Genomic DNA, 140,962 nt, shown 5'->3' with positions numbered 1-140,962 from the left:
CTGCGCTCCAGCGAGCGGTTAGCGCAATATCATGCGTTTGGCCGGTCTGTGTGTGGGATGCTGTACAAGTACTCCCCTGCGTAAAAGTGGACAGGTGTAGGCGCGCCGTGTTGAGTGAGGAATTAAAAGACAAACGTCCAAACACTGTGATAATATCTGATTTGTGAACGGGCACTAGCTACTGCTGCGCTCTGTATCTGCAGCCGTGGAGGGTTCCCCCCCTCCCGCTGTAATATTTATGACAAAACGGAGGCAAATTATTCTGGTCACGTTTTTGGCTGACAGCCGGCTGTCCTGGAGAGCGCTGGAGTGAATCGAGGTCCAGTGTTGGTGATAGCGCAGCGCACCGACACCTGCAGTAGGATGTAAAGGGAATTCCCACTCACCAAACTGGTAAGTTTAACACTCGACTACAGCACTTCTTCTGGTAAGACTCGTATTTAAAAATCCAAGTAAAAATCTTCAGCATGATTTTAATCGCGTCTTTACAAACACAATATATGAGCGTGTATTTACATCAAGACCGATGGACTTGGAAGGGACCTTGGTTGTCAGTGGGATAGTCTTCTGCGAAATGTACCAAATGGTGTGCTGTAGTGGAGGGACAGTCCAAACCTGTTTGGATTCCGGACTGGAGGCAACAAGAACAAATCACCTTATTGTCAGAGCTGCACTTGAGAGGGGCCCGAAAACAGCCTCCGGACTTGTGGTTTTAATCGCGTGTTTGCATTTGCGCATATGAAGTGTGTGTGCGATTAAAAATATATATATATAAAAAAAACCTTGAGCAGCTCCAGAGCATTTCGGCTTTTACGTTCTGTGCAGTAACAAGCAGACAACACTTAGACCAGCGAGGAAAGAACATCCAAACGTGTTGGTTTGAAACAGACCTGTGCTGATTTGTTTTGATAGTAATTTGGGTCCATTGTGCAGGAGCCACACTGGTTGTTGGTATGCTTCAGTCACATGGATGCGCCACGCTTGACATGAAGGTGGCCCGTTTGATCATTTTAAGGAGCCATGGCTCCGCTCACCCACTCATGTTCAGACATTTAATGTTTTAACCAGATCAGATTATTCCACACTGCACATCAGTAGTTGCTGTTGAACTGTCATAATCTCATGAGACCATGATTTCAAAGGCTTGTTAATTAGGACGCCTCTGCATTTATTTGCCCTCATCAGAAAAACGTGAAAAACAGTCGAAATGTTTATTTTATTAGAACTTAATAGGAAAATTTGCATTGTCTCTACCTGACTTCTGCTTTTTATGTAAGCCTTAAATGTTGAATATGATGTAGCAAAGTGTTCATAAAGCTCTATTTTTTGTTTTGTTGTTTCCTCAAATATATACTTGTTCTAAATCTACAAATACTCGGCTGCCGTGCTATCTGTAATCCAGTCCTGTCTTGCCAAGTGCGACAGACTGTTTTGATCATGGCTCTCTTGTTGGGAGATGTGAAATGGGCACATGTGTGGCTGGAAGGCGTTGGAGTCTGTGATGGGTTTCTCGCAGCTGAACACTAAAGCAACATCTTCACCAGTTTGGGTTCCAGTTGGAGCTTTTTGTACGGTACAGGTGAGATTCTCGAGGGGTGAGGTTTTCGCCACATGACCTCCACTGTTTAAGGTGTAAAAGTAGCTGTTTTTCATGAAAGACTTGTTTAAATTTTCTTTAATATTAACTTCTCTATTTGCTCACATTACTTTAGTGCTCCCTCATTGTACTCACTGTGCTCCTCTGGATGTCACATCCTTTCAAATGCCTCTGAATTCATTATATTCTCTTCTAACACCCAATCCTGTCACATGTGTCAGCTCATTGACATTTCCCTTCTACTTGGCCTAAAACATTGATGCAGTGTTATTGATTAGTAAGTGTTGTTATGTTTGTGAACAATTGGTTAAAGAAAACTGAAAGAACTATTAGAATCTGGAGGTTGTAGTCTAAGAAAAATCAAGCTTTCCAGCAGCTTTTGGTAATTAATCTTACCATACAATCGTTAGCTGACACTACAGTGAATAAACTACTATGAAAATATATTATAAATCTGTAAAAGTACAGATTACCTCACCAGGACTGTTCACCTCTGATTGAACCTCTGATGAGACTGAGTACAAACATGCAGAAGATTAAAAACAGTTAAATCTCACATTTTCAGATTTTTTTCTAGCTGTGTGTGTTTGTGCATGTGTGTGTGTATGTTTCCTTCTCTTCGTGTACAGTAGGTTCCCCGCTGTGAATCCCAAAGGGGCAATTGTTTTCACACATTTCCCGTTTCTACTCTCTCTCATGGTGGGAGCGTGTGTGTTTGCTTTGCATGTGGGTCATTGTGTGTTTGCGTCTGTGCATGTATTTATAGAGAAGCTTTGATGCTGCTGGTGGGGAAATATTCCACCACACGTGTCACTCTCCTGCTAGCTGCCGCAGCGAAGGAAGCTGTCGTATTTTTTTTCAGCGCAGTGAGCAAAGGAGTACTGTAGACCCCTGATGTGATAAGTTGATGAGAAGTCTTATTTAGCTTTCATATAAAGCAGAGTGTTGTTTAGGGTATTACAGGACAACAGCAGTGTGGCAAAAGAGCTCAAGGTTTATGGAAGAGCTGCTCTGTTGTCATAAAAAGTTCCAATGAAGCTGTCTGTCTGTGTTGTTATGCATGTAAATTAATGGTTTAAAGAGCTTTTACTTGTGAAAATCAGTTTGGTTCACAGTATATATGGTTGGCAGAGCAACAGACCATTGCTAATTTGACTGAGAATGTGTTTTTAACAGTTTTGTTGGAACACAAATAGCTCCAAATGTTTATTTGTCACTGGCAATTCCAGATTCTTCTACTGGTTATGTTAATTCATTTTTAGTATCTTTAAACTGCCTTGTAACAAATGGCCAGACTGTTTGTAAGTATGGCAGATGCGGAATGAATGTGTGCAAAATGTTACATTTACACATCACATTTACTGCTGTAAAACCCTCCAGTAGCAGACTTTAATAGCAGCTGTATTTCAGGAAATTTAAATTGTGACTTTATTTTTATTCCTAGTTCCTAGAAACTAGTTCCTGGTTGACCCGAGGAACAAGATGTCAAACCTTGTGTGCTCTTTTTTTAGCTTTCAACATAAAACTGCACACATCCTTTCATGAAATCCTTAATGGTTCAAACGAACAGGCAGTCTCTGATCCAGTATAACAACCGATAAAAGTCAAAGCATAACAAACACCAGTGACTGCCGTGCCCATGGATGTATTGATTACAGATGGCTGGGATTGCTCATCCCTCTTGTCAGTGCACTCATGTTCACCGTGCAAAATTAAAAGCACACTGTATTTAATTCCCTTAGCTAATACAATAAATAGCGGCATTGCTTGAAGTGTGTGAGAGCAGGGAAACATAGGAGGTGAAGCAGATCTCAGTACTAGATAGGACAAAGGCAGGACTGCGATGGTGACACGGGAGGCACACAAAGAGCAAATAGGGGAGACGGAATGATAAATCACTAGGAGAGCAGAGTGGAGTGACCAGGGTGAAATAGACTATCAAGAGGAGGGAGACAGAGCAATACGGAAGAGAAGACCCACAAACAAAGACTTTATAGACTCCATGTGGCCACCCGTAGATATTAATGAGAAAAAGCTTTCTTGCATATTTATTGTACATTTAGGTATGTTTTCATACGCTTGCATGAATATTTTCATGTTGCTGACACATTTGCCACATTAGTTGAAGCTGACAGATAGTGTCTCATTAAATTTGCCGCTCCTGGCTTTCGTGGGAAACCTCTTTACGTGGGAATAGAGAATGATTGCCAGATTTTTAGGGTTGTGAGTGAATTTATGCGTGTGTTCCCTCCCTCGGGTTAGTCCTCTGTCTGTCATTATGGTGTGATAGTAAAGCCTGCACTGATGCTCTCCCCTCTTGGCCAATGATGCCCTAGTCTGCGGGAGATAAATGGCATTAATTGAGCTCTAGTTGCCTTCTGGAGTGAAATAACTCAATCATTTTAACCTGCAGCAGACAACTTCAGTCTTTCTTTTCCTAGCACCCCATTAGTTCCTCTTACTCCTTTGCTCTTATTCCATTGCATTCAAAAGCATTTTTCTAGTTTAACTGACCTCTTCAACTGCACTCCACTTCTCTTAAGCCTGATCCTCCATGGATACTGAGCATTATTCTGTTTCATATCACTGTAGAACGTGATATTTTGATACATAGAGATTCTTCTCTCTGCAGGCACTCATCAGCTGCAGCAAGGTTTGATAATATTTAAACTGAAGGTGAACACTACAAGAGCTCAAATTCCATCTTACGTGTTTACTGCATTGCGTTGTCAATGGTATCCTTTAGAGTTTTCACAAGGAAAATTCACAGGGCACCTTTAAGAATGACAATGTTTTCATCTTTTCATATGGTAAACAAAAAGAAATCAAAGCCACTGCACACTCGTCTCCGCTGCATACACCCAATTTATCGTCTACACATTTGGTCAAACAGACTGTCAAAGCCTCTTAAACAGAGAGCTCTGACAATAAATTGGGTGAATGCAATAGAGTGTGGGGATACTTTGACTTCTTTTCCTTTAGAGTATTTTTTACATTCTGCAGCTTCTAATATGTGGTTACTAATTGATCTTTCCATATTGGTAAGTCAAGATGCCAAGTCAGTCGAGGCATACACCTTAAAAGAGAGTAGTAGAATTTGTTGGATGCCTTTAAAGGATTCAACATCATGCTTTTGTTGAGTTGAAGGATGCACAAAATACAGATTTTTAAAAGAAGGCCAAGATTTTTAGCCCCTAGTGATAGACAAGCTCCAAAAACACTGGATCCTACAGTTCCCATAATGCAACTTTTGTGTGACTGTCCTTGTCTCAATTCAATCATCATCTGGAGCTTCCTCCAGAGCCACAGAAGACACTATTAAAGTGTTTTCACAGTCTTAGTAACACTCCTTACAACAAACAAACTCATCTTAATGGGTCAAATCAGCAGAGTGCATCTATAGTTATAAAAGAAGATGTAAAGAAAGAAATAAAGTGAAGAATGCGACTATTCTGAGTCAACATCTCCTGTTAGTGTGAGATTTTCAGTGTTTGTCCGTGGATATATTCAGCTCAGCAATGCAGGTCTGAGCATGTGAGCGCAGGTCAAAGCTTTTTCTTGCTCAGTCAGTCAGCCTGTTATCACACAGCTGTTGGTTTGCTGCCTTGTCACCAGAGCGGCATTAAAGCGACCACAGGCCTCAAGCTGTGACCTGACTATTTATGCACAACCCTCCAACACAACAGGAATAAACACAGGTGGGTGCAACGTACAGGCTACGCCAGTTTCGTTGACTGTATTCGGACAGCCCATTAATGACAGCTGCTGTTGAGATGGAGAGATTGTGGGAGACGCTGCTAATCACAGCCAATCACTTTAGAACACATAAGGAATGCTGGGGTAATTACTGGTAGAATAAAATATAATGAACAATGTTATACATCTCCATTTTATCCTGCTTTATTGTCTTTTCATCATCTTTAATAATCATTGCTATTCTGTTCAATGGGCCAGTGAACTGGCTTCCAAAGTACTGATTTACATAACAGACTCCACTTGCTATGACTCAGTTTTACTTCATTTCACTTGATTTTGATTTCTTCTCGTTTTAAAGAACCGTGATTGCACAGCAGCCTTGATTGGTGCTCATTGATGGTTGGCGTGTGTAATAGCAAAATTACAGGCTTGGGACGTCAGAGCTGGATATAGGATACCAAAGAGTGTCTTTAATGAATGGTGGAGTGAATTGAAATCCATCGAACATGCTGTCAGGTCATAATGATCCCTCACATGCTGTGGACCAGAGCTGTCTAGAGACCAAGGTCCTCTCTCGGTACAGAGCTGTTCCTATAGATTACAGGCTGTGATAATTAACCTGCCTCTTATAGCTTCCTTATTGATGTTCTGGTAGCAGCCTGTCAGAATTGTAGGATATAAAGTGACTGGACATATGAGTCTTCATGTCACCTACAAGGTCTCTGATGCAGTGACAGCAATCTGTGACGGACTGCATGCACTGTTGCATCATGAAACGTCACTTTGATGCTCAAAAATCAGAGCGTGGCCTATCCAGGCGATCAGGTGGGGATTACACGAAGATATTGCACAGTGTAAGAGCAGAGAGCCATGTGCTGGTTGTAAGATGGATGGTGAAGAGGCGAGGCGAGGCGGTGCAACTGGGGACTATTGAAAAGGGAGATGGATAGAGGTAGTGAGCAGGGAACAAACATTCCCCTCCAGCAAGCACACGATTCAGCATCCATCTGCACACCCCTAAGCCTCCCTCCCATCCATCACTACCTCACCGCACCTACCTCCCGCTTTCATCTTACCTCCTGTTACCTCCCGTCCCTGTCTCAGGCAGAAGTGCGGATGGGATTCAGCAGTTTCTTAAGCACACAAGATGTCATTCACCCCAGTTGGCAATCCATCTTTGGCTGTATCTGCGGAGAGCATACGGGCAGGGGAGCGTGTGCAGAGACGTGGGCTGCCAGTGGGAGGCTGTTTGGGTGGACGGCAGTGAGCCATACATTGTGCAATACATGGTGTTCCTGTGTATCTTTGATGAGCTTTCAGAAGTTGTGATAACTCATTTTTAAATTCAGCAAGTGTTGTTTTGCCTCACATTAGTAACAGTGTTGGTTGTATACCTGTAATATATGTACAGGATTAAGTTTGTTGCATGTTCTCATATTAAAAGTTCCTTTCTGCTAAAGTTCCTGATGCTTTCCTGATCAGAAACACATTAGATAGGGTGGGATGTTGTCACTCCTACTGAGCGGGTTGTGTTGTTGGCCAGTCCAGGCTGGTTTGTTGGGAGCCTGCCAGGGATGCTGCTGCCCAGCTGGTGGCTGCTTGCTGTTAGCGCTGCTGGATGAATTGAGTGGGAAAATTAAGCCTTTGATCGATTGTCTCACTGCGGACGTTAGGAATACCTAAGACAGCCATGAGTCAGCGCGCTGCATGCGCCATCATCCTGTTTGCTTTCTCTCTTTTTTCCCTCTTACTCCTTCACTCCCCTTCTTTCCTGTCTCTCTCATCTCTTTCCCTTTCTTCCCTAAATGTCAACTTTTGGTGTCAGTTCTGTCGAATCAAAGTGCAGAGTCTTCTTTCTCTCACCATTTTACACTGACATTTTGCAGATTTGCAAGGAAAAATCCATCAAGGAAGAAACAGATAAGAATTTTTCCATAGATAGTAGCCTAAATAAACCAGAGCAGCTATACTCCTGTCTGTAGGCAGATACAATGCCTTCTTGTAAAAGTCTGTTTTGGCTAGCTGAACAACCAGGCACTGCCACAGCCTTTTCTTTTTCCAATCTAATTTTTAGGAAAAAAAATAAAATGAGTAAATAAAAGGTGATACACATCTAATTTGGATATAGTTGTCCTTGTGTGAACAGCACTGACAATCCCCGTCCCTCAGGTGGACCTGAGCACAGAGACTCACGGAAGGGCTGGATCATTTCCAACTGCTGAAAATAAACCAAGCAGCAGGTAGACTGATTAGAAATTAGCACTCCTGCCAACAGGCAGACTAACTTAAGACAATCCTGCTCAAGCCTGAGGGCGAGTGTCCTCTACTAAAAAAGACTTTTTAGGTAAACATTTAGGTGGCCAAGACATATTAAGTCTGAGGTGCTCCTGCTTCCTATTCAAGCTATTATATTGTCTGCCTTACAACAAAATTAAGACAGTTAGAGAATGAAAGGAAACTGCATTATACTTAGTCTAACACTTACACAAATGATGTATAAGACAGAGACTCTGCAGTCCTCGTGTTCTGTGGAAAGTTGTTGCATGCAAATGTGCAAACTGAGCACATAAAGTTTCATAGAGGGCACAGGCGGTGCTTACATTTAAATAATTAGCAAATTGAAGTCTCCCTTGTACCCGCCACACAGTCACATCTAGATTGCTGAGGACTGAGGTGAAATGGAAGAGTGCCCTCAGGCCCGGTGCAGGATCAGCACTTTCAGCACGTGGCAGCGCGATCAGATGGCAGTCATGACACAAAGGGCCAGATTTACTAAACTGCTTCTAACTCATTTCAGGCTTGCTGGGAAATGTGTCCGTGTGTGTTCCTTATCAGACAGGTGCACTGGCCTGGAAGTGCTGTTGTCATCTGAGGTGCTTTGTAAGGAAAGAGCGCCGCTATCCATTGAAGTGTGGCTGCAGAAATGATGTTATAATGTATTTAAGAGCTTGTGTGGTTTTTGAGAGTCCATTTTTGTGTGGAAAATTCTGTGACTCTGAAAGGAAGGTGCAATCTTGCGCAGACATATTAATAAAAGAAAACTATGGAGTCGAAACTGAATTACTAAAAAAAACAACAACAACACAAAAAACAGCTTCTTTGAACGAAAAACAAAGCAGTAATAGTACCTAACAAACACACAATGTCTGACCAAACATACGGGACATTAATTTAAATTGATCTTGGCATTCACCGAGCTGCTGCGGCACTATGTTGATTGCACTCTTTGATATAGCTCTTGCAGTGTTTTGCTGCAAGATCAGGGAGACATGAGCCGAATCAGTACCGTCTACATCCCATTCCATCTTTTTATGTCAGTGTACCTTTTCTTCATTTCCTTAGCAGACAACTGTCACTGTTAGTTTGAGCCTTACTCATGACCTGCAGCACGTACACTGTTACGTTACCCAACCTCTTCGTCTCACATATCCTCTCAATGTAGTAAAATTGTGTGCTACAGCTGTATTTCACGAAGATAGACTGTGTGTGTGTGTGTGTGTGTGTGTGTGTGTGTGTGTGTGTGTGTGTGGTTGTGCAAAGTGCATGTAAGATTGTTAGAAAGTTAAGACTGACAGCAGGATCTACTTGAGCATTTACCCTCTGATATTGTGAAAAGGGGGGTTGACAACCTGTCATCCTCTGCACAACACCTACAATAACCCTGACAGCAGGGTCCAGGAACTTGTGCAGTTTAGGATAATGTCAATTTGTTGTTGCTGTTGTTGTTGTTGCACAGAGTCTACCATTATTTAGACACTATTAGTAATCTATAACTGACAATTACTCATTTGATTCCATACTGAACCAATCAGTCACATTAATAAGTTTACATGACTGTAAATGACACTGGGCACATGGGTTTACTGAAACCTAATTAAGACTGACTGAACTGAAATTACCCCTTATGATGAAAATGTAACTGAACACCAACACTGAGCTTTGGGATATTTTGTCTTCAGGATTAACTACCAAAGTCTTTTTTAGATTTTATTGCCTGTTTGTTTTGGTCATTTCTTAATATAACATGTTGTGCAGTGCACGCCTTAAGCTTCCTCTGCCCCTTTCTCTTCTGTCTGACTTGTCAATCACAGGCTGCAATTTGTGGTATAGAAGTTTCAACTTGTTTCCAGCCATTTCCAGTTGCCACAAGTTACTCAAACATGCACCAACTTGCAGACAAACACACATGAACAAATGCGCTGGTTGGTTGCAACAAGCATACCACAGTAACACAATGCTATTAGAACGACCGCTGCTTCAGCCCTTACAGTTATTAGAGCCAAAACACATTATGGCAGATAACAGTGCACTGACATGGACCTCTCTGCAGCTTGTTTTTCACCCACCAGGACCACACACTGTGTAAGACTGATCTGCAAACTCCAATAAACCTGACTATTTACAGTTCCCACCAAAAGACACCAACACCAATGATCATTGGAAAAACAACCCATTTAAGTTCAACACCCTGTCTCCACATTTTAATTTTCTTCCCTCTCTCCCTGTAAATACTAGAATATTATGACTTCTCCTGACTGCAGGTCAGAGTCACAGCTGCTCATATAAAGCACTTATGACATTTTGTCTTGCCCCCAAACCACATGCTAACACAGACTTTTCATCCTCTTTTGTCTGCGGCTCTTTGTATCTCTTACCAGTTCATCACACAGCACTAAGTGTCCATTATCACAGGACTGATTGTGGTGCATTGTTTCTCTTAGTCATACAACAGCAAAAATGACTCTTGTTGAAAGCTATTCAGCCTGCTCATTTCACCAGTACACAATCATCCGCCTTGTAATTATTGGCAGGACTTTTAAGGGAAACAGATGATGGTCTAGTGTTTGATGAGATGGAGCAAATCAATGACTGCAGAATACCATGGATAATTTTACTCCTGTCAAGAAGAACAAATGAAGATGTCTGTTGTTTGTTTTCACATGATCTATGAACATTAAAATTTAGATTGCTGTGTCATATCATTTCATATTTCAGCAATCATGGCACACTTAGATTTACATTAATTATGTAGTTTTATTTATATGATAGCACACAATTCAGCTCTTTTCCAGGCACTAATTGTCAATCGTGCTTCAGACAACCCTTACATGCGATGGCAGACAGTTTTGTCAGTGCAGTATTGACATGTATGTTACCTTTGTGATTGGTTTAAGTGATTGACTGTTAAATATAAAGTGTTCCTTTGTTTGCTCCATTCTCTGTAGCACCATGTTGTCAACCATGTTGAACAAAGACTGTAAACAAAATTGATTTTGATGACATTATAAGGTCACAGCCCACTGGATATTCTTGTGCTACTCAGTGTGAATAGCCTCAAACACATCATGTGTTTTTACTCCCTGGATCAGATCTGTGAAGATCAGATGATTATGCTTTAATTTTCATAACAGAAAGGCCAAATTTTCACATTCAGTTCAGTACTTGTTTGACTGTTTTTTGGATAGATAGATTACATTCAACATTTTAAACACGCAACCTTTGTTCCCTCATGTCACATACTTCACGATACTGTGAGCTGTGCTGGAGTAAATGAATATAGCTGCAGTTGGTGACTAAAGGAAGGAATAAAACAAATTCACTCACAAGTATTTTATGCAGCGCTCAAAATGAAACCCACAGGTACCCAAGAGAAGATGAGACAGGGAGTGAGTTTCCGTGCTCCCTAGCCTCAGGCTTGTTAAATTGGCAGATCGATGATGCTTTAAATCAATGTTCCAGCAACACGGCAAACCCCATGGAACCCATTAGTGGATTAAGATAGACCACTGTTCCACACTGAGTCCTGTTCTGCCTGCAGGTCCTTTCCACATGACAAATGGGAGGAAAAACTGTGAAATAAAAAGAAAGAGAAAAGGGCAAACAAGAGGGTGAGAACAAAAGCTGTGGCAGAGGAAAAGTTGACAGCAAAGGTTGGGTTCAACGCTGCCAGTAAGAACACACCTGTAGCTCTTCATTCAGAGGCTCAGGGAGCTGATTTTTCTTACTGTATATCAGCAAGGGGTCTTAAATCTAATCAACCAGCACTTTATATGATTCCTTCCCAAGCAGAGGAGAACATCCAGCCAGCCGTGAATAACATGCTCCACATGCAAAGCAGTCTGTCTCAGCTAGTACACTGAAAAGGGAACAGAGTGGGAAGGGATGTGAGGGATGTAGGGGAGCAGATGAGAAAGCGGGGCTGCAGGGACAGGATGCCAGGGGAGCTGGTCTTTCTCTGATAGCATTGTTTATGTGCCACTGTCTGTGGATCATTGATCCATTCGTCTTCATTACGTCTCCCTGTGAGAACTATTAACTGCTGCCACCCTCAGTTGGGTGCCTGCTATGTTGACATTCACCGCACGGTCTCTACCAGCCCACCAATGTCCCTGCCACCTCTCCTCTTGGAGGCAGAAGCTGACAGGTTTATACTGTTTCTGGCATGAACAAGACCTGCTTAACAGTGCAGGTGTGGTTGGTTTCTGTATGTTCCCACATTCTTTATACTGCAAGCTTCGTTTCTGACCCATATAATACATGTTGTGTAATAATGAATCAAACATCCACCCACTCATGCTCATGAGGAGCATGGTTACATCTTTGTAACAGAATTCAGCGCAGTATATGAACTGTAAGCACCGTCAGGAAATAAATCCCCACTGGTTTGTTAAAATGTGTAGACTGTTCGGGGATCCTCTGCTGAGCCCCTGCTTAATGCACTCATACCTGCAAATGTCCCCAAGAGACATCCTGCTCCAGTTCCTGCCTGAACTACTGCCATTGTCTATGTGAGGCATGTTGTTTTAACTGCCTGAGCCCAGTGAGACATCATGGGCCATCAGCAGCAGCTTGAACTGCACCCCATGACTCCAACTGACTGCCAAGATCACTTTCACCTCACTGTGTCAACTCATAGCTTCCCTTCACTTGTGAAATCTGACAAGTTTGACGTGTACTTGTTGTATAGTGTTATTTTTGAGTAAATATGAGCCAAGCTGACTGATAACTGCTTGATCATTCTCTGTCTTCTCTCTGTCTTTCTTTTCCTCTTGTCCATTCTATGCCTCTTTTCTAATTTTTTTTTGCAGAATCAACCACAGATCTGGCCATCATCCTCATCACTGCCTCGTTTGAGCCGGAGGAAACGGAAAGACAGAGCATGGTCTGGTGTGGTGGCCGCTGTTGCTATGTGTGAGGGAGTGCTGTGGCGTCAATGGAGACCGAAGGCTATCGTGACCTCCTGGAGACCAGTGATGGCCAGGGGGTAGGCCTGCTGGATGGAGGGGGTGAGGTGGGGGTGGAGGAGGGCTGGAGCACACCCTACCCTCTGGGCTTCCAGGTGTCTTTGACCACTGTGCTGATACTGGAGCTGGTGCTGGGCTTCAGCAGCAACCTGACCGTGCTCGTGCTCTACTGTGCTCAGTCCAACCTGGTGGATTCAGTCAGCAACCTGGTCACAGTCAACCTCCATGTGCTCGACATACTGGTCTGTTTGCTGTGTTTGCCGCTGACTGTGGCTGTGATCCTGCTACCAGCTAATGGAAGTGGAGTCAGCAGCCTGGCTACGCTGTGCTGCTTTCATGAAGCCTGTGTCACATTCACCAGTGTGGCCACAGCAGTCAACGTGCTGGTGATCAGTCTAGACCGATACGACATCTCAGTACGCCCGGCCAGTCGTCTGCTGACCCCCAGGCGTGCAGCATTGCTCCTGGCAGCAGTGTGGGCTGTGTCTCTGGCTGTCTTTTTCCTGCCTTTCCTGGAGGGAGATTTCTTCTCTTCGCGGGCCGAGGACAGTGAGGATGAGGAGCTGGAGGGACAGAACCTTGACTCTGAGCTCACCACTGCACTGACCACCATTTTTTCCTCCCTCTCTCCTTCTTCTTTACCCACAACGCATCCTTCCTCCCCTTCACACCACTTGCCTCCAGTGTGGCAGAACAGGACACTGCTGTGCGTAGGAGGGCAGGGGTATTACACAGGCCTGGCTATGTATTACCACTTGTTACTCCAAGTGCCATGCTTCTTCATTGCCGTGGCCGTCATGTTGTTCACCTACTCCAGGATCCTGCAGGCCCTAAACATTCGCATTGGCTCCCACATGATGAGGAATACACGAGCAAAGGACTCCACCTGCAGGATACGTTGCAGGAGGCAGAAGAGGAAGGACCTGAGCCTGCCCACAGAGGTAGTGTCCTCCAACCAGAACCAGAACCTCACTCATCCTCCTCTTATCCCCTCCCCCACCCCTACACCAACATCACCCCCACCACTGTCCTCCATGCCCCAGGGGATGTCTGACAGCGGAGCAACAGTCACTACTGTCAGTACCGCTGCCACCACCCCCATCGCCACCACACCGGCCACCCCTGCTTCTCCGACCCCCGCTTCAGCCTCAACCCAGACCCATGCCACCTCTCCACTGCCTGCCTCCTCCATGGGTGTACAGGCATCAGTGTCTGCCATCATCGCCTTGAGGCGGGCAGTGCGCAGGCACAGGGACCGTCGAGAACGTCAACGTCGGGTCCTAAAAATGTCCCTAATTATCATATCCACCTTCCTGGGCTGCTGGGCTCCTCTGTCCGCAGTCAATGTTCTGATCCTGTGTCTGGGTCCCAGCGACAGTCTGGTGCGGCTGCGCCTCTGCTTCTTGGCCATGGCTTATGGAACCACTATTTTTCATCCTCTGCTCTACGCTTTCACCAGGCAGAAGCTGCGTCGTGCCCTCAAAACACGTGTGAAGAAAAGGGTTGTGTCCCTTCTGCAGGTGGACCCGGCTCCCAGCGGGGGGACAGTTATTCATAACTCCTGGGTGGAGGGGGGAGGCCAGAGGAAGACTCGCAAGCCCCGGGTGGAGGCCAGTGATGGCACTGATCGATGCCTCACAGAGGCTGTGAGGGAATGAGGCTGGTTTTCAGAGTATGTTTGCATGTGCGAGTGTGTGCGTGTGTGTGTGTGTGTGTGTGTGTGTGTGTGTGTGTGTGTGTGTGTGAATTTGAAGTATTGTATGTATCTTACTAATTTGCTAGAGATGGATTGTGCGTATATTTGTGCATGGGTATGAGAAAAATGAGAACCAGTTAGTTTACAAAGGTCAGGACAAATCCCATGACCTCTGGTTCCATGCAGATGTGGCGACAGGTGAGCACTGAGCTCTAATTAGAACCTGCTTTCTGCCGTCCCTACACAGGCCCTCATTAGTCCACTTCCTGTCTGACAAGGTGGACACTGTGTCTCCATGGCAATGCTGGTCAAGCATTATGACAACACCATAGCCATGGCTACTGAAAATACTAGTGTGCACCCCACGTGTAGGGTAAGGGTTAGATAACAGCAAATATATACATTATTGCTCCTGTGTGCACTTTCAACTTGCATGTGCATGTACATATGCACATATAGACAGACATATACACACACACCTACACACATGCACACACACACACACACACACACACACACATACTTAATGCACACTGATCTATATTTAGTCATTATCTGTGAAAGCACACCAATATCTACCTGCACAGATATTCTCAGTGAGAAAAATATTAACAGAAGTCTATGTTTCTCTTTCTTTCCCTTATTGTTTTCATGCCTTAATTTAGTTATTAATATATTCTTACGGTGCTGAATGTCCTGCTGTATGTTTACAACATTGTATCAGAGCGACAGTGTTTGCAGATACTGTATACAGTATAGCAAAGTAATGGCGTGTTAATGCAAGCATTCAGATTCAAAGTTTACAGGCTCGTATGAAACTACCAGGAAACTGCAAAAAACAACCTGATTCAGTTTTCGTCTCCACTAAGCACCATATTTTAGAAGAATGTGTGCAAGTTAAAGCTGAAAGGCATGATTTTATTTTTGTTTATTTATTTTTTTAATAAGCTGTAAGAGTAACAGTCATGATGACGTAGGTGAGGATGTGTTGGTGTGTTTGCACGTGTGCATGTATGTGTGACTGAAAAAATGAGCGTGTGTGTCCATGATTATGTGCAATAAATCATGAGCAAAGCAATGACCCCTAGGATGTGAACAAAGAGAATGTGAACACCGAATTGTTGGTTTTCTATTCATGGTTTATATTACAGGGGGAGAGAGAAGAAAGGGGATTTACTATTAAGATTAACAGCATTAGGCCACTGGGCATAATATACAAACAAATTAGGTGAAGCAATCCTACCTACACAGGCCACTGTAATACCACTGAAATTATATCACTTCATTTTTAAAGTGGTAATCAAAGGGCAACATTTTGTGAGGACTGTCTCTGTAGTCACTGCAGGTAAACTGGCATCTTAAAGCAGAGAAATCCCAACCTCTGACGTGGGACATCTCCTCGTGTTAGCTGTTTGTTGCTCTGGAGGGCAGAGTCACTGCTTTTGGACAGCACTTTGAATGAATGCAGTGGCAGACAGGCTTCTGTCAGCTTCTGGACTGAGTCCTGAACATGCTACACTCTATCTGTGTCTCTCTTTCTCCTCAGGGCTTCATGTCTCATTTACAAATGTGCTGGACATAGAACAACTAACCAGCCCTCAATCAGCTGTTGTATTATGGGTGTTACAGTAGGTAAAGATTTATGTCAATAAGTAGATAGAGTAAACTTTAAACTTTATATGGGCTCAAGTCTTGGGCGTTGGGCTATCTCCTTCATCCTCACCTCTTTTACACTATTTGTGAGCCAGACAGAAAACAATAATTCTTGTGTATTCATTTACATTTTTCAGGGATGTAAATATTGAAGTGTCCGTTTTGGGTTTTAGTCAAAAAAAAAAAAAAAAACTATTTATTTTGTATTTTTTTTGGTCACAATCATCTGCCGGACAGAAAATCAGTCATTGTGATAAACTCTGAGTGAATTGGAAAGTTACTGTGAAGAGAAATATGTGTATTTGTGTTAATACTGTATGTGTGTACACTGTACTGTACATTTCTGACCATGTGTATAGAGAAATATTAGTATTGTATAAGATTTATATTATGTGTTATTATATAGAACAAAAGAGAATCTGTATTAAAAAGGTGACCTATCTAAGAATTGATCTCAGTTCATTTATAAACATTTTGTTGTGTCTATTTTCAAATACTGATTTTTACGTATTGGGATATTATACAGGAAAATCAATTAAATATGTGTCTGTGTAGATGCATGTTATCTGTTATATATAAACATAATGTTTGTTTTTGTTTTTTTTTTTCAGTTAAACAACCTGGAAGATTTTCACAACATTACTCACAACATAATTACAGACTTAATAATACAAATCATTCACAGAATCAGTCATCAAAGTTCAGACTGGAAGGTCAGACAACTTTCTGTATACAGTGATGCCTATGATCATCCCACTACTTAAAAATTCATGATATGACAAGTTTGTATTTATGAGCAAAAGCCCTTTAAAATCAAAGGTTTTGTCACTGGGCTTCCATCACAATACGTATTTCTACAGTCTTAACAGGGAACTGCAGGGATTCATCCTGCTCAGTGCAACTTGGGAATTCATGCATCTTTCTTCCTTTGGACCTTACTGTCTGAATCCGTCTCTCTTTCTTCCAGCTGTCCCTCCCTTTCTTCATCTCCTGTTTCTGCTCCCTGTTTCTCTGATCCCTAAATTTAGAAACTCCGTCCCAGATACTTGCAGTATTTAGTGCTGACTGTAGTGAACCCTCACTGTGATGTGACAACTGTGCTAATCACCAGTACTAATGAAGATGAAACTCGTTAGTCAGGTAAGCATCTGTCGAGACAGCTCAATCTCTTGATGTTACCAGAACAAATGTGTCTGCGCATGTGGTGTGTGTGAGACTGTTTGGTGCCTTACTGATGTGTGCAGTGAATCAACATTGTAGATTCCTCCATCCTGCTTGATAATCTCATCAGTCCCCTCCTCTTTCACACCCCCATTCCCTCCCTCAGTTCTCCTTCTCTTTATTCTGCCGGCCTGCATCTCTCATCTCTTATCCACACTAAGGCCAACCAGAACAAAAGCGAGGAGCAGCTGCAGTGTCTGTGAAGGAAGGAAAGTCACCTTGGGGGATGACTGGGGAACAAAAATGTGAGAGAGACTGGGAGAGGGGGAGGACAGAATGAGAGGCAATATGGAGGGGAGATTGGGGGGAGAGAGAGAAGAGAAGAGTAGAAGCTGGCATCGGGACATCATATGACTAATAAAGGGACAGCACTGCATCACTGCAGAGCCCTGCTGGAAAAAGGAGAAAAACACTAAGTGCAGAATGATAAAATTAGCCAGCTTTATTGTTTTTTGCCACTGCTGGCCCAGTAGAGTCTTACAAATTTGCTCCTGGCCACCACACTGTGAAAATGCCCTCACATTTAGACGTTCAAAAAACACACAAGTCGTAAGTCAGAGCAGCCAACAAATATTTATAGACCCCCTCCCCTCTTTTGTGATTTATGGCAACATATTCAGCCAGTAGTGACTGTGACAAATGTTTTGGCCACTGTCTGAGCTCAGTAATGGATGCGAATAAACAACAATAGACTGGCAGTGCTTTGACTTACTGTGCCTGCAGGTCCCACTTCTGGCAGAAGCCATCTGATGTGAGACATATTTAATAGATTTCAATGTTTAACCTAATATTGACAACATTTCTTGAAATGTAAAGTATGTAAGTAACTACAACAGGTTGAGATAGAGGCTGAGATTGATTGTACATCACAACTATGGTAAGGTGGAGACACGAAATGAAACCGTAAGGAAATGACTAATGAAAGCTTCCCATGAATTTCTGTTCTAAACAACTCTTACAGGGTTTTGTCATTAGTGACCAATTGTTATTTTCAGAGGACAGAGGTCCACAGAGAAAAACTACCAACGAGCGTTTTATGGTCACCAATGGCGCCATCTTGTGTTCAAACGTTAGCTAAAGCAACTATAGCTGCTAAACACGGATACAAGGAGGACTTTTTATTTCTCCATTCCTCTCCGCTGGCGATGCTCGCTGCTTAGTTAACTTACCGATATCTTCAATTTTTTTTCTTCGGAAGTCGGGGTCCTGTCGGCGAAGAAACTCTTTGCGGTTTCTCCCCACTCTGTCGAAGATAGTCAATGATGTTAGCTAGGTAGGTACGACTAGCTAGCTCACGTTAGCTGTGGGAGAAAACATACATTGGTAGTAACAAGGGATATATGTACAACTCTGAAGGTAAGCATCTGGGTCTGGTGAGAGTTATTACATCTCAAAGTCACATATCGGAGTATGCGCCGAAATAGCTCAGTTGGGAGAGCGTTAGACTGAAGATCTAAAGGTCCCTGGTTCGATCCCGGGTTTCGGCAGTATGTGGGATACCTTTTACCCTTTCTCTAAACGTGGTGAGTATGCACTCTTTTAGTTCCTGACTGTATATTAGACAGCCACAATAAATGCGCAGCGGTTTTTTCAAAGGAAATGTCAGTGAGCAACAACAATGACTTTTGCTGCAGGAAATCTTCATTGAACAACTGAAGCATACAACAATGTAAAAGCGCTCCATAACACGTAAAAATCCCGCTTTCAAAGTTGTACTGTATTTGAGGGCAACATATAAGAGGTATACTTCAGTTTCAGAAAACACTGTAAAGTGTTTAGAAAATATTCTTTGTGTGTGAAGTCACAAAGTCGACAAAATTACCGCAGAAATAGAGGAATAAAAAGTACATCTCCCTCTAAAACAGATGAGTATAAGTATAAAAGTACCTCAAGTATGTAGTTGAATGATATTTTCTTGTTACCTCTGTCAGATATTTAGATTTATAGTTCACTTCTTCGCGTGGTCAGTGTGTTACAGTGAAAGCATTTATGTACACCAAGCATGGACACACAAGTGTGTGCTGAAAACTAAAAGCAAACAGTTCACATGAACGTCCACCAGAGGGCGACGTTGACTAAAGCAAATCATTGGACTGGAGCGCTTCGGTCAAGATGAAAAACAACTCTGTGCAGTCCATCTCAGAGCAGGGAGATTAAATAGATGTAGACCATGAAAGACAAATGCCTAAAGCCATATTATATGGGAACAAGACATCTCTGTTCTTGAACTAGGGCAGTTTGGTGGCAACACAAGCACAAATATGTTAAAGAAGAAAACGTTTGAGTTAATTCCTGCGTTTAGTTCCTGCATCTATTTTAAATGTTCATCGAATTTAAAACAGATATTGATCATCATATGTTGCAAATCCAATAGAGGACTGTGAAGTGCTTTGTGCTGTTGGCACTTTTCTACACCCACAGAGGAGTTTCTCATTCAGTTCATGGAGACCGATGCATTGGGGGAATGGCTTGGTGTTGTCACAGAGATCTTTGGCACAGAAAAATGTTGAACAGTGTAACAACACAGCTGATTTTGCTGCTTGTACATTGCAACCTCGTGTGGGAAGGTGTAGTGGAGCCATATATAAACTTTATGAAGCCGCTCACATTGGTCTTGTTGCATGTATATCATGCCATCAATCAATTTACCATTTACCTTGTTAACAATTATTTCTCCTGTGATAACTTTCCAGAGCTGTCCAATCTCAGCTCATAAGACTATGAACCTGCTGCTCTAAGTTTTTTCATAATCCTTCAAACTGAATGCCCTGGTTCATCCTCTGCTCTGTAGCGACTTGCCCACGCCAACGCAGCCATCATCCTGTTGGTTTTAAGGCAACCCCAGTTTATGGTCACAAGGCAACCATGTGACTTCTGTGACTTCTGAGTGATGTCATGGTGTGAATAACTCACACAGGTTAAATGTTGGGGATTCACCATCACTCACTACCACTGAAGAAACCTTTTGGATAAGTAGCAACATGTCTATGAATCTTAGAAAATATGTGTATTGGACTATGATTTATTGTTTGGAAAGAGTGTGTGTGATTGTATTTGGAGCTCAATGAAGGCCCCAAACCAAGATCAAGCTGTATGATCTGACCTGCCGTCATATCCCTCAGTTCACACATATTTCATATTACACATTCCTCATCAGCAGCAACATGACACTCCACCTCCACCCAGCAGCCCCTCTCTCTATTTACCCCTGTACTCTCTGTACAGTACTCCTCTCTTCATTACTACCATACACATGTGAGGGTTAACACCATGGCTCTGATGTGCCTTTAGAAGTTGTCTTACTTATTGAAGAAACACGGTAGTTTGTCCACCATTTGCAACAAATCTTTGATCACAAACCAAACACTGGTTTCAGAGGAAATGCTCTCCTAGGCCTGCTGTCCATCAACCACGTGTGTCTGTGGATTTTGACCTCCGTCCAAAGTAAATTTCATCCATTCATCTTTTCTCGATTGATCTTCTCCTTGTGACAGTCCACCAGTAAAGATGCCACTCCTTAGTTTATTTATACACACCTTTCCCAGGGAAGACTGAACCCGCTGCCCTCTGAACATGACACGTGACACACTTTTTTGCTTTGTGTGTGTGTCGGTGTGTTTGTGAAGGGGACAGAAGGGGAGGGTGTGTTTTATTTACAGGGTTTCTCGTCTAAAGATAAAAAGGCAAAGGAACCTTCATAGACGGGATTTGGTTTGTATGTGGAAACATGCTGAAGCAGCACGCCGCATAAAAGAAATACCAATGCCAAAGAAATATCTTTGGTTTGCATATCACGCTTTTCTGCATAGAACATTTTTGCTTGTAGTCAGAGAATAACTCTAACATGTAACCTCTGGTGTTATTATGCAACAGACTCTGAACTCACAGTTAACCCAAAGCATGATGTTCTGTCACAGCCCAGCAACATGTGACAAACAGAAATGCACCTTTTGCGGCATTGTAACCATGACTGACAGTCAAGGATAAAGGCGTCTGATCTGGTCACTGCATCACTTGGACTTACATGTAAAGTTACAAATCCTTTGAGCATAATGACACAGAGGCGGGACTCATGATTCAGAAACAGCTCACCTCTTTCAAAGCATTCTGACACTTTGTGGTCAGGCTGAGGTTCTGAAGACACTGTGTGCAAGTTTGTGTGTTTAAGTGAGGTTTTGTCTCTGTCAGCGTATCAATAGCTCTGGTCCTTATAAGAAAAATGAGCTGTCCTGCTTGCTGGTGAGCCCTCCACACATAATTTTATGGTTATCCAGCCGACACGTTAGCATCCAGGTTAGGTTGTGTCCCATTCTACTTAATGGTGGAAGAGGTCGTGAAGAGCTCACGCGACAGTTGCCTCCCGTGTATATTGGCAGTGATGCTTTTGCAAATACTTAACATTGTAGTGCTAACCTTTGACTTCTATGAAGGCAGACAGTTTTGAACCACAGCTCCTCTACAAAAAAGGTACAGATGTCACCGATTAGTTGTATTATTTTTTTTGCATTTTGTAACTTTTTTCTAAGGCAAACCTAAATTCGACATGTACAGAATATGTAATCCATCGTGACCTGAACTGAATGCAATTATTCACGTCTTTATTTTTTAACAGTCCTGGCTACTCTGAAAAAGGGAATGTGCAGTACAGCCATGTTTGATGACGCTGCTAATGTAAATGGTGCAAAAACACAGATTTTGTCCAAGAACTGAAAGGGTTAACGTGTGTGTGACTGTGTGAAATCATGAAAAAATGAATTGGGATCAAGTATAATTTGTAATCTATTTTCCAATAAAGCTGAAATTTTAGGCCAGTTTCAAGCCACAGCTTTTACACCGATGTACATTAAAATTTTTGAGAATGTGTGTTGGAATGTGAATCTGACCAAAATCTCTACCTAAAAAAAAAAAGAAGAAAAAAAAAGTCTGTCCCACAATGCTTCACATGTTATAGATGTCAAATATTAGTAGAGGAGGAGTGAATGTGTGAGAGCACACATTTTGACTTGCTCTAGCAGGTAAAACACAGGTGCAGCTAATTATATTAACAGTGGCTCGGTTCCATGTTAAATACCATGGCTCTGGAACAAGGACACCTGCAGGCGATTGTTAATTGATGATAGATATTTCACCTGTTCTTTTCCCTCTGTAACAATATGTGAAAATCTTTGCTGAGCTGAAGGTCTGTTTTGGGCTCTTGTTTCCACCGTCGAGTCTTCTGTTTATCCAGTGTTGCGATTAAGACACGAAACCACTCAAATGTCGTAGACTCAGCAGTTACGTTGAGTTTGCACGTCAGCATTGCAGACAGAGAACAGGATGAGCGCTTTGTGTTGCTGTACAGATACTCAAAAGAGGCCTACTTCCTGTATTTATTCAGCCAACTCCCCGGTGCACTTCCTCTTTTCAGACCTCAGCTTGCACTTCTGTAGCCGTCAGTGTACTGGCCTAAAGAAGTCACATGGCCATTGAGCTTAGCTAGAAACCAGGATGACTGGCGCCCTCAAAGTATCTCTTGAACTGAAGTCAGGGAAAGTGAAGGACCGGCACACAAAAAGAACCAAGGACAGATACTGTTGCTTTCAAGTGTGCTGTCATCAAAGTGCAGACTGTGGTGTCTCTGTTAGTTACAGGCCTGGTGCCAAATACACAAAGACCAGTCTGACTCTTTGATGTCAGGAGACAATAAGGCCTGTCTACCTGTTCCAGTTCCACCTGTCCCAGACAGCATACAGTCAGCCACTGTATCGTGATACCACACATGCAAAATCAAAAAGAAAAGTGTCTCTGAAGGGTCAGCTAATGGAGTTATCTATCCAGGCCAGGAGCCTGTGTTTATGTATGATCTCCAAACTTGATGAGACTGATAGCGGTGGCGACTGACAACATTAAGCTTTTTTTTGTCTCCCTCCTACATAAAACAGCTATTCTTACCAAATTGTTACGATCTCTTAGCCCTGTGTAAGGTGCATGTGATATTAGAGACAAAAATGATTTGAAGAGTTGAAACACTTTGCAATCCAGAGAAGAAGTCACTCAATGTATCGTACCCCGCTATACACCAAAATTAGCACATATATACAAGTTTGTTTGTTTTTTTTTTAAGTGAGGAAACCTGCAAAAAATAGTTGATTGACACAAACATGCCAAAAAACGGAACACCTGAAGGCAGCATGGAGGCCAATATTATCTTTTATGAGATGATGATGATGATGATGATGATGTGGGTCTCATCTTTTGCTCTGCTATTATGGCTTTGCAATTCCTGCATTATGTTACCAGCTCACTAGCTTGCTACATTGTTAGCCTTTGTCAGGCTTTCAGATGCTGACATATTGCCGTTGCCTTGCAGCAGTGTTCCCACGACTTCACCACTTGACCACCAGACATATCATGTACACGACTTCACTCCACAAGCTCACAAGTTCCATTTGAAAGCAGCATCTGTCTGATATCAGGCGACACATCATCGTCAACATGCGTCATCATCGCGTAGGAAAAGGGGCAAAATTTGTGTATCCACTTGGGTATCACGTTTTCATCACTGCTGATTGGAGCTGGAGCCGATAAATGCCCGTGACCACTGCAGTCATTTGACCGGGGAGTAAATACTGATTGTACTCTTTCCCACTGAAGACAAAAGCCAGATGTTAGTGGGTTTTTTGTCCAGTGGGAAAGAGCAATTTAGACTGATCAGACAAGTTGCATGAAAACGGCTTGTTTTACTTATGCGGGTTGATCTGAAGAACAAAAAGATAGCTCATTTAATGGATTAATACACTATTGCTAGTGAGAACTTACTCTTTCCAGAATGCCTGTTAAACATTCCAGGCTTCAGCAGACAGACACATCTGTAAAGCTGCGGCTGTTGTGTCATTGCATGGTATGATGGCAGTAACAGGTAAAATTTAAATCCTGACTTCAGGAATTTGGCCACAGTTTCTTTGGCTATACTTTTTGCTGTTCTGACTCTGACTTCCGCCTGTGCCAGATTATACTTTGTTCATTGTTACTTAATAACCATTTGATCGAGGACCAAGTCTTGTCTGGCAGGACTGTGAAACAGTCGATTTGGTGTATTTCACAAACCAAAAATAATATTATCAGGTTCTTCAGGGCTGTGAAATTTAACAGTGGTGGTGGTACAGTTGGTTCATTGTTAAAAAAACAGTTTCTCCCTCATATATGTGGTCGAGGAGAAGCCGGGGGTGGCATTAGAGGTCTTGGTGTGCTTCCAACCGTTCTTGTCTTCTTATATTCCACTAATTCCAGCCAGACCCAAAAATGAAAGAAAAAAATCTGTTGTCTGTGTAAAGAACTGTTTCCCATCAGGTACATCAGGGCAAAACAGTCTCAGCTAGGTTTCCCTTTCCATTCTGTTTTCCCTTTCATTTCCCTTGATCAACTAGTTTCAGTCTAATTCTCGGTAGAGTGCAGTTCTTTCCATCACCTCACCGTTTGACCCGTGTTTTGCGAAACATGCACAAAATTTCCTAGAATGTAATTTACGTGGGAAACAGCAGGAAGTTCAGTGCATTCAGGATTGCAATTACAGATAAGCTCAAATGTTTCCTCTCAGCAACAAACAATGCAGTGAAAGGTGTAGTTAAGTTCTGTTTGCAGTGCAGCTCCCACTTTCCTGTTGTCATCTCAACATAAAACAGAACGTGGAAAAGATTCAGTTTTCCCAAAGAAAAAAGTACATGTGCTCTAAGGGTGTTCCCTGGTTATATACATAATATTAGCTGAACTTTCCCAATCAACAGACTGACATAAGACTGCTGAAGGAATGTAGAGGTTTCATCCTATGTACTATCTGTAGATATTTTTGTGGTCTAGACAAGGAGTGGTGTTAAGAATGTGAAATGTTCTTTTAGGAATATAATGTACAAACCACACCCTGCAGAATGCATAGCTGAAGAACGTCTCGAAAGCTGGGAAGATGCCAGAACATTTGATTTGAATTTTCTCTTGCATGTTAGCAAATCAAGCAACTGCTCTGCTGTCAGCCTCTGTCACGCACTTGGAAATATGACTGTACAAGTGCAGAGATGTCTTTTAGTAGAAAGCATTAATTGGGGTGTCTCTCCTCTCCTCTTTTTCCAGTTGTTGATGGACAGCAGCGTAATGCGATCCAGTGAGACACATGCCACAGTGGTACAGACTCAACTGACAAGGACTTGCATTACTAGACCTTCTACATGAGGCTAAGATTTCCCATTGACCAGTGCACTGGAGAGTCTTTATTTATAGCCTGGAAATGAACCTTAAGAGAGTGCTGCCATGAGGGGGCTGCCGTGATGTGTCGGGGGGTTACCGTCACTGTGACCCCTGGATCAAGATGTTCCTCTCGTAGCTGTGTCCTGTTGCTGAGATCAGAAGGGCACACAACAAGGGTGTTGGCTGGGTCTTACTCAGCACTGACTCAAGCAAAAAGAAAAGGCCTTTCAAAGCCCTCGTTGGGCTGCATATCGCTTGACAGAACTTAGATAAACGGCTGATGATTCCTCTAAGTCCTCTGATGATAGGGAACCTGGTCCAGCCAAAGCCCAATGATACTCCACCTCTGATGTTTCAGGGATTCGCAGAGACAGGGGTGTCATCTGTTAAACACCTGTGGCCAGCAGGGAGTCACTGGCGGCGTTTGGCTGGGTGACATTAAGTGTGGCAGGACTGTCAGCGCAGCACATATGAGGTTTTATAAACACTGGGTGAGGCAGCCTACCAATCATCCGCCGCCCCCTGTGTGTTTATGTAGACCTAATGTCATATATTCACCGGCCCTGCCCGCTGTTTACACAGATCAGACAGTTTCTTGAGCCAGGGAAAGAAGGCGAGAGTTGGCCGAGAGCTCAGTTATCTTTGGCTAAGTCTGCCAAATGGACTTGACTACACCGCTGCACATCGTCTAATGGAACACCGCAACAGGAAGTAGACCCTGCAAGTTAGAGTTACAACAATTAGAGTTTTCTGCTTCAACTATTTTATATAATCTCAGTCCCGTTGAAAACACTGTCAGATTTTGTGCTTCTGTTTTCAACATCAACTCCAGTCAGTAAGATTCCTGCTCCAACTGCTTCTATAAACATCTCAACTGTGGACTAGATTTCGATCTATCTTCTTTCAAATTACTACCCTTGGCTAAGAAAATTCAAGCAGTAGTGTCCCAGTTATCAGGATAATTGTCACACCCTCCAGGTCCTCTCATCTGTCGCACGTGTTGGAGCATAACAGAGGTCAGCGTGAGATGAGATCATTTCACTCTATTCTTACTGTTTCTCTTGGGAGGCTCAAAAACAGTCTATTGGGTCGGTATTATTATCTCTCTGAACTCATTCCATCTTTCTCTGGCTGACAGACATGGTAGTACGCGGGCACATTGATCGTGCGAGGTGCTCTGCGGTGTTAAGTGACCTGCTGGATCCACTGAGCCATCACACATCAGAGGTTTCCTGGTGTTACATTACCGCATGCCTGTGTCTCAGAACACAAGGTGAACGGGTGAGGATGAATAAGTGAAGTGCTCAGGCCCTTAGGAGCCCCTGCACTCACTATCATGTGACATCTGCAGCACTACAGCTACTGTGGCAGTCCAGAAAGCCCTTGTGCTGTATTTACCCAGCTGTGATTTAAAGTTTGATGTAAGCACATCTGGAGCTACTCACGTCCTGTGGACAGGTAGAAGCAACACACTGCACGTTCAAAATGATTCTTTTGGGTAAATTAGCTCCAATTAATTGATTTGTAAAATCGGAAAAAATATATGTACACTGTATTTACATGAATGAGCTCAGAATGCAAAATTAGCATTCTCAGATGTCTAGATCTACAGCGACCAGAGCGGTGTATACATTTAATTTTATTTCACTTTTCTGATTTAAAATGTGTGTAAAAAAAAGTGTAATTTCGGCCAATTCCTGAATGAGCTGTTTTAGTCTTCTGATCATGGTATAGCATGCTGGAGTGTATAAGGTGTCTTAAATGCGTTGCATGCTTCAAGCTAATTTTTCTAAATGAAACAAAACTTTTATCTTGCTTTCCCTTTCATTCCATGTGTTTCATTTCTAGATTATTTCACTCAGAAGTACATTCAAACTTTGATGTCTCTTGAAGAATATGCCAGCACAGAAGACATTAGTTTTATATAATGGGATTAGGTCCCTGAACGCACCTTTCTTTTTAAGAGCTCACAGTGAGGAGGAGGAAGGAGATGACATGAGACAAGGGGCCCAGGCTGAATTCAAACACAGTGTATTGCAGATTTATGATGTGATGCACTCTTTAAAAGCTTATTCTTGTGCATGCCACTTAAGTACAATAGGTTTACTATTATAGCTTTAAGTTTAGCCTAGTTCATAATCATTATCTTTAAGCATTTCAGCATTAGACAGCCTTACATATCTTACATACAATTATCCCATTCAAAGAATCTGTCACCCTCCACTGTAGAAAGAATATTACTCATCCATCACAAGAACTCCTTCTTCTCCCTTGAACCTTTATAGAATCAGTGGTCTCCCTCAGCTTGTTTGCCTGTAGTCGTGCAGCTCTACCGTGCAGACACAGACCAGATTCCCTAAATCTTATGTAAGCAAAAGTTCTATATTTGCACCTCATATCAACAGTGTCACTGACCTTTTGCTTGTGCGTGTGTTTGCTTCTTGCAGGTGATGCTTGCAGGGGTTCCAGCTAAGCTGTGCTGACACACCGGCTTACCACACACGATAAATGGCTGATAAAGAGCTGCTCATGCACGCATACAAAAAAAAAAGAAAGAAAAAGCACAGTGCAAAGGCATCAACACTTCATAGACATGCACCTGTATTCATGCTCATACATTCCTATTTTGTTTCATTTATCAAGATGGTGTTAATAAGTGCAACACAAAGAGTATTCAGTGTTTTCTAAAGCAAGGAGAAGTTGCGTGTTGACTTTGGCTGATGACAGGATATCTGACATCTCACTTTTCACCTCCGTCTTATGCAAGAGAGCCTCAAGGGAGTTCCCTGGGGGCCTCTGTGGGCCTAAGTGTCCTCTCTGGGGGGGAGGTATGGCATGGAGGGAACAGAGAGGGAAGGTGGAAAGATTGGAAAGAGGAGATGGAGTCATGCATGTACAAATACCCAAACTTTTGCTGACCTCTGTTTTCAGGCTGGGGTACACTTGAAAAACTAGTTCAACCATGTGTGAAGGCAAAAGGGCTGACAGCTGCTTCAAACGGCCACACTGAAATAGAAATGACAAGGTGCGATCGTCATTTTAATATGGGGATAACAGTGCCCATTTTCACATTCATTCATAGCGTTGTGCTTATTTGTTTAGAGAAATTGTTGTGTAAAGAATGAAAAAAGAGAGAGAAGCTTAAACTTTTCTTGCTTTCTCATTTCCACATACCTGGTTGAAGAGGCCATTCATGTCTGATGTTGCAGAAATTGCCTGTTGCAGCTCTTCCATTTCAGACTTCAGAAGGATGTTGGGGGGGGGGTTCCAACCTAGACACAAGTTAAAACTGACATTGTACACCAAGCCCTTAGTCAGTGTCCTCTGTAAAACAACCAAGGGTTCGGAGCGTCATTCTGAAAGGTGGGATAACTTGGACGGTGAGGAGGAGCAAATTATACCCTGTTTTGTGTCTACGATGCAAACTAACATCAACATAGCATTACTTTATATTATAGGCTAGCAAAGCTGGTAATTTGACTCAATTTGACATTAGACACTACTGTTATAGTGTTTTCCATCAAATATATAGAGTTAGATAACTTTCTAATTGGCAACTACTTTATTACAGTTTGCCAGTGCAGGCTATCATTTTGAGTTTGTTCGAACTTATGGAGCACCGCTCTATCACCCTGTGTTGTATTTGATGGTTTCACCACTCGATCCCTCAATGTGGACTTGGCATCGTAACTTAAGAGAGAACTGACGTATAGCTGGTGCACCAGCCATGGGAGCATAGTGTCCCTGTGGACATTATATAATATCCTTGGGGAGTATCATTTCTTGCATTCACAGTGCTTCCAGAGTGTATGCAGATCTATGTGGAAGTTCTTTGACATGGGATATTTGGTATCTTACTTGGGAGCAAGGGTAGGAAATGTTCTAGGAGATGTATGGAGCGAAGTGATGGCAAACGCTGAAGGGTTCTGTCTCCGCTCCCCCTTCGTCTCTGGCTATATATAAGCTGTTCTCGTTAAGAGCAAATATGTCCTCTTATCCTCTGGCACAGGATGTAATTTACCTCTCTTTCTCTCCTACTAAAGGCCTGGGCTGTTTTTAGCTTTGTCTCTGAAGGTTACTTCTCCAGCTTTCCCTCCATGTTACAAGAATGTTTCTGTGCCTCTAAATTTCATTTTTTCCTCTCCAAACATTCTCGTATGCTTAACCTTCACCTAGGGAGGCCTGCCCCAGTTCCCAGCTCTTTTTTTGGCTGAACTTCTTTTGTGTGCCCCATCAGAGAGAATAGGTGAGAAATACGGATTAGGTTAGAAAATCTCCTGACTTCTGGTCTGCCTCGTTTCATTATCTCATACCAGTGCCATTCCTGCTGGCATGATTAACTCTTTACCTCACTTGTTTTCTCAAGCCCTGCCACTTTCGTGTGACCGACAGCACAAGGCTAATGGACAACGGCGTTCACTGGGAGTTTGTGTTGGCATTTGTTTTCACAGCATAAGTCACTCTCTTTTCTGGCAGTGCCCTCTGTCTGCTGCCACCGCACTCTCACCCAGTCTGTGTTCTCATAGGAGAGGGCCAAATGCCCTTTGATGCCTGCCAGTCAAACGGCTTTACGTCCACGGCCTCATCCTGCCTCTTCATTGTTCTTTCTGTCCTCCTTTTGTCTGATCCGCTTCTTGATCTCTGGGATTTACCGCTGGTAGTCATGATGGTGGGCTCTGGGGTCAGGGTTATGCAACCCTTGGGATTATTCCATGGGACAAATTGAGTCAGACAGGCTGAAGCTTCTGCAGGCTGAAGATACATTCCTATAGAGCTGGTTAGAGGCAGGCATACACTTGCACACATACATATTTTTGGTGTTAGAAGTTGATTGGCTGAGGATTTGTACAAGAGAGCGTCTGATGGAAAGATGCTTTATTTGTTCCTTGTAAATGATTTACCTAATAACTGTGTTTTAAGCCAGTTACGTAAGTCCTCCTCCTCTTCTCTTTTATTTTTTTGACAGTGTCCCTCAGCTTGTGCATACAAGGACAGATGAGTGGCATCTGTGGCAGTGGCCTGCCCTGGCCCAGATCCCAGGACCCTCGGGATTCCCATAAACCCCCGTCTGTCACTAAGACTCACTGGGTCTAGTTTCCTTTGGCACCAGAAAGTGACAGAAAGGGAGCTACGAATGATATGGGGATTCAGGGAGGAGTGGCTGAGCCTCCTCACACGCACATCCATGCTGGTTGGTGCTTGTCACCCTGGATGGATCTCATATATGTCAGACTTGGTTAATTAATGTTATGTCAACTTACTGCCAATGTTCCACTCAGCTGTAGTGTTGGCCAACACCTCTTATCCCACTCCCTGATATAACACAAGCTGGGCAGGGTGCCAAGTCATTACTCTAACATTTCCAATCCAATTTTGAGTGGGTTTTATGTTACTCTGCATCGACCCACTTGCTCAACTTTATGTTGTCAGAAGTCACAGAGTACCTTCACAGCAAAAAACGTCTTTGTTTATGTCTCTGTGCCAAAGTCAGACAAAAAGACTACAGAGTACACAAATGTGGTACCAGATATTGCAGGGATTCTCACATCTCAGCATAAAAAGAACCAAATAAAGATCTTGTCTGTCACATACTCATCTCTCAGCCCTGACACACATTCACCTGTCAGAGACGACCACAGAGACATTTAACCCAAAGCCAGCTACTGACCTCTGGATGGAGATGTCTAATCTGAGACTCAACTAGGGACTGGGAGGTGCATCTTCATCATCTACCATGCAGGAAACTTGTAAGGAGGACAGTGAGGGAGATGCAGAAGAGGACAGTGAGGGAGATTCTGTTTAAGACCACACTGTGTATAAGGTGGCTACCAAACACCATCTCCTGCTTACCTGAGTACTAAAAAAGTTTTGCGCACCCCTGGTTGTAGTTCAGATGTATATAATTATGCTGAGTGAGTACACTGAGTGTACTTTATGTCTCACTGTGTACAAGTACAGGATGTACTGTATATTTATAAATGTCTCACCTCCGCTGAGGTCACTGGAGAGGAGGGATTTTGAACAGTTCCAGTTGTAGGTAAATAATGTCATGTCCCACACATCACCGGTGACGCAGGGCAGTGATCAGTGGTGTAGTAACGCACACACGCACCTTCACTATCCCTCTCCCTCACCCACCATTCACAGCGTCATTCCCAGCAAAAAAGCTGCCTCAGTCATTTGCCCACTAAATGACCTCAACTGCAGCCATTACCACATCACCACAGAGGCCCATTGCCGCACAGCCGTCACAGAATGTCATTAACACATTTCCAATCACCTCCTCCACTTTCACACCAAAATGCTACAGTATCTGATGGTGGTATGACTGTTTGTCAGATCAACTGGGAACCATTTGTCCTTCACAGCCAGTCTATCTACTGCTGAGAATTAACACACATCTTCCAGTTGCACCCTGTAGTGATGCAGCATTTTATGTAATCACAATAATCCGTCAATGGTCACATTCACTGTACTTACTGAAGAAAAGCATGAGGTGTTTAAGGCAGAGAAACAGGTCTTTTTTTATATGGGCCCTCAGACACTTTTTACTTTTTCAAATGCTTTAAAAGAGACTAAAAACTACAATCATTTCACTTGGAAATTATTACTCCGTCAATGCATTTGTCAAAATGTCAGCCCAGTTGGGCTTTAGGAAATAATGTGCAGTGAGTAAGCCAATAAGCCAAAAAATGAATAATCAATAAGCACACCAACTGGTCAGACTGACAAAGAGGAAGCAATAAGGTCCCTACTGCGAAATGTGGAGGTGAGAATTTAGCAAGAAGACTCTTCATTCATTCATATATTTAATCACTTGATTGTATGGCTTGTATATTGTTTTATCACAGTAGATTCAATGAGCAAAAAGCTATTTCTGGCAGGTGATGCTTCCACTGTATATATGTATATTTAAGAAGGGTTTAAGCAACACAAGTATACTAATGCTAACAAATGTATGTAATGCTAATAGCAATGCTAATACAGCCATTTGGTCCTGATTCATAATATTTATAAATGAATTAGTGAATAAACAACAGATTTTGTACCATCCAGTGTTATGCAGTTTAAAATCACACATCCACCTCCTCAGTGTGTTTTGGGAGCGCTCCATCTCAGCTGCCTCTGTATCGCTATATCTGTCTGGTATTTTTCCACTGAATTTGTGGAGGGAGATGAGGTGGTGGGTCCTTCATCACAATGGCTTTTTTTTCTTTTCTTTTCTTTTTTTTTTTTTTTTTGGTGTACGTTAAGAAGCATTTACCCTTCATCCTGCCTCCTTCCTTTTCATCTTCCTTCACACCACTGCAGCACTCGACGGGCTTGGAAAATTCCACACTGCAGCAAAGAGAGGGGTGGCAGACAGAGAGAGAGAGAGTGAGCGAGAGAGAGAGAGAGAGAGAGCAGGTGGGATGCTGGAGGGAACGGATGAGAAAATGCTCGAGAGGAATAATCGATGATGTGAGATTTTCAGTATGTCGTGGGAGAAACAAGTTTACACTCTGAATGATGCAAACTGTCAGTGAGATATGTGAGATCAGGGAGACGGAGGAAGGATGTGTTTGCATCAGTAATTATGAGTAAGTGCACATGCAGATAAGGAGGGGAAAACATTACACAGCAAAAATGAGAAAACACATTTTTTGATGACTGTACCTCCACATCATACTATCAAAATACAGACACATAATGCGGACAGTTAGGAAGTTAGATAATGCGGAGTTACAAATTAGAGGACATATAAATAATGATGTGTTATTTCATATGAGAAGCTCTTATTGAAGAGGAAGGAAGGAGAGCTGTATTAATCTTGAGGGAATGAGTGATGGAGGGATGGAGAGGTGCAGCTCTTCGGTAATAGTAATCTCTGCAGAAACGTGCATCCACCGTCACGTGCACGGAGAATAAGCAGAAAAGCACTGCAGTACCCAAATACTGCTGCTTAGACCTGGCACCCACTAACACTTAACTCAGAGCTGCAGCTTTAATGCAGACCCACGCTCCCATACTGTACTTAAATTCAAATTATGACAACACTATTTACATTAATCACACAGATGTATGGAAAGATATGACTTTTACTTTTTCACATCTATTCATAAACAAAATTGCTGTTGATTTCTGCAAGTTCGCAGTGTTAATGTATTACCAACTAGAGGAAATGAAAAAGAATCCATTTATTGCACAAAGGTTATTATATTATGACCCGCATCCACCTCCACAGGCTGTTTTTCAATGCACTGAACTGGGAGCAGCAGAGACAAGTTGTGAGCATTGACATATCATCACATAAATTGATCTGGCAAACATGTTGGCAAATTTACACATTCAGCAGTGAAGGAGCAACATTATCATTCATCTGGAGTAGTGTTTCTGTCCACCTGGACAAATATAATGCCAGTGTTCACTTTCATCTTTTAACTCCAGATTTGGTCCCTACCAACTCCCGCAGGAAATATCCAGATTTTGTAGCTGCTAAATGCTCCACTGTTTCCACCAGCTAGTTGCTTACTGCCTCTGCTGCTTGGTGATGAACAGGTAGCATACGGTGATGAAAACAGCTGCCTCCTGTGGCTGAAAACAAGGTTACGAGAGCGGGGAGAGTGAACCAAAACAGTGAACTTCCAGCCGAACATTAAACAATGAGCTGAAACTCCAATTCTGAGGAGGAGAGCTGATAATTCTCTGTAGGTTCATCAGTACAAGCGATGCCTTTCGCATCATCCCATTGTTTTCACATTGTCATTTGATTTTGCCGACAAACTCAAACAGACTAGACACCAATGTCACATTGAAACACACTCAGGGCCAAGTGCCACAAGACAGACGTCACAATGTGACGAATCAATTAACCACCCTCAGGGATCTGTTCCATGCAGATTGATTCAAAACAACAAGTCTAATGCGTTATTGATCAGCATCATGCAGTTTGCAGTTGGACTGACAAGTGGCTGGAAAATGTGGGAAGATTGTGACACGTGAATAGGAGACGGGTGTGCGTCTAGCACTCATTATATTCAGTCCACATTTGTAGACATTTCTATTTATAATGAGGCTCAGTCCTGAGTGCCACTCATTACAGTTTATAGCAGTGCTGTTTTAGGAATGATTTAATTTACAAAGAGTGACTCGAGCTGCAGGGAAGTTCTGCTTTTTGAAGTCAGCACTTTCAGGTTTTTTTAGAGAAATGAACAAACTTTTTGTGATGCTGCTGCAGGAACAGAGGAGCATATGACTCAGATACACACTGAAAACTCGACTTTATATTTTCAGCTTTATTATCACTTGTCATTTGTTGAAGGGTAAACCACCTTCAAATAGACTTTCAGCTGCTATAACACTAAACACGTAATATTTAAGAACTGAAACTCAAAGACTGACATTCAAGCAGCTAAAGCTCAAGTGTATACATTTCTGTTATTTATCTAAAAGCTTACTTAAGGTTTGGTACATTGCTCTGTAATGGCATAAACAGAGAGAAGCGATAAAAGGTTTTATAGGACATTCTTTAGACTTTAAGTTAAAGCAGAACTAGCTGTTGGAATCCAACAGTATGCATCATGAAAATGCTGCTCAGCCTCAAGTTTACAGCTGTGAATTATTCAGTTCAGCTGTGCCTTGAAACTTAAACAGCCAAGGTCTTGTTGCAGTTAACCTTGACAAACAAATCTTAGTTTCTGAGTCTGTCTGGCCACCTTTTTCAGAGATGCTCAGTCTTTTGAGAAAGGGAAACAGTTGCATAGATACTGGTGTCACTGTGTGTTTCTGCACAGCCTCTGATTGATGACAAGTCTAGACTGGGCAACACTTCAGGTCTCTCACATTCCCTCCTGTTCGTAGTGTGGGGACTGTGCAGTGCAGGCTAATGTGGGCACTAGTGTATTTTAACTTTTTATTTCCATTTCCCGTTCCCCCATAAACTCTGAGACTAATAAACATGTAGCTCTGGATCACATTCACATGCTGAATCTAATTTTAAGTAATGCAATACCAGGAGGTCTACTTACATTTCTGGATCATTAATGGTAGTTTGGGGAATGCATGACAGTTCTCAAAGCACTCCTCCATAACTTTTGTGTACCAGGGAGCACATGAGGCCGGGACCTCTCTCTTCCTTCTAACTCGCTCCAGAAAACTGTCATTTTCAAATAGATTGCTGATGTGAATGATACTGGCAGTGACTCAGTGCACGTCAACAAAACCATCTGGACAGTGTATTAAGGAACTCATTACTGACTCAACTGAGGAACAGTGGCTGCACATGGTGGCCGGTTGAGAACAAAACTCTTGACCCTTAGCTGTTGTATTGACTTGTCTCTGCTGTTGACCAACATCCATTTCATCAGGCCAGACAGTGAATGCAGCAGCAGAGTCAATTGCAGCCTCATCTAGAGTGTTTCTGACGGTGTGAGATATTGATGGTTTCTCACTATGATAGTGCTAATTAGTGGTATTGAAGCACAGGCTGGCCAGTGCTAATTAAAACCAAATAAAACTGATGTGGTGGTCAGTTTGGGCCTGTCGAAGCAGGTACCGTAGTGACAGCTGTGGTCCACATTGAGGGATCCACATGGCATAGCAGCCTGAGGGAAGTTCAACATTTGTGAGTTGTATGGAAAGCTGGATGTACTCCAGACCTCGCCTGTCTGCACATATCAATGCTGCAGTATCTGCATGGGAGTGGCGATGAGGAAGCTAACACGATGTCCCATTTAGGAATACAGAGAGGTCTTTCATGGTTGCAGAGAGACAGTTGCATGCCCAATTAGCATCTCGAAAGTCTCATTCCTCTATTTATTTGTTTAGAGACGGCAACTGAAATGCTTGAAGGCCTTAGAAACATTACCTGTTGTCATCCAAGCAGTTTGCTTGCCTCAAAATTTCATTTTCTTTGTAGCAGTCTGACTATGCACATTAGGCTGGAGATACCCTTGCTTTTAATTATGTGTTTGCATGTGCATGATGGCTTCCTGGCATACCCTGCATCTCTCTGGAGCGTCGGTTGTGAAATTAATGCTACTCAAGATGCACATATACAAAGATGTTTTACCTGTTAAAAGGAAGCAGTAGTGAAAAACTCCTGTGATGATTAGCCAGCTAAACAAGGTGTGTAAACGTCTGTATGAGTTCCAAGTGACGTGAACATAATATGAGTAGAGCAGAAGTTATATACAGTTAACAACTAAACCATTAGCTTAGTTTTATTGGTCTAGAAGGTCTTCAGACAGAGATAACACCCAAGACAAGTTTTATGACCAATCCATCTTAGCCACAACACTGGGACAAACTGACACAATGTTTTTTTTGTGCAAAGAAAGGAATAACTTACAGCTGCTAAATTTACAAGAGGGGACAAATAATAATACAAAGTTTCCCCTAATTGAACTCACAAAACTGGTAGATTTTTAAAGGGAGTCTGGGATCAGACTAAAGTTACTGTTTTTATAAAATGTAATAATTTTCCCACCATTAACATTTTTACTTTTTTCAGAGCAATAAATTCATTCATAAGAGTGGACTAATGATGAAGAATGTGACGTCATTTCACAAAGTTTCTTAAGTTATCCCTTAACTCAACAACTCGAAAATCTCAGCAGTTTTTTAAGGGATTCTGGTAATTTCTCCCCACGTGAGCATACTGCAGTTATTGTGCTCTTTAAATTGTGCTCCAAACACTCAAATCAACTGCACAACAGTACTGATTTGACCTGATGTTCGCTGTCTGAGCGTACAGCAATTTATTTTGCAGTTTTATCTTACTTGTGTTTTTCTGCAACATGAAATCCTACATTCACCACCAAGGTACATTTTGCAAGTTCGAGCTGAAACTAGTGGTCGGGTCACTATTGCTAACATAAATGCAGTTAACTGTTAGAGAAGAGAGAGACAGCAGCAGATGATTGAGTGAGTGTGAATGATGAGTTAAAAAAGTATTAATATAAATATATAAATAAGTATTTAATGATAACAGCTGTGAAGTATTCTGTTTCTACTCAACACAAATACTAATTACTAACAACTACTATTTTTAGCATCACAATTCATAATCTGGAAGGTAAACAACAGTTTTTGAGTTATGTATTTCAACTCCTCAGTAATTAATAGTTTTTCAATGTAAAAAGGCGCCAGAGTGCACAAAATGTCCTTAAATCCCAGTAACGCCCCGGGTGCCCTCCAGTGGTATCCTTCAGCTCATATGTATGTGAACAACTACATTCAGGATGAAACCCATTGACTATGTGAACACAAGGTTAAAACGCTGGTGTCTCTCTTACTTGTTTTGCTTCAACTGAAGTTTTTGTCAAAGTAAAGCTCAGCTCACTATTTTAGCCCAAACAGCGACAACTTTGCCGAGTAACAGTTTGCCTGTCTCCCATCTGTCTTCCCCACAATTCTTCAACTTACTACTGACTGCTGTCTTCTAAAGAACAAAAACGCTCAGAAAACTGCAAAAGATGCTGAGAAACTCTAACATTTGAGACTTTACGATCCTTTTCAAAGCTTATTTTTGATTTTCTACCCCCATTCCTCAACTCATCTCATTAATTGGATTGTCAGTGTGAACTTTGTTGTGAAAGGACGTCTGTGTGTCAATGTTTCTCCAGGGCCAGCACTTCTGAACACACTGTACTTTGCGTCAATATAATGTCATGGGGTTTATAGTCAGACTGGATTCACTGGCCTCTTACATAACACAGCAGGAGCACACAGGGCTAACATTCAACCCTCCCCTCTCTCTCAAACACATACATCTGCACAGATGCAGACATGCACACACACGCCCAAGCAACATACACATACACGCTCACACTGATATGTGAGGGAACTCCAAAAGTCCTTCCATCTGCAGACTGAAAACAAAAACATGCTCTCTATGTACAGCCAAGAGGGGAGGAGCCTTGATTCTGACTTTTAACAGATGATGTTTATCCCACTTTTCCCGGAAAAAGAAAACTGGTGCACAGCAAAGTGCACTCGACGGTGTGAGAACACTTCATGTCATGACCTTTGCACCTAAAACTTTTCAGCACCCACCAGCTCATTCTGTGTCAGAGCACAAAAGACAAAACTAACAAAGTCATCGTTTTATCTCTACTCATTAATCTGAATTGGGGGGACAAGCAGGTGTTGTCTCTGTCCCAGATACGTACCAAACCCCCTGACTTAGCTATTCATCCACTTCCCACTCCATTACATGATGTCTTCAGGTTTGCAAAAACTTAAAAAGAGTATTCATTTCCAGGAGTAACTGCAGAAATTGTACAATTTTAAGATGCTGCTTAAAGCTCAGTTTTGCTCAACCATGAGTATCTTCATGTGACCCAATGAACTTCAGTTTCATGGAAGTCCTTGAATGGTAAATGTCTCTCAGCTCTGTTTATTTTGGTCTGATTCTTAAGAGTGCACGAGTCTGAGCTCAGACAGAACGTATACTGTTTGTGTGTGTGTGTGTGTGTGTGTGTGTGTGTGTGTGTGTGTGTGTGTGTCCGTGCATGAAAATCATAATATTATGCTTCTAGGTTTTGGCAGTTCTAGGCGACACGTGACATCCTGTGCAACACGTGGAGATCGGGAGGAGTGGTTTTGTTTGTATGAATCTGACTCTCAGCATGTTTGGGTCATATGGAACTCATTAATGTACAGTGAGCTGTGAGACGTGCACACACTCTCATAGTTAACAACTCACACCATGTCATTTTCACTAATCTATTCCACTGCAGTCCTCACTCAGATCCACAGTAAATCCCACAGATTGCATTTGTGAAACTAGATTAGTGACTTTTAGTTCAAAGGTGACAGCCCTTGATATTTATGCCTCTCCGTTGCTGTCTATTAACTCCAGGTTTTGAGACAGCCGCAGGTAAGATACCAGAGATAAAACTGGTCATGTTTCACACAGAAAAAAAAAAAAAAAAAACTGACGTGTGCGAGGAGGTTAGAAAGTTTGTTTTCTTTCTCTCCACAGTCTCCACCCACCGAGGTTTTCAGGCATGCAGGACTCTGCTGTATGCTCTCTGTCAGCTCTGGACTGGATCCAAATTTAAACTCCGCACAAAGCTGCATCTCGTGAAACTTACTTTGTTAATCAATGCTTATTTCACCATCACCAAACCAAATTTAGTTTGTCTTTTGTTGATTTGTTCTGTACTATGCCCGTTTAGTTTTGCAATGTTGACTGTATTTAGAAGCAATGACTTGTGGTCACAGTGCATCCACATGTAGTTGATTCGCATATCAATAAGGGGAGAGGATTTAGCCTTGTTCTTTGTATTCAGATGTTCAAAAGATGGGAATTTTGAGTTTACATCTTGGTTTGATTTCTCCCCATATCTGTGCGTGTCTGTTACTCTAAGGAAACCTTCTCTGTGCTTTGCAGCCTGCTCCTAAACAGCGGAGGCGTTGACAGCTCATTGGACTGTGGGTACAGTGAGAAGTCACAGAACAAGGATTACTGGGGCAAAAGGGAACTTTGTTTTGGGAGAAGGACCAACAGTCTGTGTGTAACAACACAGACATGGACAGACATTTTTTAATCTTCTACTATTATACATGGATACATTTTAATTTAATTCAGTATTGGTTGTTTGAATCTTATTGTTACTAATTATCTTTCAGAAAAATAAAAAGTAGGCTAATGTGCATTCAGATAAAGAAAATTGCACCTTTTTTTTTTATAATGTCTTATCCTTCTTATTTCAAAATGTTGGCAGTTATTTGCTGCAAACTCCGGAGACACGTGTGCTGCATGTGGAAAGTAAATGGGGATATTTTCAGCTTGAAAACACGATTTCAGAAAGATTTTAAGACTACAAAATCAGGAGAGATGGACATTATTTGCAATGAGTTGCTGAGCAGATGTGTGAAGTGTGAAAGGCTGCACCACTGATAGATATGCTCAGCAAATCCCTGAAAGCGCCGACTCATTCTGGTGCACTTGTCCGAGACTACGTGAGAGTAGAGAGAGGGACAGGATGTGGGGCAGGAGGGGGTGGGGCAGTGGGAGTCTGTCTGAGACCGAGCACGTGTAACAGACTTGGTGCGGCGGCTTGGAAAGTACCCAAGGGCCACATGCAGACAACCTGGGTGCCCAGATCCTGCACAAGGGATGTAGACCTGACTACATTTTGGGAGCAAACAGAGCTCAGGGTCCCCACTATCAATGCACAGCATCCAATTTTTAGTTATTTATTAGAGGTAAGGAGTCATGGGTAAGGTTGGGGAGGCGGGTGGCTATTTTGGCAGGGTGTAGGTGTGTAAAAATGTGTCAGCAGAGCTATAACAGACCACCTGACAGGAGCTATATATAACCTGAGCTGACGTGTGATAGTTGGTCCTGCTCATGTTTACATAAAGAGTAACATAAAAGATGGAGAAGAAAGCAAAGGCTGGCTCAACTGGCTTAAGACTAGGTTGACATTTGTATCCAACATCACACAGTTTGTTCAATATTAAAAGCTAACATGACACTTCTTTCTGGAAATGTAAACCCCCACTTTCATAAAGCAATTAGCATCCTGGCCTAATTTACCACAACGCAATAAAACCTGAGATATCTCTTCCCACACTGCTCATATACAGTGCATGCTGCCCTCCGAGTTCCCATGGTGCAGAATTGATCCACTGGGTGCAGAAATTGGGCCACAACACTGAGGCAGTTAAATGGGTTTTATTATTTATCACACAAGCATGTGAGTGATGCCTTGTACAGTACACAGAAACAGAAGCTGTGACGCTGCAAGCGATGTGTTTGCCAACACACGCAATCATTTCATGATTCAGTGTAACATGTGTGTTTACTAACACATCCTGAGCACACCTTGAACAAGACCCACCCCCTGCAAACAAGAGGCAGTCAGCTGCTTCCACCAAAGTGGGTCAGGCTGTGGCAAGTTGGTCACTGACAGGCTGGACCTGTCAGGCCGATAGCATGGTATTATCTCCTACAACATATGGAGGCTGCAGCAATTTTAAACACTGCTATTATCTGGTGTTGAGACTTCTTGTGACTGCATGCATTCATCTGCACTTGTTAGGAGCTTTCTGGCCGCTGCTCAGTGCACTAAGCATTGCTAATGTTGGCACACCATAAAGTTAAGCATGTTCTCAACTTTCACTCATATGCGCATGATACGCAGAAGATTCCACAGCTCGTTTCTGCACTATCAGTGTCTTCAAGTGAACTTGAGTTTGCTTATGTTAGGTTACATAAATGTGTTTTCAATTCTCCCACTGCACGTATCCTGGAGGAAGTTGGGTTATGGGAATTATCCAGGCCAACAGCTTTTCCCCTCTGGCTATAGACCACTGCAGCACATGCCTGTGCACACATATATGTTACAATTTAATGGGAGCCAGGAATGTGCTTGAGGAAGGTGTCAATGGACTTGAAGAATCTGTTAAACGCAGTTAAAGTTGTGAGGTTGCTGAGGTGCTCTCCAAAGCCATGGTTTGAGAGAGTAAAGGAAAGCTATCACCAGTGAAGCTGACATATTGATTGGGTTCATATTCCAATGTGTCAACTTACTTTGAAGATCAATGGTATCAAAATGATAGAGTTTATATAAACCCGCTACCTCTATTTTTATCAGTCTGTGTAAACTGCTGTCTGTTTTTTCACTCTTCAGCCTCTGCTTTTGATAAACCTTCCCTGTGTAAACAATCCATAATTGGCCGGTTTCTGACATACTGTGGTTCTTGGCCGTAAGAGGGTTTATTGCCTAGCCAGGCCATTGCCAAGTTTTATTATTCGCAAGAAAATGTGCGTCATCAATAGAGGAAGTCATATCCCAACAGTGGGTTGTTTACTTACTGTATATTACCCTGCCTCACGTTTTACGATTGCATTTATGGTTAAACCAAACATCCTCATTGCTCATCCAAGAATCATTCATGTTTGTCACTGACTGACACTAAATGAACTGTTCATAGAATAATGTACTTATTACTGTTGTCATTTTCTTGATACAAGTGGAACAATCCACATTCTTTAATTGTAGAAAACTCTGAAAATTGCATGGAGAACTTCACTTGTAAAACCAAGTCAATAAGATAAGTTGTTATGGCAAACGTTTTTTACTGGTATGTTTTTATGATGTTGGTAGATAACCACCAGATGACAAACAGGTGTTTTGATTGTAATTTCATCATAAAACAGTCAGTGTCCAATGATCAGATGAGCTTTTTTCCATCGTCAGCAAAGCAAAAGGCAGAAGGAATGATGTGAGGTGTGTGGGCGGTGGAGACGATTGCAGGAGTAAACAAGGCTGCCCTTGACTTGGCATTGGGTGTCAGAGTACCAGCAACACTCATCACTATCAACATGCTTATATGTACTAGACTGGCCTGTAGCTTAAACGAAGGAGGGAGCACCCGCGCCCATCCCCTTTCTGCAACAAGCTCCCTCACCCATGTTTCACTTCCTCACGTGTCTGGGATTGAGGGGGAGGGCTTCTGGATACAGTGGAAAATGGGATGTCAAGTTGGCAGAAATACACTGTTGTGATTTCCCCTACAGAGGAATTTCAAGGCACTCCTTGCCTCACAGTATAAATTTTACCCCCCAATGTTGGCTGTACTGTGCTGTAACCACACAGTCCTTCACTCATTACCTCAGTGGAAAGATAGTCCACTAAAAGTCTATGATTAGGCCGTAGATGTCCAGTGACCTGACCTTGCCTACAACACATGACAGTACATGACATGGTAAATAGTAGCTCCATTTGGAAGCAACCATCTTGTCTCTTTTCTGTTATAAAACCAAAAAATACTGTTTGAAAACACTTGCAATAAGTAATAAACCTCACGTTTGTCGAAGTCCTGGAGCACCTGTTGTAGCAGGGACCACCACAAACCTGATTTTGAGTACCATGCATGGTGTTTATATGTCTGTCTGAGGACAGATTTTGTCAACATGATTATGTCACAAAAATGTATCCCCCCCATCCATGCAGCCGTCCATCCCCCAACCTTACACCAACAGCCCAAATTCTTTTAAGTCGCACACCACTGTATCCCAGTTTCAATCATTCCAGTCTACTCTAAGACAGAGAGACCCTCGTCAGTGTAGCAAGCAGCTCTGTCAGGACCAAGGTCTACAGAGAGCTGGCAGACCTGCTCACTGAGGCTGTAGCAGATGCTGTACTGTCCATTGCGAAACCTCAAGAAAAATGTATGCATGTCTTCTCAATCTCCATTGAAGAGCAGCACAGCCGCTTCCCTGTGCTTTTCTATGGGAATCACTGGGACTGCCTCATCCACTGTGTGGGAAGGGAGGTTTTTTGTGGTTCCCACAAAAAACAGAGCCAGGCAAATAGCAGCCATCCATTACCATACAGTATTCAGAATAATCCATTAGGGAAACTGGGCTAAACTGCAGACAGATGAGTGATCAACTGTAGAGTGATCACTGAGGTCATGGGGATAACATGGCAGAGCGAGATGGGTCACACTCTCTAGGTCACAATAGGCCAGTTCAGTATTGTCTATGCTCTGCACAAATGCAAGTTTATACAAAAGCAGCTACACAAAATTCATTAATTCAGTATGGGCTTGATTTGGTCAGCTATTAATAGATTCCCCTACGCAATGGTTTCATCTCACCTTTACAGTGTTGTATGGTGAATCAACCATATACTGTCTACAGTCAGTAGTATCTGATTGATATCAGTAAGATAAGGCAGGATCAGTTAGCAGCAGCAGAGCAGAGAAAGGTAAGAACTAAGGATGCACTGATCCAACTTTTTCTTTCCCGATACTGACTGGAACACATCATCTTAGGGTATCTGCCGATCCCGAGTACAAATCCAAGACTAACACAAATTTAAAATCATTGGAAATTGTTGTAATCGTTTTAACTAGATGAGGGACAAACTGAGTCGGAAGTGATGGCATGAACACTCAATTTTACATGACATTGTCAAAAAACCGTATCTAATGTGGATTGGTCTGTAAAAATGTCAGTATTGGAGACAACTGGTGCATCCCTAGGAAAATGAAAATATTTCTCCATTTTATTTCTGTAAGTGCTGATGCATTTGTACAGGGCTGACTTCTGCTGCATCTATGGTGGGCTGAGTTTACAATGCCTGCCGTGTTTGTAGAAGGCCATCCATTATACAATGTGCATGGAGGAGGTTGTTGGACGTTGCATCACTGCTGTGCTTCATAGCTGGCTTGAGGGCCCTGTGTCACAGCCTGGACCTATTGTCCTGGGGCACAGACCCATAACATGAGAGGGGACTCCGTGCAAAGCTGACATAACACTGACACATCACTGAGGCCAGAATGACTAGGCTAGAAAGACTTCAACTCATACACATGAACACACACTCTCTTGGGGCCTTCATTCTGTCATTTTAGTGGGAATCGCTGAGTCATGGTTTGTCCAAAGAAATAAGGTTAAATAGTTTAATGATTAACCTTAACTTCAGTTTCAATATTAGTGGCACCATAATAAAGTAATTAAAACACACGTTTGTCATTCTGAAAGTATCTAGAATAAGCTCTCTGAGCGTCTTTATTTGACTAAAGGCCCTTTAGATCTCTCTCTCTCACACACACACAGAAACACTGCTGAGGCCCACTCTACACCTTTGCAATCACACAAGTAAATCCTTCACACGGTAACATGAAACGCCTGAATTTTTTCCTGAAAGACAAACTGGCACCATTAAGTCAGTATTGTTCTGCTGATCCTGGGATCAGAAAGTCTGGGAAGACCAGGGTGTACCTCCTAACCACAACCGCAGAAAGAGAAGAGTGGGTGCCCTGTTCAAGTTCCCATTTGTAATCCCACTGCAGAACTGGAACATCAGAGATTAGTGTGTGATTAGGCTGTAACCGTCCAGTGACCTGAGCCTGCCTACTGTACCTCAGCTTTGTCTGGCCTGGCAGACCAGTCAGACTCATTAGGTCGACTGCCACTCACAAAGAATATCCAGTTTGGTCTCCACATCTGAAGCTTGTTGGGTGAGCAATGACCCCTTACTTTACTCTGGTCCAGAGTAAAGGTTGCAAAGGCCGGCACACCAGAATATAGAGCTTTCACCGTTACCTTGCCCACTAACCTGCATTTTTTTTTTACTTGCAGTTTAATCCTTGCCATTGGTACAGTTTTTTCCAGATACTACTCACAGCCAACACCAAAGATATTTGTCTCTGGAAAATACTAATGCTGGGGAAAAATGCAAACTAGCTTTTAGGGATTAACACCACTGAGAAATGTTCCAGTGTTGAAGTTAGCATCTCATTTCACAGTGTCTTGCAATGTTGTCCCTTTAAACAAAACTTAATAACAGATGGCCACAAACATTGCTCTCAGGGCTCTACTTGTATCAGTGACTACGGATTCAGTTATCTGCCCCTTGAATATGTGTTACGTTGCAAAATGGTGTTGTGATGATGCTTTGTGAATATAGGAAAATTGCTTAAACGGTGCTCTGCTTTGCTTGTGTACAGTGTTGCACACTTCAGCACAATGTCTTTAAGGTGGTAAAAGCAGCATATTCACACTCATAAATTTGATCCTGTTCAGGTTAGATCAATTAGATCATGTTCAAAAATGCTGTCTTCTCATTTATTTTAATGAGACTGGCCAGCAAAAAGAGCTGGACCAGGCTCCACCATTGCCACTGCATAATGCAACATCATTGGCAATAACATGCACTGGTCATTGAAATACCTGGAAATGCACATTTTTCTGAGTGGCCAATAGCAATACTGCAGCACAAAAATCCCCTCTGGACCAAAATGCATCATCGCTGCACATCACCATTGTAAAAGACAAGTATTAAAAACTGTTAACAGGAGAAACCAAATCTTTTCCAGAGCCTGCTTGGAGGATGAGATGATGGATCACCGTTTTTCATGCTTTTTTGTTGGAAAGCCATGCCACCAGTGTCCATAGTTACTGACACCAATGCTGTTACTTCAAATATATGTCTAAAGATGATGTTGGGGAAGAAGACAGTGATGTGCACGTGTAATCCATTGTACAACCTGTATTACCAGGGTTTTGGGCATATTCTGTGTGTGTAACTTTCACTCGAGTTATCTTGAAGTAACACAGTGCTTCAGACTGATGGATGTATTATTATGACTGGACTTTCTGGGCCGTATACCGTTTTCTCACTATTACCTGTAGCAACAGTGATGCAGCCCGTTGTGCTTGCTTAATACAGGCCTAGCTCTGGTCTAAGCACGGCCTCATCTTGAGCCCATTATCATAATGACAAGTGCCCTACTTGGAAAGAGAGTTTACATTCCTATCCAAGTCACACCTCAGATTTCATTGTTCAGCATAATTAAACCTGATTTAATGGATAGTTATTTTGGCATCACGTAGTGCACTCCTCATATGACCTACTCAGTTTGTGTCGTCTGATGACATGTGCTGGAGGCTATGCTTCCAAGTCATAAACATGGGACTCCCCTTGGTGCTGTCCACTTCTTGTGCCAATGGTGTAATACAAACGCTTTCCTCCTGAAGTTTCTCTATTCAAGACTAATCGTGCAAGGTATTTATTATCACTTCAACTGAGGTTTAAAATCCACACAGGTAACACATTTAAGCTGAATTGATATCTGACATCCACTACTACCAAACACACCCTCTCATCAGTGAGATATAAAAACATGAGACGAAATTGCAAAATGAAAAATAAATGGCTTGTGGTCAGTGTCCTTCTTGCCTACATTTTCAGTTCTCTCCTTCAGTTTGCTAACAGGGATATGTGATGTTACAAATCAAGATGAAAATTAAAGTGCAGCCTGTCTCCAGAGTAACAAGAGCGATGAAACTTGCATGTACATTAAAAAAATAAAAATTAAAAATGCCGTCAGTGTTGTATGTTTGTGTCTAGTATTTTTCCTGCTCTCCCCTCCCCCCTGTTTTCTCTCCTTCCTCTTTGTTTGCGTGATCTGCTTGATCCTCTCCTAGGTGCCTTGTCTCCTCCCAGCGACAGCCGCGGCTCTGTGATTGGCTGTTTGTGTGGAGAGGCGGGCCTTACTGGCTGCTCGTGCTGCTTTTCTGGCTGGTGGATCAGCTCCGTCGTCAGTTTCGGTAACAGCCAGACGTTGAGGACAGTAAGGACAGTCATTGCTTGAAAACGTTTTAGTAGCTTCAAGGCTGCACATATATCGCCTTTTATTACACGTACAAACACGGAGATTATCCAGCCCCACGGAGGAGTTTTGTTATTTGTCCTCCGACAAGCAAAAAGAAAGGAAATAAGGGATTTTGTCGCTGCCTTCGTCCTTCCTGTCAAGCCCTTTGTTTTTCACTGCTGCGCTCGAGCAGGCGACCAGTAGCGCCCCCGTGCGAGCCAACAGAAAAGAGCTCGAGGATAGGGAGCCAAACGAAAGGTCGAGCTTGTTGCCTCCAGAGCGACGTGGGTCCCCCCAGCTCAATTGTCCGATGCGGAGTGAGGATGAGTCCCGCGCTGGAAGCCCTCATGCAGGCGGACGGGACTCCTTATCCCGGAAAAGGGGTGATGCTTGAGCCCTTCGTGCACCAGGTGGGAGGCCACTCCTGCGTGCTACGGTTTGGGGAGCAAACAATCTGCAAGCCCCTCATCCCTCGGGAGCATCAGTTCTACAAGAGCCTCCCTCCAGAGATGAGGAAGTTCACCCCACAGTATAAAGGTAAGACCCCCGTCCCAAATCTGCAGGAAGTGTCGAGCTGTCTGTCCAAACAGCGCTTGTGTGATGGTGTGTTGGTGCCTGGCGTTAGTCCTTTTTTTGTTTTTCCTTATGTCTTATATAATACTGCTTGTAATATATAATGTTTTATTTGCTGGATTTAATATTACACTGGGAAAAAATGCATTGGTTAAAATGATATGGATATTGTTGTGCTTTGGGTTCAGTGTGCTTGTAACAGACTGGTGCAAGGACTTCCAGAACATGGTGTACACAACAACACACCACAAAATGTATTTTTATATCTATGGATAGATACATTCCTGTTTGCAGAGGCCTCATAATGTGGCTTGAGTACAGTGTCCCGTATTGAAGAAATTGGCAGGCACCACAGGGTTCAAGGTGGGGTTTCAAGTGGCATCCAAGCTGGTGCTCGGTCTACCTGCCAGGGAGAGCCGTCAGGCATCTTTCAAGTGCTGTGTCTGTCTTTCAAGACTGCTAAGGTTTCAGGATGAGAAGGGGATCAAAAATAAATTAGGCAGATCACCAGGGGAGTAGTTCACAAGTCAGTCAAGGAGATTTCCAGGTCTGGTTACAGGTGCACAACAGAAACATGGACACAAATACACATTTCACCTACACACATGCTTTAATTGGAATATCATGTGTCCTGGTGGAGTGAAGGCCCACAGCCTCTCACAGTTTCATGCACAGACACAGATAAACCTAGTACATACTGATACGTTCAACTTTATGCGGCCGTGTGACGGAGGTAAGACGCACGGGTGGTATCTGACTCCTCAGTAATGCAGCATGGGACTATAAAAAGAGCCACACGAGGAGTGGGATTTGGAGATAAGGTAGTAGAAGACCTCTGGGGCCTTCAGATGCACCTCAGCAGTGACGCTCTTCTGTGTCTTACGTCCCACACAGTTGTAGGAAGAAGATTTGTTGCTGTGCTTTATAAAAAGTAATTTCTTGTGTTCACTAATTTTGGGTTGAGATAAAGAAATTTCAACAATATCTGATGGTTTCAGGGACATCTTGCAGTGGCCTGTAATGAGAATAAAGAAGAAATTCATACTCGTCCACTCAGTGTTCACAAAGATTCAGACTGAGGGTTTGAATTCCAAGATACAGATATGAAAGAAGGATTGGACAACCAGAACTTCGGAACCCAATAAAACAATAGACACTGATAACGATCAGCAACCCCTGCTAATATATTGAGGTCAATTAATGCTCACTGGGCTGTAAAAAATCTTAATTGATTGACTAATTCATGAGCCCTTCTTGTGAAGTAAGATAGTGACTCACAAGTTCCCACACTGTCTAAGGTGGTGTGATGGCAGAGCAGCTGGGAATGGACAACGCAATCCATAAGGACAGACTTCAGGGCAGGCCTTCCTGCAGGGTGGTGACGTCAGCGCACATGACATCAGCCAGGCCTCGGCCTGCAGAAGAAAGGCGGATGCTGGGTCCTCAGGCCCGCCGCCTCACATGCAAAGACAGTATAATGCATTTTTAAACACCGGCTGCGTTTAGGCAGGTTGTCACCAGAGTACTCTGCGATGTATTCTGTTGTTCAGTTGCTGTTTTGCAGTATGTCTCCTACTGCCATTTGCGATGTTGGATGCAGTAAATGTATCGCCTTTCGACTGGGATGCTGTGCATCCATATCTCTGCAACTTTCTCTCTCGATCAGTTTCGACCACATCCCTCCTTCCTGTCTGGCGTTTTATCTGTATCAGCCGCTGCAGCTGTGATGTTTATTCTCAGTGCGACACCTCCCCCACCCCACACAGAGATGGGCAACACACAGGTCCTTTTAGGGACTTTTGGTAGGGGCTGGAAGGGGGTCTACCGGAGTGCCTGTTTGTGGATCATGTAGTAGATTAGTGATGACGTTAAAGTACACTGTGTTTCTTTTAAGCCCCTCTACCCCTCTCGGGGTTGACACCTTTGAACAAACTGCATCTTTAACTGTTGGTCTTCTTTCATGTATTGTGAGCAGTGTAGACAGGCTGAGTGTCACTAAATGATCGTGTAGCGTTGATTACCTGTAATGTGGTTCAGCAATGCTTCTCCGTAGCTTGTTTGGCTGTTGTTCATGTATGTTTTTGTTTGCGGAAAGTCAGAACTGTACTTCATTGCAGACTGATTGAGACTGTTAGAAATTTCTGTGTGTTTCACAGTTGTTAAATAAAGGTCTGTTCAGTTTGACACATTTCAGTCTTGCGTGGTTTTTTGTGTCTCTTGCTTCCTCAATAATAACTGTTTGTGCTCTGAAATGTTGCTCTTGATGTGAAATGCTTCATTAGTTAATGTGCTTCCATCTTTCTGCCGCTCTCTAGTCGCAGCCTCCATATGACATATTAATGTGTGTTTTTGCGCAAATGCCTGTATGAATGTCTCAGTGTCTCACTTCTCAATGCTTCTCACCCTCTCTCAGGTGTGGTGTCAGTTAGCTTCGAGGAGGATGAGGAAGGGAACCTGTGCCTCATTGCGTACCCCCTGCACAGCGAATCGGGGGACCTGGAAAACAAAGATCCCTCAGCCGACTGCGAGCCCAAGAGCAAGATGCTGAAGTGGAGCAACAAGAAGCAGTCCTCTTTGCTCCTGGAAAATGACAACTACAGCAAAGACAGAGCTCGACACAGCCGTAAAGAAGACAAGATCATGAGGTGAGGGCGCTTGTCATGGCAGCTTGATGTTTTCAAAGGCGACAAGAAGCTTCATGAATGAGATCTGTAACACCAAAGCTGACATATCTTCTGTGTTGTCCCCTTTGCAGTTATAATCGTGATGACATGCAGCAGCAGCAGCAGCAGGCGGAGGTTCTCTATTTCAGCCTGGAGAAGGGCAACGTGGTGCCACAGATCAAACACAACCCCTGGAGTCTCAAATGTCACCAGCAGCACCTTCAGAGGATGAAGGAGAATGCAAAGCATCGCAACCAATACAGTATCCTTTCATGAATGAACAGACGTACCCGGGTTCGCAGTGAAGAGGGGCGGCTCTTATCATAATAACACGAGTATGTTTACACAATGTGTTAGTTTCAGTCCTTTGCTGCTGTTTGATCCTTGACCCTTTTTCACAGAATTTATCCTTTTGGAGAACCTCACATGGCGCTACACAGTACCATGTGTTTTAGACTTGAAGATGGGAACTCGCCAACATGGGGACGATGCATCAGAGGAGAAGAAAGCCCACCAGATCCGCAAGTGCCAACAGAGCACATCTGCCTCTATTGGCGTGCGACTCTGTGGCATGCAGGTACGGTAGAGATGCGGCACGGCTCCTCTGCATTAATGCTCGTAAATATTATTTACGTGTGCAGCTGTAGCGCTCATGTTTCTGTGTGACCTGCAGGTGTACCAGTCAGACTCGGGCCAGCTGATGTTCATGAATAAGTACCACGGTCGTAAGCTGACACTTGCAGGCTTCAAGGAGGCTCTCTACCAGTTCTTCCATGACGGGCGTCGCCTGCGTCGAGAGCTGCTGTCCCCAGTGCTGCGCCGTCTCCGAGAAATGCAAGCCGCCCTGGAGGCCTGCGAGTCCTACCGCTTTTACTCCAGCTCCCTGCTCATCATCTACGACGGAGACCCTCCCAGGGCTCCCAGTAGACCCAGACACCGTGGTGGGGAAGAAGGCGATGAGGATGAGCCCTCTGATGAAGAGGAAGAGGAGGAGGAAGAAGAAGGGGCCTTCGGTTTCCCTCGTTCCTCCTCCGCCGGTGGCAGTGCTGGTGTGGCCGGAGGGAGCAGCAACAGTGGCAGCAGTCGCTCCTCTCACGGCGCCGGAGAGGCCAGCAGCCCCGTGGTCGATGTGCGCATGATTGATTTTGCTCACACCACCTGTCGGCACTATGGAGAGGACAGCGTGGTGCACGAAGGCCAAGACAGTGGTTTCATCTTCGGCCTCCAGAACCTGATCACCATCATCTCCCAGCTGGAGGATCACAGTACTGACTGAGGCTGCACTGGAGCCAGCGCGGTATAAATTTTAAGCACGGGAAGAGCTCACTGAGCTGAAAGCCCGCTACCATAAGGTGCATCGTCCTTATGCCTACACGGGGGTCTGACCCTCCTCTGCTCGGAGGGAAGATCAGGCACCTCGGGGTCAGGGGAGAGTCGCTGTGGTCATTGCTGTGCTCTCTCTTACCTGCCAGAGGACAGGGCTGCCTGTGCCCTCACTTGCACTTTTCTCTTTCTGAGACTGCTCCTTTTCTTTGTCATACGTGGTAGGAGAGCTGTTGTATGAGATGGCGGTCTCTCAACAAACACAGGGACTCCTGTAGCATCGTGGGACCCTTCTCCTCCTCTCCTCCTCTGGTACAGATGAGTTTTTTATTGTTATGTTCTCTCTGAGAGAGAAAGAGTGAGGCAGAGATAATTGAAGTGTAGTTGTAGGAGCCTGACGTGGTGCTTTACCTGTGATATGACATGAGGTATTGTTTGTTTTGTTTTGTTTTGGGGGTTTTTTGGGTGGGGGGGTTGGACTACCGGTCCCAAACAGCACAGCACATTATTGATGGGGAAGTTGACTGTACAAGCTGACCGTGGCTGGCTAGGCCAACAGCTTTGTAGCAATTGAACTTAAGCTTGTGGGAAGGACGTTTTGTGTTTCTACTGGTGTTTCCTATGACCCTCATAACAAACCTGGTTTGTGAGTCCACTGGGCACTGGGATTTACACTTTTTTTGGTGGAAGAACAAGATTATTTAGGTCTAGAAGAAGGGATTTGCCTTTTTTCAACAGTTGTTCTCAACTGTACCCTTTTGCCTATAAATGAAAGACTTTTTGCTAAGGGGATAATATCCTTGTTTTGTCACTGTCTTTGTTTTTGTCTAATTTTCTCCTCTTCATTCCTGAAACTTTGACTAAACAAAGAGAATATATTGATTTAAAAACACTAGCTACAAAGACTATATAGAGACTATTTATTTGAAAGGATTGTTTAAAAGCTTAAAAAAAATGGAAACAGCTACATTCCATATTACCACTCAAAATGTTCTGTTCTGATACCGACTTTGATTTATTTTATTATTGCAAGAGCCGATACCTCTCTTGTATACCTGTGTGTTAAGTGTCTTGGAAAATAAAGGCATTCATTTGTGGTAAAAGCTGCCGTCCGTCTTGTGTTCATTTACAATATATACTGTTTGTGACTAATATGCATTCACTGGATAGGAAGTAGTGAAGTGGGGGAAAGGAAAATGAAATGTGAGCAGGATGCTGACACCAGATGTGAGTGTTGTAACAAAAGGAAACAGTGCTGTCGAAAACGTGACTCATCCTTTGTGCTGAATGTTACAGAAAACATTGACGATATACCATAACTTTGTCATCTTAACCCTCCACAGTACAACTAAAAACACTTTCTGCTGTTCTGAGTGATTTATCTCTGCCTCTCAATGCACACGAAGAAAAAAACTGGGACACTGTAAAACATAAATGCCATAATCAGAACAGTCAAAATGCTTCACCTGGCGCAGAAGAACCAGACAAAAAAGTCTTTTGTTTGTCTTTCATCCAAATACAAAGTATACAGCTGAACAAAATGTTCTTCCTCACAGGCCCAAGGTGCTACTACACAAATAATAAGAATAAAAAAAGTCAAATAAAATAGAATGGAAATATAAAAAGCCATATTGTAAGTTGTAATACTGCAATGAAATAGAACATGCCCATATGGAGTCCTGTAAAAACCGGTGAACAGACAGGACATGGCCAATAACCTCAGGGCTGATCGTACTTAATACGTTAGTTTCTCTCTGGCGTGAGACAGCTTTTGATAATTTGATATACTACTGCAGATGAGTTTGATTGCTAAGAGCCCAAACACCAAAATGAGAATGTGATGTGGTGATGTTGTGTGAGGTTGATGGACGTAATCCTCAGGCTTACATCAGACACAGATGTGGTTGAAGATGTCTCAAACAACTGACGTATGAAATCATTTGGTTCAGAGACGATGGCAGTGTTTCAGATCAACATGGCTGAACGCTGGGACCTGAGATTGTTTGCAGTAACAGTGAGTTATAATGTGATTATCAGCCCTGACATCAGGACCCGGTACTGCTTACTTCTTCTGTGTGTAAATTACATAATTTACACAAAATTGATCCACAGGAAAGTCTCTGCCAGGGGAACAGGTTTTCCTCACTTTCCTTTGTTTTCTCAAGAGAAAGCATAAATACAAAGGTCGCAAACCTCGCTTTGCATGCGTCATCGTAATTACACAGTTTGTTATTAAGCAGTTTAGTGGAGAGTTTTGGCCCGGTTACCATTCAGCTGCGACATCGGTGACTGATCTGCAGCAGGTCTCAGATTATGCACTTCAAACAAAAGAAGAAAAACTTCCTTTAAGTCGGAAGCATTACAAGGTGTTAGCCAGCAGCTACACGCACAAACAGCTCCAAAGCAACAACCTCAGATGACCTCTGTTTTTTCAATACGCGGCATGCACCCTGAAAGATGCTGCCTGTCAAAACCAGCAGCTTTATGGTCAGCCTAATCGGCTTTCCAGCACCGGAAAACACTGTGAGCTAAGGAGGGTAAGCCCATGGCTGTGTGGAAAGTATACTACACCTAGGCTGTCAAGAATACACACACTTTCTCATAGTGGAATGAATACATTTTTTATTTTTAAAAAATGAAATATGATCCTAGGATTTATAGTCTTTCTGATGTTTCTGTGTGTACTGCAAACGACACTTGTTTGTCTATATTAGCTGACAGGACACACTGGTCTGACTAATGATGCCCAATAAACAAACTGCAGGCCTTCAGGGGTTTCAACCAGCACTCGTCTGCCATCCATCATCACACCCGCAGGTCAGTGACAACTGGCTGTGACTCAGAGCCTTAATATGACCCACATATCCACACGTCATGGGCAATACTCAGTTACAAATTTATTCATGCATGCAAATAAACAAAAATGCATTCCCAAACAGATACGGACAGATTATCAAAACCGGTTATGGCTGCAGAGCTGTCTGAGCAACGAGACATTCTCTTGATATTTGTGAGGATTTGTCTCTTATCTGTCGGCCCGTCTGTGATGATTGGTGCAGTTTGGTGCAGCGAACTCATCAGAGGAAGGCGAAGGGAGAGACGGGCAGTTCAGGACAGATGCCAGCATGAGGCACGAGATGAGAGGGATTATCGTTTCCTTTTTTCAGATCTAAAAATAACCAAACATCCCCTGCTCATCTGCTGCCTGCTACAAAACAGATTTAGATGAATATGTTTTGCTCCACTATGGCACCGGCTCAAGCTTGTTCATATGGTCTTAATGATGAAGTCCACAAATCTGACTGAATTATGAAAGAAGACTCCGTCCCCTGTGGACCGAAACATTTCATCACTTCATTTGCTCTGTTTTATCTTTTTCAGATGAATGGGCTTGTCTGTCTGTGTTGTGTCTGTGTTGTATGCATGTAGGTGTGCTTGAGTGGGACAGAGACAGTTACCTTGGTGACTGAACTTCTCTTTTTTTTAACATTGACACATTACTATGGCAACAGCAGCAGTATTTTTGGCAGCACGAAATGCAGGGGTGGTTTGGCCTCATTGCTCACACGAAAATATTAGTATAACCTGAACAAAGGACACCTGGAATAGAACTAATTTAAACTGATGTCATGCTGTGGAGCAAATGACCCAAAAGGCATCAGTTTGATTTTCACTGGATTACGAGGCTCTCTTGATTTCAGAGTCTTGCAAGAAATCACCATTTGGCACAGCACTGCACTCAGGATTATTGCAAGTGTGATCAGTTATTTGCTCAACATTCTGGTTTTGCAGTGTACTATGAGATGTAGTAAAGCCTGATTGACCCCAATAACACTCAGGAAAGTGCAAGTTATGTTGTCAGAGCCGGTTTGATAAATCTTGCTCTGATGATAACACATGCATGCACAGCTCTTAGATGGAACTGCCCACGCAGGTGTTTGTGTTTGCCAGAAGGAGGCCTGCAGTGCATACATGGTGCTGTCCGACCACATCGTGTGTGTCACCACAGTTCAAAGGTTGGAATTCTTACCTGATTATTCATCATTCTGTCTACCTTAGCTTCTCAAGCTGATGGCTTTAAAAGGAATTCTGTTGAAGACACAGTCTCAGGCTGAGAAAGAGAGGTCACTTCTCTGTGAAACCATGCAGTGAAATAGGATGTGAAAATGTGCAGTACAGCATGTGCACCCCCCCCCCCCTCCCTGCAGCAACAGCAGAGAATTGTATGTGAGCTTAAAATAACCCAGACAGGAGCACAGCGACACAGGGAGGTATGAGTTTGTGTCATATGAAAAATATTTTGACCAGGGGTGTATGAGTCTGGAAGTATATGAGCTTTGCAAGTGGACTCAACACAACATAAAAGAGCCCCCTCACTGTTAGCGTCAAGTATTCAGGCCTGTAGACTTTAATGTCACTCCAGTCACTGTTCCCATCCCATCCACTGTGAAGTGGACATTTCTCAGCACTTGATGTGAGCGTGAGCAAGTATGTGAGCATGATGTGCATGACTGCGTGAATCCTGCGTGTGTGTTTTAAAACTCTTACCCAGCCGGTCTAACCACCCAATAAGACGAGGGGGGGATATTTGGCAAATTTGTACTCATATTTCAGCACACACAGACTCATTCTCCCTGCAGCAAGCATAGTAACGTGTATGAGTGTGTGTCATTAAAATAACCCAGACCAGACAAGACATGCAGACAGAGCTGTTAGTGTAGAGTGGACTCTGGAGTAATCTGGACTGAGCCTGATGACTACAGACCACTTAAGGTTCATTCTTGCAGGGTTATGTCAAGGCTTGTCACTCAGTGGGATTGTTTTGGTTCTCTATGATATATGAGCTTTCAAGATCTAAAGGTGAAATATGGTCTGGAAAATGGTTATTTCTTTTACATGATTATTTTATGAAAGAGGTGGCAACTGATGCTGGGTATAAACAGTTTAATTCAAATTGTTGTGAATGCATACAACCAGACCAGACCTCATGTCATTTCAGCCTTTACAACCCCAATTCCAACAAAATTCAGGGGCGCTGTGTAAAACATAAATCCTTTCTGACATATAATCAATTGAAAACAGTACAAAGATAATATATTTAATGTTTGACATCACTGACTTCATCGATTTTTGTAAATATCTGCTTATTCTGATAAGGATGCAGCAACATGTTTCAAACAAGTTGGGACAGGAGCAATTAAAGATTCGGAAAGATGTGGAATGCTCCAAAAACACCTGTTTGGAACATTCCACAGGTAAACAGGTTCACTGAAAACAGGTGATAGTCATGATTGGGTATGAAAGAGGCATCCTAGAAAGGCTCAGTCGTTCAAGTGAGGATAGAGAGAGGTTCACCACTTTGTGAACAAATGATTGGATAAAGGATGTTACGACATGGACTCAGGAACGCTTTGTAAAATCATTGTCGGTAAACACAGTTTGTTTGCAAATGACTGCGTCCTGGGTTTTTTTTTTTTTTTTTTTTATCTATGCTTTACATAGTGACTACCACAAACACACGAGTATGGAGAGAGTTTGGCTGGAAGAGTCTGACCAGGTTCTTCATAACACCCCAGATCAAAAGCAGACAGCTGACCACCCAGCAGCCACGTGGCGACCTGGAGGCCAACCATACTAACCAAACCTTCTTGAACAGTGTAACTGCAACCATAAAAGAAATTATGGGTTATGGCACTCAAAACCACTGTGCCGTGATGTTCCTACAAGGACCACACACAACATGTCATATGTTCAAAGACTGTGATGTCACAGCCTCTTATGCAAGTCCTGCTTGAACCCTGGTCAACAGATCAATCAGATAACAACATATGGCCACCAGGAGGAATAAAATGACAGTTGATCAGAGGGAGGATTTATGATACAATAAACCTGAACACGCTGTGCTCTACTCTAACAACTGTTGGCCCATTTTCCTATCAGGCCTGTTGTACCACAGCTTTACCTCTTTACTTTTAACCCCGCTCTCAATGTCTTAATGTAGAGGCTTATTACCTCTTTAACCTTTGTCCCTGAAGGCCTAATAAACATCAGCTGAAATGAATGACCTTATAAGGTATCAGATAGATAGATAGATAGATAGATAGATAGATAGATAGATAGATAGATTTTTTTTTTTATCAAACCCCATTTGGTGAACTCGATCAAGGAGCGCTGAATCTTGGTCTTACACAGTATACATATAGAGTGGGGGGAGTATGTTTATCTGATTCTCAGTTTTCCTTTGGACTGGATCCCAGTTAGCGCTGGGATTATGTAACGCCTCAGTGGTGTTACAGAATGTTTTGTCTTATTTCTCAACAGCTGCCATTAGGGGATTATTTATATCACCAGTTCAACAGGGGTTTGTTGTCTGTTTAACAACATCACGTAGTCTATTTCACACATTTATACAGATAGGTGATACATTAGAGAATAAAAAAACAGCAGCATGAAGTGTGTCAGGTCACATCAAGCCCTCACTGTTGAACTGTGAACTGACATTTGTTCAAATGTTTGATGAATGACAAAAACAAATTCTGTCAAAAAGGTCATTTTTTGTTGATCATCTAACCAGCTCATCATTTCAGATCTGATCTTGACCATCAGATCATATGTAATCCGAGTCTGCTGGAGTTTAATCTTCTGAAAAGAAGCAGATAACACAAATGTGTTTGCTGTGCTGCTCTCTATCATATCAGTCCAACATCTACAGGTGTTCAGCTGGGTTTAGATCTGGTGACTGTGAAGGTCATGATATTTGATTCCCATCATTTTCACAATCATTTTCATGCTGGACAGAAACGTTGCATGCTAGACTAAAACTGATCAAACAGAATAACTTTATACTGGTTTGCTGTGACCTTTCTCTCTATGGGGACTAGTGGATTCAACACAAAATAAAAGAGCCCCCTCACTGTTAGCGTCAAGTATTCAGGCCTGTAGACTTTAATGTCACTCCAGTCACTGTTCCCATCCCATCCACTGTGAAGAGGACATTTCTCAGCACTTGATGTGAGCGTGAGCAGGTATGTGAGCATGATGTGCATGACTGAGTGAATCCTGCGTGTGTGTTTTAAAACTCTTACCCGCCGGTCTAACCACCCAATAAGACGAGGGGGGAATATTCTCCCTGCAGCAAGCATAGTAACGTGTATGAGTGTGTGTCCTTACAAAAAACCCAGACCAGACAAGACATGCAGACAGAGCTGTTAGTGTAGCGTGGACTCTGGAATAAACTGGACTGAGTCTGATGACTACAGAGCAGTTAAGGTCCACTCTTGCAGGGTTATGTCGTGGCTTGTCACTCAGTGGGATTGTTTTGTTTCTCTGCTGGTGAAAACATGACTCCATTAATCTCTCTTGCAAACATTTTCCACCACATACATGTAACAGTAGACATTTTCCCTGCTGTAATTGCAGTGCCTGTAGATGGATTATAATGAATGAGTGTGTCTGTATGTGGGTGGAGCAGGTATGTTTCAGTGAAAAGTCCTCAGTAGCTGTTCTCATTCATTTGCAGCACAATTATGTCACTGGATACTTTTAAATTACTGTAATAAAGATTATAGCAGCGCTCACTGACAATGGTTTACTCTCATTATGGCTTGTTCGTTTTCAGCTCGTCTTGCTTTCACAAGACAAAGTAGGTCTTCTTCATTGTGTGTTGTATTGTATTGAGTGATTTTTAGAAAGATTTGATCTATTCTGCTCAGATAAAGCTGTACACCTTTGTTGATTCTATTTATTGAAGCTTTTGCAATAAGTAATAGTTTTAGTTGCTATCTCATATTCTACACATTAACATTATCAGCAAGGAACAACTGCTCTTTCAAGACATTTTACATTTGATTTTGTTCAAACAGAAGAAACAACACATCTAATGTCAGGAACCTTTAAACAGATTACATAACAGATGCACTGAAGCTGCACTGAGCACAGCTGTTAGAGTGAGATTAGCAGGATGACAAAAGCAGAAACAGCAAACGGCTTCCTCCAGCCCTCTGGCAGTTAAAGGTGCTATTATTTGCCAAGCTTTATCTCCAATTTAGATGTCCCACGTCACTTTTTTCTGTATCCCCCTCACACCGTCCACTCTTTCCACAAATAGAGCTGGATTAAAAGTATACGGACAGTGACCTGTCTTAGCCATGCTAGCTGCATGGCTGCAGCCATGATCATCTCAGTCAACCCATCACTTTGATCCAGACTGATATCTCAACGTCTCTTGGATGGATGGCTATGAAATTGACATCTATGGTTCCCACGCTGTATCCTACCAACTTTGGTGATTCGACGAACAGCAGCGGGACGTTCTTGTCCCCCTATAACTTTAGCATTTGACATTTTGGGTGCCATCAAGTCAAAATTTATTGTGTCCAGCCTGCTTTGGTTTGTGATTGAATTGAACATAAGAACTAATAACATCTCACTCTTTCTCAGCTGTGCTTCGTTTAATACTAATTAGCAATTTTAGCATGCTCACACGCTAAACTAAGATGGTGATCATAGCAAACATTTTACCTGCTAAACATCAGCATGCAAACACTGTTATTGTGAGCATGTTAGCAGGCTAACAATGGGCTCAAAGCACCACTGCACCTAAATACAGCCTCACAGAGGTGCTGGCATGGCTGTAGACTCTCAGTTTTGGCTCTCTCATTCCAATTATTTCGATGAATGACACAACTAGGGTAAGTGTTCAGCTTTGCTTCGAGAGACTTTTCCTCCATATTTAACTCCACTGCTGGAACGAACCTACTGTGTCTATTTAAAGCTGAAGAGTTGAGCTGTTCCTCATTAACCCTCTAAATCTGTGTGAGAAAACGTCTGCTGGGAGGAGTTAGTTGTCTTTGATCTGTAGATGTTTATGTAACTTGGAGCATAAAGGCGAGGACACAATGTTCTTCTGTCTGCTGGATCACCATAGTGGATTAAGGGGATGTCAAATCCACCAGTTAAAACCCACCGACCTTAACCACTGGCCTATAGAACGGCAGATATACTGTATTACTGTGGCAGTGATGTATATTGGCAGTCTTTAGGTTCCCAAGAGATCACAACAGCTGTTCTCCGCAGAGACGACCTCCTGGATCAGAGCACTGAAGGCTGCTCAGACAACAGGTCAACAGTAAGCCGCCAGTGAACACAAACAATCCACAGTATAATCAAAATCAGTCATTAGAGGATCAGAAAATACAAAAGCAAGGGAACTTGTAGAGAGACACAGATGTAGAGACAGAGACGTCTAAACAAGTTTCTCTTGAAAGATGAGTGTTGTACTGCTGTGGTTTCTCCAGAGTGACAGCAGACAGAAAACAGATGAAGACGAATAGCAGAGCTGAGCAGGGAGTGACTCACACTGTTTGGTCTCATGGTGGTCTTATGACTTTTTACTCCCACTCGGGTTCTCGTGTGGATGCATGCCCCCCCCCCCCCCCCCCTTCCCTCAAGAATCTCATGGACAATCCAGGGAGGTGGGACATGGCAGAGAACGTAGTACTATCCCATCACTGTAAACATCAGATTATGGACTTTCCAAAGCTGTTGACAACTGGTATTACCTGCCTAAATCAGGATTCCCAGTAATCTACTACTGTGATTATCTTGAAGGCCAAACACAAACAAGCACACATAAAACAAACACAAGTCATATTGTGAATGTGAGTCTTTTGATCCCGCTTATCGAGACAGCGCGGGATTGTGTATGTGGGTGACCTGGTTTGGATGGGGGGGCGTACAGAACAAGAAAGTGTAGCTCTCATCTCTTGTATCAGAGTATGATGGACTCTCCGAGACAAACGAGGAATGAGATGAATGTGAGACAAAAAATGCAGAAGAAGAAAAGAAAGACGGTCAATGGAATTCAACATTCCTTCATGACACAGCAAAGTCAAAGCAAAGAGGAGTGATGTATTAAGAGTGTGTGAGCTTGAGATACACCCGAATGCAGCTGTCATTGAAGCAGCCATTGCTTAAAACTTAAGAGACTGTGGAAAAATATGCTGCCTGTGTTGATTGAGACCAATAAATGCTGTAAATGAGAATTTAAAGTCAATTCAGTTCAATGTCTATTCTGCTGAGGTGAATATTAGCAACACATTAGATAATGTCAACATAAAACCTCTACTTTTACACAGTATACGTGCAGTAAGGGTGAAATAATTTGGTCTTAAGTTTCTTTGCTACATGATCCCATCTCTGCCTCTCCCTCATTTCCTGTCATCTCCCTGCTTTGAAGTACATACTTTGAAGTATAAAAAGAGTAAAATTGCCAAAATATGAGAAAAAAAAATATTGCAATCTTTTAATGACTTTAAGGAAAATTTTGACATTTTGGGAAATGTGTGTTCTTCCTGAGAGTTAGATGAGAAGACTGGTACTACTTTCATGTTTGTGTGTTCAGTGTGAAGCTGGAGCCAGCAGCTACAAACACCTCCTGAGCTCTCTGATGATGATGTTTGTCTGGAAAAAAAAAAAAAAACCTAAAAATAAAGCAACAATTGAAGGAGTTATGTAACAAACTATTGCCTGGGTAGGGGAATTTACTTCCTGGAGTGTCAACTGGTTACTTTACAAATTGTACTGTATGTATTTTGTTTTTTGTGCAGATTGAACAAGTTAGATACAACTTTGCGGTGCTGGTGGAAGGCGTTTGCTCACATTGGACAGCAGGCTTGTTGTTTCCCTATGTTTTCTTTATTGTGCTCAGTTAAGCTAACCAGCTGATCTAGCTTCAGACTCAGTCCAAAGTGCAGAGTGCAGAGTGGCATCAATCTTTTCATCTTATCCTCACCCAAAAGCAAATAAGCATTGCTTTTTTGGTCCCACTTAGACTTTTGTTTTGGGTCTTGCTTTAATTGCAGCTACGTTGTTGTTGCTTCACTCATACTGTCACTGTGGTGATGACAAGTGACACCTGTTTTTCTGATTACCACCATATTTATTGTCCATGTTGCCTGGGGCTGTTGACCTTTAAAGTCCTTTGTCTGCTTCTAGAGTTGATGTCCTAAAAATGTCACGAACCTGCCAGGTGTGGAAGCTTCAGAGAGAATGTCCTCGAGAGGTTACATTGGCCTCAGCACACCTGTGTCCTGCTGTGAAAGAACCAAATGAAGAACCGCGCTATCAACAGACAAAACCTTAGATAAAACCTTCTGTTGTAGCAGCTTCTCACTTATCTTTTCCCTTGTGCCGCAACACTGTGGGCATCTGTCATCAGAGAGTACTCTGATAGACTGAGCTCTTTTCTGCTACACTGTGTACACCGTCTTCTTCTTTCAACCATGTGAGAAATGCTTTGCCGACTTTTTACGATATCCTGTTGACTGATCACCTTTAACTACACTCCTGAGAAAAGAAAGAAAGAAAGAAAGAAAGAAAGAAAGAAAGAAAGAAACAGTGTTAATTTTGACAAAATTTCAAATTTAGTTTTAGTCTTAGTCGCTTGACTGAAAATTGTAGTTGGTTCAAGTCACATTTTAGTCTTTTATTTTGTTTTCTTCAAGATTTAGTCTGTGGAATCCAGTTTTTCTCAAATGTTTTAGTCATAATTTTCACAGACAGTTTCATGATACTGTAATGGATTTTGAACTATGCATTTAGTCAGTAGGCTGAGAATGTGTTACTGACCATATTTTTATAAATCATATAAAAATGAATGCCTAAAGTGTGCTAGATAAAGTGCAATAAAACAATTACACTGCTCACAAAAAGTTAGGGATATTTGGCTTTGGGTGAAAGTTATGGGAAATATAACAAGTTCAGGCTACAGTGATATTATATCATGAACGTAGGGCATTTAAGTAGAAACATGCAATGGTGATTTCCTCATCTCGAACAATTTATTGAAACAAAAGCCAATAACAGTGGTGGGTATGCCACAACAAAAAACGTCAGTGTCTCAATAACTTGTCATGTGCCCTTGAGCATCAATTACAGCTTGATAAGGAGTCTCATGCTGTCCACAAGTCGACTTATTGTCTGCTGGGGCTTGGCATCCCACTGTTCTTCAAGGGCGGTCCTCAGGACATTGAGGTTCTGGGGTACAGAGTTACGAGCCTCTGCACAGCGACTCAGCTCATCCCATAGGTTTTCTATTGTTTCTTTCAGCTTTCAGCTAGCTAACTTAGACGACATGTGAGTGTTAGCTTGCCTTGTTGTTATCTATCAGCGGGCACCAAGCAGGGGGAAGAAACATCCAATGAGATGGGGCACTGAGTGAATGAGACTTGCACTTGCAGAAGTGATTGGTTAAAAATGAAAACAACAACCAGGTTGTCCGCCTGAACACAGACAACTTTTTCATCTGGTCTTCAGCTGTCAGGGCATTATGAACAGGGATTTTGCTGTAATTTTTGTTATCAATGTTTTTTTCATTTATGTTGTTGTTACAATTTAGTCATGCAATAAAATGATGTCAACGAATACTTATCGTCTGAATTTTTTTTTTTAGTGGCCGATGTCTTCATAAATACAACCTTGATACAACCTCAGTTTTGCCCCTTTGGATCTCAGCCCAACAGCCCCTATTTTAACATTATACTGGCTAAATTCTTTTCTTGTGGTCAACCGGAAAGTAAGCTGTTCACAAACAATGCACCTCCTCTTCATAGCTCTCATTTAGGACAAGAACAGTACAGCTGTGCTGAGGTTTTTGTGATCCTATGCAGTATTTGACCACAAATAAGTGGTTGTATCAAATCATCACATCATGGATCCATTTGAACTCTCATGTTTTAAACATTAGGGAGTAAAAGGAACTTCAAATCAAAGCATCAGCATAGGACTCACAGATGCGCTGAGACATCTGTTGGATATATATGCCGCTTTTGCAATGCACTCACCATACTGCTGTTTGTGATTCTTCTTTCATTGTTGGTGCAAATTCATGGTTTTAGCTATTACTCTGTCTTACGCTTATTTGATGCCAGGCAGCATCGCTCTAACACAAGCATTAACTTTGACAATCTCTGCAAATGAAGGGTTTATTGCATTGCTACTGTATGGTAAATACAAGTGTTCCTGCTATTTTGTCCACCCCCTCATGCGTGTGTGGGTCCACCTTTGTTGACAGTCAAGCAGGCTTCAACTAAGATCTGTCTCAAACTGTCTTCACCAGCCTGCGTTTACTGAACTTGGTCATTTTTAAGCCATTGCTGCTCTCTGGTGGAGAAGGCTGGAGTAACAAGTACCTGCCAGTCCGAGTAGATTTGCTGCCCATTTGCCAGCAAATTGCTCTTTACTTCTTCATCCATATGTCAGCAGTGGTGAAAGAGGTAGTCAGGTCCTTCAATAAAGCGAAAGCAGGATTACAGTGTTTAAAAAAATCAGGTAAAAGCAGTTCCTGCATTCAAAATTTGACGCAAGTAAAAGTACTAAAGTATTATCAGCAAAATACTTCAAGGTATCAAAGGTAAATGGAATGAATGTTTAAATCATCAGAGGCTGGTCAAGGTGGAGCTGATGTTAAATGTTTTATACACTGTGCTGCTGATTAACAAATCTATTGCAATGCATCATATTATGAGAAAATGTTTTGAATGCAACATTTTAATCAGCAAAGTAGCTAATAAATACAGGGATCAAATAAATGTGGTGGAGTGAAATGTACACTATTTCTGTATGAAATGTAATGGAGAAGAAGTGTAAAGTTGAAGCAAATTCAGGGCCAAACTGGGAACAAACTGGAAGCTCTGAACTGATAGATAGATAGATAGATAGATAGATAGATAGATAGATAGATAGATATATCGATCTCCTAATAAAACTGACAATGGTCTATACTTTTACCTGAGTTTTCAAAACAAGAAGTTATAGTTGCTGACATTAACCTGTTGCAGCAGTGAGTCGGAGCTGGTATTTGGGGAAGAGGAAATACAAGGAGGAAGAGGATGGGGAGGAAGCTGAAATAAGGAAGAGGAGGAAAACATAATACAGTTTACGTATATCAAGTATAGCAGGGTCCATCAGCCTTGAAGTGATGTGTCTGTCTCTGTCTGACAACGCATCGATGGAGGCTGGCTCTTTAAATCGTTGGTGTTCGTGTCTGTAGTGGTGACGTGTCTCTAAAGTTTCTCCTCCTCCACCTCCTCTCCTCCCCTCCCGGCGGCTCAGTAGTGAGATTGAGTGTGGTCAGATTTACCCTGTAAAGGAGCACAGAGGTAGACAGCCGGGACATCATGGCCAGTGAGTATGACTTTGACACACGGGTCGTATGAGACTTCATATCCGGAGTCTGTGTAAGAACCAAACGCTGTTTTAATGTTCCGGACAACTTCGTGAGCTAACGGTGCTCGCGCTGGCACTGAAGGCAGGCTAGCTTACATTGCTAGCTAGCTGGTTGGCAGTTTTATACTATTGTGATCATTTTTTGAGGATAAGTTGCGCGTGGGTAGGGTTGAACAGTTAGGCAGTATGTTTGTAAGATGGTTTCCGTGCTTGTAGTCTGATCCTAGAGGTGCCGCGGTGGTTCTTGCTGGCTGGAAAGATCTCACATTTAAGCTAACTCGTTAGCCACTCATTCAAAGGCATTGACAGTGTAGTGATGACGACGCATAACACAACCGGTGTATTTTCAGCCTGCTGTCCCCAAATCACCTGTCTAATGCTCAAAGGGAACATTTGGTAAAGATAACACAAAGATCTAGCAAGAAACGTGGTGATATGAAATGTCTTATTTGATAATCAAATAGGGTTAACATCAGCGCTGGTTATTGTCAATTCAAATCTGTGTTGGGTCCGCCCACCATTCACTGCCACGTCCCACTGACGAACAGCGATTATTTCCCGTGAGCTCACATAAAAACTCACGTCTGCTCTCTTCCAGTCAAATTCTTGGAGGTGATAAAGCCATTCTGTGCAGTCCTGCCAGAAATCCAGAAACCTGAAAGAAAGGTGTGTATTACGCTCATTACATTTGTACATTTGCCTTTTCATTACAGAAAGCCTGCCTCGGCGTTGCTTTAGCTATTTGCTATAAAACCATCATAATGTGCTTGTCCAACAGATCCAGTTCAGAGAGAAGGTGTTATGGACCGCCATCACTCTCTTTATCTTCCTGGTGTGCTGCCAGGTCAGTGTCACGAGTAATTACTGTCCTTAGTTTCACATAATCTGTTTGTTCAATCAGGTTAGTTGTCCACCAGCTACTCTAAATGTGCAAATCCATAATCAGTCACTACACACTACAATCACCTGTACTCACTTTATCAATGACAAGCTGATCATCAGACCTTCATCAAAGGTCTGAAGAGCAAAATATGCAAGTGGTCACAGGAAGTGGTATTTTATTTTTATTTTTAAATGTAACACGACCTGTCAGGAAAACTTTCTCTGTAGTAAAAATCAACCACATATGTTTTTTATGTAGAATAAAGTCTAGAAAACTGGTATTTTTATGTTTAGAAATTCGACAACTGCTAATCACAACAAATCACAGCCCCAAATTCTACCTTAGTTTTTCATATGGTGTCCTGCTGTCATCCAACAGCTCGAAGTTGATTCATTTAGGATGAAAAAGAGAAAAGGAAGCAACTCTTTCTGTTAGAGCTGCAGCAAGAGAATACATGGTGCTTTTAAATCATTTTAGAGGTGTGTAGTTAATCAGTCAAAATTCATTGATGGATTTTCTGCTGATTGATCTGTCACTTAATCAAAAAAGGATGAGGTCATTAACCACCGACAGTGAGATCAGCTCTGCGCAGAATGAATACTTGGTCTGTTTAGAGACGTGTGTGTCAAACTGTCCAAACTGAAATACCCTGGGTTTGTACTTAGCATTGCACTGAATAGTTTTCATTTGTAGTTGGACTTGTAGTTTTGGATTCAACACTTTCCAGTTCATTGAAACAATACAACTTCCACATAATTGAAAAAAATATATAATTGTCTCACTCTCTGTTTTCCTCCAGATCCCCCTCTTTGGCATCATGTCCTCAGACTCTGCAGATCCGTTCTACTGGATGAGAGTAATTCTGGCCTCAAACAGAGGTATTCATCTGGCTAATAACTGAGTTTAAATGTGTGTCTACTTTCCTCCTGGTATATCCTAACTTGATTATCTTACTCCAGGTACCTTGATGGAGCTGGGTATCTCACCTATTGTCACCTCAGGCTTGATAATGCAGCTGCTTGCGGGAGCTAAGATCATTGAAGTTGGAGACACACCAAAGGACAGAGCCCTCTTCAACGGAGCTCAGAAATGTAAGGACGCTCTCATCACGTGGTGATTTGGGAGCATACGGTTGTAATTCAGAATTCCGTCCATAGATTGTCTAACCCCTGTTAATGTTTGTCAGTGTTTGGAATGATCATCACCATTGGCCAGGCCATCGTGTATGTGATGACCGGCATGTATGGAGATCCTTCAGAGATGGGTGCAGGAATCTGTCTGCTCATCATCATTCAGGTGAGAACAAGAATTTCATTCAAATTGGTCATAGTGTCATTTGACTTTAAATATATGTCTTATCCTCAGAATAGGCTTTTATTAAAGTAAAAATATTATGTTGTGAAAAAAGAACATAATGATGTAGAACTAATTAACGTGGATTATGGCAACATTTTTCTTTTGTGTGTTCTTTAAATTAAGCCCTGTTCATTTCTCATCACAGACAAATCCCGACAGTGATGTCGACACTTAAACTAGTCATTGTCAAACATATAATGTCCCTTGAATCAAATAGTTTGAAAGCGAGGCCCCTGCTATAAATAGACGTCTCACTGAGGTGCATCAAGGAGAAGCTTCTCATTATGCCAAGTCATACAGTTCAAAAAGTCACTGTTCATTGGTTAGAATTACATGACCAACTGGTTTGTTTGGATTAACTGAGTTTACTCACAAAGTAAAATATATTGCAGTGGAACTGGCTTTTAAAGGTCACACTGTTGTCTTACTTGCACAGCAAAGACTCTCCACACTCTACTGCTCAGTTCTTGTTCAGCTGACTGAATCTGCTGTATTGTTCTCCAGCTGTTTGTGGCTGGCATGATTGTGCTGCTGCTGGATGAGCTGCTCCAGAAGGGCTATGGTCTTGGTTCAGGGATCTCGCTGTTCATAGCCACCAACATCTGTGAGACGATTGTCTGGAAGGCCTTCAGCCCCACGACTGTGAACACCGGAAGAGGTAAGAAAGCACAAAGTGGTCGCTGAAAATGTGATGTTGAATAACACATTTACATCCTGTTGCGTTGCTCCTCTGCACTCCACACCACTGGGCCTCATTCTTGTGGCTTTTTGTGTTTGTAGGCACAGAGTTTGAGGGAGCAATCATTGCGCTGTTCCACCTGCTGGCCACTCGCACAGACAAAGTGCGCGCTTTGAGAGAGGCCTTCTACAGACAGAACCTGCCCAACCTCATGAACCTCATCGCCACAGTATTTGTCTTTGCTGTAGTGATATACTTTCAGGTGAGTTTCTTAACATGCGACTTCTCTCATAGTTCAAATAGAAACTGCTGAATGGACAAGATGATGATGGGAAGGATGTTTTTACTTCTTCACGCAGGGATTCAGGGTTGATCTGCCAATCAAGTCAGCTCGCTACCGTGGCCAGTACAACACCTACCCCATCAAGCTCTTCTACACCTCCAACATCCCCATCATCCTGCAGTCTGCCTTGGTCTCCAACTTGTACGTTATCTCCCAGATGCTTTCCACACGCTTCAGCGGAAATTTTCTGGTTAATCTGCTCGGTACTTGGTCTGTAAGTATAATTTAAACACAGCTTTCTGCCTCCACAAATTACTTTGACAAACTACTGGTGTTTGTTTTTGTTACCAAATGCTACAACGCATTTCTGCCCATTAAAGCTAGTATTTTCTGTCACGCTTGTAGGACACATCATCAGGTGGTCCAGCCCGTGCCTACCCTGTAGGTGGACTCTGTTACTACCTCTCTCCCCCTGAGTCATTTGGCTCTGTTCTGGACGACCCAGTCCATGCACTCATCTACATTGTCTTCATGCTGGGATCATGTGCCTTTTTCTCCAAAACCTGGATCGAAGTCTCAGGTTCCTCTGCGAAAGATGTGAGTTGCAACGCCTTTTTGAGAAGGTGGTGTTGTGGTTTTACTTCAAACAGGCTGTGTTTTAAAGCTCTGTTCTTCACTGTCTTCCAGGTGGCGAAACAGCTGAAGGAGCAGCAGATGGTGATGAGGGGACACAGAGAAACCTCAATGGTCCATGAGCTGAACAGGTAAGATCCAAATCCTTTTCATGTGCAGATGCTTTATTGCCACACCTGGTACCTGGCACTGGATTCTGATTGCTTATCAGAAAAAGAATCATGAGGGCAGATCAAAGCTGTCAGCATCAGGTATAAGATAGAAAATGTGAAATATGTGAAGAAATGAATAAAATAAATTATGATTGAATTTCATGTAGCTGCTTCATCTTCACGGTCTGGGTATTGCTGCATGCTGGCTCACTGTCGCTCTGTCATGGCTCACCGGGACGAACAGAATAAAGCTGTCGTTAATGTTGTTACAAACACCTGAGCTGTTCATGTCTGCCGTGAAAAAGGAATGTCAGTCAATCAGTCCTCTGCTGAGTGGGTCTGTTGGTGTTGTACTGCACACTCTTGAGAAGTCTCACAGAACAGGATGAGGACTTTCAATTAAAGTAATTAAACTCAATTTAATGTCCATTTAAAACCTTTTTCAAAGCTTTCCACTACATGTCATGACTCAGGTGTCACTGAGATGTCATCATTTTGAGTTGGGATTATTTTGTAAACATACTGAGCCAAGATAAAGAATTAGCTTCCAAGAAAAAGAAAAGTTTAGTGCCTCGTTGAAGGTACAGAGTGCAAAAATGTCAATTATTGAACAACACTGGAAAGTTAAAAGTATGGCAGCTGTTCAAGAATGTGATACCTTCTTTTTGCTGAAGGTGTTGTCACTTTGGTGAGCTTTCATAATAGGCACCACTTTAAGGAGTAGTCTTTCCACCTTTACCCCTCTTTCCAGTCTTTATGCTAAACTAAGCTAAGCTAAGCGACTGCTGGCTGCAGCTGTATATTTCACAGACAGACTTGAGAGTGGTGTCCATGTTCTCATCAATCTCCTGGCAAGAAAGCAATACATGTATTTCCCAAAACATGGAACTTCTCAGTTAATCTCTACTTTACAGTCATGATGAGTCTATTTAAATATCTGTCATTCTCGATACTTGGCTTTTCTGCTGAAAGGCTATAAAGTGAAACTCTGTGTATTAATATTCATCTCAACGTCTCTGTTTTGTGTTCTAGGTACATTCCTACAGCTGCTGCCTTCGGCGGACTGTGTATCGGTGGTTTATCAGTAATGGCTGATTTCCTCGGGGCCATTGGCTCCGGCACCGGTATCCTGCTGGCCGTCACCATCATCTATCAGTACTTTGAGATCTTTGTGAAAGAACAGAGCGAAGTCGGCAGCATGGGGGCCCTGCTCTTCTAGAAGAGCCGATATCCTCCCACCTTCAGTCAACTTTCATTGGGAACACCAACTTTGCATTTATTTTCCATCTGTGTGAAGCCCCTGCATCGTCAGCTCTCGAGTTTCAGGATGTTTTGAGGAATCTTCAGGAATATCAGCTGAAATTGGATATTGTGACTTGGCTGCACGCCTTGTCGCTCCCTCCTCAAATCTTCCATCCGACATTTCAGTTGTACTCCATCAGATTTCCCAACTGACTCGAGATTAAAGCTCCCCAAGATTCATGTTGTGTCTGAGATGAAGTCCTGCGGGAGTTTGGCAGCAAAGTGCTTCAGTATGCAGGCGTACTCGACGTGGTGGTCAACTGCCTGCTGTGTGCATAAAAGCACTTGATGTTCTGCTTGGTGTTATCTAAGTTTATACTTTTATTTTCAGCTTTATTTTATTTGTCAACCTGCCATTTATGTGAAGGTGTGGACCGGAAGATGAACTGTCAAACGCCGAATCAAGTACTGTCATTTTGATTTGTGACCTGTGTTATAGCTCCGATATCAACAGGGTCCTATAAGAAGAGGATGTGGAGCTCACATTGGGCTCCGCCCGACAAAAGAAATTGCTCAACTGTTTTTGTGAACAGTCATCTGATGAAACATTCAGAAAAAAAAGGGTCCTTGCTGTTTTACTGTCCGACATTCCCAGGGAGCTGCAGTATTAACTCACATGTCACGTTCACTTTTGTTAACACTTCCTGAGATTTTTGTTTTGTTCTGTTCTTTTAATTGTTTGCTCTAAGCATACGAGTTAATCACTTTTCCACAACTGACAAATTCAGATTTTCTGTACATAGGCCATGCATTGAATAACTTTGAATTTGTCTTAAGTGTAAGATAAAAGACTTTTGAATATGTAAAAATAAATGCATTTCAGAACAAACTTATAGAAAAACATTCTCAATAAAACCTTTTGTGGAAAAAGGCTCAATCTTTTGACTCCTATTTGTCTGAAGTGAATGAATAATTTGTTTCTGGGGAAAAGTCACCTTTCTTGTCCCCCACCCCTCTTCCCACTCATTAAGCATGTACAAGCACTATATAAACATTTACTTAATGGTTTAGAAGAACCGGAAAGCACTATAAAAAACAGTTTCTTTTATATGAACTATACGTATATAATATGTTTTTATACGTAATATTACTATGAATTCATACATTATCTGTTTTTACATCAACCTCCATTTATGGGTGGGGAGGTTATAGTTGTCGACAAAAGCATTTTGATTTCATGCATGACCTGTGTCTGTTTTACACTTTATTTAAAGTGTAAAATAAGTGTGACAGTACACATTGCAAATAAATGTATCGCAGGACATAGATTGATGCTCAGAGAAAGAAGAAGAAATATGTTTGGGGGGGTTTTTTTAATGTTTTTCCCTCTTCCCATTCCGCCTCTTTTCTTGCTTGACATTTGTAGTCAGGACGCTAATTTATTAAATTTAAAAGAGAAGTAGACAGAAATGATATCTTATCACAGAGTAAGATGAAAATCGTACATACAAAAATGTCCTGCGTTTCTTTATAAAACTTGCTCCTGTGAAATTAAAAGCATCATTTTATGGAAAAGACAGCGTTTACGTTTTCTGAACTCTTGGGGGCAGCAACGCGCCCTGGAGCCTCCGCGCTACCGGAAATATGAAAAGAGAAGAAGAAGAAGAAGACTCACGCTCTGCCAAGGATAGTTGTGAAACAAGCTAGCAGATGCTGGACTGAAGCCTCGGACGTTTCCATGTGTCGTGTCGTCTGTCAGTAAGAGTGGTTTTCCTCGGAGCGGAGTGTGCAGTGGATAAAAAAGAGGGATTGAATCTGCTCCAGCGTGAAGAAATGAGCTCGGTCAGACAGGAAGGTAACCATGCTGTGCTCGCCGGCTAACTTCTCTGGAAAGCTAACTCTGAAGTTTATTTTGGTCTGAATGAAAAATCAACGTCGGCGTTGAAGCGAGTTGTAAAAAGTCTATTATCACGTCTGTTGCCAAGGACTGTTAAAATCTGTGGCTGTTATTCATCAGTGAACAGGGCTGTTGGCTAGCTGTGACCATCACAGTGTTTAACCTTGACCAGCAGCAGTAGTGTGCATGTGTGTCATATGGCATGTTGCATGTCAAACAATGAGTCACGTTCAGCTAATTTTTCATTCAAAGCCATCGTGAGTCTTCAGTGGTAGTCTGAATGCAGCATTTGCACTTTTTACATTGTTTTGTTGATAGTTGTAGTTAAGCAAATGACCTGAACGCTGCTTCCACCTCTGAACTGGTCATATTCACAAGAGTGACCATACTGTATATACCAACAAGAGTCTTATTTTGTAACTTATCAGTCGTCATGCACAAGCTAATGTGTCACATTTCACAGATTTATATGGCCCATAAATATCAGCCTGGACTATTTATCCGTCAGGGTCTAATAAGGAAAGTGGAGGACACTGTTGAAATGGTGAAATTCAGCTTTAGTATGTCCAGATTTCAGCTGCTGAACCTGTGTTAGAGAGGCTGCAGTTGTCATTTAGCAAGCCTTTGGGTTGGATCAGGGACCATTGATTCGTTTGTTTCCACATTTTACACAACAGGTAAAGACCGAATCATCTTTGTCACCAAAGAGGATCATGAAACACCCAGCAGTGCCGAACTTGTAGAGGAAGATCCTGAGGACCCGTATGAAGAGCAAGGTGAGGCACAGTGAAACTACCAAGAGGAACCAGTTGTCATGCTAAAGTGTAGCAATGGTGAAGTTTGAAAAATGCATGTTTATTACTCACGTATTAACTGAAACCTCCTCTGTCGTCCTAGGTCTTATTCTTCCCAGTGGGGAAATCAACTGGAACTGTCCCTGCTTGGGTGGGATGGCCAGTGGTCCCTGTGGTACTGAATTTAAGGACGCCTTCTCCTGTTTCCACTATAGTACGGAGGAGGTGAAGGGCTCTGAGTGCCTGGAGCAGTTCAGGGCCATGCAGGAGTGTATGCAGCGTTACCCGGAGCTCTATCCTCAAGAAGATGAGAAGACGCCACAAGAACAGTCTTCAGAAACAGACCAGACCTCACAAGACTCATCTGCATCTGCAGAAATGTCAGGTGCAAACTCAACATCTGCCACTGAGCAAGACCCTAACACCACACAACCCACCACAGAGGGCGCAGTGGAAAGCTAATGATGAGCCTTGGTGGCAAAGAGAGTCGCACATTTAAAGTCCAACTGAAGTCACATCCAACCATGCCTTCTTGCAGCCAAAAATAGCGTCAACATGTTTTCAGAGTTAATGCTAACAGATGGATTTATTGTTAAAAGAAAAAAAAGAAAAGTTTATGAAGAAATATCAGAAATGTTCATCTTACTCTCAGTGGCTGGAAGGGCGTGTCCATGTCTGTGTGTCTGTGTCTGTGTTTGATTGACAGCTGCCAACAGACTAAGTAAACAAGCTCCCACCATACTGAAGCTTACATCGCTTACTTACAGTGTGTTGTTAGTAAGGAACACACCATAATGTAAACAGACTGAGGTGATATTTGCAGGTACGTTTACATGCTGTTAAATGTCCTGCAGCTTGAGTAGCTCATTAGCTGTCTCGACTGCAAACTGACATTTTTCAGTGCGTTTGTATTCCCCAGTGAACAAAACCTACAAAACCTGTTCCTGCTGCTTTATGCAAAAGCACAGCATGTACGGGGCGCCATCACAACCCAAAAAAACAGTCAAGTGTAAATTTCCCCCCTAAGCTTTCTGATTTGTCCTGTGAGGGGAACATGGGACTTGCAGTTTATGAACTGCAGCAGACAAAGATGATGACTTGTAATTTCAGCTGGACATTAAACATTCTGTACTGAATAAGATGGGCTTATACTTTTGTAAAACTAATATAATATGATTCATGAAAAAATGACTACCGTGTTGAGATTCTAGATTGATCAAAACAAGATTCATCAAGAGCTGAGAGGACCAAGGATACTGTATACTGATAAGTGTATACTGTACATTTTTTTATTTCCTTTCTCTCAAGATCGACGGTTCGACATGCTGTGATCTAAATATAAGTGCTTGAGCTGTAAGATTACAGTAAAAATGTTTTATTCATGCGTTTTTCATTTCCATTCTCTCATGTATGTTATTTTCTCATGTTCAGCATTGCACATGTACACTGTGTGTTGTACAAACTTTATATTCATAGTCCATTTTGACTCAAAGTTTCTATCAGTAACGTTGCTGATAAAGTTGCTGAATTCATGGAAATATGAAGAATCTAGTGAAGAACACCTGAAGAAACTTAGTGTGTAGTGTGTTTCCACAGTTTGTCCTCTGGGACTGCGTCTCCTCTGCTAATTTATAACCAGACTCAAAACTTTTACCTCAGCTGAACTTAACAGAACAATTTGTGTGCAACACAGGACTGATTTGGGTGGCTTGAAGTGAATACTGTTGAAGGTTTTATAATAAAATGTATTATGCCTCATTGGTTCTTGTGAGGTGCTCTTGTCGTAATATCTTCCAGGCCTGACGTTACAATAATGACCCTCTACTGTCCACCAGCATATTACAGGTGTGTTTGCCTCATCAGAAATCACAAGCAGCTATAGCAGATGGTAACTTTGAGTTGACCAGACTTGAGTCACAGCAGAAACTCTTTGCTCAAATATTATTACATCCTTTAAGTTTGATCTTGTTTCAGTTAATTCAAGCAGAATACAGATTCTATGGACAGCAGTAACGTCTCCAGATACATTGTTTTCCAGTTACTTGAATCAGCAAAGACCATGCTGGAAACCTAGTAGCTGTAATAGTTTGGAGGCTTGTCGTGTCATGTACCCCACGTGTCAGGTGTCTGTAGTGTGAATGTAAAGATTTGTAACCACAGCAAGTAAACAGGTTAATGTTAACATACTAACAAAGGTCATTGGATCTGTAGAGGTTGACACGATGTGGGATTTTCTGTTACACATGTAAAAATCACTACTAAGATGATAATAATCTGTCTTTAAAATCGGCTATGTTGTCAGCAGTACAGTGTGATTCAGCCATTACGAAGGGTAGACTAGCAATTATTCGCTTTCCTCTAACTCATGTCACATTGTCTGTACGATTACATATTTAGTCGTAACATGCACCCAGTGGACCTCATCAAAAAGTATGATATTGAGTTGTTAATGTGCATCTTGATGCCAGTAAACCTGAAAAGGAAAACAACATGATTCTACATATTAGCTGTTGACCTGTCCAAAGGTTCTGGGGTCAGAGGTCAGTGGCACTGTTTGTCCACTGAAGCATGCGCCACTTCAAACTCACAGGGATCAATAATTACCAAACACCCTTTTCTGTCCTCGCCGTACCATTGGTGGATTGTGAAGGGAAAAGACAGCCAAAAAGCCAATGGGACAATAAGACAAAGAGTGCTCGCCCTCAAATCTTACACAGTACGCAGCCTTTCTCTGCACAGAGGTCTGTTGGCTGTGAGGGTGCGAGAGCTGCCGTCAGTCTCCAGCGTGATTCCCGACTCCAGGTCTCAGCTCAAGTGTGTAAGAAATACTCAACAGGATGTCGTCTTTAAAGGAGATATGCAGCGGTTTACCCCTGGACCCTTTGCCCCCGAACCGGGGAAGAGACCCCAGTGTGCCACATGCACCTATACGCACCCCCAACCTTACAGCAGAGGAGGAGCGGGTGAGTGAACAATACCTGTGCATTCAAATTTCCATCACTCTTGGCACTCAGTAATTTGTTGAATAGTGATACATTTTATGATACGTCTGAATGAAGTCTAGCAGTTCATTTTAAGCACAAAACAGACCTCACAATGGACATTAGGACGTCTTAAATACAAGTGTAAATATTAATAATGGCATGTCATTAATGTCATTGGGTACACCTGTGCTTTTCCACTGTAAGGCGTCAGAATACCTTCTGTGAAATTATGTGTCTAATGGTATGAAACACTCTGCACATGGACCAGCTTGGTTAAAGTCAAAGCAAACTACTCTTAAAAGGAGAAAGTGAGCTACATGTAGAAGTTATCTCGCAGTGTGAGAGTGATCTAAAGGAGGGCACAGCTCAGGTCAGACAATAGCTTCACTATAATGTGTCAGTGGAAGAACAGCCAAGCTGTGTGCTCTGACTTGTTGCATCATCATTGTTGGCTCATGGGCCGCCCTAAAAAATTGATTATTCTCTAAGGTCCTCAACTGATTTCCCAAAGTTAGAGCAAAGGCTTCAGTCAATAATTAAAAGAGACACCGTGAGGGCTCCACCTCTTACATAAGGAGGGGCCCGAAAGCCAAAACATCTACTCGTATATCTGACCTCACTGAAACTGAACAGCGTGTGTTCACTAATCTGCTGTAAATGTGCCTCTTCCCTCTAGCTGGCACTGAGGAACGCACTGCGTTATTTCCCACCCTCCCACCACGCCACACTTGCACCCGAATTTGCTCAAGAGCTGCGGCAGTATGGGCACATCTACATGTACCGCTTCTGCCCCACATTGCGCATGAGGTGAGGCTGATGGGGGGAGTCCAGCTGATATATCCACATCAGTATTTAACATGAAAATGAGTCTGATAAATGTATATTGACTGGTCTTCCTTTTTAACATACAAGTAATACAAGCATTTTGACAATAATCCCTCAAATGTGGTCATTAGTTTCAAAGATGCATGCTGAGGCAGTGTTGTTATCAAGAGATGACTGACAGTAAACGACAGATGAGTTGTTTAATTTGTTAACTGATAATGCAATCTGTATAAACAATAACAACAATATCCACCTGCTGTTATATCTGCCAGTAGAGCTTTAGTGGCAGTCCCTGCTGCACGACATGCACACCAAACCTGATGCATGAAATAACACAATCTAATCTCACTGTTACTATAAAAAGCTGATGGTGGCTCATGTTAGATGATGTTAGCAAACTTAAGATGGAGATCGCTGTGTAACCAGCGCGTGGCCCCATAGGTGTGTAGTGTCATCGTGAAGATAAAACTCGTGGCCACAGTGTCAGAAGTCTCACTTTAAGATGGTTTTTCTTTGTTCCACCGCAGCAGTGATGTGAGTTTCTGTCCGTTTCCTCAGGGCTTACCCCATCGATCAGTACCCATGCCGCACACGTCAAGCAGCCTCCATGATGCTGATGATCATGAACAACCTGGACCCAGTGGTTGCTCAGGTGAGCCTCTAACACAGCTTGTATTCATTTTTTAACTAAGCTTGCTGAATCTGTGAAGTCTTCTGTTTGTTTTAATGTCTCAGTGACAGCTTCGTTTTCTTCGCCCTTCAGTTCCCCCAGGAGCTCGTCACCTACGGAGGGAACGGCCAGGTGTTTAGTAACTGGGCCCAGGTAAGCCCTGAGTTAGCCTGTGTTCAACCTGTGGGTTAGGTAATGATGTATAGAGTCTGAACAGATGAGTTTTAATGGTGTGTGTGTGTGTGTGTGTGTGTGTGTGTGTGTGTTTGTTTGTGTCTGGGTGCAGTTTCGCCTGGTGATGCATTACCTGAGTGAGATGACAGAGGAGCAAACCCTGGTCATGTACAGCGGCCATCCGATGGGCCTGTTCCCCAGCCTGCCTTCGTCACCTCGCGCCATCATCACTAACGGCATGGTGACTGCCCAGCACACTACTGATTTCATAAGCTGATGCTTTCAGCCTGCGTGCGTCCCTGTGTACTGACATACTCACCCTTTCCTCTTTCATCTCTCAGGTTATTCCAAATTACTCCTCCAGAAATCAGTATGAGAAGATGTTTGCCCTCGGTGTGTCAATGTAAGTCTTTGAAGGTGCTTTTCATCCTGTTATTCGGTTTCATCAGGAAGAAAATGATTCTACATTAAGCTTCCTATGACGGCGCAGATATCTGATATCTTGATGTAAAGACTTCTTTTGTTTGTCTGTGTTCAGGTATGGTCAGATGACAGCAGGCAGCTACTGCTACATTGGACCTCAGGGGATTGTTCATGGCACTATGGTATGCTTTTAAAAAAGATGTGCACACAGCGCTCCAGTAACTCCTCATATGAAATATGTGTTACTGTTAATCAGTGGTTCCCAAACTGAGGGCCAGGGCTCCACTTAGGGTAGTGTCAGGAGCTGATTTCTGTGTCAGAAACAAGAAAATAACAAATTCTTCTGCACAAAATTACACTTTTTTTTTTTTTTTTTTTTTTTAACTTTTCTCTAGTGTTTGCTTCTTTTTTCTTTTTCTTCTTTTTTAGTGGGACATACTGGACAATTTCACTCCTTTAGACCTCTAAAAAGGACCCACTGCTTTAAATCATTCACATTTCGTGCACAGTTTACCTGGATGATGCAGTTCCTGTTTTTCTGAGTGTCCTCGTGCTTTTCTGTGTAGCTGACTGTGCTGAATGCCGGCCGGAGGTACCTGGGCTCTGGGGACTTGCGGGGCCGTGTGTTTGTGACCTCTGGCCTGGGGGGCATGAGTGGAGCTCAGGCTAAAGCTGCCGTCATTGCCGGTTGTGTTGGCGTGATTGCAGAGGTCAGCTGGTATCCCATCATTTCCTGTTAATACTCACTGCTGACTGAGCAAGAATGAAGGAAATACTGTTTGTCGCTGTGTGAATTTGGTGTCTGTGTAGGTGGATGAGGCTCCTCTCAGAAAGAGACATGAGCAGGGCTGGCTGATGGAGGTCACCAGCAGCGTGGAGCACTGCATTAAATGCATCAGGTAACGAAGAGAAAAATGAATTAGGAGTAATTATGATTATATCAGTAGAATGGCAGAATGAGTTGGACTCGTCAGTAGGGATAGTTTTGAGTCTATGCATTGTTTATTAGGAAAAACCTACACGTTCTCCATTTGAGTGCAAGTACACTTGTGTCGTAGTGTTATATATCATTAATTATTAAAAGAATAGTTCAATATTTTGGTTGCTGCTTGTTGGAAGAGAGTTAGATGAGAAGATCAATACCACTCATACGATTAATATCCAGCAGATGATTAACTTATCTTGGCATAAAAACTGGAGACAGGAGGAAACAGCTAACCTGGCTCAGTCCAAAAGCAACAAAATCTGCCAGCCAGCAGCTCTAAAGAGTATTAATTACCATGCTGTATCTCATTTGTTTAGTCAGGACACCAACCAAAGTGTAAGAATAACATGTTTCAGTTTTCTTCGCCAGGCCTGAATTCCAGCCATGTTTTATTATCTTCCCACAGTCTTGCTGTTTCCCCTCGTTTCCAGTATTTATGCTAAACTAAGCTAATCGGCTACTGGCTGCAGCTTCATATCTACAGTACGGACATGAGAGTTTTATCAACTAGAAACTGTGGTCGTCAAATAAATCTGGATTAAGATATATAGTATTTCCTTTTGAGTTGAAGTATATAAAGTCATATGAAATGGAAATACTCAGTACTCAGTACAAGTACTTCAAGTTTCCCACTGCTGCTACCTTGTTATACATTAAATGTTTGGTATGTTAACATTGCTCCAAATTCAAGAAAACGGGCCCCTAAAAAGACAACATGATGTATGTGTATGTAACATGTGAGATGCTGAAATTCTTATTATTTTGTGTCTTTCAGAGAAGCCAAGAGCTCCAAGACTCCCCTCAGTCTGGGTTATCACGGCAATATCGTAGACTTGTGGTGAGTGAGAGATGAGAACTTTCTGCTTCCAAGACACGACGACACCGGTCTGCCTCCACAGTAAAACCTTTTGTTATGCACTCCTGAAACCTTCATCCTGCTTCGTCCTAACCAGGGAGAGGCTGCTGCTGGAGTATGAGAGGACAGGGGAGCTCCTGGTGGATTTGGGTTCAGACCAGACCTCCCTTCACAACCCATATAACGGGGGCTACTACCCAGTCCAGCTCAGCTTCCGCCAGGCGAATCAGCTCATGTCGACTGACCCTAATCGTTTCCAAACCATGGTCCAAGAAAGGTAAAACAGATGGGCTTTGCTTTGGTATATTATCCACAATATGTGGGTCTATGACGCTGAAATAACACGCGTTTTACATACAATCACAGCCTCCGAAGACACGTTAAGGCTATCAACAAGTTGTCCGATGCTGGTATGTTCTTCTGGGACTATGGCAACGCGTTCCTCCTGGAGGCCCAGAGAGCCGGTCTGTAATTAAACTCACACACTCAGAATATTTCATCAGTACCATTCAGACCACGTCAGGCCAGTTAAGAGGCTTGTGTTCCTTGTTTTTATAGGAGCAGAGGTAGAAAAGGTTGGTGGAGGAGCAACTGAATTCCGTTACCCTTCATATGTCCAGCACATCATGGGGTGAGACATTTTCTAATTTTTTCAATCTTGCATTGATCCTGTTATAGAAAATTATGAGTTTCAAAAAAGACAGACCAATGAACTGTGATCAGATATTTTCTTCTTGCAGTAACTTGTTTATTATCTCGCTCCTTCTGCTTTGGCACAGCGACATTTTCTCTTTGGGTTTCGGTCCATTTCGCTGGGTGTGCACATCCGGCGACCCCCACGATCTTGCCGTTACGGACGACATTGCTGCTTCTGTCCTGGAGGAAATTAGCGCCAGTGTGACTGATGGCGTCAGACAGCAGTACAATGACAACATCCGCTGGATCAGAGAGGCTGGGAAGCACAAAATGGTCAAGAAGTTTCTTGTCAACTGACATACATTTGATCATTCAATCCAAATCTGGTGAAGAGACACGCAGCTGCAATGAGCTGATTTCCTCTGTGTATTCTGTCCATTTAGGTTGTTGGATCCCAAGCCAGAATCCTCTACTCTGATCAGAGAGGAAGGATCTGCATCGCTTTGGCTATCAACCAGGCTATTGCTGATGGAAGAGTTTCAGTAAGAGGATGAATTGTCAGCTAAGGAGGTCTGCATCAGTTTTCACCAGAGTCTCAGTGTTTTTTGTTATTTCTTTTGTTCAGGCTCCCGTGGTTATTAGCAGAGACCATCATGATGTTAGTGGCACCGACAGCCCCTTCAGAGAAACCTCTAACGTGTATGATGGATCTGCCTTCTGTGCAGGTATGTTGACGATCGCTGTACACAACTGTGAACTTTCTTAACTGCAATTTAATTTTACAATTTGTCTGTTTTACAATAACTTAACAAGAATAGGAGAAAACTTGGTATGAGGAGTATTACATACCCTCAAGGACGTTTTTAGTCTCTGTAAGTAGAGGTTCATGTCATATTGATAAAAGTAAGGGAGCAGCATTACAACCCAGAGTGACTACTGATGTAAGAATAGAAAAGTAGTTGTGAGGTTTGTTGCTTTGCTCACAAACTCATAACCTTGGCTTTATACAGCCTCATCCTCCCAGCTTCACCGTACTCTCTTCATTCATTTAAATTAATAACACTGCAGGAAGAACTTGAAAAAGTCAAAGTGACAGCTCACAATGTCTCCCCCTTACAGACATGGCAGTCCAGAACTTTGTCGGTGATGCATTCAGGGGCGCCACATGGGTAGCCCTGCACAACGGTGGCGGTGTTGGCTGGTACGGCTGGCTGGTCTCCCAGTAAACAGCAATCTGTGTGAAAGATTGTTGTGATTCAAAGTTGTTTATTTGAATACTACTTGTCTGTCACAAAGTCAGTGTGTTTCTAACTTTACTTGTTGTCTCACTCACAGGGGCGAGGTGATGAATGGTGGGTTTGGTTTGATGTTGGATGGCTCAGAGGAGGCCGCGAAGCGTGCCAGTCTGATGCTGAACTGGGACGTCTCCAATGGGGTGAGAGTACAGGGAGAAGAAAGGCATAATAGCTTCCAGCCCACTCCAATGTGCTCAAACTGCAGATGATCGATGTCTGGCTCTAATCTGTCTGTGTGTGTTGCAGGTGGCTCGTCGCTGCTGGTCTGGAAACTCCAACGCCTATGAGACCATCCAACGCACCATGGAGGAGAACAGGCAGCTGCGTGTCACCATGCCTTTTCCTGTACAGGACGAGTGCGTGCTGGACCGTGCCCTGCAGGGCTAGCTAACACTTTAGCATAGGCTAACAGCCAGCTGCACACAGTCACACAGCAAAGGAAACCTGCTGCTGTAATCGCTTCAGCAGTGTGTGACAAGAAAACCCTGCAGCAAAACATTTTGAGAGAAGTAGTTAATGAATCAGTGGCAATGTTGTTATGTAAGTTATTTGCAATGAACACACAGAAAGCAAAGTAGGCTCAGTATTGTGCAAGGCTGTTTTAATAATTAAATCTACAAGAATATATTCTTTTTTTGTGCATTGAAAATTAAATTACAAGTACGTATAAATAATAAAGCCCACATGAGTCATTTGTTCGTCAGTAACCTGCAAAAATAATTTGTCCAATGATATCAGTCAAAATCTCAGTGGAGAAATTTAGCTCTGATTTAAAAAAAAATAATAATACATATATTAGATATTTATTTATAATATACATATGTATATTTATTTAAAAAAAATACTTGATTCCAAAGCCTCCAGCTGCACATGTTTTACATTTTATTTAATGTCTGTCCAGCCAGGTTTTTGGTACCGAAAGAAGACTTTGCCGTTAAGCACCCTGCCAGGTAACTGGCACAACCTGGCTGAAATATGAAGAAGAGAGATCATGCATTGTCCAAAAAAGAAAATGTTTCACTTAAACCCATGAATAGAAATGAGGCATCACTGGGAATGTATCAGTAGTCCTGAAGGGAAGGAGAGGAGCTCACAAGACATACAAGACAAAAAAGTGTCAGATTTGAAGGATTTCTTGGCACGTTTTGTGCCTTCTGACTGTGCCATGATGTCATTTGAAGACCCCCTTCACTCCAAACGTCTCAACGCCATCTTGATCGTTAAGTTAATGGCTTTATCGAGATTCTACATATTGGGCACAGCTTTCATTGATAGTGGGCAGTGCTGTGAGCAGGATGAGGATGTGGTGTGGTGAAGAAAGTCATGTCCTACAGCGGGGGAGATTCCACAGAGACTGCAGTTCAAGGACACAGCTATATTCTTTTAGGGGGTCCAGTTCTCGTGCATACGCCCCTCTCAATACAGCGCATCCATTTCTGTTCATAGCTTTTGCTCTTTTGCTCTCTCCACTGGTCCCCTGCCGTGCGTCTTTACGCGTGAATGTGCCTTTAAGAAAACGAATTTGAGCCGCTCCGCGCTGACGTAAGGGAATTGGAGAGGTTGTTGTACCCTGCAGGAAAAGGAGGCAGATAACCGTGATGAGGACCAGCTTGGGGTACCAGATTCCTTAAGCATTTTCTTTCCTCTCATTTCGAGTCTTTTACTGTCTCTACGCATCCACTCAGATCAGCTGGGAGTCTTTTGGAGTTCTTTATGCCAACATAACGGTGCGACTTCAGACCTCCGCCCTTTTCTGTACTCCAAGGAGGGTTTACAGATTGCATACCTAATTTTTTTGCTCCCACAGTGTTCAAACGGGATCGAGATGTTCTGAAAGTCCTCTGGACATACGCGGATGAAGTAGGATGACACCGGATATTTTCTGTGGCAGAGACTGATGTGTTTGCTTTGCATCAGTGAGGGAAAAAATGCATCATAATCAAGAGGAGCAGTCGGTAAACACAGTTAGTGCGCAGCACGGGACAGCGCGCCACAGTGACTCCAACAGCCTGGAGAGCAGCTTGGGAAGCGGCCTCTCTGACCTCCAACCACCTGCTTACTCTAAACTGGAGTTCAGGAGAAACGCGGTGACAGATGACTATAAGATCACAGCTGAGGTTCTCGGCCTGGGGATCAATGGAAAAGTGCTGGAATGTTATTGCAAGAAAACAGGAGAGAAATGTGCTCTTAAGGTGTGTGTTTGTCTGCTAATCTATCCTGTGTGATCTAAGCAGTCCTCTGGAGGCTGCTGTCCCTGGAAAAAAGACAACTCCCATCAATTATTCATGTCTTCTGTCATCTCCAGCATTTATTGGTGTCTTTAACTGTAAATCTGTGCCGAAGTGTGATTTTGTGAGGCTTTGTGGTGTTCGGGGGCTTTTATGTGACGCAGATGAAATATTGAATCAACCATGGATGCATGTAGCAGTAATCTGAGAGTGAATTCAGTTACTGAGCTACCCAGACAGTGAATGTGTCTGTCAGACAGTGATGTGCTGTCTGGGATGTTTTGACACAGTTTCCATGATTGTTGTGTGCACAATGATCTGCTCTGTTGATACTTTACATCATCTAAGCCTCTGACATTTAACAAAAGTGAAAGAAAATCTGCGGTTTTTACTCCTCTACTCAACATTAAGTATACAGCTTATTAAACGTTTGCAGTGATTTTAAAAAGACATCTTGGGAAATGTGAGAGCTGGTAAGTCAATAAGCAGCTGTAGGTTTGCAGCAAAGCCTCAAGAAAATCGAAATAGGAAGCACAACCCCACAAGGTCCTCCACATGTTTTCTTTGGAATATCTCCGGTGGTAAGCCACAGCCGAAAACCTATGATGAAATGTGAAGAGCTGGCTCACGCTGCGTATGTAATCTTCTGTTCTGTGAGTAACATAACGCTGTGATTTGTGCCTAGAGGCTGTGCAGCAAAGTCACACCTTTATAAACAATCAAATCTGAGCCTTCACTCCACAGTGTCCACAAGGGTTTGGGCTGGGTCTGCATGTCTTGGAAAATATCCTCCTCCCCTGTCTGTGATACCACAGCTGCAGCCCTGTGTCTTTAAAGACAGGGCATGCTGCAAAATGCAGTCTTAAAGTGTTCACTCATAATGTTCCCACTGGAAATGACAGCTTAGCAAACAGCTGCAGATTAATGGCTTTAATAGCAGCCATTCATACAGTGAGGATCGGCACAATGGGGCACGTGTTTGTCTCTGAGTGTGTTTATTGATCTCAGACTTATCAGGCTAAGGATGTCAGACAGATAATAAAATCAATCAAGCTCATCTGCCTTAGAGGCTGTGATTTGCAACCTGAGATGCAGATGTGAAACCTTTCCTTTATGTTAACAGGAAACAGACGCATTTCATTTATGTGTGTTTTTGTGACGTGGAGCAGATCCTGTACGATACTCCTAAAGCCAGACGGGAGGTTGAGCTGCACTGGAGAGTCTCTGGAGGCCCCCACATCGTCCGAATACTCAGCCTGTATGAGAACATGCACAAGGGGAAGAAATGTCTCCTCATCATAATGGAGTGGTCAGTATATATCGTCTGCTTATTTCAGGCCTTTAAGGGGAAACCAATGCTAAACCAGATTTGTGTGTTGTCTATAAAGTAACACAGCTCTGTGTTCATTTCTGACTTTGAAAAGTGTCATTCTGAATTAGCCTTATCTGTGAATAATGGAACAGCTCCTGTGATGGCCAGTGCGAGATCCAGCTGAGCTTCACTTCAGCCCACACCTGCTTTGCATTTGATTTGGGATTTCAGGGAAAACTATACCACTGCTGCACAGAAGAGAGATGCACACCTGTGCTCTCCTGTCCTTTTTGTTTCTGCTTTTGTTCACACCCTGACTTCTTCCACACCACAGCTTGTGCTTTTAAATAATACACCAGAGTCCTAAATTATGGAAGTTATGAATTTTCTCAGTTTGTTAAAATGATCCTACATCCAAAAACAATTTCACCTTTTATGTACTTTAAAAAATCTTTTCCTCTTTTTCCTTCTTACATCTTTGATATTTTATATTCTTTGCGTAGCCCAAACAAACACGCCCAGGTTGGCTTTTTTATCTTGTCTGGACACAGTAGATTCCATTGTTATTTGGTTTAAATTTAACTTGAGCAAATAATTAAACTCAGACTAAAGATGAAAATGAAAGTGAGACATCACAGTGCAGAACAACACATGGACAGGATGGTAATCTGACACAGACTGTTTGGCAGTGTTGTTTTCCTCTTTGTTCACCGCAGAATAGACTTGACGGGATTCATCTGAGTCACTGACCACATGTTAATGTGGCTTGAATGACTGGATGCGGCTGTAAACTCACTGGGTTTTGCTGTGCTGTGTTCACACCTGCGATTCACATGCGATTCAAACACACAGAACATTTTAATATTTCATATCTATATTTTATGCTAAGAACTAGCATGGCTTTGACAGAGGCCATATTTACTGGAATATGAAACACTTTACAGCTGCATTATAAGCTGCACTTTGGAATCAAGTGTCACCTGGTAGCACTATCATTTATATCTTGTGTGTTTGTTTCACTTTATGGCATAAAGATAACACAATAGCTTGCTGTAGTTTCTGCCTTTGGGTGGATTTTCCCTTTAAATGCGTCCTCACAGCTTGAGTCATCTGAGTCTGCCGTGGCTCTGAAGACTGGACTCATCTGAACAGTAAATTGCGAGGCACAATGACTCGCTTTGTTGTCAAACCATGATTGCAGTGGAGAACTGTGTTTGTTGTTTGCCAAGAGTCCCCTCGCTGCCCCAGTTCTGATCTCTTTGTTAACCATGTCTCAGTATGGAGGGAGGGGAGCTGTTCAGCCGCATTCAGGCCAGAGGGGACCAGGCCTTCACAGAGAGAGGTTGGTTAGAGTTCACATTCAACCGTTTAAATTCATGGCTTTCTATATTGTGCCCTGCCCATGTTACATCTGCGTCATGTCTGTCCATCAGAGGCGTCAGAGATCATGCATGACATCGGCATGGCCATAGAGTACCTCCACCACATGGACATTGCTCATAGGGATTTGAAGGTACGGCTGCTGTCAAAGTAATTCTTCACAGAGAATATAAGAAAGATTTTCTAGCTAAATACATGTTTTGAATCTCTCATTGTCCTGCTCACTACAGCCTGAAAACCTCCTCTACACCACCAGGGAGAGTAACGCTACCCTTAAACTGACTGACTTTGGCTTTGCTAAGGAGACGACACTACACAACTCTCTGCAAACTCCCTGCTACACTCCATATTACGTTGGTGAGTGTTTGCTGCCCTAACCTTAGTAGGAGCTGTAGTGAAATCAGCAGGTGCACGCTGTATTTGTGTCACTGTAATGAATGTGCTATTACAGGCGTAGTTTGTGGACGTGGTTGCTGTCATTCACTCTCATGTTGTCCATGTGTGTCTGCATATTGTCCTGCGAGTGTGTATCTCAGTCTCCACATCATTGTGTTGTCTTTTTTTCTGTATGTATTTGTCCATTCAGCCCCAGAGGTGCTTGGGCCAGAGAAATATGACAAGTCATGTGACATGTGGTCTCTGGGCGTAATCATGTACATTCTGTGAGTATCATGTGCGTCTGCAAACGATTCAACCCAATGAAACATTTAGAGTTATTGTGGCATCCTGTATGTTAATGTCCAAGCTTGTGTTTGTGGTTAAAGAAGAGAGCAAAGAAAAACAGTCTCTTCTTCTCTTTTCTTCTGTTGTGTTTCTAGTCTGTGTGGGTTTCCTCCGTTCTACTCAAACACAGGTCAGGCCATCTCTCCAGGCATGAAGCAGAGGATCAGGATGGGCCAGTATGAGTTCCCAAACCCTGAGTGGGCTGACGTTTCAGAGGAAGGTCAGGCTGTGGCCATAAAATTCATAAATCACAAGAAAAAGATTTCAAAATTGATATGATTTAATCAGCACAAAGTGGGATGAATCAATAAATACAATGAATAATATTCACAAATAAAGCTGCTATAGTCAATATGTTTATATTAACAACAGAGCAAATGACTATGTGTAATGTTAAATGTGTTGCTCAAAGTGACGACCCCCACTGCAGTTTAACAGAGCATTTTAGTAACTTTCAGCTCATTGTTTTGGTTTTCTGGCCCTCAGCTTTAATGTTTTGGTTCAGTTGATCATTCTCTTTCACCTTGTTTCCAGCAACAAGCAGCTGTTTTCAGCAAAAACAGTGCTGATAAATCACCAGTACACCACCAGCTCAACACCAAATGACAGGCAGGCAAACTTAGTGATTAGCTGGTGAACAACATTTAGCAGCAGAAGAGTCACATATTTTAAAAAAAAATAGAGATAAAAGTGAATGTTAAAACTGTACTCATCAGGTGACCAGAAATGCAACTATACAAATGAATGATAATGTTGCTCCATAACTGCAGGATGCTTACTAAAAAGCTCTCCATAAGAACTTAAAAGGAATAATATGACAGTGTTTACAGCTTCTTTCCAATGCCCCCAAAGTGACAAAAAAAATTGATTAACAGGTTTAAACATAGTATTGTGCATCGACCCAGTCACTACAGCATCTCCAGTCTGTCGGTCATATTGTACTTGAGACTTTTTTGGTTAAATGTTTGATGATTTTCTGTGTTTTATGTTCTGTCCTCTGTAGCCAAACAGCTCATCATTCAGTTACTGAAGACAGAGCCCAATGAAAGGATGACCATTGGACAGTTTGTGAACCATCCCTGGATTAGTGTAAGTTACCACTTTGTGAGCACTGTGTCTATAGACCTATATGTCAGCCCCCTGTTATTTAAATGATTTCTTATACTGCAGCAGTCCATGGTGGTCCCGCCAACACCACTCCACACCTCTCGTGTCTTGACAGAGGACAAGGAACTGTGGGACGATGTGAAGGTGGTGAACTTGGTCTAGATCTGTTTATTTTCAGAATATGACCACGAGGTGGCAGTGAAGCACCAGACTTACAGCCCAAAATGTCTGTGTCCTCCACCAGGAGGAAATGACCAGCGCCCTGGCTACCATGCGTGTTGACTACGACCAGGTGAAGATCAAAGACCTGGACATGTCCAACAACCCTCTGCTCAATAAGAGGCGGAAGAGGCCCGTGCCTGGAGGAGCCGACACAGGAGGAGACAGTGATGGAGGAGGCGGAGGAGTGGTGTGTAATACTCACTGAGAAGTCACATTTTCTGAGGAGCATGGGAAAATGATCATTTGAGAAAAGTAGTGTAGAAGTATGAAAGTGAAGCAGAGTGAGCAATATTTTCCAATCTACATGTCACTTACTGTATTTTATTCACTTTTTACTGTTCTTTGTATCACTGCACTCAAAAGTCCAATACATGGCATTTATTTTGAATGTTACTAGTCTAACATGTGAAATAAAATTGTGTTTTTTATGTTTATACAACTGTATGGTGTCACTTTTGTACAGGAACCATCATTTTTCCGAGAGAATTATAAAATGTGTTATTATTGAAAAAATCGGATTTTGTGGCAGTGTGACAAATTAGCTCGTCTTGCTGTAAACAAAGAAAGGCTGTATGTGGATGTCATAAAAGATATTTATTAGGCCAGATTACGTCCTACCAATAAGCCCTAAAGGAGACTTTTATAATGGTTAATTATGTCTGTATTGTAACATGTACAATCAAAGGACATTTAACTATGAGAGTTGAGGGTGTTATCATGCTCTTGCACAGCGTGATCTATCAACCTTATCCAGACATTTCCGCACACTTGAAATTTCTTCCTCTGAGAGCCTCTGCCAAACCATTAATGCTCCCTGCTGTCTGCCGATAAATCTTTCTGTTTTTGGCTCCAAGATAAATGCCCACTTTTTCAGTACATAATGAGTAAACTGAGGAAAATGGAAACAAAGACCTCAGTGAGCAGGACGAAAGGTGTTCAGCCTGGCAAACCTAACACCCTCTGTTAATTTTTAATGCGTACTGGATCATAATAGCAGGTGTAGCCAGAGGCGGAATAAATACTCCAGTGACAAGAGACTCCATTAAAAATAGAAATCTTGAGAAAAATTAAAGACAATATATTTAATGTTTGACCTCATCAGCTTCATTGATTTTTGTAAATATCTGCTTATTCTGATATGGATGCAACAATATGCTTCAAACAAGTTGGGACAGGAGCAGCTAAAGACTGGAAAAGATGTTGAATGCTCCAAAAACATTCCACAGGTAAACAGGTTAAACACTTAAAAGGTGACATGTTGTACCTTTAGCAAATTTATGATGCTTTAACAAATGTATTCTTGCCATCCTTTGCCATTAACTGTTGTTTTGTTACTGAAGGAAGAGTGCACACAAAGTGTACAGCAAGTCAAATAAATTTGCATGGTTACCAGCTGCACTGGAAATATTGCCATTCAAACCAGTTACAGTTACTGACAGTATCTACTGGGTTCAGTGGATTAGACAGCATGGTGAAAGCTGAGGTCATGGCAGCCGTCGTGAGTGGAAGGTGAAAACAAGAGTCTTGTGATGGCATCAAGTCTGGTTCCTGGATGTCGTCTAATGAGCGACCTCCTGACTATCCGTGAGAAAGGTGTCCTCTGCGCTCTGCTCCAACCTCGCTGTAAGGTCAGTTCATTGTCCATAACGTACAACTCAACAACAAATTACCACCACTTTTTTCTGTATGTATAAACATTTGAACCAGTGAAACAGCCAAGTTAAATGGATGTGTTACACTGTTACTGCCATAAATTAGAATTTTGTGTTTATTAATTAAAGGACCTAAAGGAAGTTAATGTGTGTCATACCGGTAAAATATTTCAAAAGTAATATTTCATCTATTAAGCTGAACACAGTTTTGTTTTACTCTGCAATCTTTTCTAAAATCTGACGTCTCTCTGAAAAATTACCCTGTGTATTCTAACACTGTAACTTTAATTCCTTTATTTCTGGGAGCTGTTTCCATGTTATCAGGAACATCTCTCAGAGGAGGCCTGGTGGATGAATGGGCTCTCTGTGAGGGCTGTTTTGTTTAGTTAGTATCTGCTGTTTGCATTGCCTGGCACTACCTCACCACGTTATCAGAGCAGGTGCTGCAAAATGTAAACAAGTTCAATGATTATCTTTTTCATGTGACACTTTCTAAAGCAGTTAAAGGGAAGATAATAAAAAAAGTAACAGATGTAAAACATAAATGAGGAAAAAGAGAGGAGGAAATATAAAAGAGAGCATCACAATTAACAGTAAGATCTTCATTTTTTTTATATGAATAGCAATGTAGACTTCAGAAAAACTCTGCCTTTGATAAAGGTTAGAGATGACATAGAAATTTGATAAAAGAAAGCTAGATAGAAGAGATAAAGCAACTTTAAAGAATCTGAAAATGCTCCAAACTGAACGAAGAGATTGTTGTTGGTTTTATGGCTAAGTACAACAGCGTGTCATCAAGAGAGCAGTGAACATCGGAGATCAAATGAAACCATTGAGAAAGACAAGATGAGACCTTAATCCTGCGAGCGCACATGTTTTTTATACCTTGGATGATGACGATTTGCCTGTGGTTACTGAAACCATGGTGATGTAGGACCTGAATGAGCAGTGCTAAAGTGAGATTATGTCAGGGCAGGATGGAATAAAGAGGCTTGATCTCCTGAAGCTCACACAAGATATAAAAGAAGTTAAATGGATCATTTCCCAGCATCGTCAGCCTCCCAAAAGAGGTCAGGGTCTCTCCGAGGAGCAGCCTCTCTGCTATGTAACGCCGTGAAGCTCAAACCAGAATGTCTCAAATGTTACCCTGAGTCACAAAAGAAGAAAAATGAGATGAAAAGGAAAATAACTCAACAGTGGAGTGAATCAACATGAATGTTTTCTGGGACTTTAAAGTCTTCCCTTTAAACAGCTCAACACAGCAGAATCCCTCTAGTCTGTTTTAGTAATAGAATAATGTGTAAAATCCACTGTTTTTTTTTTTTTCAGTCACAATATTAATTAACCTGCATTTTAATTGTTACAAAAACAAGTAGTGGGGAGTCAATTTCCTTCACATTTGTACTTTATTTAAAAATTTGGGGCTGCTGATTCGAGGCTCCTCAAAGTTGTATTAAAAAAATTTAGGATGTCACATTGTCCCAGCTTTTTGGAATTGGGGTTGTACACATGCACAAGTTTGAATAAGTGTATTTTTTTTTTGTATGACTGTGTATTTCAGCTGATCAAAACTACAGTAGCGCAGGTACTAGTGGCCACAGAAACCCAGGGTGAGGGTCCAGGCTGGAGCTGCGTGGGTTGTGGTGCAGTGTGTCTCGTTGAGGATGAGTCCATTCGCTCCTACTTCCTGCGTCTGTACTGCGTCAAAGTAAGAGGAACTGCAGAGCTGATTAGAGATCCTCCACCCACTCACATTTACTAACTTGCCCACTTCCTTTAATGAAGTGACACATGGGACAGCTTGTAGCATTTCCTTCAATTTGTAGTTTCATGGGTGTGTCTGTGCTGTTCCTCAACTAATACCGTAAACGCCTTTCCTTTCATCCTTCCCTCACCTTTCCTTGAACGCAGCGGGCAAAGTTACTGTGGGAGCAGGAGCTGTACGTCCCATTCAAGTACGCTGCAACTCTCACGTTCTTCCACACTCTGCCTGCAGATGTAAGCAATGTTGTTTGAAAGCATCAGTGTGTGCAACATGCTTATCATAGTATTAGTTTTCAGTTCGTTTAAGGTGGGTTTACTGTGTTTGCACAGGGCCACCAGGTAGGCCTCAACTTTGCAAGCGAGATTGAGGCAGAGGAATTTCATCTTGCAGTGGAGGCTGTCCAAATAGACCAAGGTTGGAATAACAACAAGTAGATGGCTCATATGTAACAACACATTAGTCTCTCCTTTCTTCTCATTGCACAGTCTCTGTTTTGCAGAAAAGATGACCAGGATGGCTGAAATAGCAAACACTGAAAAAGAGGACAGCTCAACAAGTGGCCCGCCTGACTCAGGGTGACAGAAATGTTACAACCCTATAGATGTAAAGATGAGAAGAGAGCAGAAGATTAAAGTGATGATCCACTTTTTGTGTCTGGTCTCTGTAGAATTAAGCCGCTTGACCGTTTGGACCATTTGGACAGGGACCAACATTTCCCCGTGAATGAATCATCCACAAAAGTTACACCAACCACCAGCTCAGTAAGTCAAGTTATACAGTGACACACTAACAGCCCACACGAGCCAAACAGACATCTCGTCACTTTGTGATTAGTGCGTGTGAAAATAACGTGCTGAATCAGTCCTTTCCTAACTGTGTCTTCTTGGAGAAGCTTAAGGATCAAGACCCCTCTGTGAGGAGGCTGTTGATGCAGGCGTTCACTGAGGAAGACCTGAAAGACAAAGACACTGCTGCAGCTGTCGACTGTATCATCAACCAATTTGGAGAACTTAAGGCTGTGAAGAGAGAGCTGAGGAAAAGAGGTACTTTATCTTGAACTCTGTTCTGCAGTGTATGTTCATTTTATGTTTTTTTTTTTTTTATCATAAGTCTATCTCATGCTTCAAAAATAAAACCAGATCTTTTAAGATGGTGCTCTGGCATATTTGACAGGCCCAGTGTCTCAAACATTGCCAAGAGCTGCAGGAGCCCCCATCTCCCTTGCTCTGAGGAAAGGACCTCTGCCACTGGTCCCCTCCATCAAAGGCAGCACCACCTCCCAACACACACCACAGGGCACAGACACACTACACCAGAGTCCCATCCCTCCCTGGATTCCTCTTCCTCCACCCACTCCTGCTCCAGTTGTCCCACAGAGGATCAGAAAGAGTGCAAGTTTCAAACATGTAAGAGGACTAAAACACATGCTGTTACAGTTCTGTAAACATCCACTTGATTATGTAAAATGTGTGGAATGAACAAGCTTAACTTTTCTTCGCAGTATTAGGTGGGATCCTCAACAGCTGCAGATAGAAGTGATGTCATCCTGACTGCAGTGAGAGAAATGTTCAGTGAAAAGAAGCTGCTCCAACAAAGCACAAGAGCAGATGGGAGTCAGACAGGGGCGGACACTCACATGCAATGATATGCACCTTTAAATGTGTGTGTTTATGTGTCTTGTTTGTGATACATTGATTAAAAAGTTGTGATTCGTCTGAGATGTTGCTTTTTGTCTGGGACTCTCACACCAGGCCATGGCCGGATAAAGCTGTTATGAGGCCCTTGGGGCAAAAGTTAGTGCTGTACCCCCAAAGACACCACCCCACCAAGATAAGGTCTCAAGATTATGTGTTAATGCAGGACTCACCTGATACTGTACACAAGCATGACTAAAAACCAGCTGACACAAGGTGAGCCTCAGGCTTTTGGGGACCCTTTGTGGGCAGTCGCGTGCACTGTCCGGTGCACGTGTGACCGACTATGTTTCATGCACAGAATGTCTTTAAACATATGTGGACAGGGGGAGAGGTGGAGACGCACGAGGACATCTAAACAATAACAAGTGGGTGTGCGCGCGTGCGTATGGTCGCGGAAATGAGCGCGCGGCTCCTTCAGCCCCGCTTCATTCATTGCTGCCTGTGCTGCCGGAGGGACGCACGCTCCTCACCGCGCTGGGAAGAACAGGCTCAAACCGGGACCATGAGGGGCTCCTGCCGCCCGAGACACACGCGGGACAGGGCAGGTAGGGTGCAAACTCCCGCTGAGTGGTCACTTTTCTTTTTCTTGTGTTTTTCGACACTCTTAGTCAGTCGACATTGTGTGCAGTTAGTGCTACAGCGCAGCTGTGCTAGCGAGCGGATGAAGTAAACAAGTCTGTGTCACGTAGGCACGTTTCAGAGCTGACAGGGGTTTCTACCGAGGAGAGGCGGGACAGACTGCGGCACACAGCCCTGAAATGTGGGAAAGACTTGGTATTTCAGCTTTCGCTTTGCAAAGAGGTAGTTTGCCACTTTGCAAACGTCAGGGATGCTTTGGCAGTTAGCATCTCTCTGTCTGCTGCTGAGCCAGGCTGCAGCTGCTCGTTAGCTAGCCAGTAAGCTAGGTGGTGGGCTGACAGTTCAGAGAGTGACAACCAGAAGTAAACACTAACTGTTTTCAAAGGTTTCCAACATCATCATCCTACTCACTGATCTGTATTAGGTTATAGGTCCCATCTGATCAAGCTTTGTCTGAGGAATTTGTGGTCTTAGTTACTGACATGGGACTGCTCACAAAGATAGTGTGTAGGAAATACAGTCTGATCAAACTGTGCAGAAGGAGAGAGCAAAACTTATGATGAGATCTGTGCATACCACGACCACAAGGCAAAATACCACAGCAGTTTGGCTTTCAAAGGACACCGGACACTTGTTTTTTTAAAATGCTTTTGTTACCTGAGCCTTTCTTTGGTTGCTGTAGTGACTCTTGTGTGCACCGAACATGTTTACTGCAGACACCTACTGTCAAGTTTGTCACACCATGTGTAGCGGTGGATGGGACAGATGGAGGACAGATTTGAGTGTTAATTTGCATTCAAAATCCTGGTCTAGCAGATGCTGTCTCGTGTGAAATGTACCTGAATGCAGCTGTAAACATGTCAGTCAGCATTTCTGTGTGTTTACTTTTGCACGCTGCCAAACCAAACCCACTATAACTGTTCTTTGTTTGAGGTTCCTCAGTGAATGCTTGACCTGCTGTAAAACATTATAAGAGCATCTGAACCAATGCTAATACTATGGCCTATATAAACCAATGACTCACTTATTATAAGAATAGGCTATTACATAACTCTATTGGCCATGTAGCCTGGAGGGTCTGTTTAATATTGTGTTACTGTGCTGTTGTGTTGACAAATGCAAGGCAGAGAGGACAAACCCTGGACAAACCCTCTGATAGACTTTGCATCCCAAGGGAGGGATTCGCTTGAACGAATATGGTCACAGTGGTCTTAACATGTGCAGGCCGAGCTGTTGTGGCAGATGCACAAGGGATGAACAGAGCTCAGGCTGCATTGGTGAGTAGGAGATGTGCTCTGCTGGCTGTCTGTCCGCCAACACAAAAAGAGGTGGGGCTAAGCAGAAAAACAGGAAAAACATGCCACAAAGTGGCGTACTTGGTGTGTTTATTTTAAGAACATTATAAACAGCTACTCTGTGTTTTAGCTTTTCAGGACAGCGATAAAGGTTGTCGTGCATATTTAGCTGACCCTGCTGTTCACAGTGATCTACTGTAAATTTGATGTTAAGAAGACGCTGGTTGTGAAAGCATCGAGTTAGTTTTGTCTCAAGAGTGCCCTCATAGCCTGCATGTGCTTATAACTGCAGATGGATAGAAATATGCTTCAGTGGGTGCAGCAGACCCAGCACAGATTATGTCCTTACATGCACTCCACGGAGGCTGTCCACCCCACAGGATGTTTGCCTCCATTCCTCAGCCAACTGCACTAAATGTGCCTTCCCTCGTCCTCTATTTCCACCTTTCCGTAAATAATCCTTATTTTTTCTGTTTGTATCGCCGTCACATCCCTACTCTGAATAATTTCGATAAATCATTCCCTCTCCTCCTTGTTCACTGACTCCCTCTCTCTCTGCAGCTCCCCCCTCCCTCCCTGTGTCTGCTCTCTATCTGGGGGAAAGTTCACCAGCTCGCTCAGAATCTCATTATAGGCTTCAGGCAGAGCTGTAGCCTACATGTGTAATGTGTAATGCCTGTGCAGTACTTGGATGCCTGCTCGGTGCACTCATCTCGCAGATGTTTTGCATCTGGGAGCATTCAAGTTCAGGATTGTTTGTCTTATTTTTGTATATTTACGCTGTCACATTTCTATACAGTGGAGACGTTTATCTTGCTTGTTTAGGCTCGTGTGAAACTGAAGCATGTAATACAAAAGGAGACCAATTCTGCATTACTCTATGTACAAAATATGCCAAAATATTAGTACATTAATCACTGTTGATCGACGCAATATTAACTGTCTGCATATTTGATAATCAGGTGATTGTTTATTCATTTGTCAAGGCAAAATGATGAAAACCCTCTGCCTGCAGCCTCTCCAGTGTGGGAGCTTATACACACTGAAAAATTAATATGTTTGGGGTTCAGACGACACCACCCATTTTAAGGTGACGCCAATCAATGACAAATGAATCACTGAAAAAATAACAGAATCAATAATGAAAATAATGTTTTGAATAGTTATTATTATCATATTAGTTATGAATCCGATAAACAACAAGCTAAAACAGAGCACAGACACATGTAAAATATGTGACCATCCCCTGTCTCCTCCTGCTCTGTTAATTCTAATTAATGAACGTCTTAATGGCACAGCATAGTTTAGAGTAAGGTCAGCAGAAATCAAAATTCTGAGGTCCTGAAGTCTTTAAAATTAAACACCTGGATGTTGTCTGGCCTAAATCTCTATCAGATTGTAGATGCTGTGTTTTCTTTTGTTCCTCTTTTAGACACACAACATAACAGAGCCTAAGAGTTACAGAAATGCAGCTTTTCAGCCAGCAGCTAATGTGACAGGAGGTTGATAAATGCTGCCACTCCTGATATGACACGCCCCAGCACTGTTTGCAATGGTTATACAGGTTACTTTGTAAAATCTAAGTCATTGTTTGTGTAACTGTGTTGGTGACCTCTGACCCTCATTAGATGTAGAGCTTTATAGTTTTGCTAAAGTTTAATTGTGGCTGAAGGAATCTGTTTGTTCTTTTCACATTGTCCCGCTCATTAAGGTCAGAGTGACTGAGAGTCAAAGTACCATTGTTAAGCGGTTAAGGTATGTTAGTATTGTGAAATACACAGACGACAGATATCTGTGCCAGAAACAACTTCTGTGCCTTTCTACCCGGAAAACAGGCTGATTTAAAAAGAAACACTGCTTAATTAAGAATTTATTTGATATCAACGGGGACATGGGAGACATATAGAGAGCAGGGTAGATCAATGTTTCAAGACACTTGTTTAGTTTGTTTTTAATAAGCATTTTTATACATCCAGTAATTTGGTTGTATCTTCACTTACTTACTGCATGTGGTTGTAAGATGGGTTGTCTATTTTAGATGCCGTATCATAGAAGGTGTTATTGATGCTTATTAGTGGATGTTTTTTTTTATTTCCTATCCATTTATATTTCTGTATTTCATTTGTGCTTCTACAGCAGTTTGGTGTTTACCAGCTAAAAAACTAGTGGTTGAAGAATATCTTTTACCAACATGAAATCCCTCCACCTGTACTGTACCCAGGTGTGTGTGTTGAAAGTTAAGAAAATATATGTGTGTGTGTGTGTGTGTGTGTGTGTGTGTGTGTGTGTGTGTGTGTGTGTGTGATTATTGCTGGAGGCTCCGAGGTGTAGAGTGTTGCTGATGGGATTAGTCCTGCTGACCGTTGACTGCATCCATCCTGTGTTCACTGTCACTGTAGACACTGAATCGATAACATCGCTGCCATCAGACTCTGAATGGAGTCTTGTCTCCTCAGTAAGACGCGTCTTCGTCTTTGCTGTCTACGTCACTGAATGTGTGGCCTTTTAAAGTGAGCACACAGTGCCACCTGGAGTCACAGATGTGACACTACAGTAGGTCCCATCAGGCTGAGAGCAAACGTTCGAAGAAGTTGTGCGAATGTTAGTTGCTCATATTGTGGTTTTACACTGCTGCAAAGAGACAAACATGAATTCAACCCAAGACATTTATGCTGTAACTCGACCTGAGGAGGAAGACTTAACTGCACTTAGTAATTAATTGATAATTTTATGTTTGGGTTTTAATGTTGGTCAGATACAAGAAAAAAAAAAACAATTTAAAGGCGTCATCTTGGCCTGTAGAAACTAGCAACTAATGACTGTTTCAATTGATTGATTTGATTTGATCAATTGGTGGGCTTTTTTTCCAGAAAATATAAGAAATTAGTGAAATACAGTATGTCCATTATAATTTTGCATAGACCAAGGTGACGCCTTCAAACAACAGACCAAAGATATTCAATTCACAATGAGAGTAAACTGAGAAAAGCAGCAAATAACATCACATTTAAGAAGCTGTTTGAATGACAAAATAATTGTCGATAATTTTCTGTCCATAGCTGGGAAGATGACCTAATCCTTTCAGCTTGAGACATTCATTATATAGACCAACCAATTAATCATAAATAAAAAATGATAAGCAAATTAATTGATGATGAAAACAATCGCTAGTTGCAGCCATAAACTGAATTTTCAGTTTTCTCATGTGGCTGACTCTAAAAAAAAAAATAAAAAAAAAAATGAATAAACAAACTTAGTAATGATAACAACAACAACAACAATAATAATAATAGCAATAATGGCGTACAATCTGAACATTTTCCTTCTTCTCAAGTGCACTAGCAGCTGATTAAAATGCTTTGTTGACAAAATATTTACATCTTCTCTGACATGACATCCTGTCCTGTGTTGCTTAACGTGTGTGTATTATTGAAGTTGTTGACGTCCTTTGACACAAGTAGTCTAGACTGTGTGATCTGGACTGAGGGGCCGCGAGTGGGTCCTGTAAAACCTGAGGTTAGCATGGTTTTTCATGATGTTGTTTATCTGAGCTCCCAGCAGTCAGCACGCCCTCCGTGTTCTCGACACGCCTCTCCCATTGGCTGCTGGGCCTCTCTTCCCGCCTCTGATTGGTCCGGTTCTCAGCTGCATTCAGTGCCCATGTGTGCTGCATGTGAACAGCTGAACGCTTGTTTTTCTTGTTAGATCTTTGTTTCCTCCCCTTGCCTTTCCTCTCTCTCTGCATCATTACGGTAACTTTAAAAAGGGGTTTTCTGAGAAAAGAGTGTGTGGATGTCTGCTTATGGTCTGGAAAGAAGTGTGAAAAGGATTCAAAGAATTGTATTTGTTGAATTTACACTGCATTAAGGTCAGGAAAATGTAAAGCACCACAACAAACACAAACTCTGATGCCTGAACATGTACCTTTCTATCTAATGTTTGAAGAAAAGCATCCCTGTGTTTCTCTTTTGGATTTCCATGGATTAGACAATTTAATTTATTTCTAAGAGCTGGAGAAGCTAGTAAGTAGATCTTGAGTTTGGATTATTTTGTCAAAAATTGTATTTCTCTTTTATTTTTTGAGTAAATTTGTCCATAGCTGATACACGTGCCTTCCCACTGTCTCTGAATTAGTGCATTTGTGATGAATTAAATTGGAAACGAGTCTGGTGAATGCATCAGTGTAATATGAAACAACACGACTGAAGTGCTGGTTCGGCATGTAAACATCCTGAACCTGGCTCCGTGTTCTGCTGCTCCCTCCCCCTGTGCGCGCTGCCTCCAGTCGTTACGGTAACGAGAAACTGCTGTTCCTCAGCTGATATGTAACATCCTTCCCCCCCTGCAGCCTGCTGAATCAGACTGCCAGGGCTAGAGCCCACCGCCTCAGTATCACATCAGGAGGGTAACATCAATGATCCAACATCCAACATGTTGGACAACGAAGAGTTCATGTTGGAGACTTCCCCGCGGGAGCTCACCCAGAACCCGCTCAAGAAGATCTGGATGCCGTGCCACAACGCGCACATAGCTCACAGACGCGGTAAGATGCAGCTGGCCGGCAAGTGCCGCAAAGGATGTGACTGGGAGGTGATGAGGGGCGTCTGTAAATATTCTCTCCATCTTTTCCATCATATCTTATTCCAGCCGGGTTTTCCTGAGCCCGCTCTGATATTCCGAGATGTGATATTTACGCGCGGCGGTTTCAGATGTTGCGCACTAACAAAGTGTTGAAGATCCTCGCCTTTTTGTGCTGGCTAATGTTGCATCATGCTGGTCTTGTCTCGGCTTGGCACATTTTAATCGCGCCGAGGGGAGTAATTGCAAGCTCGTCGAAATGAATTTGGCCATATGAGGCACACGTGACCCAAATGCATCAGTTTAGCCAGGGCCACCACTGACAGCCAGCGTGTCTGAGGGAGTTAACCCTTTGGTCCGGATCTGAGAGAGCAGCTGTTTTTTTGTTTTTTTTTTCTTGTTTTTTTTTCTTCAGTTTTTCAGTTTCAGTCTGTTTGCTGTCTCTCTGCAGGTCAGCTGGTTTTTGCTGAGTCAAGCTCCTCTGGTTTTCCTTCTTTAAACAGGCTGCAGCCAGTCCAGTCCTACATCTGACCCCTTAACCTTCTTCAATGGTGTCTCTAATCATTTTGTGCCCAGCATACAATATGAACTACAAGACAGTGTGTAGACATCAGTCCAAAATCCCTCCTTTCATCTCATCTGTGACATGAGGGAGTGTCTCAGTGAACAGCAGGAGGACGCTGTCCTGCAGGAAATCTGCCTCAGGGATGTGATGATTAATGTTTTTCCTGTTTCCGTCAGCAGGAGTTTGTCACTTTGAGCCAATACTTTTCAGCTAGTACATTACAAATTACAGTTTTATTATCCTCCAAATATCTAGCACTTTGTTCGTCATTCATCTTTTGTCATTCTCCTCCAGAGCTGCTCTCAAGCCCTGACAGGACATAAATCTAAAGTGCTGATTGGACGTCTCAGCGCCTGGAGAAGCATGTGACATGTTTCAGTTCACACTTTCAGTTGTAGTAGTGATGCTGTTTCTGCTCTCTGGCTGCGATTTTCTCTATCAATGTGTGTCACTGTGACACAGACTGAGCTGGAGTCTGTCCAACAAGTGTTTTCACTGTCTAGTGTAATTATGAGCAACCTTCAAGATTAATTAAACTCCTGCTGAATGGAACGATGTTGATGAGCCACGCTCAGCAAATAAAATGTGAGAGGTGAGTTAAATCCCTTAAAAATCGTTCTTCCTCTCTCTCTCTCACAGTATGTATGACAAACTGCCCAACCCTCATTGTGACTGTGGGACTTCCAGCCCGAGGGAAGACTTACATCTCAAAGAAGCTCACACGCTACTTAAACTGGATTGGTGTGCCAACCAAAGGTACCAGCTGCACCCCGACACACACATTTACAGCAGAGGCCAGCTATACTAAAATACTAAAATACATTTTCATCTGTATCAGAGTTCAATGTTGGCCAGTACCGGAGGGAGTGTCTGAAGATCTACAAGTCCTTCGAGTTCTTCCGTCCAGATAATGAAGAGGGCTTGAAAATCAGACGGTAAGTCTGCACTGACTTCACCAGCTGTCAGCCAATATCACGCTGGGACGGCCAACCAACGTGCAATGAGGAGACAGCAGTCTGCAGGTTTTCAGTCCGACCGAAGACTCCACCCACTGATAAGAGCTCCTTCAAGTGGAAAGGAGGAGCTTGATACATGATCAACATTGATGACACTGCCTAAACTGTCTGTTTGCCAACAGAGTTTCTGAGAGCTTACTGCTTTGACTTATTGTTCTTCCCAAAGTTGTATGCACACACAGTTTTTAATTATGATCTGAATGTGTCTATCAGTCTACACTGACACTGTGCCTGCTGTGTGTCCACAGTCAGTGTGCAATGGCAGCACTGAATGATGTCCGGCAGTACCTGAGTGTGGAAGGAGGACAGGTGGCGGTGAGTCCTTGATGCTGTCCATAAGCTCAACATGGCAAATGATCATAATATGAGTACATGTACTGTGCATGAGGGCTGCATAACGAGTGTTTTCCCTGCTGTTTCAGGTCTTTGATGCCACAAATACAACAAGAGAAAGAAGAGGGACCATCGTCAAGTTTGCTGAGCAGAATGGGTTCAAGGTAAGTTTACCGAGGCAGTGTTGTATCAGTCAGTCACTGTGACTCGATGAAGTTTACTATGTTGTCTTTTAATTCCAGGTCTTTTTTGTGGAGTCTGTGTGTGAGGACCCAGACGTCATTGCACAAAATATAGTGGTAAGCTTTGTCTCTTGACATTGTGTCCAGTATAAATAATTGAAAGCAGAATAAGCAACCAATGACTTGACTTAAGTGATACTTTAAAAAAAGATATCTAACAAATTCATGTATCCTACACATGATAGCATTGCTAAGTTTTCAAAAAATGTGCTTGTCTTAGTCCAAATCCAAAAGCAGTTTACCTTCAAATCTGGTATCAGGAAGGCTTTGTCAGACTCCTGGCGTAGAGCTCGAAGATGATCAAGATGTGGTTCAGATTAAAACAAAATCAAAAAAGGCCTAACGCAGAGTCAGACAGCTCACTTCCTGTTTTCTCCTCTCACTTCTGTTTCCTGTGTTTCTGCCTTTATAGCAGGTCAAGTTGGGCAGCCCAGACTACATCCACTGCAACACAGAGGAAGCCATTGAGGACTTCATGAAGAGGATCAAGTGTTACGAGTCCTCCTACCAGCCTCTGGACGAGGTTCTGGACAGGTGAGGATAAATAACTAAGATCAGATTCAACACGTCCTCACGATGATCGCAGACGGCTGATTAGACTCTCTCGCTCCAGGGAGCTGTCCTACATAAAGATCATGGACGTGGGCCGTCGTTACCTGGTGAACCGTGTCCTCGACCACATCCAGAGCCGAATCGTCTACTACCTGATGAACATTCACATTACACCGCGCTCCATCTACTTGTGTCGCCACGGCGAGAGTGACCTCAACATCAAGGGACGGATCGGAGGAGACTCTGGCTTGTCTGCCAGAGGAAAAGAGGTGTGTGTTTGTATAATGAGAGCGTGAGTCATGCGTGAGTTAAGTGCGGTCTGAAAGATGTGTCAGTGTGGTTTTTGTGGTTTTTTACCCTCTAGTTTGCCAAAAGACTGAGGAAATTCATCCAGGACCAGAACATCAAAGATCTGAAAGTGTGGACGAGCCAGATGAAGAGGACGATCCAGACAGCCGAGTGCCTGGGAGTGCCATACGAGCAGTGGAAGTCTCTCAACGAAATAGATGCTGTACGTCCACTCCTGTATTCATCGAAACGATGACCTTTTTAAGCATTTGTGCGCTCGACCCTAAACACGTCATCTCTCCTCTTTACACAGGGTGTGTGTGAGGAAATGATGTATGAGGAGATCCAGGAGCATTACCCTCTGGAGTTTGCACTGAGAGACCAAGACAAGTACCGCTACCGCTACCCCAAAGGAGAGGTGAGAGAGTGACTTCCAAACGTCTCATTATTGTTATTTCAAGTGGATGTTTGTGTCCTGAAAATTGTGTTTTTGACGGGTCTGTGATTCTCCGCCAGTCTTATGAGGACCTGGTGCAGCGGCTGGAGCCTGTGATGATGGAGTTGGAGAGGCAGGAGAACGTTCTGGTCATTTGTCACCAGGCCGTCATGCGCTGCCTTCTTGCATACTTCCTGGACAAGACTGCAGGTATGGAGGACTAACGGGGCGACGAGGACCAAATTTAGAAGCATATGAACATGTATGATACACCTCAGGCTAAATTGCAATGTACTGAAATGCAGTGTGCTCCATTCCCAACGTTTACATGGAAGCATGCTGCACACCTTGACCCTGAAACCGATGACTGAAAGGTGTTTTCTAACTTTCCGTCTCTGCCTCCACAGATGAGTTGCCTTATCTTAAGTGCCCTTTACACTCCGTGTTGAAGTTGACCCCCATGGCTTACGGTGAGTTCTGTTATTTTCTAAGCTTACAGTAGAGCTGCAGGGATCAATCAATTAGCCGTCAATCACTAATTAATCTGACAATCGATTAATTGGGTTTGAGTTAATTAGTTTGACTGCTATGACTGAAGACGACTTCCTGTGGGTCTCGCTCCTAATGAGCCTCGTGCTGTTTGCTCTCACTCAGGATGTAAAGTGGAGTCCATCTATCTGGGCGTGGACTCTGTGAACACACACAGAGACAGACCTGAGGTAGGTATCCCAGGCAGCGCACAGAAATCTCTCTCAGCAGACGACATAGACAACTCGAATCCCCTTCAGGCGTGATGCACCTCACTGCGCTTTCCAGCAGGGACTCAGTCGGGAGGATGTCTGGCTGTAAACGCTTCAGCTGTGTGTGACTTTCTGTGATGATTTCCGGCGAGTCCTCCATCGTATTTAGTGTCCTGAAGCAGCCCTAGCAGTCAGTGCTGCTCCGTCCTTACAGAGAATGTAAATCTGTCACCAGTGATCCCCGACAGCAACCAACATAACTGTGACGTCACTTAGCATTGGCACTCCTACCTCCATCCTGTCAGCACTCACTTTTAACATATTCTTTCATTTTTTGTCTCTCAGTGAGAGCAGAATCATGCTGGGGGGGGTTTTCCTCTCAGGATTTCCTACGGTGGCCCTGAGAGCTCAACACACTGCAACTTAAGAAAACACGTGCAAAGAGACGAAAAACAAGAAAATGAAGAAAACGCACACAACACAGAAATGCACTGCAAAGACAGAAAACAAGCACATTCACTTTTCTGTATTCGGTCCTGTTTTTCGTTTTCGACACATATTTGGTGTTTCTTACTTCACAGCCTTTTTTTTTTTTCCTAAAAGCTGCACATGGAGTGCGTTGAGCTTTCAGAGCCACCGTATTTCCCTCAGTTTTCCATCTTAATACATAACTGGAATCCAGTTTAAGGACAAATCACTCAGCTGTGTGTGTGTGTGTGTGTGTGTGTGTGTTTACTTGTACGTCTATATTTGTGAGGACCAATTTGACTAGTAGACCTCTGGAGTGAGGACATATTTTAGGACAGGGCTGTTTAAGGCCTCAGACTTAATGTTAGAGTTAAGGTTAGAATTAGGTTTAAAGTCTGTTTAGAGTAATGGACGAAGGAACGCACTGACACTGAAGATCCCCATAAATATAGAAGTACAAACGTGTGTGTGTGTGTGTGTGTGTGTCAGTAGCAGAATAAATATGATCATGAATGAATGAGAGAACGTGACAACAAGCACATTTCATAATATTGTTTTTAACCTGTCTTTAAATACCATAGAGTTCATCATTGGGCATTTTTTGATAATAAATGTTACCCTGATTGTGTTTTGTGTTAACATGAAGCTATTTACATGTGTGTTATATGACCTAGCTGTTTTTCTACTTATGTGTACAAGTGACACACGTGACAAACACATTTACCTGCAACATGCATTTTTGCTGCATATAAATTAACAAACAGTATCACTTTAATTGCAGTAATACTCTTTTTTTTCTCTGATAAACATGGTCTGTTAACACTTGTTTACCTGTTTAAATGTGAAGGGTCAAGCTGTGATGCCCGCCAAACAAATCCTGACTTAAACTTTAATCACTAGACTCAGATGTTTACTCTAAAATCATCACTAATGGTGTTTACCTGTTGTTGAATAACAAGCGATTTTATTATTGCATCAAATGTAACTTTTTTTAATCATATTTTTTGTCTGTCAAGGTGTACTGCTTGAAAATATAAAGATCCAAACTGAAAAAAAAACCTCGTTCTCCTTCTCCTGTTACTTTTTTCTGGTGAAAAGGTCAATTGATCAGTTGTTTTGTCAAAGCTGCTCAACATACGGTGACTATAATGCATCTTTAAGTACAGTTCTCTATCTGTCACATGTTAGTGACGGTCTGAGTATGGTTGAATGATTTGTCTCAGGAAAGCAGAAAGTTATGAATAGTTATCTACAGCGAATGCTTTCGTCTGGACTGACAGATAAACTTTTGTTTGAGATGAATCGTTTATATAGTTCTGTGGCACAAAATGACTCCATGATGTTTAAATTCCTTACAAATCTACCTTTGGTAGAAGTTTTCTTTATGACAAACTCATTGAAGCGGCACCCACAACTTCCATTCATTTACTGTCTGAATACCACATGAAAACACGACTTCTGCTTTCAAGAGACTAAATGTGTCTGACTCATTTTAGATGTGCTCATGAAGCAAAGGTCAGTTTGTAAATGTTGGCTCAGTACCGTAGGATTGTAACTCAGCCCTTTCCTCTCGTCATGTTTCAGAATGTGAATGTGCAGCGCACCAGCGACGACGCTCTGCAGACGGTCCCCGCTCACTTCTAATCTCCTGCAATTCCTGTTCCGGCTGAGACCTCGTCCCGCTCTGTGTTCGGGCCCCTGAACAGCATTATGGGAACGGTGCTGTTCACCTGCTCACCATGGCAGCTCCTTCGCGGATACTGATGAGTATTTTCCCACACTCGAACTGTAAAGCACTTTCACTCCATGTTGTCCATTTTTATACATCTGTTGTCAACGATACTGTACTGCTGCTGTAGCTCAACTCCAAGTGAGGAAAACTAAAGGAAAATGCCAATGTTTTTGATATGTGAGTCTACTGTTGTTGTTGCAATGTTAATATTCCCTTAACTTTCAGCATCTTTTTCCAAGATTCTATTTAATATCTGTTGTACATTAGCGTGTGTACTGTGTATACTGCCATATGCTTCCGGTGTTACTGAAGATGTTTCTGTGGTATGAAAAACAAGAATCATAACCCCAAGAAAACTGTGAGGGGACTGTGACTGCTTCAGTTAAGTCCTTAATCCCTGACTGTTGAGCAGAAGCTTTTGAATTTGTTTTTCTGTGCTCGTTGATGAATTACATTAAAAGGGCAGCCTTCTCTGAGTGAACAAAGATTAAGATAAATCTTCAGAATTGCAGCGGTGAAGCTCAAATTCTTAAACCACGAGGAAGGAAAGCAGCATAGTGAATGGAACTGTTCTCCAAGATGTAGCTTACGTTCTGGAAATCCATAGTCTTAACGCGAGACCCTTCCTCCGTAACCATTATGGTCGGACCAAAAGGGAATTGGGATGGACTCTGTGGGCTTTCAGTCTCCAAGACATGCAATGAAATGCTAATGACAGATCTTCAGTTGTAATTCTGTCACTTAAAAATGCAGCGTTTGATCGATATGGGATTTTATCGTTCACATGACTTCCTGTTTGAGAGCGTGAAGGCACCGTGCAAACTGTACACGCATGTTTATTTGATGTAAGCCGTGTGTGTTAATCAACATGTACTATACAGTGTCATTTTTCTGAAGAGATTTGTCCAATTTCTTCAATATTCTGCATTTGATATTGTCTATTACTGTACTGAATATAATTCTAAATGCCTTGTCTCCAGCTGTCAATCTCAATAAACCTTCAATGTCTGGGGTAAAAAACAGAGCTGCTGTTTGTGCTTCATAAAAAAATAAATAAATAAAATCACTAAAATACAAAGGATAATGTTTTTATTTATCTTGAATGGCAGCAAGTATATTTATTTTCATTATTTCCATTTACAATAGGGTTTACTCTGTGGACTCATGACAAGAAATGTGCGCCAATTGATTGCCCTCATTGTTTAAGGTTGGTCATGACGAAACAGCAAAATTAAATTCATGTGCATATAATATATATATATATATATTTAAAAAAAACATTTAAATTATTTTTAAAAATCCATCTAACCCTGTGCTCACTAATATTGATTACAAATGAGGTTGAAGGGTAAAACACCACTGGCCTGTACATCTTTTACTGTTTGTCTTATGTGTCTCTGCTTCTCGGGCCTCATCGTGTTGTGTCTCCTCTCTGCCCTGTGATGTGAACGCTCCACAGTGACGGCCAAAAACTGCAGAAGGAATGTATTCCCGGCTTTTCTGTCTCTCTCTCAGAACTGCAAGAGTAAAACAAAAACAATGTCTAAGCTGCAGTAAACCTAACAGACGAAGAAGAAGAAGTGTATTACTTCTTTCTGGATTATCAAGAACGTTCTGTCGCTGAAATAAAAGCATCATTCATACAAAACTCATAGACATCCTAATGTGCAAGTAATGCAAAAACGAAAAACCACTTTTGTAGTTTAGTGCTTCATCAATTCCAGCGCTGAGACAGATAAAAGCAATAATACTTACGTTTTTGAGGAACTCTTCTGCGACGATACGAGCCCGGGCGTTAACAGACAGCTTCATTTCGCTGATCTCCTTGTCAATTTCCTCCATGAAATGGATGACAAAGTCCACCAGTTTGTGTTTGTACATCTGTTCTGTGTGGAAGTTGGTGATGAGAAAACTGATGTCGTAGCCCTGCGAAATGAAGAGGGACGACAAAAACCTGTTCACAATCGAGTTGACAGTTTGAGCTGAAAATCGTAAACCTTTAATAATAATAACTGGCACTAAAGTGAATCAAGGCTCTATACCATTCAGGTTATTACAAAACAGAACTGTCTATCTTTACCTTTGCTGACTGCATTAACTAGAATAGAATGTGGTGTTTTCTAAAATTATGGCAGTTCATATAACAAAGTCATTTACGTTTTTGTTCCACATTACCTTTTGCAGAACAACTCACTGCTTATCAGGATATTTTGAGTAATTATCCATCTCTAAATATGTGGGAACCCTGTGCATTTAACCCATTTCGGCGCCTCCCTACCTCCACCGGTTTCCTCCTCAGGATGAAGAAGTTCTCTGCTCTCATCATCATGAAACGCATGAACTTATGGCACAGAATCTTTTCAATCTCATCGGCCTGCAGCAGCAGATTATTTAAAAGAAGAGTCAGGATTACACAAACACTTCTGATACATCAATCACATTAATCGCTAACTGCTAAGCAACCATTTGTTTTAAACTGGGATCTAAACACATAACTGCTGGCACCCGGACAGCAGCCTGACTAACCTGCTTGACGGCGATGCTGACTCTGACAGAGTTGATGGAGCCCTCAATCAGAACTTTCTCCTTGTCGTTACGGCTGATGATCACAGGCTGGAGGAGTAACTCTTTACTACTCCTGAAGGTGGGAGAAATGCACACAATTCATTTTGTGTCACACAATCAGTCCACGGGCATTAACAGGTGGAGCTCAGACGTTGTGCATTGCTTGAGTTTAATTGTTCCAAAGTCAAACTCAAAGTTGCAGTGACAGACTCACCGTACTTCCACCTCTGGTTTGTTGTGTCTCTCCACCACTTGTGAGGAGAAATTCTCCAGACAGAGGGCGGCCTGGAGAGTAGCACGCACTGCGTTGAGGTATGGGCGTAAGGTTGCCGTCTGAGGGAGGAGAGCAAGAAACAGACATTGATTATCATTCCTAAAGAAGAATGTTTGAATCTACAGGCAGCAGCAACTGAAACTGACTTGTGGCAGGTCCTGTGGATGGACAAGTTTCTACTGTACAATGAATTCAGATAATAGAGACTAGTGCACTCAAAGCCACAACACGTCACACAGGGTTTGACTGAACAGCTTAGAAATTTGAAAATTTTACTCAAATGACCTTATATGTTGTAACGGCGTACCCTTAAGCTGAGCCTTGAGGAAAGCCAAATTTTTAAAGTATTACAAATATTAATATTACAATCATTTCACATGGACTGAATATTCAATTTCTGAAGAAATGCAGCTCCATCTAAAAGACTGTCAAGTTGACACCTACACCTGATCTACATCTTACTTTAAGTATGTGTCACTCTGTCCACTGTTGTGCTTGGCTGTATCACATTAGAATCACAAAGTGAATTTTTTGTATTTTTTTCTCTTGTTTCTCTCCTTCTTGGTCTCCTTTTTCTCCTTTTTTGGTCTAGTTGGGCATTCTGAAAAAGGGCAACACAACTGCTGAATCGCTTCCTCAGAGCCAAAACAGCCTACAGCCACACCCAAACTAGACATTAACTCTATCACTGCAAAGTTTAGAGCATCCTTGAACTTGAGAGCCAGTGTTGTGACAATAACTGACAAACTGCAGTGCCAGAGCTGAGCAGTGAGTCCACCAACACTAGAAGAATAAAGCCAGTGACAGCCTTCAGATGATAAGCACGGTGTTGACACATGCACTGGACAGCTGGTACCAGCAAAACAGTCTGCTAATTATTACTATTACCCATATCCCATTAACACAACTGTTAATTAAAGTACTGTATATTTCTTTTAAAGCAGAGGGTGCAACACAACGTCGTCGGTTATCAGCATCAGTTCAGCTGGTTCACCAGGTGTGTCCTCTTCTGTCCATCATTGTAGTTCGCATTCTATGTTAATAACAACAAAGTGCTACACAGTGCAACAGAGTGCAACGACCACCCTCACGCGGAACAATGATTGTAACATTTTACTTCCCCATCTGTTTGCATTATGATGGACGAGAACTCGTATGTGCTCTCCTTTAGCTAGGAAACCGACAAGCTAACGTTAGCCTGTTCGCTAGCTAACTAGCTGTTTAGCTTGCTAACTAGCTGTTTAGCTAACACGAATAAGACTCGAGGAAAACCTGCTTTATGGATGCATTGTTAGTCGAGGAGCGGTACGCGGCCTGATGTTTGTAACTGTTAAACAGCGTCGGTTTATCAGCACATATGCGTAATTTCTCTTACCATGTCTCTGTATGATGAGAGGCGGCTAAAGGCGGAAGTGGCTCCACTTGTCAGGGCTTTTCTGTGAACATACCGGAAGTCACTGCCTCCGAGCGCCGGATGGTGAAAAGAAAGCGCAGTTTTGGGCAGTTACCAAGAAATAAAACAACGAGATAACAAAATTAGCAGTAAATTATGAATCTTCTGTACATATAATTAAACTGTGTTTTCAGTTATACTTACATTACGGAAAAAGCAGAGTAATTCCTATTTTTTCCCCTTACCATAGAATAACAAGCTGATGGAGACAAAACACGCCACACCCGTCTACCTGCTGACTGCTTTCACCAAATATTTGCTCAACAGATTATTTGATTTGACAGATGGGGTGTCTGTACTAGTCTTGCTCATACTCAAAAATTTACAAAGCCAACAGTTGAATGACAAAGTTGGAGTTTTCATGTGAGTTTTCAGCATTTAGCTCATGATGGCTGGAGATCAAGTTTACAGGAAATATAATTGAACAAGTAGACGAGGTTGTGCTGGGGATCCTCACCCACGAGGCAAAGCACAGCGAAACAGATTCAGTGAAGGAAAAGACTGTCTGCACACTGGATTACAGCTGATTTGTCAAAGCAGGAAATGCACAAGTGGAGCCACGATGGCCTTGTGTCCCTGTAAGCCATGACAGCGAACCAGCACGCACAAACCCAGGCCCTGGAACAGGCTCACCTCTGAGGAATGCAGCCGTTTTTAAAGCTGTCACTTCTATGACAATCCAAAATGTCTGCTGTGAAGAAGGCCTACAGAAGCTCTCTCACAGCAGGGGTGTAAATAATAAAAAGAATAATAACTGACCTCCACTCAGCTGCTTCCGTTTCAGGGTCCTGATACTGTGCACGTTGATGTCACTGTCATGCTTTACTGAATGCTGTTAGTGACACTTCTTTTTCTTGATATGACATCTCAAATTGCATCGGCTGCTGGCCGTGTTCTTCAAGGCCAAGCAAACCCTCGAGTTCGTAATTCTGGCTGATTTGACCTCTTTTGACATTGAGGATAGATGCTGTGTGTGAGATTTGAATTTACTACTCACCATAAACTGATTTACTGATTATCACATGGGAAATATGGAGCGGGTGAATCATAAAGGTGTACAGGTGAGGGTGCAGCTACACTAACAAGAGGACCAGGGCGCTGTCAATGAAGCGCTTTATGTGTGAGGTCTGAACAGACATTGCAAGAAACAAACCAAACGAAACAGACGCATGCTAGACCCATTGATATATTCAAGAGTTTTATTATTTGACGTCCCAATTTTCTTTGACAACATCATTGGCATCGCAGTGATTTTGTTTCTATAAGGAGAAAGAGTAATACCACGGCAGAAAGTAGGATCTTTTCTTTAAATGGAAAGAGAGACCATCCATTTCAGTTCAATCCATCAGCCATTTACCTTTACCATCTATACACTGTAATGCACAATCCGTTAAAAATATTAAGTACTTAGCCAACCTGAGCTACAAGCAGATAGAGAGAACAGCAATAACAAAGACATGACAGAAGACAAGTGTATGCCGTGTTGGTGACACATTGTAATTCCATAGCATTGAAAGATGTCTGATGAAGGACATAAACACATACAGCAGTAATAGTAGCGGTACAAGTAATGTTACATAAAAGGCAAATATTAATATATCAAGGAATTAATCCATGTTTTACGCTGTGGCTGCGTTATCAACTTTGAAATTCTACTTATGAACATTTCTTCTGCAGTGTGAGGCAGTTATAAACCAATGTAGACGCAGCCTTGAGGGGAAAAGGCAGTACAATCACCAAAGTGTTCAACAGATTCTCAGGGGATATTTGGCAGGGAAACCAAAGTGAGGAGGTGTAATTTGAAGCTTACCAAAAGGCGTGTGGTAGCAGACGTTGCCCAAAATCAGTCATCCCTCTAGAACATTTAAAGGCAAAAACATAAAAAGAAAGTGCAAAAAAACAAGTATGTGTTTCTGATTGGCTTAAGAAATAACATCAGCCAATTAAAATATATATATATATACGTATAGTTCAACTCAATTATTTGTTGACAGACAGGCAAAAGAAAGCGAAGTGAAAACAGAAAGACAGAAGACTCTTGGGATGCTGACATTAGCCAACATCATCTCACATTACAGAGCATCAGCCAGTCCATCTAGAGTTCCCAGTTGCACTCTTTGAACATGGCTCCGTCTTGCCCACTCAGTGTGAGAGTCAGGGGCCACAGTCAGAAACATTGGTGGGCGGGGGAGGAGATCACTCACTCTCGAGTCAGGGGACTGTGAGGTCAGAAGGGGTGTCATTCTTCTCTCGTGTGATCTTTGGGCACTGGGTTTGTCAGCGGATTTTAATAGAGTGCGCTAGTGTATTCATTTTTGTACTACGTGGGGTGGGGGAGGGGGGCGTGGGGGTTGTACATCCATGTGCAGCGTACTGCGTGATAGGTTGTGTCAATGGAATGAACAGCGGCGTGAAGGAGGAAGACCAATAGGGAAGTCCCTTCCCTGGGAGCGAGGTGCAGGTGATGTAACTGGTGACAGGGTGTTTCAGAAAGCCAAGAGAGAAGACGGTCCAAGTTGTCCCTTAGCAGCTGCAGCTTTCTGCTGAAGGTTTAGCTCTGTCATTCCTATCCAGTTTTATGGGCTCTGGGAATTCATTATACAACTCCACCTCTGTCTCCTGGCAGGCATCAAAAGAGAGAAAACAATCAGCGTAGGAGAAAATGTACGTAAGAAAGTCAGAAAAAACGGATTTAAATTATTACAGCTCTTGTTGTTGTATGGACATTGCATGACGATATGCTCATAACAAAACACACGTCTCCACTGCCTTTTGTTTGTCATTTTAAGCAACTGTAACTCACCTGTTTGAGGGCGTTACGTGCAATTGTCTGGAATGCCTGTTCTACATTTATGGCTTCTTTGGCGCTGGTCTCGAAGTAGGGGATGCTGTTCTTACTCTGACACCAAGCCTGGGCCCTTTTGGTGGTTACCTGTGTGTATGAGGAGAAGGAGATTCATCAACATGGTGAGCTGAAGTTTATATGGATGGATTCAAGGTTTTCTCCAAAAGAAAAACTCAGGAACACAAAATTCTATTTCACATATTCTTCTCTGAGCACGTATGAGTATGGGTTAAGACCAAGCAGTCTTAAAATCGATTCATCACAGAGGGACTACCCACTCATACCAACCTGTCTATTCTCCAAGTCAATCTTGTTGCCTAGCACCACAAAGGGGAAGTTCTCAGGATCTCGAGGGCTGGCCTGGATCAGAAACTCATCCCTCCAGCTGTCAAGTGTCTTGAAGGTATTTGGCGCAGTCACATCAAACACCAGCACACAGCAGTCTGCTCCACGGTAGAACGCAACACCCAAAGACTGGAACCTCTCCTGGCCAGCTGTGTCCCAGATCTAGACAACCACAAGGAGACAGAAAGTGTAGTGAATGGACAAGATTACACAAGTATTACTACAAATATTAACATGCTCTAAATGCCCCAAGGTGTAACCTTTCCACTTGTAGTTGTGCTGTACCTGCATTGTAACAAGCCGGTCATCCACCATCACCTCCTTGGTCAGGAAGTCTGCTCCTATTGTAGCTTTGTACTGGTTACTAAACTTCTTGTTCACATACTGGTTCATCAGGGAGGTCTTTCCAACACTGAGAGTAGAACACAACAAACAGCAGAATAACAGATCCTGCAGATGGCAAACCACAAGCAAAATAAAAAGGCGGTACGGGCTGACTGATAACTCAAATTAAATATGCCGTAATTAAATTCATTAAGAGCTGGGCAATATTTACATGTAATGAAGAGCCCATTTACACTTTTTACCACTGCATCTTGGGCAGATCAGAGAACTATCTCATCTCAAAAAACTCAAGTGTAAATGCAACCAAGAAGCATTACAGATGGACTAAAATCTTATTGTTCAAATCACCTCCAAAGTCCAAGTACTTCTGTGAGTCTGTGGAAAAGTAACCACTTACAGGGTCTTTACCCATGTGTCAATGGCATCTGACGTGACAACACAGATTAGCCACCATTAATCATGTCACATATACAGAAACAGGAAGAAAACAGCTCCAAATTCAGTCTGGTCCCACACCAGTGCAACCACTGTATGATCTGTACGGCTGATGGAGACGAGCGAAAAATTTGTCTCGCTGGTAGTCCAATCGTACAATTCATGCATGTGCTTGGTAGTTGGTGGATCATTGCTAGTTACCCAGCTAAACTGCTTTTTGCTGCATTCAAACTGCTGAAATGCAAAGGTTATTTTTCTTCTGACATTTTTGCCAGTTACTCGCCGATGTGCATGTGGCAAAAAGTAGATGCACACACATGTATGAACTGGCTAATGCAAACACATATGTGGGTAATTGCACCTGGATTTAATCTGAATACGAGACACTTGAAATGTCAAGTGTAAATTGGGCCAAATATTGCAAAAAATGGTAGTTACATAATATAGTGTAGCTTAATGTTCCTTTTTCCTGGTCTGAATGGCTGCAGTACAGTAAAAGTGATGAAACTGAACATTGATTTTTTTCACACTGCTGTTTTTTGACCAAGAAGGAAAATTATCTAGCTATAGTTATAGAACATGGTATCAAATGTCGGAAACCACCAACAATCAGACAAACACTATCACATTATCAGTGAATGAAATCAATAAAAACTGATATTTTTTTCTCAAACACTGTCCAGCTTCAGTATCTATTAACTTAAATAGATTAAGAAAGGCTGTGAAACATCAAGTGTCCCCTAAGATTAATCTTGCATAACCACTGAATTACTGAAAAACAGTAGTGGTGCATTTGGAAGGAGCAGAGCTCTGCCTGGAGACAGCTTATGACAGAGCAACAACTCTTGCCAACAAGGAAATGACACTAACTCCTTTATAATCTTCAACGACTCAACTCAAAACCAAAATAATACCTTGGCATTTAGGTTCTTTCCCCCCACCAAACAACTTTCAAAACACACCTGATGATGATTTCCTATCCTGTATAACTGGTTTTCACATGTAGAAATGAAATATGCCACGCTGTGACTCACCCAGAATCTCCCAGGATGATGACTTTCAGGAGCACTTTCTTCCTGGATGTCATTTTTCGACAGCTGCAGAAAGACAAACAGCAACATGTTCAGCATACAAAGTGAACTCAATGCCCTCCTAACCTCTTCATTGCAAGTCACAAATTAATCACCAATTTCATGTGGTTCAGGGACAATACAATCAATACAAAGCTAAATGTGTTCTATGCACACAGACTCTTTGGAAAACTTTAGTCTACAAATTTGTGTAGAGTTCCTTGTCCCTGGACCAATCAGGTTTGAATACCATTCATACCAGTCATGTGCTTCCTAAGCTGTTAGGCGAATCACGAGGAACAAATCACTCTTTCTCTCTCACGCACCACAGGAAGTTACCTCCTAGAGGACTGACTCCTTCTCCATACTCTAAGTCCAATCCAAATGACTCATCTGTCATTTTTTGCTGATATCGTTGTCACTAAGCAGACAACTTACTACAGCATGTGTGGATCTCAGTACACTACCCAACACTGTAACTGATAAAAGGCCTTTACATGTAACATTTGTAATCAAATATAATTTAAATGTAATTTTGAAGACTGAGGCACAAATTTGGCAATTTTTTGTGTGCAAATATTGCAGAAATCCTGGTGTTCTCAACAATGCAACAGTAAGTGTGATTTGAGCTGGTCAGTCAGACACGTTACTACTTACTCAATCTGTGTAATTTCTGAATTCTCAAACGCAGTAGTGAGCAGTGAAGTGCAGCGTTTCCTCCAAATCTCGTCAAAATGATGATCTGAGATACCAACATATGAACGAAATTCTGTATTTCCCCCCTCTATCTGATGTTACTCACTCTGAAAATGAAACCATGTTTCAACAAAGGCCAGGAAGTTAATAGTACAATCATGTGACATAAGGGCAATTACTGTGATCTTAACACTGGAGTCAAGCAAATTCTTCACCTTAGAATCCTGATCATTGGTGTAAAAGATGAGGAACATGGCTTAATATATGAAAATATAATGACTTCACTCTTCCTGGGGAAACACATACTACAAAATGAAGTGTGGGGGCAGTAAAATAAACAAAGATATGGCTACATTCCAGATTTAAGACGCTATCTTTAAACTTGATCCATATGCAAATTGACAGAACAGACTAAAATAAACCTAATTTCATAAGAGGCTGCTTTATCTTTTCTTTTCCACAGTTGTCTTTTCTTGCCAAGTATACAATTGAGCACAATGCAACTACTACGGTCTACTGTATGTGTGCACACTCCATGATACAGTGTTTCCCCAACACACTGAATGACCTGAACTCACTAAAGCCAAACTGGTATATGGGTGTGTAAACTACACAGTATATAGAAAATTAGGTATTTGTGAGTATGACACTGCTTTTAATTCGTAAACAAAGATGTTTTTAATAAATAATTGCCTGTTCCTTAATTGGGGAAAAACATGTGATTACTTTGATCATTTTCTGGCAATGAAGCTACAAGCTTGAACATGCACTTCATGCACAAAGCACAAAAGACATTTTACACATGCCAATCCATCAACCCCAGCAGGTTCTTGGTCTAACACAATTATGGAACATGAGCAATACTTTCAACAAAACTTTCCAAACAAAAAATAATAAAACAAAAAACCTTGATTCAAAAGACACACTGAATCAAAAGCCCTTAAAGTTAATCCAAATTCTCAAACTAAGCCTATAAAACACAAACACTTCAGCTCCATTCGGGAACTGGAAAGTCCACTTGCGTTCTTTCTGGATGGACTGAGCACAGCACTCCAGCGACTGCCATACTGTGACGCAAAGATTGGCTGACAGCAGTTCATCACTTAAGTCTAGCGACAGTCAGACCACAGTCACATGATTACAGAAGAAACTCAACTCAGATCTTTAACCTTTGACAAACAACAGAGTGTAAAACATTGATTGCTAAATGCCAACTATCATCTCTGACAGGCAGCAAATCAGGTGAATGCCTCTCACCAACAACACTCACATTTATGCTGTCAGAATTAACCTGAAGGAGTGAACACATAAATACACCAACATGAATTGACAGATGTCACTGACACTACTAGTTTTTTGTGACAAACTGAATGAATTTCAATACAGATAAATAAAAAAAATGGTGTGTCAGAAAATATCTGCAGGTCAGCAGAAATATGTGGTGACACAGCACTCAAAAATGACAAATACTGTGCTGTTTAAATTGCCCTATAAAATATATGTATATGTAATAATTTGTAATCTCTAGATGTATAGGTTCACCATTATTCTGTTTTAAAAAATGAGTGCTGCTAAAGCCAATGTGTCATGTGCAGTTTTGTCTTTTTTGTTACATCATCTTGCATTCAAACATTCGAAAAGTTAGGCAGAGTACTGTTGCGCAGAGTACTATTACTAAATTGGGGCTTTTTATCTCCTGAGAAAAAGTATATTTAGTAGTGCTTCATATCCTGTCTACTTTTATGAGTTTGACACATAACTGCTCCATCAAATATAAATCATAATTGCAACACAGAAAGTTTAACAACTGTTTAATCCTTAGTTTATTCCCTTTTAGATATGCTAAATTAACTGAAAATGAGGCATCATATCAATAATTAGGAAGTTTTAAAGTGTCGACTGCCCATCACAGCACGGGCTGATATTAACATCTAACAGTTCAAAGATTCATATTGAGAAATGTGCGTTCAAACTGTCATGTGTTGGACTAATGTAAAAGTCCCAACACATTTTCCCCTCTGCCTGTAAATCACTGGCACTAGCTGCTGAATTTCACAGATCACCTCTGATATGGATTATGCATGCACACCCACAAACAGTCGCTGGACTAAATATAGATTTGGAAGACTGACTTCAGATGTTTCTCAATGCTAAAACCCATCTCCATGCATCATGAAGGTAGGCCATCTTTATGTTTCCTCGTGAGCTCTGTAATGTGCATACATTTTTAAACAATTGTTGTATATATTTTGTGTTTGTCTGTATGTTTAAATTGCTACTGCAACAGAATAATTTCCCAAATTGGGATCAATAAAGAAACAGTCTAAGTCTAAGTCTTGGTTAGTGTCCACGTGATAAACAGACGCTCCATTGGCTCAGGGTTAACGAAGGGAAAATGGATGGAATGGAAAACATACACAACAACACTAGAAAAGCAGTGTTCTTGTGCAGTAAAGGATTTCTATAAAATAATGCTTTAAAAAGGAATATCTTCCCAACACTTACTCAGCAATACATTTTTGACCCTCTGTCTGGTGTGGTTCAGTGCTGTATCAAATGGAAAAACAAGTCTGAAGAAAAATATTGCTTTCCACATGAGCCTTCAGACTAATCTAGACACTCCACTATAAACACACAAGTGCTCCAGTACAGCGTAACAAACTGGAAGGTACACAGTGCAGCGTAAAATTAGACACAGCTGTGTACGCTACAATGACAACTGTGAAAAGAAAATTTTGGGCATTTTAGCCACGACAAGCCCACGTGAACAAAAGTGGTGCTGAACCACTGTATTCAAAGAATCAACCACTTCATGCCAACTCATCGGGTAAACTGAGTAAATCTCAAATTAGAGCTGATCCAAGCTACCAGGCAGGTACTCAAAGTTGAGTATCAAGTAACCTGAGATGAGCTGTTGGCAGTGTAGGAAAAGATGCCACGACTGCAAATAATCATTAAAAACACAATCACGGAGCAGTATCAGTCCTCATACTCTGAATGTTACGTAATTAGTGTGCTTTTAAAAACCAATGAAGAAAAAGTAAAGAGAACAAGATTTGATGTGAGTATCAGACGACATTTGTACTTGAATAAGGACTTGTATGTTTGGATGGCAATAGGTTTCAGGTTACATTTCATCTCAGTAGGCTTTTCGGCACACGTAAAGGGCGTTGTTGATCATTATATTAGTACCAATGAGTCACAACAGAAACAAAAACTGTTCCGACATAGAAAAAAACACGAAAAGGACAGATCTGCCTGGCAACACTACGGCAGAGATGCAGCATATTTCTCTAATACAGCATGTCGACAGGAGACGTGTATAAAACTCGATACTTGCCACCATCACAACATGTCACCAAAATCCACCTCAACATTTGATTAGTCAAACATCTAGAAATTGGGGGATTTGAGGTGAAAGGTTGAATGTGCCCCGCAACCCCTCCGTCTGCGTATACATGAACGCTAAATAAAAGTCAAAGTATTTACAGAAATCAACATTTCCATCTTTTTGCGACGCTTTGTCCGACCAACCGCCGGTCCTCGTCTCCCAGGTTCCCCTTCCTTGTTGCAGTCGACCCAGAGGAGCCACAGGCCGGCCTTGTTTTTGCCAACCAGCTTCTCGAAAAACATTGCACCATCACCATTAGCCGTTATAGCGTCGGCGTTAATAGGACGTTAGAGGAATTGATGAGTTAACAAATACGACACATGTGAACAGACTTTTCTCGTTTCGAAGACTTACTTTCAACTTGTAACACACCGGAGAGGCGACTTCTTGACGGGAAACGACCTGGGTGCGAGCGAACTAGCTGTTATTGTTCAGGACAGTTAGCGTTAGTGGCTAACTAGGCGTTACGTTCGCTAGCTAGCTCGCTCGCTGGTACTGAACTCGTAAGCTAGCGTCAATTTGGCAATACCTCGTTTCAAATTTGTAGAAAAATGCACTGCCCTTGGCGTGAACACTTACAAAACACGTGTCGAATTGTCGAGGCAGATTATCTACAACTGGTGTGTAAATTTGGCACTTTGCTGGACTGCTTGCTTGTGTGCGAGCTAACTAACTGCTACCCCCAGCCTTCTGTTCCCCTTTCACTTCCTCCTCCAAAACAACGCTTGCGTCCTACGTCAGACGCAGCCAACTAATAATCCCCGCCCACTCACGATTACGTTCTTGTGTATCTGTTGCAGACTAATCAAGCAGTATTTCTGTTGGAATAAGTGCAGTTTTGGGCTTTTTGACAGAGCAAGTACAACCACTGAAAACCTGTATGTTCAGACTCCACTGCAGTTTTCAGGGATTTGTCATCAATGCGACAGTTAACAGGGAATTTTTGTTAAGATACATATAGATATCATAGTTTTAAGATTACAGAGGATCTAGTATTTCACTCCTATACAGTTGGGGGACTCACAAAAGACAGATTACAAACAATGGGTCAAACTCCAAAACCGCTGGTACCCACAATGCAACTGCCTCTTTCAAGCCTCAAAAAAACATAGGTTTTCTGTTTAAATTCCATGCCTGTTGGCCCAGCTGAAACAGCATCAGGATTATATTCTTAGACTTTGGCTGAGTAGTGCATGACCAGTAAACTCAACCTCATGTGTAAAATCAATGGAGTGCCCCTTTAAAGGCTGAGGTTTTGAAGTTCATTCTTCACTGTGGAAACAGCAGTTTAGAAAATGGTCTCAAGGTCCATTTTATAGCCTTTCTGGAGGTTTTGATATTATTTTTTTCTCTGCCAGACATGTTTTCAGCCTCCATGTGTCAGCAGGCTCATGATGGAGCCTTGTCACATGAGGTCCTTTCTCCTGATCTATGGCAAGTCTTGTATTCTACTTCGTGCCCTCTTAGTTTAATAACTCCACCCACCACTGATGCTTTTTTTCATCTTTATATGCTCAAGATAATATATTAGAGACGTGGCGGTTCAGTGGAGGTCATTGTAGTGAATCCTCGTGAAAGGCAGAGCTGTGATGATCCACCACTAGATGACAGTGTCAGCTCATGTTGGAATGAATGAACCAAGTGAACTGGTGTCTCCAGACATTAGCCTACATTTTTATTCTGGTCCTCTGCAGAGCGCTGAAGCACTCCCTGGTGTTGACACTGTGCTGAGAAAGTGTAATGTTCAAAGATAGGTGCATGATCTGCTTCTTTAGGGTAACTGTCTGTGTCTCCTGAACACACAAAAACACAGTGTTGCAGAAACATGCTATGATGAGAGTGCAGTTCAGCCTTTACGGCTTGTCTGCAGATTGTTCGTCCTTGAGAGAAAATGTATTTAAAAAAGCTAAAAGTACTGCCACTTAGTGCAACATGTCACTGTACCAAAGACTGTTTCTGTTTGAGTCATAACTGCAGACATGTAGAGATTACATCTGTACATGTCTTAAACTTACAGAAATCAATTTCCTCAGCTACACATATTAAAAGTAAATTTGAGTTACTGTATAATTAGAAAATACTTGTGGTTATAAAGTTTCCATCTCTTCAGATGCAATTAAACTGAATGGAACTAGTTTTTCCATTGGCCTTACTGTGGCATTATGTCTTGTACTGCACTATCTAGTGCATGATATTTATTATGTTGTATGTATATTCATTTTACAAGATATGCTGTATTATTCTACCTTTTTAGTCAAATTATTCATATAATGTCACTCTGACTCATTTGCAGTTAATTTACTCAGTTTATTAGCAAATAAATTAACTGAAATAAAACAAATATAGATGTGTTAGTGCAGACATTCAGAACTGTAGCATCTTATTGTTTACCACATTCTCAGTATTACATTGATCATTTACTTAACAGAATATTTAAATCTTGCTTACCAAGAGAAAAATATGTGAATTCACAAATATAAAACATAAAGATCCCAAGTTTTTGCTCTCCTTTGAGTCTTGTTTAACATCTTCACTTGAACTCACAGACTCTTTAATTGTCATTGGCTCATGGCTTCACATGATGAGGTGATTTTTCCTGACTGAGCCTCACAGAGAACTCAATTTGCTTTTCATCCTGCTTCTTGTTCATGTAGAAGTGTGTCTCCTTCTGTGTGTTTGTGCTCCTTGTTAGTGGGAGTGTGGCGCTGCAGGATCCTGATGACTGGTGTTTATAGTGGAATTCCTGCCTTCCAGCACCTATTGAATGTAGAGTCTTTATGGCTTCTTTGGAACTCAGTTTGTCAACACAAACACTGCAACACAAAGAGACGCAAGTGACCGACTGGTGCATGGGAGGAAAGGAGCCACATACTTTGAGCATCTGCTGCATTTTCATCTCTACAAACATTGCCGTGTATGCACATTGATGGGTAAGGGTAAGGGGAGGTTAACGTCTTTTCAGAATGAGTACAGGGTTCTTGAGAGGAACAAAAATATATTCTAGCATGAACTTACAGCATGTGAGACAGTTATGATCACAGAGGCAGGGTTAGAGCTCATCCACAACATCAAAAAAGGACAATTAATCTGTGAAAGACTGTTGTACACTTGCATAATGTTATATTGCACATGTGTTCAAGACAGAATACGAGTTGTATCCACGTCGTGGGTGTATGTGTGTGTGTGTGTGTGTGTGTGTGTGTGTAAACATGCACCTCTGTGTGTGGCTGTGTGGGAGTCTAAGAGAGAGAGAATGAGATGAGTTAAGGAGATGGACAGATTGTGTGTGTGTGTGTGTGTGTGTGTGTGTGTGTGTGTGTGTGTGTGTGTGTGTGTGTGTGCGTGTCGGTGTGTGTGTGTGTGCATCAGGGGGTGGGTGCATTAGTCCGTGTCAGACAGCAAAGAGTGCCGCAGTTATCTAGGAATCTGAGCCAAAGCAGAGAGACAGCAGGAGAAAGAGGAGGACCGGGCAAGAGATGAACTGAGGGGGGAAAAGAAAGAGGAAGAGGATGAAAGAAGCCCAATGAGTAGACAACAAGAAAGACAAGGACAACAACAGAAAAATCCAAACAAAAAAGGACAGGTGAGCTAACACTTTCCACCTGAATAGGCAGTTATTGAGATATAAAGGAAAGTGGAAATTTACTGAGGATCATCAACAACAAAAGGACCAAGAAGTACTGACTCTGAGGACGGAGACTTTTGTCCTGGATAAAAAGGTGGACGACTGATCAACAATTTAAGACAAAGGTCAGGACAAGCTTTCATTTCTGCATTTTCCCATGATTCCATTCGGTTCTCTTGGTTTGCTCCATCTGCTGTCACTGTATGTGGGAGCACTGCTGTCCTCAGATGCATCTCCAGCCTGCACACACCCTCCCTGCAGGGACAGTCTGGTGGCAGCACCCATCCAGCCTGGCACGGCAGCAGGAGTGGGTACTGGGGCCTGTGAAGGTCAAACTGGGACAACAGCTTGCAGGATGGGGGTCTCGCTTCCAGCCATCTCCAGTGTTCCTCGGAGGGTGGAGCACAGGCACGATATCCCCCAGCCTAAGGTAAGTGACATTACCTGGAGTGTAGTGGAATGTCATGTGCTGTACGTCTGCTGAAATCCTAAAAGTTTACTCTATGAAAAAACAGATAATGCATCTTTTAATCAGACATTTCTAAGCCATGGCTCATAAAGAGTGATAGCCAAGTGGAGCTGACTTCCTGTCTATTCATACACATGTGCCTGGGAGCCTGAGCAGTACTGTCAGGCAGAGGCCAGCAGGTCCGTCCTCACGGGACAGTCGGCACACTAAACTTGGCACCACCTAACAGCCATGGAGCAATGACAATCAAAGAAGGGATAAAATTAGGTCTGCTTTAAAAATGTCCTCATCATATGGCTGTGCTGAGCTCATGCAGCAACAGGTGTGTGAGGGACATGATCACAGTGGCTGATGTAAGTGTAAGAGACAGATTGAGCGGGGCACAAAACATGCCACTGAGCTGGGAGTTTTGCTTGTGGATTAGCATTTGAGATGTCATCTTCCAAACTGAAGGATGCATGACTTGCACACGCAGGGCTTCATTTACTTTAGCACAATTTCATTCAACAGCATTTAAGAATATGAATTTCCCTTGAAGAATAAAGAGGGTTTGGCAGGCTTCACTCACTGAGGATTGCTGACTTAATGTGTGACACAATGTCTTATCAAGAAATACCTGCGAGCGCTGTCTTTGCAGACTGGAGGTGTCAAAGAGCGTCTAGTTCAGCTGCAGCGCTGCATGCGCTCTCTCCAGGAAACAGGGGGCCCCAGGAGTCACGGGGGCCAGGACAGCGACTCTCTAGGGGCCATCCTGGCACTAATGGCAGCTGTACTGACAGAGTGTGACCTCCACTGTCACAGCCAGGCCCTTGGGGCGATGGCCAAAAGACTGGGTGAGTGGTACACATTTATATCCCCCTGCAACACACAGGCAAATTCACACACACACACACACAAACACACACACACACACTCACACACAAACACAGACACACACACATGCCAGCGCAGTCACTCCCCCACACATAGTAAACAGAACCTCAATGAGGCCTGCTAAGTGTCGGTCATAGGTGAGTGCATAGGAATTTAACTGCACTGAGAAGGATGAGAAAAACTGTGTACATGTGTACATGCACACACACACACACACACACACACACACACACACACACTGTATGGCTCACAATCTGAAGCTTTAAAGACTCATCGTACAAACTGGAACCCCTCTGTGTAGTACATAAAGACGAAGCGTCAGTGCGATGTGTCTTATTGACAAGTTAATCTTTGCCGGGGTTGACAGAGAGTGCAGCTGTGGGAAGAGAGGGGGAGAAAGACCTGCTGCTGTTCCTGAAGAGCATCACCCAATATCCACCCACAGGTAAGGCCGCTGAGGGCCATCACATGGTACAATTGCCGTTGATTAGTGTAAAATTGAAGAATAACATACTGCGTGTGGTTCTCAGTTGCCCCCTTGGAGAGGTTACATCCGCAGGACTGTGCAGAGATTTACAAGCTCGGGATCAAAGAGAATGGAATCTACACTGTCCAGCCTGATCTGCACAGACCGGCATTGGAGGTATTTCAGATTCACCACACTCATAAAACACACGGTCTGCCCCCTGCCCTACTCGTCTTGTTTTAGAGGTGTCTATGCTATCTGTGGATCACTAAAATCTAGGCTTTATAATATCAAAGTCTTTGTTTTGGCTCAGGCTAAATGTGACATGGAGACGGCAGGCGGTGGGTGGACGGTGATCCAGATTCGGCAGGACGGCTCACTGGACTTCAACAGGACATGGCAGGAATACCGGGAGGGCTTTGGCAGTCTGCAGGGAGAGCACTGGCTGGGGAACGCAGCACTGCACGCCCTCACCTCCACTGGCCAACACCAACTTCGCATCGAACTGGAGGACTGGCACCAGCAGAGACGCCACGCTACCTACAACAACTTCAAAGTGGCCTCAGAGGCACAGAGGTGAAACTTTCTGCAGGAGCCCAAACACACTCTTTCTGCAACAACTGTCTAATATCTAAACGTCCCTGAAAACATGTCTTTAAGTATTAAATATCTTTCTCTAGAGCAGACATGATTAAAATAGGCAAAAATCAAAGTTTAGAAAGAAATGTCTTGGTTATCATTTGTTAAAACACAGAGTTTGCTTTACTAGGACCGAGTGGTTGTAGTTTGATCCTAACATGAGCGAACAACACGACAAGCGTCATTACATTCGATTCACGTGTTGCTTAACTCTGATTGGTGCATGGAAGTATGTGACATCACATTTTCCAGCTGAATACCACCCACTTCAAACAGAAGTGGGTGGTATTCAGTTCTAAAACATTGTGTTCTCGTGGGGTCCCTCATCCTAACGAACGGATTATAAAATGTTTTCTGGGGCTTTAAAAGCAGCAGAAAATTGTAAAATCAGTTTTGTGTCTGGAAGTTTCATTTTGAGGATACACTCTACAACCCTCAAGCTTTTCTGCTGCATTCATATAGTAGTGTGAAACCAAGTGTCAACATTTTTAGTATCCGCTGAGCAACCAAAGCTCTTTCTTCTAAAGATCACACATCACACAGGCACTTCAGCTCTGACCTTTAACTGGTCTGGCTGCAGTACTAGGGTCAGTTCAGGCATGGCTGTGGGTGCTGTGTATTCACTTGCTTCTCTAGTACTTGCATAAAGACTTGGATGCGACACACAACCCTCAAAACAAATGGGTCCCATGTTTTTTGTCTTTCTTCCAGGTATCGTCTAACAGCGCGGGAGTACTCTGGCGATGCAGGCAACGCATTGAGCTACAGCAAACGATACAATCACGATGGCAGATCCTTCAGCACTGCTGACCGAGACCACGACCGTTATGCAGCAGGAAACTGTGGTCAGTACTACGGTGCAGGCTGGTGGTTTGATGCCTGCCTGGCAGCTAACCTGAATGGACGGTATTACCGTGGGCGCTACAGTGGGGTGACCAACGGTATCTACTGGGGGACATGGTACATCCTGACAGATGGACGAACTGGAGAACGCTACTCCTTCAAGAGGGTGGAAATGAAGACAAGACCCAGGAACTTTGTAGGAACATCCTAAAGATAATGATAACAAGTATGACAATAATCACATCAACCAGTTTTGGTTTTCTGTGTGGATGTCACCCTGTTTAGAGCAGCTTTAATGCCACTTATCAGTTACATGCAGATGGCAGCTAATAGATTAAAGAAATACATAAACAAAAATAATGTCTAAACCAGGGGTGCCCAAGCTTAATGGTGGGCCCTGGGCCAAAGGCAAACACCTATTGTATTGTATTGTAAAGATGACTGACTGACTTCCTGTCCAAAGTGTCACTCTGCTCATTGTGCTCAGATTACGAAAAATAATTAATAAATAGGGATCCTAAAAATTTAAAGAGCATTTTTACCTCACAGAAAAATATTTAAAAATTATTTTTTCACTGATTTTACTGGAAATGTCTGGTGGGCCTAGTTGAACCTTTGGGCAGCCCTGGTCTTCACATTCATTAGCGCTCTGTATTACACCATTCTTCTGTTTGTTTAAAGGGTTTTTCTCTCTAAACAACATTTGTACTGATACTCAATGACAGAGAAACAAAGAAATATTGAAATCTGCTTGTAGAAGTTGTTGTAATAAATTGTACATTAAAAATAACATTCTGTGCTATTTTAATTAAACTGTTCATAAAAGTGATCCTACAAGAATGCATGGATTGATCATTAGAGTTTGTATGTGTCTCCTCTGCCTAAGCTATCGACATACAAGCTGTCTGCAGCAGCTCCTGCATATTTTAGGTCAGATAATGTAAAGAGAGAAAATGTCTGGAGGTCATCATGACCATGCAGGGGGCTCTAACAGTTGGATGATACGCAACTCAAATTCAGACTGCCTGATCACATCGTTCATGTGACAGAGAGCTTCTGGGGACTTTTTAAACCCCATTTCAACCCACAGGCCTGCAACTGTATTAATATAGAGCCAAAGCCAAAGCTCACAGTTTGACACTAACCAGACAGAGGTCCAGTTTTTGGACAAACCATTTTTCTCACCTTCCCTTGGTCATACTTTTCCCAGGTCTAAGCCTGACACACTGATGCTGACCGTTGGGTGTCTTCATACCACCAAACCACCCTCCGCCCACTACCATCAAGTCAAACACAGAAACACACACTCAGCCTCACCTGCTCTTTGGAGCTGGCGTCAGGCGGGCGGCGCCCTCTCTGGCTCTGCTTCACAAAGACTTTTCTGGGAGTTTAGAGTTGGTGTGTAAGTGCTGAGTTTGGCCGTGCAAGTGTGATGCTTGTCTGTGTGTGTGTGGATGGTCAGTAAGTGTGTGTCTCACTGTGTGTGTAAATGGCCTGCATCTATTTTAGCAGCGTTCACAATGAGCTGTCAGTCTCTTCAACAAGCAGTGTGTCTAATATTAACTAGTGAGGGGGGTGAACACACGGACACACCGCGGGCAGACTCTGGACCAGCCACGGTATTTCACATACACTACTTATACACACTCTGGGACAAGCCTGTATCACGCACAAACGCGCACACACACAGGTGACTTAGAGGTTCTCTCAGCAGATAGGGAGGCGCATGATGTGCTTGACTTCATTAAAACAAGTGCACATAAGAAATAAAATAGCTTCCATTAAAGGCAGTTTGATCGTGCCGCCTTAATTATTGTTATTCAGCCACAAGCTTCTTTTCCCCTCGTCTCTGTCTTATGCATATGCTTACACACACACACACACAGCAGACAGTTAACCATAAGTAATCAAGACCAAGCACCCATATAAGCTATTATCCATATCAGCTTTCTCATTTGATTCTCTCTCTGCCTGTGTGTGTGTGTGTGTGTGTGTGTGTGTGTGTGTGTGTGTGTGTTGTAATACCGGAGTGAACAAGGTTGAAAGCTAAAAGGCTCCATATTCTGCCCCCTGGTGGCTCATGGTCATGTTGGAGAGTCTGAGGAAATCTTTCCTTCAGATGAAGATAACTGGTAAAATCTGCACTGGGTCTATTTAGACACACTGAACACTGAGAACACTGAACATACTGGATAAAGTTTCTGTTTCTGGATAATGATGAACATCTTAAATGCATCTCAATACCCAAGAAAGAGATAATTCATTTCTGATATTAAAATAAATCACTAGTAAGGACTCTTTGTCATTTTCTACTCATTTAGATCTTCATTTTTTCTCTCATTCTGTCTCTTATTCTCAAATAATCCCCTCCCAAATGACATCAAAAATTCCATTCTTAGTATTCTGAGCTGCAGCAAATTTAAATATCGTGTCCTCTGTCTTTCTCCTCTCCTCCTCTTTGCATCCATCAGTCTTGTTGACAAGGGAGGAACAGAGGCCCACGGTTGTGTCACCACAGTATCCTGGCACAGTGTCTGGAGTGGGGTGATAGTGGTGGTGCTGCAGGGTGTGAGGGGTACCGGCAGGCTCTGCTGCCCCAGGGCCGGAAGCCCAGCCTGGGCAGCGGTTAGCCAGCACATCCCTCTGAGAAACACTGCACTCCTCTGAGGGAAGTTCCCCTGTGACCTGTGAGTGTCATTCATAACTGTGTGCCACATCAGATTGAAAACAGAAGCCTAATTCATCTTTATACCTCCTGCCTGACCCTTCTAGAGTTCACTGAAAGCACCTTCCACACAGCTCGGCTATCATTTGATGCATGAGCTGATGTCATGATGGTCACAGAAACGTAAGAGATAACGTGATCAAATCCCCAAATGGTCACATTTCTTGGTCAAATCATCTATTTATTCAGGCGATACCCGTCCCGACTTTAAAGACGATAAGCTTTATAGATCATCAAGCAATCAGTCTCACTTTAGTGACAATGTCACATCTGACTTCACTGCATACTTAACATTTTCACTTCAGTAATTATTAAGTTCAAGTCCTTCCTCTGATTTAGTTCAGTAACAGAAAGAGCCTGTATGGATCAAGAAAGGCAATCAGCTATTTCATATCAAGCAAGAATATGATCAGCTCTTACATATCGACTATTTGAAGCCCATCAGCTCTCATTTTGACTCCTTTCACACTGTGGCTGTGTAAGTATGTCAATGTTTAACAGCAGGTGGCAATGTTGCTTAGCGAAGAAAAAATCTGGAAAATGATTTTCCTTCTGTGTCTTCTGCACTTTCACATGAGAAACTGTAACTCGGTCACAGGCACACAGAGGCAGAGATGTTCTGTGTATGCAAAGTAAAGAACAATACATATTGTGCTCTATATGAAAACAGTCCTAAAAAATAACTCAGTCAAACACAATGTGTTTAAGAGAAAACTGCTGACGAATGTATTAAAGCTCTACCTATATTGCAGTAAAAATCAGGGGGTTTGATGTCTCAGACTGATAAGTGCTGCAGAGCTGCTGCAAAAACAAGAGAGCTTTGACTTACAAAAAGTTCAAATACAATTGTTTTGGTTTGAGGTTCAACTCAAAACCCAAATAAACCTCTTAGCATTACATCTTTCTCAACACTAGGGGCACCATAACTGTGACTGGAGGTCAAAGGACAAAACCAGACAACAGTGACAAAAGCCTGAGAAAAAGTTTGTTTATAACTTCATGACACAGTTTTAATGTGCAATATGTACATTAATGATGTTGCAGGCTCAACATCAGTGTGTCTGCTGCAGAAAAAGAATCAGCGACGTGGAGAGAGCGTGAAAGAGGCGGGAAGAGGAGACTAACTTTGTGGCCTGCAGTGGAAGCAACTTCTCATTCTTAAATCTGCTCTCATGGTGATAAGGGTGTGCATGTTTGCTGTCAAGGGTGAGGAGGATAGAAAGGCTCAGGGGGAGGAAGCAGGAGCGGGTGAGGTTTCAAAGGTGTGTGAGTATAACAGGCCGTTAGAGGCTCCCCCTCCCTGACCACAGGGCCACTGAGAGACAGCATGTGCCTGCTTTTAATACTGGTCCTGCAGAAAACCAGAGAAAGGCAGCGTTCCGTTTGAAACCGGAATTCACTAGAACAAGTGTATCCTGATGTGGTGAGGAGCTGGGGTGAGGAGGGGAGAGGAGGGAGGGGAGGACACAGAGGGCGCCATGTGGCAGGCCTCACTCCATCTCATGTCATTTCTAGATCTGCACATGAAAGTGGAGGCAAAAAGGTTTCTCAAGGGGGGGAAATAGACACTGGAGGCTATGCTGTGTCTGTGAACTGAAAAAAATGTAACACAGACAAACACTTAAAAGAACTAAAACATCTGTGTGATTAACAGTCAGCATGTGCAGCATCGGCTTGTTGGTGGCTCGATGCTGATACGTTAACTTTAATGGTGGCTGTCACACTCCTGTGACACTGCAGAGACAGAGCTGGATTATTTGACTGATCAGTGCATTGATACCGGACTGATGAGAAGTCAATGAAAATAAAATAATGAGACTGGTGTGTTGGACGCACTCACCCATGACAGTGAATGACAGCACGGCAAGCACAGGTCACGTAAAATGTAATTTTCCAGTGTCTTTATTCCAGTCGGCTTGTCTCACAGCTTTTCCTTTAGGTGAACACTGAAGCTGTGTGCAGTCATCAAAGTCATCATCTACTTGTCTGAAAAAGGAGTTGCTCATTGTGATACAATGACAGATAATCATCATCTGACTGCAGCTCCTCTCAGCGCCATGTTATAGCATCTTTCAGCTCTGTGTTTAGCTGTCCGACACATATGAGTCAGGTACTTCACTCAGGAGTTGGTGGAGACCAAAAACAAAGCTAAAAGAGACTGAATATTGGACCAACATCCATCAGGTGGATACAAACAAGACTTGAAATGAATGCTAATGTTGCTCCATGTCGGCTGAGAGCCAACTGCTTGCTAAGTTCAACACATCAACTTAAAAGATTGATCAGTGTCGTGTTCACAGCTTGTTTCTGCTGCCCCCAAGTTGTCAAACTCTCAGTTATTGTAGGTTTAAGTCAATCTTTTCTTCACTGTGAGGGGCTGACTTGCAAAGTGAATTTGTGACTACTCAAAATAATTTTGTGGCCAATTAAAGTAAAAAAAAACAAACAGATGTGTTTGTTTCCAGAAATACTGATTCAAACCTTCATGCCAATGACATTATGTGGTGATAATGCTGCACAGCAGCTTCCCTCTTTAATCCCCTTTTGCATCACAGTCTCTGGTGTTGACTGTCTCCATTATAATCCTCCAAACTGGAGAAAATACTGTAGCAAGAGGAAAGGTGAAGAGATTGAGAATGCTGATCAGGCAGACTCTATTTCTGAAATCAAAGGGTTATCTAATCTGATAATGCAGACTGACACAAACACACGTGGAAGGAAACCACCGGCAGGTCAGAAGCAGCTCATCATAATCCATCTGAAACACCACGAGGACGTTTGACAATTAATAAAGCAACAGACATGCAGGCTGTGCCTGTCAAAAATTATGAAACATGAACTGTGTGTGTGTGTGTGTGTGTGTGTGTGTGTGTGTGTGTGCTGGGGAAGAAGTGAAGTACAGTATGAAGGATGTGGTAAAGCAGCTTAATGGTCAGCTGTGTTTCTCTTCTTGTCTCTGTCGCTTTCTCTCTTGCACCTGCAGAAAGTTGTGGCAAAGCGACAAAACACACATGCACACACATGCATGCACACACACGCACACACATACATGCACACAATCATATTTCCATCACTTTTGGGGACATTACATAGACAAACATTCATTTCCTGGAGACGTACTCTAACCATAACCACTGGCTTAACTCTCCCCTTAACCCGAGTCAAGGATGGTTGAGTACACACAATGTGACTGTAAAACAGACTGAAGAACACAGAGGAGTGGTTGAGATGGATCAGATCTTGTTTATCTGCTGTGTGTGTGCATGTGTGTGTGTGTCAAGTGTGTGTGACAGGCAGGGTTAGCTCTGGAGAATCAGCTTAAGCAAAGCAGCAGACGTTTCTTCACAGGAGGATCAGACACACACATCAGAACGAAAAGAGAGGTGCACACAAAAACATGAAACAATGCACACAGGCGCACACGCACACGCACGCACACACACACACACACACACACACACACACACACACACACACACACTCATTGTGCTGAAACTGCAAACACTCATTCTGCAGAAACTCGACCTTCAGGCATTATAAAGCACACAGATGCTCTTATGTGCTGCAATGACGTCTTTGAAGGTGTGGATGCGTCATTTTCCTTCAGCTGGAGGTCAACGTCATCGCTGTCACGCACACACACAGAGTCTGTCTGACTGAGAGGGAACATGAGGAAAAACAAGAGACATCACTGGTCAGTCTGAGCTCATTTTCATCTCATTTTCACCATGCTAACATGGACATGTGTCAGTCAGCCAGTCAGTTTGTCGGTCATCGGATGGATTTCCATGAAATTTGGTACAAACATTCATGGTCTCTGGACAGTGAATCCTATTGACATCAGCGATCCCCTGGCTTTTCCTCTCATGCCACCTGTAAAGCTCATAGAGATGCCACCCTCTACTCATGGGTTCCCACACACTCCACGACTCCACTTGGCCCTGTTCACCCCCACACAATCGACCCCCTTTTCGCCCTCTCTACGACCCCTTATGATCCCATCAAACACATCCCCAATCCCATCATTCACGAACCCTCTTCGTGACCCTTTATACTGTTCAAATACTGTGGTCTTTGTTAGTGCATTACTGTTTAAGCCAAAGATGTTACATTTAAGTCTATATATAACACCAAAATGCACATGTGCATAAAATGTTGCACAGTAATGATCAAGTATTATCTGGGAAGTGTAATACAACTTTCAGGAGGCCTTTGAAAAGGATGTAAACTCTGCAAATACTAAATACTAAATAATAAAAATCATCTAAAAGTTTAACCATTTCACGTCATACTTCAGGAAAAACATGAGAATTCAAGTCACTACATGCAGCTTAAAAAGTTCTCTGGCCAGTTAGCACATATTTCCTAACCAGTATTCTTATAACGTGCATTTGAACATGTACACTTGCTCACCGGCACACACACACACACACACACACACACACACACACACACACACACACACACACACACACTCTCACAGGACACGGAGTCACATGAAGACAAAACAAAGGTACAATGTCTGAGATTGATGAACGCTCACAGGTTGAGGGAAAAAAAAGGTGTTTTGAATTCTGCAACTCCCCGGACAGCTCCAGTGAAGCAGAGTTTGATTGACAGGTTGTTAGTGACAAGGTGTTGTAAACTTTCACTTCCTGCTGCTCTCTGGGCAGGAAGTGAAGTCGTGAACCCCTGACCTCTAATGACTTAGTAAAGATTCCTCTCACACAGTGAAATAAGAGATTGAGCAGGGACATTAAAAAGACACCAGAGAGACAGCCAATGAGTCTTTTAAACTTTCAGTGAGATGTGAGTGAAGCAGCTGTAACAGGAGAGTGTACTGTACCAGTCCAGTTTGGAAGAATGTCCAAATACTGCATAATTTAAGCTTTTGCAGTCATGGTAATCATGGTAAACCCTCCTTCCTCAAGAGTAAACACAGTATTTTTATCCCAGAGTGTGGACCTCTCTCTCTGCCTCTGACTAAATCCTACAAATTATCAGGTGGAACAAGTGCTCAGATCTTAGTATCAGCACCACAGCGTAGAAATACTCTGTTGCTAGTAAAAGTCCTGCATTAAAATTCTAATTAAGTGAAAGTATAAAAGCATGTGCATAAATAGCAGAAATGAAAATGAGCTTAAGGAGAGTTCTTGAGTAAATGGACACGGCCTCCTCTGCTGAAGCTGCAGACGGATCACAAATTCAAACTGAAGCCAACATTAAGCGACTCAGTGAGCGTGGTGAGAGTTAAGTCACCCAGAGTCAAAAGGAAACTAGAGGAATTTCTTCCAGCTGCTCCACGTTGTCATTTTTTCTATCAGTGCAGCAGCACTGGAAACGTGAACATGGTCGTTAACCAATCAGTTGTTAAAATATTCTGTTCCTCTTCTTCTCGTTTTTGATGAGTGCGCTGTCAAACACGCCGCTCCAAAATCTCCAGAAACCTCTCATTTGAGTTGAGCTCTGGTGACTGTGGTTCGTTTATTCAGGTTTTTCTTTAATATGTCTGTTTGGAATCTGGAGCAAAAAGAAAAAAATCTTCTCTCATCGAGTGTCCGCATGGTGTCACATCAAGTGCCAGGATGTAAAATGAAATAAGTCAAAGATGGATTATCTGCTTGGAATCAACACTTTGGGGTAAATTCGGTGAGGAGGCAGCTGCATCCTCCACAGGAGTGTGTGAGGATGAAGAGAGCAGCTCCTCTCCCCTAGGTGTCACTGTCCGCCTGATTATTCCACATGCAGCACAGTCACAAAGTGTCCTCTGTTGGCATCAGGAATAAAAGTTTAGAGCGAGGAGTTTCCTTTTGAGAGCTTTCCACAAAGCTGCTGGGAGCAGCTCCTACGGCTGAAGGAGGAGCTGATCCTGCTGATATGATGTTTCTGAATGAGTTTACTCATCAAATCAAATTCCAAGAAAAAGAATGCATAAGCAATAATGAAACATGAAATCAATCGAAACAATTTAATGGAAATGAAGGTGAATTGTATCAATGAAAATTATTTAGGACATAAAATGAGTTTTAAATAAAAAATAAGCCACATTAAAAGTTACATTAAATCAAACTAAAAATTCAATTCAATTTTTAACACCAAAAATCTTAAATCAAATTTCATTTTAAATAAAGTGTATATTTAATGAAAATGTCACTTAACTGAAACTTTCAATCGAATTACACTTTTAGTTCAGTTGAATTTCATCGGCTTGTTTGTCGACTGAACAAATCTTCCTCCTTTGATGGCGTAATTCCAGATTTATTCTAATCTATCACTGGCTGTGAAATCAGCTTTATTTATGTCATTTGGTTATTATTTTCAGTGTGTAAATGTCAAACAAATGTGGCTGTGAAGGACACGTGTTTGCTTTGAGGAGTCATTGTCACAGGCAGCTGAGTTCAGACGGTGCAGAGTTGTGCAAACTATCACCTCTGCTGCTTTTTGGATTGTTCTGATTTGTCTGTGCGCTGATTTGATGAACTCACGGCCATCAAAATAGACTTTCAAGAGTTCACTGTTGTATGATTCTTCACATCATTACTAACTGCGAGCAGGTTTTAGTGACTCTGTGGTGCCTCCGGCTTCTCTCCACAGCTCAAATGCCTCGTCAATGACTCAGACCAAACACTCACAGTGGGACTCTGAGAGTTAGGAATGACACGCCCCTCATTTTTAGGACTTTCTCCTGACTCTGCCAGTTAGCTGATGTGAATCCAGATTATAAGACTGCTCCACCAGATATTCTCAAATCTTTGGATATGCAGCAACAATCACAGGGCTGCACATACCTGCATACCACTGATGAGGTATTTTATCATCTCATCTTTGTTTTAGTCTCTTGAGTCAAGAGAAAACAATGTTTGGCTCAATAAAATGAAGTCTGCTTTTAGATGAATACGACTCAAGTGTAAGAGGAGAGTATGATTATAGTGTGCAGAGATGGTTAAATCACTGTTTCCCACAAACACATATAGGCCCTCACCAGAATATTAAAGGCAAATTCAGGGAGGTTTGTCGTCTGCTGTGGGAGGTGTGCATCTATCAAAGCGTGTCAGCAAAGGTCATCGCACTGGTTTAACTATAGATAGTATGAAAAAATGGGAAATGCTCTGTCACCGTAGGGGGAAGGAGGAGGAAGAGGAGGAGGAGCACTCCTGGTTGGCTTGACTTTATGTTTGACCTTTTCGGGAAGGAGAACTAATCCTTGAATATAATAGACTGTAAGATATGGAAAATGACTGTGCTGTTATCTGCGTTACCCTGGAGACCATCAGCAGCACCCAGGGCTGCTGCAGCTGCCAAGTTATTAAGCATCCAGTTTGTATATAATGGAAAAATACCTTTTCTGCCATCACTGGTCACTCCCCGCACACTCATGCACAATGCTTCAACACTACGTTATATAGGCTCCTCTTCATTCTTTGTGCCGAGGAGGACGCTGACTTCATTTGTATTTTATCTTTGTGTGAGGCGCGCAATTACAGCTTTGGTGTTTGGGCAAAAAGTGTTTTTTTTTTTTTTCTTTCTTTTCAACACTGATGTCAGACATTTATTTCTAATGTGTGCCCACTGTTCAAGTGAACTTGGAAATAAAGGTTTACATGTTTTCTTTTCCCAGTTCCTTCAGTGAAATCTGGTTTATAGATGTTTTGGGGGAAATAATTACATAATGCGCAGTTAGGGTTATAACACGACTAATTAATTGACTTTGGACAAAGGCTGAATCAAATCATCTTCACTCTTTTCATTATTTGAAAAAACAACAAAGCACTGTAAGATCTAGACCATGATAAAACAAAACAAAAACAAACAAACACAAAATAAAACAAACAAACAAACAAACAAACAAACAAACAAACAAAAGGACTCCTGGTGTGTGAGTTTCAAATATCCAGTAAATCTTTTCATGGCCTGTCTGGAAACAAACCGTTTTATTCCCGTGGCTTAATACCGCTTACTGGCATTTGCTATTTGCAAAATTTCCAACACATGAAAATATTATTCAGTTTTTTCTCCCCGCGTGGAAGCGGCTGCGTCTGTTTAACTCTTATCCAGCAAAATCCAACATGAAAGAAATGAGATACCACAACAAAGAACCGGAACCTCAGATGGCTCCTGCAGATAACCTAAAAATAATGGAAAAGCGAGCTGTATTTATGCTGTCTAAATACACCGAATAAAGACTTTGCACATGCAGAACATTAAACTTGTAAATAATAGCCAACACCACGCTGCCCCCTCCTACGCAGCCCCCCTCTCTATCTATCTATCTATCATTTACACAGATCTGGTCCAGTAAATGATGCATTCCCTGCATTAGATGTATTTGTTGTGCGAGTTTGAAAAGGCGGCGATAATCTGGGAGAGAGAGATAAGAAATGCCATTTATTCCGCGGCACTTTGGAGCCTATTTCCCGGGCCGATCAGCCCCATTCTCCCCGACACCTCCAGCAGCTCGCTGATAACGATTAGGCTATTTATTATCTTCACAAAGAACAAAGATTAGCCAGCACCGATGAAAAATTACCCCGGGATGGGTTATAATCAGTGGATCCTAGCAGCATTGGATTTCTCTTTCTCTCTCTTTCAATCTGAACACACGCGCGCGCGCGCACGTGTCAATATAACGAGCTCTTAGTGCAGAAAATAATTGTTTTAATGTGTTAAAAGGAGCAGCAAAAATAATACTGCTAAAAAATAAATACATAAATAATAATAATAATAATAATAATAATAATAATAATAATAATAATAATAATAATAATAATAATAATAATAATAACCAATCATACTCCAAATTAATTGGGCTTTTAATTAAGATTAATGGACCATTAACACTAATAATACGCATAGATTTCTTGTCATTTTTTTTGCAAAAGATAGTGACATTTCAGTTTTATTTATCCTAACATTGAGGTAAAACCACTTCCTTTCAATGGGAGTCCTATAATGAGATTCTCAGAGCTGACTCGGGCTGCGACCTCTTTCTCCTGTGCTCCTGTGAGAAAAAGAGCAATAAAAAAGGGGGCGGATTGAATTAATGTCAAATCCTAAAATGGAAGTGGATGTTCGCCGCCGATAAGGTTTTATCGCCACGCCAGATCAAAAGGGCTCACACTCAAAGCATGTGTATTTCCACATTATCATGCTGATGAGCTCTAATACTGCCACACTTGTCCCTCCGGTATGTTCTGCTTTCTTCAGTCTGAACGGTGGATTTCCTCTTAATGCAGCTTGAAAAGAATCGCTGTCTCTGTAGAAATAATGACATTCAGTTCTCAACACTGCAGCCTGATTTCTCCATCTGAAGGTGCTGCTTGTGAAGTAGGACCGTGAAGGGCAGCTGATGTTTAATAATTATTTCAGTAAATATGAGATAGATAGATAGATAGATAGATAGATAGATAGATAGATAGATAGATAGATAGATAGATAGATAGATAATTATGTGAATATTACTTATTTGCGCAGTGCAGCACCTGCACCTGCGCAGGAATTTGCGCCAACGAAGGCAAATGCAAATACTGGTGTAAATTTGGAGCGTACATAATTTTACATTCCTTTCATGCGCTTCCTACATGATTTTTTTTTTCTGAGACCACTTGCATCACTCTGTCATCTGTGTCCGTCTGTCAGAATTTGCAAGTTCAGCTGCAAGTTCATTAACGAGAATAATTCGAGGCGTGTGCCGCAAAGGCCTCATATGTTCTGTTTTTGCACTTCGTAAACTGGGCATCATTGTTGACCATCATACGTTTTATTAGTTTGGTATTAATATCGGTACTTAGCCTAATATTCAGAAAGGTGTCGAACATGCCAGTGCACTTTTGCCACTTCTGCAAATCAGTCTGTGTCTGGACCTGTTGGATTTCCAAATTTACCACACTCATGAACTACAAAACCAACCACCCAGAAAAGTGTCGCACGTGGTGGACAGCCTCTCTCTCTGTCTCTTTCTTTTTTCATGCATAAACTGCACTGACTGCAGGCCGCTTTACGGCAATGCGTTTTCT

At 42.4% G+C, this 140,962-nt stretch overlaps 11 protein-coding genes and 1 non-coding gene across 15 annotated transcripts in view; 10 read left to right on the top strand and 2 right to left on the bottom strand.

The window, feature by feature from the left end:
* The window catches only part of LOC143337598 (G-protein coupled receptor 22), a 16,368-nt gene extending 34 nt beyond the window's left edge, over positions 1 to 16,334 (top strand). The window contains exons 1-2 of the mRNA XM_076757232.1: positions 1 to 393; positions 12,382 to 16,334. The exon at positions 1 to 393 is cut by the window's left edge and continues 34 nt beyond it. Of these exons, the coding sequence (XP_076613347.1) occupies positions 12,507 to 14,195 (1,689 nt within the window). The 5' untranslated portion in view covers positions 1 to 393; positions 12,382 to 12,506 and the 3' untranslated portion in view covers positions 14,196 to 16,334. The remainder of the gene's footprint in view (positions 394 to 12,381) is intronic.
* Positions 16,335 to 18,521: 2,187 nt separating this feature from the next.
* Positions 18,522 to 18,594, top strand: trnaf-gaa (transfer RNA phenylalanine (anticodon GAA)). Its single transcript has one exon. It is a non-coding gene; the product is annotated as a tRNA-Phe (tRNA).
* A 28,783-nt stretch (positions 18,595 to 47,377) lies between these two features.
* On the top strand, positions 47,378 to 53,090 carry LOC143337587 (inositol hexakisphosphate kinase 2-like). The gene is made up of 5 exons (XM_076757221.1): positions 47,378 to 47,965; positions 50,415 to 50,646; positions 50,757 to 50,926; positions 51,066 to 51,241; positions 51,338 to 53,090. The coding sequence occupies exons 1-5, from the start codon at positions 47,752 to 47,754 to the stop codon at positions 51,938 to 51,940; spliced, it is 1,395 nt and encodes a 464-aa protein (XP_076613336.1). The 5' UTR covers positions 47,378 to 47,751; the 3' UTR covers positions 51,941 to 53,090.
* A 12,979-nt stretch (positions 53,091 to 66,069) lies between these two features.
* LOC143337570 (protein transport protein Sec61 subunit alpha-like 1) lies at positions 66,070 to 72,378 on the top strand. Its single transcript, XM_076757219.1, has 12 exons — positions 66,070 to 66,171; positions 66,812 to 66,879; positions 66,992 to 67,057; positions 67,896 to 67,974; positions 68,056 to 68,187; positions 68,283 to 68,392; positions 68,957 to 69,110; positions 69,233 to 69,393; positions 69,491 to 69,688; positions 69,820 to 70,011; positions 70,102 to 70,178; positions 71,232 to 72,378. The coding sequence occupies exons 1-12, from the start codon at positions 66,165 to 66,167 to the stop codon at positions 71,416 to 71,418; spliced, it is 1,431 nt and encodes a 476-aa protein (XP_076613334.1). The 5' UTR covers positions 66,070 to 66,164; the 3' UTR covers positions 71,419 to 72,378.
* A 701-nt stretch (positions 72,379 to 73,079) lies between these two features.
* On the top strand, positions 73,080 to 75,890 carry chchd4b (coiled-coil-helix-coiled-coil-helix domain containing 4b). The gene is made up of 3 exons (XM_076744368.1): positions 73,080 to 73,296; positions 74,016 to 74,114; positions 74,236 to 75,890. The coding sequence occupies exons 1-3, from the start codon at positions 73,275 to 73,277 to the stop codon at positions 74,592 to 74,594; spliced, it is 480 nt and encodes a 159-aa protein (XP_076600483.1). The 5' UTR covers positions 73,080 to 73,274; the 3' UTR covers positions 74,595 to 75,890.
* Positions 75,891 to 76,948: 1,058 nt separating this feature from the next.
* uroc1 (urocanate hydratase 1) lies at positions 76,949 to 83,565 on the top strand. Its single transcript, XM_076749730.1, has 19 exons — positions 76,949 to 77,095; positions 77,793 to 77,923; positions 78,500 to 78,593; positions 78,705 to 78,764; positions 78,898 to 79,026; positions 79,127 to 79,188; positions 79,324 to 79,390; positions 79,775 to 79,918; positions 80,019 to 80,107; positions 80,969 to 81,031; positions 81,147 to 81,326; positions 81,416 to 81,513; positions 81,608 to 81,680; positions 81,829 to 82,018; positions 82,129 to 82,227; positions 82,311 to 82,410; positions 82,805 to 82,886; positions 83,021 to 83,120; positions 83,227 to 83,565. The coding sequence occupies exons 1-19, from the start codon at positions 76,970 to 76,972 to the stop codon at positions 83,365 to 83,367; spliced, it is 2,028 nt and encodes a 675-aa protein (XP_076605845.1). The 5' UTR covers positions 76,949 to 76,969; the 3' UTR covers positions 83,368 to 83,565.
* Positions 83,566 to 84,170: 605 nt separating this feature from the next.
* On the top strand, positions 84,171 to 90,387 carry LOC143337528 (MAP kinase-activated protein kinase 2-like). Of its 2 annotated transcripts, none has more exons than XM_076757216.1 (10): positions 84,171 to 85,172; positions 86,378 to 86,517; positions 87,798 to 87,862; positions 87,954 to 88,033; positions 88,131 to 88,257; positions 88,487 to 88,562; positions 88,719 to 88,843; positions 89,627 to 89,712; positions 89,794 to 89,874; positions 89,975 to 90,387. In XM_076757216.1, exons 1-10 carry the CDS (start codon positions 84,909 to 84,911, stop codon positions 90,155 to 90,157), a joined length of 1,227 nt encoding a protein of 408 aa, XP_076613331.1. In that variant the 5' UTR covers positions 84,171 to 84,908; the 3' UTR covers positions 90,158 to 90,387. The 2 variants fall into 2 exon arrangements, with proteins under 2 accessions (XP_076613331.1, XP_076613332.1); XM_076757217.1 differs by having other exon boundaries at positions 84,493 to 85,172; positions 89,797 to 89,874; positions 89,975 to 90,386.
* A 1,094-nt stretch (positions 90,388 to 91,481) lies between these two features.
* LOC143327641 (actin nucleation-promoting factor WAS) lies at positions 91,482 to 94,997 on the top strand. The gene is made up of 8 exons (XM_076742101.1): positions 91,482 to 91,580; positions 93,166 to 93,312; positions 93,516 to 93,602; positions 93,699 to 93,783; positions 93,869 to 94,130; positions 94,259 to 94,412; positions 94,576 to 94,775; positions 94,871 to 94,997. Exons 1-5 carry the CDS (start codon positions 91,482 to 91,484, stop codon positions 93,946 to 93,948), a joined length of 498 nt encoding a protein of 165 aa, XP_076598216.1. The 3' UTR covers positions 93,949 to 94,130; positions 94,259 to 94,412; positions 94,576 to 94,775; positions 94,871 to 94,997.
* A 384-nt stretch (positions 94,998 to 95,381) lies between these two features.
* Positions 95,382 to 108,968, top strand: pfkfb4b (6-phosphofructo-2-kinase/fructose-2,6-biphosphatase 4b). Of its 3 annotated transcripts, none has more exons than XM_076757214.1 (14): positions 95,382 to 95,611; positions 102,723 to 102,839; positions 102,922 to 103,018; positions 103,348 to 103,414; positions 103,522 to 103,596; positions 103,675 to 103,731; positions 104,087 to 104,208; positions 104,288 to 104,495; positions 104,591 to 104,737; positions 104,828 to 104,932; positions 105,031 to 105,160; positions 105,358 to 105,420; positions 105,605 to 105,669; positions 107,743 to 108,968. In XM_076757214.1, exons 1-14 carry the CDS (start codon positions 95,452 to 95,454, stop codon positions 107,800 to 107,802), a joined length of 1,473 nt encoding a protein of 490 aa, XP_076613329.1. In that variant the 5' UTR covers positions 95,382 to 95,451; the 3' UTR covers positions 107,803 to 108,968. The 3 variants fall into 3 exon arrangements, with proteins under 3 accessions (XP_076613329.1, XP_076613328.1, XP_076613327.1); XM_076757213.1 differs by lacking the exon at positions 95,382 to 95,611 and adding an exon at positions 101,257 to 101,483; XM_076757212.1 differs by lacking the exons at positions 95,382 to 95,611; positions 107,743 to 108,968 and adding an exon at positions 101,257 to 101,483 and having other exon boundaries at positions 105,605 to 107,200.
* Positions 108,963 to 112,181, bottom strand: arpc4 (actin related protein 2/3 complex, subunit 4). The gene is made up of 6 exons (XM_076757215.1): positions 112,105 to 112,181; positions 110,670 to 110,788; positions 110,417 to 110,528; positions 110,169 to 110,264; positions 109,646 to 109,816; positions 108,963 to 109,407 (listed from the first exon to the last, which is right to left on the bottom strand). Exons 1-6 carry the CDS (start codon positions 112,105 to 112,107, stop codon positions 109,402 to 109,404), a joined length of 507 nt encoding a protein of 168 aa, XP_076613330.1. The 5' UTR covers positions 112,108 to 112,181; the 3' UTR covers positions 108,963 to 109,401.
* A 1,186-nt stretch (positions 112,182 to 113,367) lies between these two features.
* On the bottom strand, positions 113,368 to 122,024 carry LOC143337417 (ras-related protein rab7-like). Its single transcript, XM_076757208.1, has 6 exons — positions 121,664 to 122,024; positions 117,187 to 117,249; positions 115,658 to 115,784; positions 115,316 to 115,534; positions 114,986 to 115,114; positions 113,368 to 114,801 (listed from the first exon to the last, which is right to left on the bottom strand). Exons 2-6 carry the CDS (start codon positions 117,237 to 117,239, stop codon positions 114,706 to 114,708), a joined length of 624 nt encoding a protein of 207 aa, XP_076613323.1. The 5' UTR covers positions 117,240 to 117,249; positions 121,664 to 122,024; the 3' UTR covers positions 113,368 to 114,705.
* A 2,501-nt stretch (positions 122,025 to 124,525) lies between these two features.
* Positions 124,526 to 128,679, top strand: LOC143327598 (fibroleukin). Its single transcript, XM_076742045.1, has 6 exons — positions 124,526 to 125,364; positions 126,041 to 126,236; positions 126,644 to 126,721; positions 126,807 to 126,919; positions 127,056 to 127,318; positions 128,093 to 128,679. Exons 1-6 carry the CDS (start codon positions 125,092 to 125,094, stop codon positions 128,433 to 128,435), a joined length of 1,266 nt encoding a protein of 421 aa, XP_076598160.1. The 5' UTR covers positions 124,526 to 125,091; the 3' UTR covers positions 128,436 to 128,679.
* The last annotated feature ends 12,283 nt before the right edge of the window (positions 128,680 to 140,962 follow it).

Source organism: Chaetodon auriga, chromosome 2, assembly GCF_051107435.1.
Source record: "Chaetodon auriga isolate fChaAug3 chromosome 2, fChaAug3.hap1, whole genome shotgun sequence".
In the NCBI taxonomy this organism is placed as follows: Eukaryota; Metazoa; Chordata; class Actinopteri; order Chaetodontiformes; family Chaetodontidae; genus Chaetodon; species Chaetodon auriga.
Note: the sequence above shows the minus strand (reverse complement) of the source record. Positions and strands in the feature narration are given on the sequence as shown.

Excerpts from the sequence above, each read along its gene's own strand:
- LOC143337587 (XM_076757221.1), top strand. The coding sequence starts at position 47,752 with ATGAGTCCCGCGCTGGAAGCCCTCATGCAGGCGGACGGGACTCCTTAT. Across the intron at positions 47,966-50,414 it reads GTTCACCCCACAGTATAAAG|GTGTGGTGTCAGTTAGCTTC; the intron begins GTAAGACCCCCG and ends ACCCTCTCTCAG. Across the intron at positions 50,647-50,756 it reads AAAGAAGACAAGATCATGAG|TTATAATCGTGATGACATGC; the intron begins GTGAGGGCGCTT and ends TCCCCTTTGCAG.
- LOC143337570 (XM_076757219.1), top strand. Across the intron at positions 66,880-66,991 it reads TCCAGAAACCTGAAAGAAAG|ATCCAGTTCAGAGAGAAGGT; the intron begins GTGTGTATTACG and ends CTTGTCCAACAG. Across the intron at positions 70,179-71,231 it reads ATGGTCCATGAGCTGAACAG|GTACATTCCTACAGCTGCTG; the intron begins GTAAGATCCAAA and ends TTTGTGTTCTAG.
- chchd4b (XM_076744368.1), top strand. The coding sequence starts at position 73,275 with ATGAGCTCGGTCAGACAGGAAG. Across the intron at positions 73,297-74,015 it reads GAGCTCGGTCAGACAGGAAG|GTAAAGACCGAATCATCTTT; the intron begins GTAACCATGCTG and ends TTTACACAACAG. Across the intron at positions 74,115-74,235 it reads GGACCCGTATGAAGAGCAAG|GTCTTATTCTTCCCAGTGGG; the intron begins GTGAGGCACAGT and ends CTGTCGTCCTAG.
- uroc1 (XM_076749730.1), top strand. The coding sequence starts at position 76,970 with ATGTCGTCTTTAAAGGAGATATGCAGCGGTTTACCCCTGGACCCTTTG. Across the intron at positions 79,919-80,018 it reads GTGTTGGCGTGATTGCAGAG|GTGGATGAGGCTCCTCTCAG; the intron begins GTCAGCTGGTAT and ends GTGTCTGTGTAG. Across the intron at positions 82,228-82,310 it reads TTGCTGATGGAAGAGTTTCA|GCTCCCGTGGTTATTAGCAG; the intron begins GTAAGAGGATGA and ends TCTTTTGTTCAG.
- LOC143337528 (XM_076757216.1), top strand. The coding sequence starts at position 84,909 with ATGCATCATAATCAAGAGGAGCAGTCGGTAAACACAGTTAGTGCGCAG. Across the intron at positions 86,518-87,797 it reads CTCCTCATCATAATGGAGTG|TATGGAGGGAGGGGAGCTGT; the intron begins GTCAGTATATAT and ends ACCATGTCTCAG. Across the intron at positions 88,258-88,486 it reads CTACACTCCATATTACGTTG|CCCCAGAGGTGCTTGGGCCA; the intron begins GTGAGTGTTTGC and ends TTGTCCATTCAG.
- LOC143327641 (XM_076742101.1), top strand. The coding sequence starts at position 91,482 with ATGGCATCAAGTCTGGTTCCTGGATGTCGTCTAATGAGCGACCTCCTG. Across the intron at positions 93,313-93,515 it reads TGCGTCTGTACTGCGTCAAA|CGGGCAAAGTTACTGTGGGA; the intron begins GTAAGAGGAACT and ends CCTTGAACGCAG. Across the intron at positions 93,784-93,868 it reads GGCTGTCCAAATAGACCAAG|AAAAGATGACCAGGATGGCT; the intron begins GTTGGAATAACA and ends TCTGTTTTGCAG.
- pfkfb4b (XM_076757214.1), top strand. The coding sequence starts at position 95,452 with ATGGTCGCGGAAATGAGCGCGCGGCTCCTTCAGCCCCGCTTCATTCAT. Across the intron at positions 103,732-104,086 it reads TCATTGCACAAAATATAGTG|CAGGTCAAGTTGGGCAGCCC; the intron begins GTAAGCTTTGTC and ends CTGCCTTTATAG. Across the intron at positions 104,496-104,590 it reads TGTCTGCCAGAGGAAAAGAG|TTTGCCAAAAGACTGAGGAA; the intron begins GTGTGTGTTTGT and ends TTTACCCTCTAG.
- arpc4 (XM_076757215.1), bottom strand. Across the intron at positions 110,265-110,416 it reads TCAGCATCGCCGTCAAGCAG|GCCGATGAGATTGAAAAGAT; the intron begins GTTAGTCAGGCT and ends CTGCTGCTGCAG. Across the intron at positions 109,817-110,168 it reads TGAGGAGGAAACCGGTGGAG|GGCTACGACATCAGTTTTCT; the intron begins GTAGGGAGGCGC and ends TTCATTTCGCAG.
- LOC143337417 (XM_076757208.1), bottom strand. The coding sequence starts at position 117,239 with ATGACATCCAGGAAGAAAGTGCTCCTGAAAGTCATCATCCTGGGAGAT. Across the intron at positions 115,115-115,315 it reads TTGACTTGGAGAATAGACAG|GTAACCACCAAAAGGGCCCA; the intron begins GTTGGTATGAGT and ends TCATACACACAG. Across the intron at positions 114,802-114,985 it reads CACGTAACGCCCTCAAACAG|GAGACAGAGGTGGAGTTGTA; the intron begins GTGAGTTACAGT and ends GATGCCTGCCAG.
- LOC143327598 (XM_076742045.1), top strand. The coding sequence starts at position 125,092 with ATGATTCCATTCGGTTCTCTTGGTTTGCTCCATCTGCTGTCACTGTAT. Across the intron at positions 125,365-126,040 it reads ACGATATCCCCCAGCCTAAG|ACTGGAGGTGTCAAAGAGCG; the intron begins GTAAGTGACATT and ends CTGTCTTTGCAG. Across the intron at positions 126,237-126,643 it reads GGCGATGGCCAAAAGACTGG|AGAGTGCAGCTGTGGGAAGA; the intron begins GTGAGTGGTACA and ends CGGGGTTGACAG.